We start from the raw sequence: 120,272 nt of genomic DNA, 5'->3' as shown, positions 1-120,272 counted from the left end.
GGAATGAAGTTCTGTGAAAATGATAAATGTTTGAGTGCTTTTTGTTACAAATCTAACCTCATCATATATCAGATAATGCACCTGAATATCCTTTCTGGCCTTGTCAGTAATTCCATAGTTTTAAAAAGAAGTCTGCTTTTCTCATCGCTGATTTTTATTGTTATATATGATGCAAGAGTGTTCTATGCCTACCCTCATATGTGATTAGCTCTTACTTTTTTTCAGCTATAAACATAATTGTAAATTTAGCATACTGAACTTCTTTGAAAGGAAACTGAATATGAACATGTACTTGCACTTGCTTAACTAAGTTTATAAATATGACCAAATAGTTTACAAAACCACCTTCAAAGTTATTTTTATAAAATTTATAATTTGAAATCATTTTAACTTATAAGAAAATGCAAAAGTAGTCCAGAGAATTCCCTAGTATCCTTTCTGGAATTTCTTCCAGTAAAAACATTTTATGTAACCATATTTTATTATTGAACCCAGAAAAATGACATTGGTAGTATACTGTTAACTCCTAACCTTTGGAGTTTAGATTTCACTAGATTTTACATGAATTTTTTAATCATTTTTTTGTAATTCTAAGGTGCTTTATTACATATATAGATTTCATTGTAACCGTCATCCCCAGGACGTACAACTGTTTTATCAACACAGACACCCTCATGCTACCTTTTTATGCTCACATCCTCTATCCAAACCTACCTCTGGCAACCACTTGTCTGTTTTCCATCAATATAATTTTGTCATTTATGAATGTTATCAAAATAATTTTTATAACTGGATTTTATGTAAATAAGTTATATTTATTTATACAAATTTACAATTTCTTATTAATGAGGAACATGTAAGCTTTTTGGTTTTTTTTTTTTTTGTCCCTCAGCAAATTGCCATTAAGACTTATTTGAGTTGTATTTTATTTTTATTAGTGAGTAGTATACATACTGGATGTATTAGTTTATCAATTCACTCTTCAGAGAAGTTTGTTTTGTTTCCTGGTTTCAACTGTTATAGGGAAAGACGCTGTAAATTGGCATCTGGGGTTTTGTGTGAACATAAATTTTCATTCCTCTATAATAAATATTCAGGTGTGTGCTTATTAGGACATATGGTAAGTTGTGTTTAGCTTTAAAAGGAACTACCAAACTCTCTTCCAGAGTGGCTATACCATTCGACATTCTCACCAGCAGTGTATGAAATCCACTTGTTCCACATCCTCTCCAGCACTTGATATTTTCAGTATGTTTTATTTTAGCCACTCTACTAGCAATAGATGAAAGAGTCAATTGCTCTTCATCCTCGCCAGCACTTGGTATTGTCCTATCTTACATTACTCATTCTATTAGGTTTGTGGTCGCATCTGATCTTGAGCTTAACCTGCATTTCCCTCATGGCTAACAACCCTGTTATTGTTATTATCATTATCATCATCATTTTTGGACTTACTTATAACTGGAAATTTGTACCTTTTGACCACCTTCACAATTTCCACCATTCCACCCCCTTCCAGCCTCTAGCAACCACAATCTGTTCTTTATTATCTACAAGTTTGGGGGGTTCTGGATTCTACAAATAAGAGAGATCATACAATATTCGTCTTTCTTGGCCTGATGTATTTTACTTAGCAAAATGCCCTCAATGTCGCAAATGGCAAGATTTCCTTCTTTCTATGGTTGGATAATATTCCATTGCATAAATACCACGTTTTCTTTATCCATTCATCTGTCAATAGACATTTAGGCTTTCCATGTCATGGCTATTGTAAATAGTGCTGCTGTGAACATTTGGGATGCACGTTATCTTTTAAAATTAGAGTTTTCAAAAAAAATTAGAGTTTTCTTTTTTTTCTGGATATATATACCCAGGAGTAGACTTGCTGAATCATATGGTACTTCTATTTTTAATTTTTTGAGGAACCTGTATACTGTTTTTCATAGTAGCTGTACCAATAACAATCTTCACACTTTTTATGTCTCCATAGTGTTTATGAAGAGACATCCCATGATTTATTTAACCCATCACCTACTAATGTACAGTCATATTGGTATTAGTTACCTTTGACTGCATTACAAACCTACCTCTCTAAAACTTAATGTCTAAAGACAACAAACATTAATTATAATAAATATTAATTGTTATGTGGGTTGACGGTTGGACTGTCTGGTGTGTGCTGTCCTGACTGGGGGCTACATGATCTAGGTGGCTTTTTTGATGTATCTGAGCCTCCCCTGGAATGGTTGAGGCCACTTTTCACATAGTCTCTCATCCCAAGGCTAACCTGGGCTGTATTACAATGTGTCAGAAGAGCTCCAAGAGACAAACAGAACATACCTCAGTGGGCAAGTCTATTTCTATCCTCGGTGTCAAGCTTGCTATTTTCCCATTGGACACATTGGTCACAGTTACTGTGCAGGAGCACTATCCAGAGGTGTGAATACAAGATGCAATAATAAGTTTTTGTAACAATCACAAGATTATTTATTTCTTTAAAATTGTCAAAATTGATGCCATGAATATCCTTGTACATGTTTGTTCTCACAAAAATAATTTCTACTGAATTTCAATTCTTAAAATTGATTGGTGGCTCTAAGACAAAAGTTTAAATTGGGTAATTGCAAGTTGTACTCCAAAAACATTTTATTAATTTTTATACTCTAGACTCAATCCTGCCCCCCTAAAAAACATACCAAACGTCTAGCACCTAAAATTTATTGGTGTGCATTTTTTGAACTAGAACTATGACAAGCTTGATAATAACATCAATTCATTCAAAGCTGTATGTGGTGGACATCTCTTATCTACTGTGCAGATGAGAGATGAAATCCAATAGAATGAATATTATTCATCATTCACTCTTCATGAATTTGAATATTAGTAAGACTGGCATTATAAAAATTAAGTATTGCGATTTTTAAAAATAAGTGGCCAGTATATTATTTAGCTATTAAAATTTTTAGGTTGGCCTGGACTTCCCCAGGCCAGTGGCGCAGTGGTTAAGAATCCTCCTGCCAATGCAGGGAACATGGGTTCAAGCCCTGGTCCTGGAAGATCCCACATGCCGCAGAGCAGCTAAGCCCATGCGCCACAGCTACTGAGCCTGCGCTCTAGAGCCCGCCAGCCACAGCTACCAAGCCCACGCGCGGCAACTACTGAAGTCCGCACGCCTAGAGCCTGTGATTTGCAACAAGAGGAGCCACTGCAATGAGAAGCCAGCACACCGCAATGAAGAGCAGGCCCCACTCGCCACAAGTAGAAGAAAGCCTGCGCGCAGCAACGAAGACCCAACGCAGCCAAAAATTAAAAAATATTAAAAAAGTAAAAAAAAATTTTAGGTTGGTCATCTTTTTCTTATTCCTTTTAAAACCTCTTTATAACAAATCCTAGTGAGGAATCAGAGAAAGTGGATCTCATATATCGATGGTGGGAACGTAAAATGATCCCTTGAGTCTGGAGTAGTTTAGACATTTCTGTTTCAATACACTCATATCTATCACACACACACACACACACACACACACACACACACACACACACGGCATTTCCTTTCCTTTTCCTCCATTCTTCCAACGGGTTTCTTTGGAACCACAGTTACGGTGTTACATTACTATGACTTTGTAATGCTATTTGCAACTGACTCACATAGTGTAACATGATTACTCTCTTTTTTTTACACAACCTTTTATTCTCCTTGAAGTAATATTTCCCTAATTTTTGACCCTTGGTCTTCTGAGCCCTGCCTTTGTCTTTGGACCCCAAAGAGAAAGCTTTCCCGCTCTGTCATAGGTACCGCCCTTCACATTGGGCCCACCTTCAGTGGCCTTTCCCCCATACATACGAACAGCTTTAGCACGTTCCAGCTGTTTTTATTTCCTAACATATGGCCGCCATCCCTGTAACGTCAGAGCTTCTCCAAGCCCTGTGCCGTTCAAAAGTCCCTTCAGGCCAATTTCTCTAGAAACTTGGCCCAGATATCCTCTATCGGACGGTTCACCTTTTCCCAAACGCGAGTTGTGCTGTACGGATTCCTCCACTTCCTGTAAGATGGTTGCCCCCACTGGGCCGTTTCCTAACTTCCGTACAAAGTGGATAAACCTCACTGCCATTTAAATTTTCTTGCCAGCTCGCAGAAAGGGATTTACCCCCATGCCTTTCTTGTTTGCTGCAAGCTCGAGCTTATGCGCATATGTCCTTTTTTATTAAGGGTTCAGGTGCCCCAAAATTGACAGTTTCAGTGACCTTCCGTTTTCCCAGTCTTCCCCGCGGACGAGCGCAAAACGGGGCTCTTCGCTCTTCAGACGCCCGATGCCCAAACATGGCCGCGCCCACTGGGCCACGCTAGAGGGCGCGGCCAAGTTACCTCTGAAGAGAAGTCGGAAATTCAGTTGTCTTTTTGCGGCAGAAACGTCTCAGACCCTCGTTGGCCACCGTACCGCGGTGATGAAGCGACGAAGTTCCGCGAAGTGAGTTCAGCCGTGGATGGGTCGCGATCGTCCCTGGAGGAAGTCAAGTTAGTGGCTGGGTCTCTTCGTGTACAGTGGGGAGGGAGGGCGGGCCTGTCAGCGTCCGCGTTGGGTGATGCGTGTGGAATACAAGCGGGAGGACAGCGTGAATGCGTGTTCTTTTCTAGGGGAGTCCTAAAGTGTGGGTAACAGTGTATGTGTTGTTGGGGTACTTCTGGCTTCAGTCAGGAGATTCTCTTGTGGTTAGTGGTTAAAGATCCCTAGAGGTCAGCGATTTAGTCGCGAGGGCACGTGTTGGGGTCTTTGCCGTTTACTCTCTGTAGGGCTCAGGATTGCGAACTGGAGAGTGGTGTTTGTCAGTGAATGGCTGTTTATGGTTCGGGTTTTGTTTGGGGCTAAAAGATGGAGTATCTGTTTCGGGGTCAATGGACGGGAGTCTCTGAGATTAACCCGGGTGGTGGTAGTAATCGTTTGGGGTACAGATGCGTGTATGGGCTGATACTTTGGAGGCCCGAGTACTTTGGCCGCTGCGTGTTGCGTGTTTTGAGCTCCAACCTCGGCCTCTGTAACAAATGTGATGGACGTTAACGTTACCCTTCTGCCGTTTAGGTCGGTCCGAGTCCCTTCTTCACCACTAGATTTAAAATCCTCTTTGGCACCCAACATCACCCCTTACTCTTAAACTCTCAGAAATGAAGGTTTTTGGCGAGATGAATGATCCAGAGATCCACCAGATGAATATCTAATAGCAGTATGTTTTACGATATGTAAGATGCAGCTTTTATCCTTTGTCCTACAAGACTCCTGCACATTCCTCTTGGATATTTCTTTTCAGATTCTGTCTAAAACCAGTAAAATAACACCTCTGTCACCGTGAGTTCTGTTCCCAAAGGAAAATGCTTATAAAATTTTAGTGTATTTCAGTTTTAGGCGTTTATATTATGGCCTTAATATTCATAATTCAGATAAATTGTGTAAATGGTACTATGATTTTCTCTTTCACTTTATTTCATGGAATATAGATTTACAAATTATTTTAAATGCGTGAACTGGTGGTATTATAAGTAGGTTTATATTCAGTGATTGCATACATCTATATAGAGGTGAAATATTTAAAATACTTAGGTGTCATTTTTGGAACATTTTATGATTATGCATTTACCTATGGATTTTTTCCCTTGCCTTTCATCTCCAGCCTAGACTATTTATTTTTATTGCAATTGTAAACGTATTATTATTTGCTAACTCCCGTTTCCTTATAATTTTTTACAACATAAAAGAGCAGTTGACTTTATTTATTTTTGGCTGATTTTTAAAAAATTGAAGTATAGTTGATACACAATATCGTGTTTCACGTGTGCAGCACATTGATTCAGTTATACATGTATATATAAATATCTTTTTCAGATTCTTTTCCCTTCTAGGTTATTACAAAATACTGAGTATAGCTCCCTGTGCTATACAGTAGCTCCTTGTTGCTTACCTATATTACATATAGTAGTGTGTGTATGTTAATCCCATCCTCCTAATTTATCCTCTCCCCACGTCCCCCAGCAACTAACTTTTTTTTTTTTTCCTTGGCGGTATGCCGGCCTCTCACTGCCGCGGAGCACAAGCTCCGGACGCGCAGGCCCAGCGGCCATGGCTCACGGGCCCAGCCGCTCCGCGGCATGTGGGATCTTCCCGGACCTTCCCAGACCGGGGCACGAACCCGCGTACCCCGCATCGGCAGGCGGACCCCCAACCACTGCGCCACCAGGGAAGCCCATAACTTTAAATATTTATGTTTGGTCACCTTACTAAATTCTTAAATCTACAATATCTTTCTTTCCACCCAACATTTTAGTGTGAAAATTTTCAAACATACAGAAATATTGAAAGGATTTTATATTAACCACCCATGTACCTACCACTTAGGTTTTATTATTAATAGTACTAGACTTGCTCTACCAGTTAGTTACCTAACCCTCTGTCCATCCTTCTGTTCATGTATCAGTCTTTTGTTGTTGTTGGTTTTGGTATATTTCCAAGTTGCAGACCTCTACCATTACTTTAAATACTTATTCAATCACATGATTAATTAAAGTTCTACTAACAGCCTTTTACTTGTTTCCTTTCTTTATGTAATGAACAGACATCTTATTTACAAATAATTTTGTCCTGGTGTGGAGTGAAAATTAATTTCGGAGCGAGATGAATCTGGTTTTTCAATCCAAATTCTGCCTCCTGCTCATTGTGCAGTTTGTATGACCTCTTGTCTGTTTCCGTCTTAGAAAAAAAGAAAAGAAAAGCAATTAAAATCTCTCCCTTAGAGTTATTTTGAAGATTCAAAATACCTAAAATAATGAACTGTGATGGCAGATGCATAGCATATCTGAGTAAAAAAGCTGCTAATTTCCCCATATTTGTGGCTTTGTGTTTTGTAAAATTTGTATTTATAACTCATTTTCTCTCTCCCTGCTTTCCTCCTTGTTTTCCCTCCCTATTTTTTTGGAAATAAAACTTCGAAAGCCATGAACTTATATTAATGACCATGCTACAGCAATTTTATTTAAAGTGTAGAATCCTGATATTTCTCTGATATTTTTTTTCTTCTTTTTTGGCTGCATCACGTCTTAGTTGTGGCGCAGGCTCTTCGTTGCAGCGTGCAGGATTCTCTCTAGTTGTGGCCTGCGGTTTTTCTCTAGTTGTGGTGCGCAGGCTCCAGGGCGCCTGGGCTCTGCAGTCTGTGGCACGCGTACTCTAGTTGAGGTGCACGAGCTCAGTAGTTGTGGCGCGCCAGTTTAGTTGCTCCGCGGCATGTGGGATCTTAGTTCCCTGACCAGGGATTGATTCCGCGTCCCCTGCATTGGAAGGCAGAATCTTTACCACTGGACCACCAGAGAAGTCCCCTCTCTGATTTTTAAAATATACATGCTCTTATGAAAAATATAGTGAAGAAAGTAAAAATGACCTGTCAAATATCACACCTTTGCCAATATTTCCCTTTCAGAGATTCTTAGAAATGGATTTTTAGGTTACCAGTTGATAGTTTCATTGATCATTTTCGCTTGAATGTTAAATTATTCCCAGGAAACGTTCTTTTTAAACAGACACTTGATCTGTGTGTGCTTTAGAATCGTATAGAATTTTTCCATTTTAATTTTGTAACCAGCCTCCTGACTAAACAGAGGTATAGACATATTAGGCAAATACAATTTGCCTCTCCTTATATTCAAAACTCACCTTTTATTATTATTTTTTCAAATTGCATTGCAGAGGGCAATGTATCCAAACTCAGATTCTCAACCCTGCTATTCTAGTGTAAAAACAGCCTAAGACAATAGTCAACAGATGCGTCTGGCTGTGTTCCCATAAACCTTGATTTGTAAAAACAGGTGGTCCAGGCCCTGGAGAGTCTGTTACTGACTCTTGATTTAGATGATCATATGGCTTTTCTGCTCCAGTTCAGGGTTGGACACCTGGAGCCCATGGATTAACTCTGGCCCAGTGCCTGTTTTTGTTAATAAAGTTTTATTGGAACCTAGCACACCTATTTTTTTGTTTTTTAAATATGGCTGTTTTTTGGTCACATTGCTTGGCATGTGGAACTTGCCCATCCAGGGATGGAACCCGTGCCCCCTGCAGTGGAAGCATGGACTCATAACCACTGGACCACCAGGGAAGTCCAAAAGTATGACTGCTTTTGAGCTACAGTCGTAGAGTTGAGTAATTACCACAGAAGCCATGTACATTACATTTTCTGTCTTTTTTAACATAGAAATTATGTATGTTTTTAAAAGTTATTAGTTTTATTCTGACACCAGAGATTACAAATAATATACAGCCTTTATTTGTCAAAGTATTACTGTAATTAGTACGTTTATACTCTATCTATACAGAGATCTTAGAACACTCATTCATTTACCCACCTCATAATTTATATGCTATCATGGTAAATTTTAACTCTATTTTTTTAAATTAAATTAATTTATTTATTTATTAATTTTGCCTGCATTGGATCTTCATTGCTACACGCATACACGCGGGCTACACGCGGGCTTTCTCTAGTTGTGGCGAGTGGGGGCTACTCTTCCTGCGGTGCGTGGGCTTCTCACTGCGGTGGTTTCTCTTGTTGTGCAGCACAGGCTCTAGCCGTGTGAGCCCAGTAGTTGTGGCACACGGGCTCAGTAGTTGTGGTGCACAGGCTTAGTTGCTCCGCGGCATGTGGGATCTTCCCGGACCAGGGCTCGAACCTGTGTCCCATTCATTGGCAGGTGGATTCTTAACCACAGTGCCACCAGGGAAGTGGTGGTTAACTGTCTATATTTTTAAAACCTCCTGAGATATGATCATTTTCCCAGCTGGTACTAATTTAGACTTAACTGCTTATTTACCAGTTTAGTTCCTTTTCATTCCTTGGTCCTCTGCTAACATTGGAGGACCCTTTCCTTTTGCTTGAAGAACATGTGCATTTGCTGTATTACAGGTCTTCTGATGAAGAATTCTCCCTGGTTTTGCCTGAAAATTTTTTTTTTAATTGAAGTACAGTTGATTTACAATGTTGTGTTAGTTTCAGGTGTACAGCAAAGTGATTCAGTTGTACGTACATATATATCTTTTTTTTTCAGATTCTTTTCTCCTACAGTTTATTACAAAATATTGAATATAGTTCCCTGTGCTATACAGTACGTCCTTGTTGGTTATCTGTTTTATATATAGTAGTGTGTATATGATAATCCCAAACTCCTAATTTATCCTTCTCCCCCCCGACCCCTGAAAATGTTTTTATTTCAGTTTTATTCCTAAAGGATTTTTCGCTGAGTATCCTTTATAGGTTTATGCTTATAATACTCTTATCGAGGATCAAGAAGTGGATGGTAATGAGAAATTACGTGACGGTGCTTCTTATTTGCTTAACATGATGTTCTTCAAATTTGAGTGTGTGAACCCGGGGATGTAAAAAGACTTCTGAAGAGGTACGTGGGCGCACGTGGTTTAAAAGAAGAAAAATATGTATATCCTATCTGTGTGTCCTCTTTCCTAAAGTTGATCTACCTGTGGATTTCCCTGCCAGTGGGGCATTGTGCTGTGCTGGTTCTCCTTCCCACATCCCCTTTCACAGTCTTACTGCTTCCACTTTACAAGAGAAAGATGTACTTCCCAAATATTCGGAATGTTGTGTTTTATTGGCCCAGATGTAAAAGCTTCGTATTAAAAGGACCAATCGATCTTTGGGGGCCTTAATTTAAGATGAGTGGCCAGCAACACTGACAGCATCTAGGCCGAAAGAGAATGTACCACTCAGAGTAAGTTGCTCTTCAGCCCACAGGTGCTGGCTCCCCAGGAACAAGAGGGATCAAAGGAAAGAAGGAGGAAAAGACTCTGAGACTTAAGTACTGTCCGTTCTGGAGACATCCTTGATTGGAGACTGAGATTTTTGAACAGAAATCTACAGCTGATCCAGAAGAGCTAAAGACAGCATCCCAGTTTGCAGCCATTTCCCAAAGTCAGAAGAAAATGATCCAGGCCCAGGTGACTTTTGGTTTCTTCTATGCTTTCTTTATTCCCCAGTGGCTTTGCCTGTAAAAGTCAGTGCAGTTAAGTAGAAAAGTTTAAATGGATCCTAGCAGGATCTGGAGAAATCTTGGTAAAGTTAGATCAGGAATGTATTATTCATAGGATTCATATGCTGTGACTCACATTGGGATATAACATGTGAATGTGCAAAATCCTGTGAGTTATATTAGCTGTCAATTTGTGTCTAATGTCTCTGACAGCCATCACAAAAGAGTCACGAGTTACATGATAGGCAGTACGACAAACTGCTTCTACTCCCAGCACTTCTGGCACCAAATGTGTGGGTCTTTCCAGACCAACAATCACTTCTCCAACCCTCTAGATACCAGCTGAGCGTCTACAATTTAATTCAATTACGACATTAACCACTGCACTTACTGTCAGTCTCCACAGGTTTAAGGGCTCAATCCCACAGGACTGCCCTCACTTTGGATGCCAAGTATTGGCTTCCCACAGTCCCTATACTTCTGACTTGGCTGCAGGTCGGGGGTTCCTGAAATCCCTTCCTCAGGTTCCATAAGTTACTGCAACGGTTCACATAACTCAGGAAAAGACTTTGCTTACCTATACTGGTTCATTATGAAGGATACAGCTTGGGAAGAGCCAAATGGAAAGATACTTAGGCAAGATATGAGGGAAGGGACAAGGACCTTCCATGCCCTCTATAGGAGTGTCACACCCCCAGCACCTAGATGTGTTCACCATCCCGGAAATGCTCTGAGCCCTGTAGTTTAGGGTTTTTTTTATGGAGGTCTGATTGGGTAGGTGTGGTAGATTAAATCAGTGGCCATTGTTGATTGGCTCAGTTTCCAGTCCCTCCCCCCTCCCTGGAGGGCTAGAAGTGGGGCTGAAAGTTCCAACCCTCTAATCACAAGGTTGGTTCCCTGGGCAACCAACCCCCATCCTGAAACTCTCTAGAGGTCCACCAAGACTCACTTTGCTAGCATAAACTCAGGTATGTTTGAAAGGGACTTGTTATAAATAACACAGAATGCCCCGTACCTCTATTACTTAAAAAACTCCAAGGGTTTAGGAGAAATTGTGTTAGAAACTGGGGCTGAAGACCAAATATATGTTTCTTATTATATCACATATCATAGGGACCAACTGTGAGGGAAAAGCAGACCAGTTCCTTGAGGGATGTTAATGTTTCATGGCACATGGGTCTCAAGTTCACATAGAACTTTGACGGTTCTCCATAGAGGTGATGTGCCGGGTCCTTAACTGCAGTCCTTGACTGTCCTAACTTCTTTTCTTTTTAAATAAATTTATTTATTTTTGTTTATTTATTTTTGACTGTGTTGGGTCTTCGTTGCCATGCACAGGCTTTCTCTAGTTGCAGCGAGTGGGGGTTACTCTTTATTGCGGTGTGCCTGCTTCTCACTGCGGTGGCTTCTTTTGTTGTGAGGCATGGGCTCTAGGGCTTCAGTAGTTGTGGCATGCCGGCTCAGTAGTTGTGGCTTGCGGGCTGTAGAGCACAGGCTCAGTAGTTGTAGCACATGGGCTTAGTTGCTCCACAGCATGTGAGATCTTCCCGGATCAGGGATCGAACGTGTGTCCCTTGCATTGGCAGGCATATTCTTAACCACTGTGCTATTGGGGAAGTCCCTGTCCTTTCTTCTTATAAATGTAAAAACGTGTTTCCTACAGCTGCTTCCTCATTTCATCTAATATGGTATTAACCCTGCCTAATGATATACACACATCTATGTGCATTGTCTCTGTCTATATATATATATATATATATATTCTTTAAAGAATAGTCTTCTTATAAATTTGATCATCTAATAATCTTTTTTTTGGACTTTTTATTCTTTTTTTGTTTTTTAAATTTTTTATTAAAGTATAGTTGATTTACAATGTTCTGTTAGTTTCTGGTGTACAGCAAAGTAATTCAGTTATATGTATTCATATTCTTTTTCATTATGGTTCATTAGAGGATATTTAATACAGTTTCTGATCATGTAATAATCTTTTATGCTTTATACATGTTTTGTACAGTTTTTTTTCTTCTTTTCTTTCTTTACTTTTATTTATTTATTTATTTATTTATTTATTTATTTATTTTTGGCCGCTTGGCTTGTGGGATCTTAGTTCCCCAACCAGGCATTGAACGCGGGCCACCACAGTGAAAGTGAAAGCACCGAGTCCTAACCACTGGACTGCCAGGGAATTTCCTGTACAGTTTCTCTTATTTTGTTTAGTATGTTGACCACTGAAATTAGTATGTATTGTCTTCATCTACTTGTAAGTAGCATATAGTTTGATATTAGTGAATGCTTGTGAGAGATCAGAAAATATGTATTGGTCTCTGCCCCCTGTTCCTGGCACAGAGCTCTTAAAACCCTTGTGATTTCCTAAGTGATAAGAACACTAGGAACATCTCCTGTTCTAATATTGGTCTTTGACCTCTGTTCCTGACACAGGGCTCCTGAAACTCTTGTCATTTCCTTGGTGACAGGAGTGACTTTGTTCTACCGAGGTGACTCTGAGTGAGCTCCTGGATGAGGGCTGGTAACAGGAAAGACCAAGCCATGATAAGAAGCTTGGCATTTTTAACCCTGCCTTATGCATCTATTCCATCTGGAAGACTGTACCATAACATAGTATTTTACCAGGATTCTTATTTTATCACAGCATAAGAAGGAAAAACCCCACCAATTTCCTATATGGCAAAAGTGAGCAGAATAATTTCCTTTACATTTTTCCATGTCACCCAAAGAACATCACTTGGCCAAACGTGACTGTGTTATGACAGGAATCCCTGACGTATGATGACGTGACTATGAAGTTCACGTGGGAGGAGTGGCAGCTCCTGGACCCTGATCAGAAGGACCTGTACCGGGATGTGATGCTGGAGAACTATAGCAACCTGCTGTCCATAGGTGAGGATGGCTCCCATGGGTCCCTCAGAGGGTGCCTGTCAGTGACCGTTCCATTCTCAGCCTCTTAACTCTTCAGACTAACTGCATTCCTCTGCAATGGTCGAGTCTCAGATCCTTCTCTTGCCCCAGACTAGAGGGTATAATAGCCCCTCTCCTGAGAGAAAAGCCTTGAGGTTACAGATGTGAAACCTGTTTATTCCCTCCATGTACCATTATCCCTTCCTGCCGTATCCCAGCCCAGTTCGGTATGTCTAAGTCTTCTATCATTTTTCATGAACAGGGTATCGAGCCAGCAAACCAGATGCTCTCTCCAGGTTGGAACGAGGAGAACAACTGTGGCCAGTAGAAGATGACAGCCATGGTCGAATCTGTCCAGGTGAGTGGGTGAGACCCAGCAAGGTGGGCAGCCACGGAAGTCGTACTCTGGTCAGGAGAGAAGGCGTCAGAGCTGTGATAGTGTCTGAGGAAACATAAGCAGCCCTACCACGTACCTCTCTTCCGGTGTAAGAACTCTTTTTCTTTGTGGAAGTTAAGAGGAAAATATATCCCTTTGTTTTCTTCTGAGATCTGATCCCTGCTTATTTCTAAACCATGAGTGTTGTGTTTTATTTAAATTGTGTCTTTATTATTTATTTATTTATTTTCAGTTTTAAATTTTTGTCTGCGTCGGGTCTTAGTTGCGGCACGCAGGATCTTCGTTGTGGCGCACAGGCTCTTCGTTGTGGTGTGCAGCCTTCTCTCTAGTTGTGGCATGCGGGTTTTCTCTTCTCTAGTTGTGGCGCCCAGGCTACAGGGCATGTGCACTCTGTAATTGTGGTGTGTGGGCTCCAGAGTGAGCAGGCTCTGTAGTTTGCGGCACGCGGGCTCTAGCTGAGGTGTGCAAGCTCAATAGCTGTGGCACTCGGGCTTAGTTGCCCCATGGAACATGAGATCTTAGTTCCCTGACCAGGGATCGAACCCGCTTCCCCTGCAATATAAGGTGGATTCTTTACCACTGGACCACCGGGGAAGTCCCTGATCCCGCTTATTTCATATGCATCTTATTTTTGTTTGTTTGTGTAGTTTTCTTCTTGCTTGGATTTTCAAATCTTCCTCTCCTTCATTTACCATCACAAGATCTCTGTCTGTGTTACTGCCTCTCTTGCTGTGAAATCCCACTTTCCAGGCCTCTCTGGAAAGAGAACTTTGAGTTCATCGTACTCTTCTTACCACTGTACCTTCTTCCTGCCGTATGAGGAAATAACAATTTCCCACCATAACATGCAACCCCACCTTGGATGCTGTGTCCCCATGATAACCTGGTTTCTGCTGTGCATTTTTGTGGTTCTTTGGTCCCCACCCCCTTCCAGGGTTTTCCATACTTTCATTTCCATTTTCTTCTCAGTTCTCATAAGTCTTAAAAGTCTTTCTTCCATTCCCATGAGTTAAGCTCTTTCTGTTCTCTGAAAGAGATGCCCCAAATTGACTTCTCTCTTAATATTGTCTAATGTACAATTTCTTTCTATGTATTTTATTCTTCATCATGGCAGCTGGCCTGTGACTTCCTAGTTTGTGTGTGAGAATAGAAATCTTCTCTCCATCCTTTTAAAAATTGAGGTTCTCTTTCAGTTCTACACATTTTAAAGAAAAACATGTCTTAGTGTAAAAATTGCTGTAAGGAAAATTAAAGCAGCTAATGGAAGAGTGGGTGTTGGGGCTTGGAACTGCCCTTTTGGAATGGGAGTGGCTCTCTGATAAGGTGCCTTTGAGCACATAGATGAGGGATATGAGTAATCTTCCTGGGTGAGGAGTTTTCCAAATGTGAGACAGTGGGAAGTTGGAAGACCTGAATCTGGAATGTGTTTGAGGAACTTCGGGGAAACTTACATGGGTAGAAGGGAGTGAACAAGAGGGAAAATGACTAGAGTTAAGGGTAACAGGGTAGTAGCTGCGGGTTTTGGTACATAGGTAACAAACTGCCTATCAAGGGCATTCAAGACCTTGATTCTTTTCTGAGTAGTTTGAGAAAACAGGATTTTGAGTAGAAGAGTGGCATTATACAATTTTTAAAGTGGATCACTTTGCCTACTTTATAGATGGTAGATATTATTTGTGAGGGGAATGTACTTTTATACTCCTGGTTACAATGTGTGACAATAAAATGATACAGGTTAAAGTCATCAAAGACCAAATTATGCATGGGAAAGACTCCAGGAGAGGCTGCACACAAGGTTCCCGGTTGTCCTCTACCAGTGGAGTCATGTGAACAGTGCTGAATTTTCCCAGCAATGATGTTTGAATGTTTGACAACATGTGTGAAGTGCTGCCAACCAGGGAAGCTCACCCAAGCCTGGTGCCTCTAGACCCCAGAATCAGAATGTTACAGTGTTGTCCAAAGCCTCAGGCATACAAAAACGGACATCTACCACAAATCACATTGTTAGCATAAACTCTATGATATGTCCTAAAATCTCATACCTAAAAAGACATTCTCATCAGGTGGGATATTCCAAGGACTCAGAGGTATCCTCTAGGGCCAGTCCTTTCTTTGCAATGTTCAGGGATGGAGTAACTGCATATCATCATTCCCTTTATGTGTAGGAACATAGGAGAGTATGTTCCAAGTAGAGTATTAGTTGGGAGTGTTGGTTACAGAAGATTTTATCTGTATTTGATGTTAGTGTTAGTGTTTTGCTAGAGTTAGGTAAATGGTGGTCTGCAGAATGAAGAAGAGGGCAAGTTGTTGGAATATGATAAACCTCAATAGTTTGTCACATTTACCTTGAAATCAGATGCTAAGGAGACACATTCTTATTTGGCATTGTATTTGTTCTATACACCTGGGTCTGCAAGTTTGCACCTGATCACAATTGTCAATGTTTGGTTCTCTTCAATGGGCTTGATTGAATTTTCAAACTCTACATGTTGAAATGGCTAAAGCCTTGGCCCTGTGCCTTGAGGTTTTATGATACATGTTTCCAAACATAGTCTTATCCAGTACTGTCTTTGAATACTCTGGTTTTAAAAAAATTTTTTTATTTTATATTGGAGTACAGTCGATTTACAATGTTGTGTTAGTTTCAGGTGTACAGCAAAGTGAATCAGTTATATATATATATACATACATATATCTGTTCTTCTTCAATAATCCGTCAATGTTGATGATATCCACATTGCTATTTTCAGATAAGACCTTTTGAAACATTTATATATTCAACCCGCTTCTTCATGGTTTGTATGCAGACAAGTAATAACCTCCTTAAGCTTTGTTTCACAATGTGTGCTAGATTTTCTTCTCATTCTGGCCTTCAGTAATATTCTTCACATTATTAAGAGGCATTCCACCTACCCAGTGGCTGAAACCACATAATTCTTGGAATAATCCTTGAGTCTTAACCTCATCTGTGCTTCTCCCATTAAGTCCATCAGTGAACCTTGTCTTTTCTTTGAACATATCCTGATTTCCTCCACCTCCTACATATTCATTGCTCCTTTAACCGTGATTCACAGACTGCAATTGCCTTCTTTATTCCTTTGCTTCAGTTGTCTATGCCCAGAATTAAACCTGGGTGTCCTACAAATTTAACTCATTTCGGATACTATCTATGTGGAAATAGTGTCAGACCCTACAAGTTAAGGGTTCAGTCCCACAAGATTGTCCCCATGTCACATGTCAGTTGCAACTCCAGATTGTTAGCTGTGCTTCTGACCAACTGGCTATAAATTGGAGGTTCTCATGACCCTCTTCTTTGGTCCAATTAATTTGCCAGGGTGGCTCACAGAACTCAAAGAAACATTTACTTATGTTTACCAGTTTACTATAAAGGATACAGATGAATAGCCAGAGGAAGAGGTACATAGGGCAAGGTCTGAAGGATCCCTGACAGAAGAAGAAGCTTCTGTCCCCGTGGAACTGGGGAGCACCACCCTCCTCGCACATGGATGTGTTCACCCATCCAAAGGTTGAGCAAATCTTGTTAAGAGTTTTTATAGAGTTTTAATCTCTAGGCCCTCTCTCCTTTCCCAGAGGCTGCAGGGTGGAGCTGAAAGTTCCAACCTTCTAATCACTTAGTCTTTCTGGTGATCAGTCCCATCCTGAGGTTATGTAGGAACTCTATGCTAAGTCATCTCATTAGCATAAACTCAGTATTGAAAGATACTCCTGTCACTTAGGAAATTACAAGGCTTTAAGAGCTGTGTGGAGGAAGACCAAATATATTTCTTATTATATCACACATAGAATTGTCACTAAATAGTTACTTCACATGAAGGCAATTTTTGAAAGTTTTCTTCCAAATTAAGATTATGAGAGATTGCGGAATGATTCCTTGTTCTCTTCTTTCCTAGAAATCAGGAAAGTTGATGACCCTCTGCAGCATCACTTGCCAAATCACAGCATTCAAAATATTGTGGAACAATGCTGCGAACATAATACACTTGCAAATATTGTTAATCAGAGCGAAAGTCATTTCCTGTTAAAGCAAAATTGTGATATGTTTGACTTATCTGAAAAACCTTTAAATTCAAATTTAAGTTTTGAAAACCAGAAGAGAACCTGTAACTTAGAGAACTCTGCTGATTTTAATGGAGATGGGAAATCCCTTCTCCATGCTAACCACGAGCTATCTTTTACTGAAATTAAATTTCCTGTAAGTGCAAAACCCATCAGCAATAACTCCCTGTCTACTAAGCAACAGAGAACTCACAACATAGAGAAAGCCCATGTATGCAGTGAGTGTGGGAAAGCCTTCTTCAAGATGTCTCAGCTCTTTGATCATCAGAGAGTTCATACTAGAGAAAAACCTCATGGATGCAATCTGTGTGGGAAAGCCTTCTCCAGAAAATCCAGGCTCACTGAACATCAGAGAACTCATACAGGACTGAAACATTATGAGTGCACTGAATGTGATAAAACCTTCTTCGAGAAATCGCAGTTCAACATACATCAGAAAAGTCATATGGGAGAGAAACCTTACACATGTAGTGAATGTGGGAAAGCATTCACCAAAAAGTGTCGGCTCATTTATCATCAGCGAACTCATACGGGAGAGAAGCCCCATGGATGCAGTCTGTGTGGAAAAACCTTCTCTACAAAGTTCAGTCTCACTACACATCAGAAAACTCATACAGGAGAGAAACCTTACATATGCAATGAATGTGGAAAAGGATTCATCGAGAAGAGGCGGCTTATTGCACACTGTCGAACTCATACAGGTGAGAAACCCTTTATATGCAATGTATGTGGGAAAAGTTTCACCTTGAAGAACAGTCTTATCACTCATCAGCAAACTCACAGAGAAGAGAAACTGTATATGTGCAGTGAATGTGGGAAAGGCTTTTCAATAAAGCACTGCCTCATTGTACATCAGCGAACTCATACTGGAGAGAAACCCTATACATGCAATGAGTGTGGAAAAGGCTTCACCTTGAAGAGCCCTCTCATCAGACATCAGCGGACTCATACAGGGGAGAAACCCTATGTATGTAGTGTGTGTGGAAAAGGCTTCACCATGAAGAGTGATCTTATTGTACATCAGCGAACTCATACTGCAGAGAAACCCTATGTATGCAGTGACTGTGGGAAAGGCTTCACTGTGAAGAGCCGCCTGATTGTACACCAGCGAACTCATACAGGGGAGAAACCCTACGTGTGCAGTGAATGCGGAAAAGGCTTTCCAGCCAAGATCCGGCTGATAGGACATCAGCGAATTCATACAGGAGAGAAACCATATGTATGCAGTGAATGTGGTAAAGGCTTCACAGAGAAGAGTCATCTCAATGTACACCAGCGCACTCACACAGGAGAGAAACCTTATGTATGCAGTGAATGTGGCAAAGGCTTAACTGGGAAAAGCATGCTCATCGCACATCTGCGAACTCATACTGGAGAGAAACCATATATATGCAATGAATGTGGCAAGGGCTTCACCATGAAGAGTACTCTGGGTACACATCAGCAAACTCACACTGCAGAGAAACAGTACAAATGCAACGAGTGTGGTAAAGCCTTTAGGAAGAAGACATGCCTCATACAACATCAGAGAGTTCACTCAGGAAAAACTTCCTTTGCATGTACTGAATGTGGAAAATTCTCTTTGCGCAAAAATGATCTCATTACCCATCAGAGAATTCACACAGGAGAGAAGCCACATGAATGCAGTGAATGTGGGAAAACCTTCACCACAAAGTCAGGGCTCAATGTTCATCAAAGAAAACATACAGGAGAGAGGCCCTATGGATGCAGCGAGTGTGGGAAAGCTTTTGCCCACTTGTCAATCCTTGTTAAACATAAGAGAATTCACAGGTAGTCACTCTGGGGAAGCCTGTTGCCAGTTGTACTCAAGATAATAGTATGCAGAGAAGAATCACAATGCAAAGAATGTGGTGTTATCTTTAGTGATCAATTACCTCATATTTTATATTGATGAAAAAATTTACAAGAAAACTCAGACACAATCAGCCATGGTGAAAATGTTTTAGGACATTTTATTGTTTAAAAATTGTATACTAAGGGCTTTCCTGGTGGCGCAGTGGTTAAGAGTCCACCTGCCAATGCAGGGAACATGGGTTCGAGCCTTGGTCTGGGAGGATCCCAAATGCTGTGGAGCAACTAAGCCCGTGTACCACAACTACTGCGCCTGCATTCTAGAGCCTGCGAGCCACAACTACTGAGCCCGCATGCCTAGAGCCCATGCTCCACAGCAAGAGAAGCCACCACAATGAGAAGCCCATGCACTGCAATGAAGAGCAGCCCCCGCTCTCTGCAACTAGAGAAAGCCCACGCACAGCAACGAAGATCCAACGCAGCCAAAAATAAATAAAAATTTTTTAAAAAGTGTATACTGAGATAAAGCCTAAAATGTGAAAGACTAGGAAAGACTTCATTGGTAATAGACTCTATCATATGTGGTCATCATAGATCATGAGTGAATGAATATTTCTAACTGGTAGAAATATAATTGTGGGAAAGCCTTTGCTCAGAAGTAACACCTCAAGAGATGTCAGTTAACACTAGAGAAATATTTTCCTATGATGATGAATATGGTAGGGTTTGCAGTAATAAATATTGCCTCATCATTTGCCAGGAAATCTGTGCAATAACACATTTAGTATGGTGGCCTTTAACAAAATATCAGACAACTTAATGAAGGAAAGAAGCCTTGGAGAAATGATGAATGAGAACACTGTGTTACAGGTCTAAACTTAAGGGGTAATACACCTCACAAACAACTGGGGAAAGGATACCTTCAGCCATATTTCTAGATGCCTTGTCATTGATCTTATAAAGTTTACATAGTGGCAGTTACTCTCATCATGGATTAAATTTTAATATATACAGTGCAGGAGTGTTCAATTATTTAATTAGTTTTTGCATTTCTTTGGTTCCAAGTTTAAGTGTTATTTCAGAATATTTGAAGTACTTCAAAATGAAGCAATATATTCATTTCATAAGTATAAGTCAACATATTTGCTGTGTTTAACCAAGTTTATAAGTAGCAGCAGGGGGTTATAAAATTAATATAAATGTGATGTTTTTATAACTTTTAATTTTGAAGTAAGTTTAGAATCACAAAAACTGAAATATTCCAGAGATTTCCTAAATCACCTTCAGTCCACTATTCCCAAAGGTAAAACCTTATATAACCACACAGTTTACTATCAAATAGAGGAAAGTGAAATTGTTACATTGCTGCTAACTACAGGGTTTATTTCTATTGCACCAGTTTTAACATGGTTTTTAAATACCACCTTAAACTTTATCACATATGTAGGTTCCTGTAACCAACACCCCAGTGAAAATTCAGAATGCTTTGTCAACACAAACTCCCTCATGCTACATCCTCATTGTCACATCCTTTCTCTGACACTAATCCTATAATTTTATCATTTATAGAATATTAGAAAAATAGAATCGTTTAGGATGTATCATTTTGAGGTTGACTATTTGAGCTTGTGAAATTGTAGAAAATAGACATATTGGTCTCTGCCCCCGGTTTCTGGCACAGAGCTTCTGAAACCCTTGTAAATTCCTGCATGATAAGAGCATGTGGAGCATCTCTTGTTCTATTGATGGGACTCTGGGTGGGCTCATGAAAGGCTCCTGGATGGGTGCTTGTCACCAAAAAAGACTTGGAATTTTCAGCCACTCCCCATCCTCCAGAGAGGGGAGAGGGGCTAGAAATGGAGTTACTAATTGATCATGCCTAACGTGAGGAAGCTTCCATAAAATCCCAACAATAGTAGGGACTATGGAGAGCTTCCAGAAGGGTGAACACATTGAAGTACAGGGAGTGTTAACACACCCCCAGCTCTATGGGGACAGAAGCTCCTGTGCTTAGAACACTCCCAGATCTCACTCTGTTTCTCCTCAGCTTGTTGTTCATTTCTGTCCTTTATCGTGTCCTTTAATAAACTAATAAACACAGATAAGTGTTTCCCTGAATTCTGTGAGATTAATCAAACTCTAGCAGATTAATCAAACCCGACAAGGGGCTCACGCAAACCTCCAATTTCGAGCCAAGTCAGACAAGTTGTAGGTAACTTGGGGACCAGCTATTTGCGATTAGTATCTGAGGTGCGGTGGGAGCAGTTGTGGGACTGAGCTCTTAACTGGTGGGATCTGGCACTATCTCCAAGTAGATAGTGTTAGAAGTGAGTCAAAATGTAGGACCCAACTGACAGGAATTGCTTGGTGTGTGGGAAACCCACACATTTGGTGACCAGAAGTGTTGAAAGTGTGTGTGTGGCAACAGGGTGAGAGTAAAGGAGAAAGACAGGAGGAAGTCTGACTGTAGCTTCTCCCAATACAGACTTCAAGTAAATTCAACCTTAGATCCAACTAGAAACTCTGGGCATCTTCTCTGCCACAGAATATCAGACTGTAATAGAGGCGGGGCAGGTGCGTAGCTGTTAGTGCATGACTGGTAACCGTCCCACTCAGCCATTGACTGGCATTGCATTGGGTCCCTTCTCCTTCCCTTCCTCTGTGTAAGCGGAGCCCACATTCATACTGAGGGAAGATGTTTTTTTTGAGACACTAGTCTGCCATCTCGGTCGGCTGGCTTTCCGATTAAAGTCGTTACTCCTTGCCTCAACAGGTCATCTTCCGATTTATTGGCCTGACCTGCGGCAAGCAGAGCAAGTTTGGGCTCTGTCCGTAATAAGACTCCAGGCAAACTGGTAGTACCCAAGGTGTTCCTGCCTAACTGCACAAGGTCACCATCATCTTGTCACTTTTGCCCAAAGTAATGACTAGAATGCATCTCACACCACGTTGGCCTTGGATTTGTTCTGGCCTCTGAAAACTTAAATTAGCTCTGTGACTGAGAATATCTCTTGCAAAGAGAGGAAGGCACTGGGGTGCCCGGAAGACATTTCCATGTCTTCTCACCCAGCAATCTTAGCAGCTTTTATGGCCACTCCTGTTGGAAGCACCAGAACCTCTAGGAGGTCACAGTGCTGTGTGTCCTCATAGAACCTGTGCAAGTCTTCTGGAACTGAACAAGAGCCCTCAGTGTCCCTAGCAACAGCCAAGGAGGCATTGCGGGGAGAGCGCATCAAAATCAGAAATGGTTTTGGACCAGGTTCAGCCTTTGGCAACTACTGGAGGAGTCTTCAGAGACTCAATATCTGCTGAGCCTGATTCTGGGCAAGGATCCCTAGTGAGGGGCCTGGGGGGTCAGTGAAGAGTGAATGTGTGTCAGTGACGGCATTTGGGGTTTTATTTGGCTTCAGTCACTGAGGAATGTGGGCGTTAGTGATGGGGCCTTTGATTGAGGTTTAACCTGTAGAGATTAATGATCGAAGGTCTTGTTGGTCAGGGTTTAGGGTCCATATGTTAGGTCTACAAGACTTGGTAATTGAAAACTGGATGGAAGGTGTGAAACCAATGAGCACTGCTTCTCCCCTAGGTTAGCAATTTAACGTCCAGCTCATGATCTGGAGAAGCCTGGAATTGGGGGAGGAGTGTCAATGGGCAAGAATGTCTGTGGTAAATTTCAGATTGAATTTGAGGTCAGTGTTGTGTAGGGAGGGCAGAGTTTGTCTGTATTTGAGAGCACAGGAGTCTGGAAGTTTTGAGACTCATAGTCCCAGGCTAGTGGTGTTTAGAGACTTGACCTTTGGATGCTGGAAACATTTCTTTTCAGGTTGTCCAGTCCAAGTCCTTTCTCAAAGTTCTTATTAAAAATTTGTCTCGGGCTTCCCTGGCGGTGCAGTGGTTGAGAGTCCGCCTGCCGATGCAGGGGACACGGGTTCGTGCACCGGTCCGGGAAGATCCCGCATGCCGCGGAGCGGCTGGGCCCGTGAGCCATGACCGCTGAGCCTGCGTGTCCGGAGCCTGTGCTCCGCAACGGGAGAGGCCACAACGGTGAGAGGCCCACGTACGGCAAAAAAAAAAAAAAAAAAAATTGTCTCCTACATACACTCTTATCATTGCCTGCACAAAAATCAGAATAATTCACCATGGTCAAGTGGTGTGTATAGGAATAAAGACAGGATTTCTGTTCATCTTACTGCAAAGTTTAGTCTTGGATATTTCCTTTCAGATTTCTTTGACACAAGTAAGAACAACCATTTTCCTGAGTTCTCCTCAGTGAGAGCCATCTCATTAAAAAAACTTTTTTTCAGGTTACCTTTCTAAAACTTGAGATCATCTGTACGAACATACATTCAAGAATCTGCCTATCGTCTAACATGGCTGTATTTCTTCTGCATTGTCTCTGGCAAATAATCGAAATTCCTGTTACTCCACCTTATCACCAGCATTTCATATTTTCAGTTTTTGGATTTCAGCAAGTCTAATACCTGGGTATTTGTATCACACTGCTGCTTTTTAAAAATTATTAGCATTATTCACATTGCTGTTTTAATTTGCATCTCCCTAACAACAAATGATGTAGACCATCTTTTCATATGCTTGTTTGCCATCTGTTATCTTTGATCAAGTGTCTGTTCAAGGTTTGCCTATTTTTGAAATAGGAGTTTCTTGTTGACTTTTCAGAATTCTTTCTATGTTCTGGATACAAGTCCTTTACCAAGTATAGGACTTATAGGATGAATGTGTTGAGATTCTTTTTTTTTTTTTCTGAACAAAGTGTAAAGGTTTTTTTTTTTTATTATGTGTAACATAGGCAAAATTATTTAAGTCAATAAATTTTTAAGGAATTTCATATGTTCTGATTCTTTCCACTGCCAATCACCTTAGTTCCTCCAAAGTCATAATCTTCAAGATGAGATAGCCCTTTCAAAAAAGAAGTTTTGCTTAATCCACACAATTCTTTTAGTTGAGCTTCTTTGATCTCCAGTAGAATACAGACACACTTCAAAATTCTCCACCTGTAATCTTTGGGATCCAATTTCCTCAAGCAGTTTACTTTAGGACCATGTTTAGGGTCAGGAGATGGATCTGCCCGCTTTAGAGTTTGACACCCTCTAAAAATGTATTAAGTTCAAATCATATTCACTCCTAAGCTATCACACCCTAGAACAGTACAGATCATTGGGATATGCCAATACCTTTTTAAAATCCTGACACTGTGTTCTCAAGATAAAAGCCTAAAAAAAGAAGCCATCTTTGTTTCATGTCAACATTAGAGTATGAACTCGATATAGCTGATAATTTAAAAACTTAATATATAAGGGAAATTATCAGCTCTATAGTCCTGGAAGCAATCTTTATGTTTATCAATACACCCCCATCACTTGAATCTGTTTTAGGTATCATGTCCCTTCTTCCCTGTACCAAAACTCATACTAAACAATGAGTTCTGGGTTGCAAAAGAGGATTTTTGCACCTGTCTATAAGGAGAGTCTTTTGAGATTTTTTTTCTCTTTGTTTTTGTTTGTTTTTTGCCTGTGGACTTCCAAGTGTTCCAGCAGCATCTGCTGAAAAAGTCTATATTTCTCCATTGAATAACCTTTGTATATCTGTCAAACGCTTGAGTATACTTGGCTCGTGTGTCTTTTTCTGGGATCTTTGCTCTGTTCCATTGATTTATGTGTCCTTTCACCAATACTACTAAAGGTTTATAAGTCTTGAAATCTCTTGGTGTGAGCCCTGTATGATGGTTCTTTTTGGTCAGAAGTTGTTTTGCTATTTTCAGTGGAGAAACCTGGCAAATAATACCTTTGCCAGTAGATCAGTGTTGTCATTTTGATATTCTATACCCATAAATATGTGGTGTCTTTTCCAAAATGCATAAATCCCTGTTTAATGAGGAAAACAGACCAACCTAAAAGAAGGTCGATAGACAACATACCTGATCAGTACTCCTCAAAATAATTGAGGACATGAAAAAAAGACTGAGGAATGGTCATGGAACAAAGCAATTCAAGGAAACATGATGTCTAAAGGCAGCATTCTTCCCTGGGTTGAATCCTAAGACAGAAAAAGGACAGTAGTGGAAAAGTTTGTGAAATCCAAAAAGAATCTGTAATTTAGTTGAGTGTCATACCAATGTTAATTTCTAAGTTTGACAAATGTACCATGGTTACATAAAATATTCGCATGAGAAGAAGTCAAATGAAGGTATATGTGCACTCTTTGTAGTACTTTGTCACTTTCGTGTAAATCTAAAATTTCCCCCAAATAAAAATTTATTTAAAATAGGTATAATCTATGTCAGTTATACCTCGGTAAGGCTGTAAAAAAAAAAAAGATGTAATCTAATTTTATCACTTACATTCTCATAAACATTTCCATATTATAAAATGTTTTGTATATCTCTATATAATTAATATTAAGTGGCTGTAATAATATCATGGGTGAACTAGTAGGATGGTAACTTGAGTCACATATAAAAGGTATGCATTAAAGTGGGGTATGCTTGAAAAACATAACATATTCAACTATGTTCACTTTTTATTATGATCCTCTCATTATTGAAATTCTCACTCCAAGATTTGTTGTACTGTTTTTCTTATAAGTCCCAGACATCTCCATTTACTTTTAATCCTAGATAGTTTATAATTTTGCAATTATATATGATGTCTTTAAAAAAAATCCATATGCTATAAATTTTGTACACAACAGAAATTCATTTTAACAGCTTTATGGTCATAATTTACATATAACATTTACCAGTAGTAAGCGTACAACTCAGTGACATATAGCAAGTTCATAGAGTTGTGCCACTATCACCACGATGCAATATTTAGAAAATTTCATAACCCACAAGAAGTAACTGGAGAGTTGTTTTGTCATTAAGTTTTGAGAACTCTTGATATATTCTGAATACAAGTCTTTGTCAATAGATGTTAAATGTGTCAATATTTTCTCCCAGTCTCTGGCTCTACTCAATACTTTATTAAAGCTGTGCTTAGAAATACAAAAGTTTTTAATTTTAATAAAGTCCAATTTATTATTTTTCCTTTTATGGCTCATACTTTGTCTTGTCACAGAACTCTTTGGCTAACTTAGGTTCCTCTTCGCTTCTCTAAGTTTCATACTTCTTCTACCTCTTAAATTTAGGTCTGTGATCTATTTCGAGTTAATTTTGTATATGGTTAGAGTTATGGGTCTTAATTTATGTTTTTGCAAATAGGTATACAATTTTTCCAGCATAATTTGCTGAAACAACTAACCCCATGGAATTATCTTAGTGTCTTGACCAAGTAGATATTGACCTTAATACTTTTGGACTCCATTCTGGCTGTGCCTTTCTCATTGGTTCCAGACCTTTACTGGCCTCATTTTTAAAGTGGCCTTTCCCCGAGGCTCCAATCCCAATCAAAATTTAGGCTTCATCTCTGCCGCTCTTTTCCTCTTGAACGTGATGGCCTGTTTCACACTGTGCCAGTTTCTCGAAATCTTATTCGTGTCCTTAAAAGACGCTTCCTGCGAGAAATGTTCCTCCAAAGTTTTTGGGGGGATGTCCGATTACCGGATGTACTGCCGTTTCTCATTCCAGGAGTTCATTCTCTGTTGCTATACCGACACCTGAACCCTTGGTCCTTTACGAATCCCGCCCCCCTCCTTTTTAAATAAAGGCCTCGGCGACGTTACTCGTCTCCCCAGTGCGTCGAACGCCGTTTAGGTAGCTCCATATTTGCCTCGCAAACCTCGAGTCTCTGAAAATCTGCTAATTTGCTGAAGAATTGAAGTGACAGGTAATGAAATAATTTCAGTGGCTTCTCACCTCCCGGACCATCCAGGGCTCCCGGCCCCAAACCCGCCCCTTGGCCTTCCGTACGTCAGGTGTCCCAACATGGCCGCCCCGTGGGGCCGCGGAGATCTGGGCGCGGACATATTGCCTTTCAAGGTAATACCAGAAATCCAGTCCGCGTTTCTTCAAATGCTTCAGGCCGTCTTCGGCCGCCGTAGACCGACGAAAAATCTGGGCGACAGGGGCAGAAGTAGAAGCGGTTCGTGGAAGTGTTACGTTTTAGGCTCTGCTTGTGGACTGGAGAAAATCGGGTCAGTGTGTGCATTTGTTCCTTGAAGTTTTGTGGTTTTGTCCCATAGGAGGTTTGTCCCTGTGGACGTGTCGTCCACAGGGTGGAATGGTGTAGTGTGGACTTAACGGAATTATCGAGGGTCTGGTGGGAAGCACTGATGTGGAGGTATTTGAGAGGAACCAGGAGCGTTTGTGACGCGCGTACCTGTCGTTGGGGTACGTTGGGAGCTGTTCGTTAGAACGATTAAGAATCTGTAGAGGGAATTCCCTGGCGGATTCGGCGCTTTCACTGTAGTGGCCCGGGTTCACTCCCTGGTCAGGGAACTAAGATCCCGCAAGCCACGCGGCGCCCCCCCCCAAAAAAAAATCTGTAGAGATCAACGGTCGTGACTGGACCGGCCTGATATGGGGGTCTTTGCGGCTCACTCTATTTCTAAAGGATGCAGGTGGTATTTACGATGGTAAGAGATTCAGATTACGGGAATTAATATGGCGCTCAGAGATGTTGGGGCCTGGCTGGATGGTCATCATATGAGGGTATCTGGCCCAGGCTTCGGATTAATAAGGAAGTGTGTAGTCAGTGTCTGTGGTACAGAGAGTCTTGTGAGGGCTGAGGCTTTGGTCCCCTAGGAGGCCTGGCTGGTGGCTGCGTTGAGATTCCAACCTAGTAGGCTGGGAAGGAAGGTGGTGCAGCCCGGGACGGTAGTGTAGTTCTAAACCTTCTGCTTTTTAGGCTTTTATCTGCAGACCGAGGGACTAACGCAGCCTCCTCTATGTGTTGTGTATCGTGTATCGCTGTTTTCGCACTGCAAAGGCAGAATTGAGTCCTCGTGACAGATCTTAACCCTCAAAGCAGAAAGGTATAGTATCTATCCCTTTGTTACCGACCAGGGCTCTTGGCCTCCTTGGTCCATAGAAATTGATCAAAGGCCAGATAAGAAATTCAGGCCAGGCTTTATTGTGGTCCTTACTGCAGCAGGGGGGAGCGAAAACAAGTAAGAGGTTCCCTTACTTGTTGGGGGGGGGGTTGGGGCGGGCATCTGGTTCCTTATATGCGGTGAGGGTAGGTGTATGTCCGGGGGTTGGGCCGGAGGGACGGCTTAGATGGTTTGCCCATGCTTTAGGTGGTGTTGTGTGCAAGGGGCATGGCAGTACCTGCTTTTGCTCCGGATCCCCTGCTTTTGCTCTTGGTTCTTCAGAAGTGGCGGTTGGGTTTCTTGATTTCTTTGTATCTTGTTGTCCAGAATTTGACTCCTCTGTGCATACACAAAGTTATTTTTAGTCCCTTATAGTTTCTTTGTATTTTGTTGCTGGAGGAGAGGTGTGTCCAGATGCAAGCACTGCAGCAAAGTGTTCCAGGTCCCAGCCTGTCTCACCTTTGCAGAAAATGTTTGTCAAGGCTTGCTCTCACCAGCGGCAGTGGACCCTTGCTTTTTTGTCTGACATGCGTTCCCACTTTCTTCTTTGCTAACAGAACCGCCGTTTGTTTAGTTATCCATCCTTCTGACAGGGTGACCCATATCCCAATACTGGTTGGTCTTAGTTAATCCTGGTGGTTCCAGTTCCCGTTGCTAGTGATTGAATTAGTACTAAATGAGCTTAGGTACGTGGTGCAGTTCTAACCAGCAATATATGTGAAAATCTGCTTGGGGGTTTCTGAGTGAAAAATTTTAAATAAGTATTATAATTCTTTGAATCTCTCTTTCCATGTCAAGGATGATATTGTCTGAATATAACCTTAATTTTCTGTCCAGTTTCTAATGTTTATAATTCATTCCTTTTTTTTAATTAGAAAAAAAATTTTTTGGCTGCCACCTAATGGCGTGCAGGAAAATTAGTTTCCCCACCAGGGATTTATCCTGTGCCCCCTGCAGTGGAAGCCTGGAGTCCTAATCACTGGACTCCCAGGGAATTCCCTTGCTGTATATGTTTCAAGGCTATATTGTTAGGTACCTAGAAATGGCAAATTTCTTAAAATGTGGTGAATTGAACCTCTTACTAGTAAGCTTTGTTTCTCTTCTCTGTAGTAATTTTTGGGCTTTCTGGTGCATTTTTTCAGAGAATATAGATTATCTGTGGTTACTCTTTCCATGGTTTATCTTTTTCTAACCTTTTATTCTCCAGCTGTCCATATCACTATGTTTCAGGCATGTCACCTAGAGTAGCATGTTCTTGGGTTTTATTTTATTTTATTATTATTATTGTTTTGGCCACACTGGACAGCATGTGGGATCTTAGTTCCCTGACCAGGGATCAAACCCAGGCCCCCTGTATTGGAAGTGTGGAGTGTTAACCACTGGACTGCCGGTGAAGTCCTGGGTTTTAAATTTTAATCCAGTCTGACAGTTTCGAGGCATTTGTATTTGATGTAATTAACTGGAATCTTTGTTCTGTTTATACTGAATATAATTCATTTAAAAAATTTGTTTTATTGGAGTATAGTTGATTTAATATACTTAATATAATTCTTAGTGTTTTGTTTTAAAACAGTCATATAAGTGCACGGTATTTGCCCCACTTGTTCTCTATTCCTTATTCTCTTTTTTGCCATGTTTTGAATGAATTTCTTCTTATTCTGTTTCCCCCTTCTGTTAGGATGGAAATTATATACTTTAAGATAATTGTTAGTTTTCATCATGACACTAGAGATTACATACAGTATGGAAGCTTTCTTTGTCAAATTCTTATGTTAGTACTTTTACACTCTTCTCTAACAATACAGGCGTCTTAGAGCATCTCAACTCAATTTACCACTTTCCAATTTATTTACAATATTGTGTGCTTCAAAAAATGTATTTAAAACCTAAGATATTATCGTTATTGTTTATAAGACAGTGCTTCTGGTTTGCCCAGTACATTGGTTTTCAAACTGAAGTGTGTGTACTCACAGGGTGTATAAAAACGCTTGAGGAGGTTCCTGAGCGCACACGGTTTAAAGGAAAGCAGTGCCCAGCGCCTCTCCTCCCATACGCTCCCTCCTGAGGCCTGCTGCTGGGATGGATCTCGTTTCTCTCACCTCCTTTTTTTTTTTTTTAATCTTAGACTATTTTTTTAAAATTAATTAAATTTTTTGGCTGTATTGGGTGTTCATTGCTGCACGTGGGCATTCTCTAGTTGCAGCGAGCGGGGGCTACTCTTCGTTGCGGTGCGTGGGCTTCTCATTGCGGTGGCTTCCCTTGTTGTGGAGCACGGGGTCTAGGCACGCAGGCTTCAGTAGTTGTGGCACGTGGGCTCAGTAGTTGTGGCTTGCAGGCTCTAGAGCGCAGGATCAGTAGTTGTGGTGCACGGGCTTAGTTGCTCTGTGGCATGTGGGATCTTCCTGGACCAGGGCTCAAAGCCACGTCCCTTGCATTGGCAGGTGGATTCTTAACCACTGCACCACCAGGGAAGTCTCCTTCAACTCCTCTGACAGTCACCCCACTTCAACTTCACGAAATAAAGGAATACCCCCACCACAGTCAGAATCTTAGGCTTTTTGGCCAGAGGAATAAAGTCGTCTGGGGTAAAAATGGGATACTCGGCAATGCTGTGGGCATTGGGCTAAGGTGAGCGCCCAGGAGCAGCGTTAGCATCTGGGTCTAGAGGAAATGTACCCTCAGCTTGAATTTTCTCCTCAACCCACAGGTCCTGACTCCCCAGGAGCAAAAGAATCAGTAGAAGGAGGAAGAAGTTACAGGATTTGGTATCAGCATTACTGGGGACATGCTTGATTGAAGACAGGTATCAGAACAGAAATTTAGAGCAGATCCAGAAGACACAGCGACAGAGCCTCCTTGCTGCCAGCTGTTTTTAGAGAACGGAAAAAAATGATCCAGGCCCAGGTGACTTTTGGTTTGTTTTATTCTTTTCTTTGTTCCCGAATGGGTTTGTTAGTTGTCTGAGTCATTCTAGGTAATTATTGCATGTAAGGGTGTCTTGGGGACCCTGGGTGTCTTTGTAGCCTGCTTCTGCAGTGAGGGTGATCCAGGGGACCCTAGAAATTGCAGCCAGTGTCTGAAGTGAGAGCAGTTCTATGGGAACTGTTTCCTCAGGCTTTGCAATGTGACTGACTCTTGGTTTCCATGTTCAAATCTGGATTCTTAATCTACCTTTTTTCTTATATTGCTTTTATTTTTGTTCATTACACAGCTGACTTAAGGATATATTTAAAGGCTGAAATCATAACAAGTACACATATCAAAAAATAAGTTTCAAAAAATAAATAAATAAATAAATAAGTTTCTTCTTCATACACTTTAAACATGCTTATTAAACATTTAGTTTCTTATAATTCTGGCTTCTTGAGTCACTTCCCAGAAGATTCTGATTAACTGGCTATAAAGATTTAGTCATCCCAATTTCATTGACTTATGTGTTAGTCATATATATGTGTATATATATATATATACATATATATATATACATATACATATATATGTATATATATATACATATATATATGTATATATATATACATATGTATATGTATATGTATATATATGAATGTGGTGTTTCTAGGTTAACAAGAAGGTTTAACTTTTATATGTTATAGAACGTCTAATGATAAATGGATGGATGACTGACTGCACAATTATATTTAGTTGGATCCTTGTATTTTATTAGGCTTTTCCTTGTTCCCTGTGCGTTAAAAACAAACAACCCGGGGCTTCCCTGGTGGCGCAGTGGTTAAGAATCCGCCTGCCAATGCAGGGGACACGGGTTCGTTCCCTGGTCTGGGAAGATCCCACATGCCGTGGAGCAGCTAAGCCCATGCACCACAGCTACTGAGCCCGCGTGCCACAACTGTGAGACCCGTGTGCCTGGAGCCCATGCTGTGCAACAGGAGAGGCCACCGCAATGGGAAGCCCGCGCACCGCAACGAAGAGTAGCCCCTGCTCGCCGCAACTAGGGGAAGCCCGTGCACAGCAGTGAAGACCCAACGCAGCCAATCAATCAATCAATCAATAAACAACAACAAAAACAACCCCCTAGATATATAGATCCAGCCTATAAAGTAGAAATGAGAAGAAAAACTTTTAACATTTCTTCCATATCATCAAAAGGACATCACTTCATTAAACACCACTGTTACTATAGGAAACCCTGACGTTTGACGATGTGACTGTGGACTTCACGTGGGAGGAGTGGCAGCTCCTGACCCCTCCTCAGAAGGACCTGTACCAAGAGGTGATGCTGGAGAACTATAGCAACCTGCTGTCTGTGGGTGAGGACGGCTCCCCTGTGCCCTTCAGAGGGTCCCCAGTCAGTGGTGTTTTCTTTCTCGGCTTCTGAAAGCTCTGGAGTGTCTATGATGCTCTGAAGCGGTAGATTTTCAGTCCCCTCTCTGGCCTATGAGAAGTGGGTATTCTCCCTTCTCCTGAGAGCACAGCATTTACTCTGTAGGTCGTGAAATTGTTTTGTCCTCAGCTGTAGTATTCTGTCTTCACAGACCCCAAGCCCAATTCACTGGGTCTAAATATTCTATCATTTCTGGTGAATAGGTTATCAAGCCAGAAAGCCAGACATACTCTCTAATTTGGATCACGGAGAACCATGGACGATGGAAAATGGAATCCACTGTCGAACCCATTCAGGTGAGTGAGAGACCAGCAAGGTGACAGGCGTGGAAATCACACTGTAGTTGGTCAGAGAAGAGTCACAGCTGTGAGGGGGTTGGATGCTGGGTGAGCAGTGCCTCCGTGCATCTCTCTCCCGATGTCAGACCTCTTTTTCTTTGTAGGAGTTTAGAGAAAAATATATCCCTTCTTAGGGAAGACTCTTCTCTTTTCCGGGATCTGTTTCTTCTTTATTTTACCCCCATCTTGATTTTTGTTTACATAGTTTTCTTTTCCCTGGATTCTCATATCTTTTCCTTCTTCTTCATACACTTCCACCTCCTTTTCTATGAAACTCCACCTTCCAAGGCCTCTCTCCAAAGAGAAAACTTTGAATTCCTCACTGTGTTCTAGCTGCTGCACCTTTCTGTCCCACTGATTTCCTTTGTCACATTCACCCCATGTTGGCTGCCGGCCCCAAAAGTAAACTGGTCTTCACTGTGCCTTGTCCCCACTCTGAGGTTCTCCAAAGGTTTTGTTTTCCATTTTCTCCAATGATCTTCTAACCGTCAAAGTTTTCTTCATTGTCATAAGCTAAGCTCCGTAGGGTCACTGGAGAAGACTCCCAAATTCATCTCTCCCCAGTGTGCTCCACCACAGACTTGGGACCTATATAACTTACTCATGTTGATGGCAGCTCTCCTGGGTTCTGAATAACTGCCAGGACCCAGGATCATCTTCCCTCCCAGAAAACCACTATAAGTTTACATTCTCCCTTACTCTTATGCAGCCTCCATCCTGGCCATTCAGGCATTACCTCATATGTTCCCCATCTGCAGAGCTGTCTTATGTAAATGCGTCTGCTGTTCATGATGAATTTTTAACTAGAGACGTTATCTTAACATCCTACGTTCTCAGTTCCGGTCTCAACCTGATCATAACTCTTCCTTATTTCAAATTAATTCCTTTGTGTATTTATTAGTTTTGAACTTTCTTCTCATTGATTGTAGACCTTACTGTCTTCATTTCCCTAAAATTTTCATTTTTCTTTCCATTGTATTCTGATGACATTTATCCCAGCTAATCAAATTACTTCGCAGTTAAAGTTCTTCTTCTGTCCATGAACTCCATGATATTGACAACATCATGCTCACAAAGAGATATATTTCCACCCTCTTTCTTAAATTCTCCCTAATGTGTTCCATATATGTGATTGATATTTTGATTCATTCCTCTACATTTTTTTGATAACCTGTTGTATGCTGGAAGGTAAGACCAGTGAAAAACAGTATACATATAGGTCACAAGTTTTTAGTCTAAGAGAAAGGAGTCAAGAAATTAATCAAGTGTTTTGGGGGCTGGTGGTGTGAGATAAAAAAAGAATAAAAATAAGCAAATAATATATCTAATGGGTGAAAAGTGCTGTGATAAAGATTAAGTAACATAAATTATTAGAGAAATGCAAATCAAAACTACAGTTAGGCACCACCTCACACCAGTCAGAATGGCCATGATGAAAAAGTCTACAGGGAATTCCCTGGCGGTCCAGTGATTAGGACTCCATGCTGTCACCACCAAGGCCCCGGGTTCAATCCCTGGTCGGGGAACTAAGATCTCACAAGCTTGTGGGGTGGCCAAAAAAAAAAAGAAAAAAGAAAAAATGTCTACAAATAACAAACGCTGGAGGAGGTGTGGAGAAAAGGGAACCCTTCTACGCCATTGGTGGGAGTGTAAATTGGTGCAGCCACTATGGAAAACAGTATGGAGGTTCCTCAAAAAACTAAAAACAGAGTCACCATATGATACAGCAATCCCACTCCTGGGCATATATCCAGACAAAACTATAATTCAAAAAGATACATGCACTCCTATGTTCATAGCAGCACTGTTCACAATAGCTAGGACATGGAAACAACCTAAATGTCCATTGAGAGATGAATGAATAAACAAGATGTGGTACATATACACAGTGGAATACTACTCAGCCACAAAGAAAGAATGAAATAATGCTATTTGCAGCAAAGTGGATGGACCTAGAGATTATCATACTAAGCGAAGTAAGTCAAAGAGAAAGGCAAATACCATATTATATCACTTATAGGTGAAATCTAAAATACGACACAAATCAGCATATCTACAAAGCAGAAACAGACTCACAGACATAGAGAACAGACTTGTGGTTGCCAAGGGGGAGGAGTGGTGGGGGAGGGATGGAATGGGAGATTGGGGTTAGCATATGCAAGCTATTACATGTGAAATGGGTAAACAACAGGGTCCTACTGTGTAGCACAGAGAACTATATTCAATATCTGTGATAAGCCATAATGCGAAAGAACATGAATAAGAATATATACGTATACCTGAATCACTTTGCTATACAGAAGAAATTAGCACAACATTGTATATCAACTATATTTCTGTAAAACTTAAAGAAACAAAACTTTAGTCAGCATAACAGACGAGTAGGTGCTGGGCTCCTCTTTAGGCTGGGAACACCTCTCAGATAAGGTGCCTCTGAGCCAAGAAATGTGGGAAGTTAGTAGGCTGCCGGGTTAGGAGTTTTCCAAGTAGAGAGGCTAGCGGGTTTAAAAGGCTGAGCCATGAATGAGTTTGAGAAACATTAAGGAGCCCGTGTGGACAGAGCAGAGTGTGCTTTCTGGAAAGTGGTGGGTATAAGGCCAAAGAGGCAGTAGCAGTGGGGGCGGGGTGGGGGTGGGGGTAAGATTGGTCACGTATTCCATTTCAAGGAAGCGTGATTTAACTCCCTAATAAGATGAGAAAACACGAGGAGAGGACTTCCCTGGTGGTACAGTGGTTAAGAATCCACCTGCCAATGCAGGGGATACAGGTTCGAGCCCTGGTCCAGGAAGATCCCACATGCCATGGAGCAAATAAACCCGTGCGCCACAACTACTTAGCCTGCGTTCTAGAGCCCGCAAGCCACAACTACGGAAGCCCACGTGCCTAGAGTCCATGCTCCACAACAAGAGAAGCCACCGCAATGATAAGCCCGCACACCACAAGGAAGAATAGCCCCTGCTCGCCGCAACTAGAGGAAGCCTGCACGCAGCAACAAAGACCCAACGCACCCCAAAATAAATAAATTAATTGATTAATTAAAAAAAAAACACGAGGAGTTCTTGAGTACTGGAATGACATGAAATAATTTACATTTTTCAAGGAATCCTTTTGGCTTCTGTGTAGAAAGCAGACAGTAGTGGGCAGGGCGGCAAACAGGAAAGCCTTGTAGCAGGCTATTGCAAAAAACATGGTGACAGGGAGAATGGTTGCCTGCAGCATGTGTGGAGGGTTCAGTGTTGGTGAGGTTCTGGATATGCTGCATGTAGAGGGCAAATGAGATTTGACATTACGTAAATACAGGCTGGGAGAGGAAAAAATGGATGAAGATTGTTGGTAAGGTTGATACTGAATGCAAGACCGTGGGCCTGAAGCACAGTGAGGTCAAATACTGAAACGTCGGAGTTGGGAGCAGAGAAGGGTTTACTGCCTGACCGTGCCAGGAGTCAGGTGGCTCATGCCTTAAAAAGTCTGGAACTCCTTGAAGGCTTTCAGCAAAGCCTTTTAAAGGCAAGGTGAGGGAGGGACCTGGGTAGTTATAGCACACTTCTTGGTGGTGTTGGATTCTTTGTTCTTGCAGCTGTCATGTAAGTCAGGTCATGGTCAGGTCACCATGTTTTTGTAAACCTTGAACAAGACAAATGTTACTCTCTGTTCAGGTCAGGTCACGGATGTTCTTGTATATTTCAAGCTATAGGCAGCATTCTTTTACAAAATGTACAGAGCCAGCATGACTAAGTACAGGCAACAGAGCACGACGGTTAAAGTGAGGTTAAAGTAAAAGGAACAGGTCTGATATGGAGTCAGATTTGTTCTTCCCTATTACAAAAGCAGAGCAGTTCCTCAAGGGATGTTAACGTTTCATGGCACATGCGTCTCAAGTTCACCTGGGTCTCAAGTTCACATAGGACTTTGATGGTTCTCCATTGAGGTGATGTGGTGAGTGAGGTCCTGAACTGCAGTCCCTAACTGTCCTTCTCATAAAAGTAAAAACATGTTTCCTACAGCTGTTTCTTCATTTTATCTAATATGATATTAATCCTGCCTAATCTACACACAGGCATCAGTCTGTGTCCATATGTGTCCATATATATTCTTTAAAGAAGAATTTCTTTACAGATTTGGTCATCTAATAACCTATTGTGCTCTATACATGTTTTATACAGTTTCTTTTGTTTCATTTAGTATATTAACTACTGAAATTAGCATGTATTGTGATTCTGGCATCTGGGATCTCTTCATTACTGGTTTTGGTATTGCCTCAACTGCTAATGGTGAGTTTAGGAATCTGTATTATTCATATACGTATAAGAATCATGGAGTTCATATTAGTAAATAGATGCTATGAGGTAATAGAAAATATGTATTGGTCTCTGCCCCCTGTTTCTAGCACAGAGCTCCTAAAACCCTTGTGATTCCCTAAGTGATTAGAATGCTAGGAACATCTCTGGTTTTAATATTGGCCTTTGACCTCTGTTCCTGACACAGGGCTCCTGAAACTCTTGTCATTTCCTGGGTGACAGGAGTAACTTTATTCTAGCAAGGTGACTCTGAGTGGGCTACTGGATGAGGGCTGGTCACCAGAATGACCAAGCCATTGTGAGAAGCTTGTCCTTTTTATCCCCACCCCCTGTTCTCTTGAGAAGGGAGAAGGGTTGAAAATGGAGTTAATGATTGATCATGCTTACATGATGAAGACTCCATGAAATCCCCAAACTATGATGTTCAGAGGACTTCTGGGTTGGTGAACATGTGGACGTGCCCTAAGATGTTGTGGAAGCATGACATCCCTTCCCACATATCCTTCCCTACACATCTCTTCCATCTAGATATTCACCCGTATGCTTTATCATAGCCTTTAATAAAGTGGTAAACATAAGTTCTCCAGAGTTCTGTGAGCCCCTCTAGCAAGTGAATTGAACCCGAAGAGGGGGTTATTGGAACCTCTGATCTATAGCTGGCTGGTCAGAAGCACAGGTGACAACCTGGATTTGTGATTGGTGTCTGAAGTGGGGGTTGCGAAGTCTTACGGAACTGAGCCCATAACCTGTGGGATCTGACGCTATCTCTGGGTAGATAGTGTCAGAATTGATTTAAATTATAGGATACCCAGCTGGTAGGGCAGAGAATTGCTTGTTCTGGGGAAAAAGTCTCCACACATTTGGTGACCAGAAGGGTCAGAAACGAAATGTTCTGTGTGGGTAATAAAGGAGACTCGCAGGGAGGAAGCACACAGTGGAGAAGAACTGGGTTTTTCACTGCACAGGAAGGAAACGAAACTGGGTTTTTCCTTTACAAATGCTCACATATATAGAGATTGCACATGTTTTTACATCAGCTAGAAGAATTAACGGTACATTACCGAAACTTCTTTGAATTTTCAACTTTAGTTGAATGAATGGAAGACTGCACAGTAACGTAATATCTTACTAGCATTCTTACTCTATCACACCGTGTGAAGGAAAAAACCCCACTAATTTCCCATGTGGCAAAAGTGAGCAGAATAATTTCCTTTACATTTTTCCATATTACCCAAAGGACATCACTTGGCTAAATAAGACCATGTTATGACAGGAATCCCTGACATGACGACGTGGCTATGAAGTTCACATGGGAGGAGTGGCAGCTCCTGGACCCTGATCAGAAGGACCTGTGCCGGGATGTGATGCTGGAGAACTATAGCAACCTGCTGTCCGTGGGTGAGGACGGCTCCCCTGGGTCCCTCAGAGGGTGCCCATCAGTGGCCGTTCCATTCTCAGCCTCTTAACTCTTCAGACTAACTGCATTCCTCTGCAATGGTCGAGTCTCAGATCCTTCTCTTGCCCAGACTAGAGGGTATAATAGCCCCTCTCCTGAGAGAAAAGCCTTGAGGTTACAGATGTGAAACCTGTTTATTCCCTCCATGTACCATTATCCCTTCCTGCCGTATCCCAGCCCAGTTCAATATGTCTAAGTCTTCTATCATTTTTCATGAACAGGGTATCAAGCCAGCAAACCAGATGTTGTCTCCAGGTTGGAACGAGGAAGATGGCCAGTAGAAGATGACTGCCACAGTCGAATCTGTCCAGGTGAGTGGGTGAGACCCAGCAAGGTGGGCAGCCACGGAAGTCGTACTCTGGTCAGGAGAGAAGGCGTCAGAGATGTGATACTGTCTGAGGAAACCTAAGCAGCCCTACCACGTACCTCTCTTCCGGTGTAAGAACTCTTTTTCCTTGTAGAAGTTAAGAGGAAAATATATCACTTTGTTCTCTTTTGAGATCTGATCCCTGTTTATTTCATATGCATCTTGTTTTTCTTTAAATAGTTTTCCTCTTCCTAGGATTTTCAAATCTCCCTCTTCTTCATTCACCATCACAGGATCTCTGTGTTACCACTTGTCTTGCTGTGAAATTCCACTTTCCAGGCCTCTCTGGAAAGAGCGAACTTTGAATTTATCACTCTTCTTACTACTGTACCTTCTTCCTGCCCAGCTAGGAAATAATGATTTCCCACCATAACATCCAACCCCACCTTGGATGCTAGAAAAGACGTTTTTACCATGCTACATGTTAGAACTAGGTCATAACTTCTGTCTGCTTCAAATAACTTCCTTCATAGTTTTGCTAATTCAGATTTTCCTGTAGTTCTTAGATGTTATCATTGTATTTATTTTCCTAACGCTTCTGTTCTCACTTTATATTTTTTAACAGTTTTATTTAGATTTAATTCATATAATATCAAACAATTTATCCATTTAAGTTATATAATTCAGTGGTGTTTTATTATACTCACATAGTTGTGCAGCCATCACCACCATCAGTTTTGGAGTATTTTATATGTATATATCGTTCTAGTAGCTCTTATTATTATAGCTTTGCAGTAAGCTTTGAAATTGGAAAATGTAAATCCTCCAACTTTTTCAAGCCTATTTTGAGTATTGTGGAGCCTTTGAATTTCCATCTGAATTTTCGAATCAGTTTGTGAAATTCTGCAGAAAATAAAATTTGCCTGGGATTTTGATAGGGATTATATTGAACTGTATGTCAATTTGGGGAGTCATTCCATCTTAACCATATTTAGCATTCTGTTCCATGATTGTTGAATCTTTTTAAATCTAATTAGGCCTTTAATGTCTTCCACAATGTTTTTTTAACTTTCAGAATATAAGTTTTGTATTTCCTTTCTTAAATTTATTCCTAAATAAATTGGTATTCTTTTATATATTATAGTAAACGGAATTGTTTCTTGATTGCATTTTTAGATTATTCATTTCTAGAATGTAGAAATAAAATTGATTAATTTCTTGTCATATTCTGATGACACTTAGTCCCAGTTAACCCTGTTTCCTGCCATATGTGATTACACTTTCTCTTTCAATGATCCCGTGATATGATATCATCTTGATTATAAAGAGTAAAGAGTTTTTGTCCTCTTTTTTTTTGGCTGCGTTGGTTCGTAGCTGCGGCATGCAGGATTTTCCTTAAGGCATGTGGATCTTTCATTGCGGCACATGGCTTCTCTCTAGTTGTGGCATGCGGGTTTTCTCTTCTCTGGTTGTGGCACGTGGGCTCCAGAGCATGTGGGCTCTGTAGTTTGTGGCACGCGTGCTCTCTAGTTGTGGCGCTTGAGCTCAGTAGTTGTGGTGCGTGGGCTTAGTTGCATGTGGGATCTTAGTTCCCCGACCATGGATCGAACCCGCGTCCCCTGTATTGGAAGGTGGATTCTTTACCACTGGACCACCAGGGAAGTCCCCTAAGTATTCTTAATATGTTCCATACATATGATTGCCTTCTGCAATTGATGTGCTAGCTTTACTCCTTTAAAACTTGCATTTCGAGAGCCTAATAGCATAATAGTTTTGAAGCTAATAGCAATACAAAACAGGAAAAAAATATATATCTTGTCCCTTCACACAGAGTACGTTCTAAATTGAAATACTCTATAATGAATAATAAACAAATGCGTAACTAACATGTCTTAGTGTAAAAATGGCTGTAAGGAAAATTAAAGCAGCTAATGGAAGAGTGGGTGTTGGGGCTTGGAACTGCCCTTTTAGGAATGGGAGTGGCAATCTGATAAGGTGCCTTTGAGCACACAGATGAGGGATATGAGTAATCTTCCTGGGTGAGGAGTTTTCCAAATGTGAGACAGTGGGAATTTGAAAGACCTGAATCTGGAATGTGTTTGAGGAACTTCGGGGAAACTTACATGGGTAGAAGGGAGTGAACAAGAGGGAAAATGACTAGAGTTAAGGGTAACAGGGTAGTAGCTGCGGGTTTTGGTACATAGGTAACAAACTGCCTATCAAGGGCATTCAAGACCTTGATTCTTTTCTGAGTAATTTGAGAAAACAGGATTTTGAGTAGAAGAGTGGCATTATACAATTTTTATAGTGGATCACTTTGCCTACTTTATAGAAGGTAGGCATTATTTGGGAGCGGGATGTACTTTTATACTCCTGGTTACAATGTGTGACAATAAAATAATACAGATTAAAGTCATCAAAGATCAAATGTGCATGGGAAAGACTCCAGGAGAGGCTGCACACAAGGTTCCCGGTTGTCCTCTACCAGTGGAGTCATGTGAACAGTGCTGAATTTTCCTAGCAATGATGTTTGAATGTTTGACAACACATGTGAAGTGTTGCCAACCAGGGAAGCTCACCCAAGCCTGCTGTCTCTAGACCCCAGAATCAGAATGTTAGTGTTGTCCAAAGCCTCAGGCATACAAAAAACGGGCATCTACCACAAATCACATTGTTAGTATAAACTGTATGTTATGGCTTCAGACCTCATGTCTAAAAAGATACTCTTATTAGGCAGCATATCAGGGACTCAGAGGGTATCTTCCAGTCATCAGTCATGGCCACTCATTTCTTTGCAAGATGCAGGGATGGAGTATACTGCATATACTCCATCTGCATACCAACGTTCCCTTTTTACATAGGAACATAGGGTATGTTCCAGCTAGACTATTAGTTGGAATCTTGGTTACAGAAGCTTTCTTCTAAATTTGAGGTTAGTTGGGATTAGCAGATGCAAACTATTTTATGTAGAATTGAATAAAAAATACAGAAGCTTTCTTCTAAATTTGAGGTTAGTTGGGATTAGCAGATGCAAACTATTTTATGTAGAATTGAATAAACAATACAGCACAGGGAATTATATTCAGTATCCTGTAGTAAACCATAATGGATAAGAATATAAATATATATATTTAGGTATGTATAAATGAATGACTGCTGTACACCAGAAACTAATACAATATTTTAAATCAGCTACACTTCAATAAGAGAAATTCTAAAATATTCAAATTAGTGCTTTGGTAGAGTTAGGTGAATGGTGGTCTACAGAATGAAGAAGGATGGCAAGATGTTAGACTATGATAACCAGTCCTTCAGTAGTCTGTCACACTTACCTTGAAATCAGATGCTGAGGATCCACATCTTACTCATCATTGTATTTTCTTCTATATCCCTGGATCTTCAGGGGACCCGTGATCACAATACTCAATGTTTGGTTCTCTTAGGTGGGCTTAATTGGATTCCAAACTCTACATGTTGGAATGGCTAAAGCCTTGGCCCTGTGCCTTCACCTTTATTCTACATGTTTCTAAACACAGACTCATCCAGTTCTCTATCTTTGAATAATGTATACTGATGATATCCACATTGCTATTTTCAGATAAAACCTTTTTAAAGATTTATATATTCAACCTGTTCATGTTTATATAGTACTTGGGTGTGTAATAGTCATCTTTTTTTTAAATTAATTTATTTATTTTTGGCTGTGTTGGGTCTTTGTTGCTGCGTGTGGGCTTTCTGTAGTTGCAGAAAGCGGGGTCCACTCTTCGCTGCGGTGCACAGGCCTCTTTTGTTGTGGAGCAGAGGCTATAGGCACACGCTTCAGTAGTTGTGGCACATGGGCTTAGTTACTCTGTGGCATTCAGATCTTCCCAGACCAGGACTTGAACCCATGTTCCCTGCATTGGCAGGTGGATTCTTAACCACTGCACCCCCAAGGAAGTCCCTGTAATAGTCATCTTAAACTTTGTTTCACAATGCGTGCTAGATTTTCCTCTCATTCTGGACTTCAGTAATATTCCTCACATTATTAAGAGGCATTCCACCTACCCAGTGGCTGAAACCACATAATTCGTGGAATAATCCTTGAGTCTTAACCTCTTCCATGCTTCTCCCATTAAGTCCATCAGTGAACCTTGTCTTTTCTTTGAACATATCCTGATTTCCTCCACCCCTTACATATTCATTGCTCCTTTAACCGTGATTCACAGACTGCAATTGCCTTCTTTATTCCTTTGCTTCAGTGGTCTGTACATAGAATTAAACCTGGGTGTCCTAAATTTTGACTCATTTCTGATACTATCTATGTGGAAATAGTGTCAGATTCTACAAGTTAAGGGTTCAGTCCCACATGGTTGTCCCAATGTCAGATGTCAATTGCAAGTCCAGATTGTTACCTGTGCTTCTGACCAACTGGCTGTAAGTTGGAGGTTCCCATGACCCGCTTCTTGGGTTCAGTTAATTTCCAAGGGTGGCTCTGAGAACTGAGAAACATTTACTTATGTTTATAACCAAGTGAAGAGGTACAAGGTCCGAAATGAAGAGGTACAAGAAGGCAAGGTCTGAAGGATTCCTGAATGCGGGAGCTTCTTTCCCCAAAACTGGGGTGCACCATCCTCCTGGCACATGGATGTGTTCACCCATCCAAAGGTTGAGCAAATTTTGTTAAGAGTTCTTACAGAGCTTTAATATCTAGGCCCTCTCTCCTTTCTCAGAGGCCAGTGGGTGGAGCTGAAAGTTCCAACCTTCTAATCACTTAGTCTTTCTGGTGGTCAGTCCCATCCTGAGGTTATGTAGGAACCCTATGCTAAGCCACCTCATTAGCATCCTAAACACTTAGGAAATTACAAGGCTTTAGGAGCTCTGTGGAGGAAGACCAAATATATTTCTTTTTATACCACACATAGAATTGTCACTAAATAGTTACTTCACATGAAGGCAATTTTTGAAACAGTTTTCTTCCAAGTTAAGATTATGAGAGATTGCGGAATGATTCCTTGTTCTCTTCTTTCCTAGAAATCAGGAAAGTTGATGACCTTCTGCAGCATCACTTGACAAATCACAGCATTCAAAATACTGTGGAACAATGCTGCGAACATAATACACTTGCAAATATTGTTAATCAGAGCGAAAGTCATTTCCTGTTAAAGCAAAATTGTGATATGTTTGACTTAACTGAAAAACCTTTAAAATCAAATATAAGTTTTGAAAACCAGAAGAGAAGCTGTAACTTAAAGAACTCTGCTGAGTTTAATGGAGATGGGAAATCCCTTCTCCATGCTAACCATGAGCAATCTTTTACTGAAATTAAATTTCCTGTAAGTGCAAAACCCATCAGCAATAACTCCCTGTCTATTAAGCAACAGAGAACTCACAACATAGAGAAGGCCCATGTATGCAGTGAGTGTGGGAAAGCCTTCTTCAAGATGTCTCAGCTCTTTGATCATCAGAGAGTTCATACTAGAGAAAAGCCTCATGGATGCAGTCTCTGTGGGAAAGCCTTCTCCAGAAAATCCAGGCTCACTGAACATCAGAGAACTCATACAGGACTGAAACATTATGAGTGCACTGAATGCAATAAAACCTTCTTCAAGAAATCGCAGTTCAATAAACATCAGAAAAGTCATATGGGAGAGAAACCTTACACATGTAGTGAATGTGGGAAAGCATTCACCACAAAGTGTCTGCTCATTTATCATCAGCGAACTCATACAGGAGAGAAGCCCCATGGATGCAGTCTGTGTGGAAAAGCCTTCTCTACAAAGTTCAGTCTCACTACACATCAGAAAACTCATACAGGAGAGAAACCTTACATATGCAGTGAATGTGGAAAAGGCTTCATCGAGAAGAGGCGTCTTATTGCACACTGTCGAACTCATACTGGTGAGAAACCCTTTGTATGCAGTGAATGTGGGAAAAGTTTCACCTTGAAGAAGAGTCTTATTCCACATCAGCGAACTCATACTGGAGAGAAACCCTATACATGCAATGATTGTGGAAAAGGCTTCACCTTGAAGAACCCTCTCATCAGACATCAGCGAACTCATACAGGAGAGAAACCCTATGTATGTAGTGTATGTGGAAAAGGCTTCACCATGAAGGGTGATCTCGTTGTACATCAGCGAACTCATATTGCAGAGAAGCCATTTATATGCAGTGACTGTGGAAAAGGCTTCACTGTGAAGAGCCAACTGATTGTACATGAGCGAACTCATACCGGAGAGAAACCCTACGTGTGCAGTGAATGCGGAAAAGGCTTTCCAGCCAAGGCCCGGCTGATTGGACATCAGCGAACACACACAGGAGAGAAACCCTATGTATGCAGTGATTGTGGAAAAGGCTTCATTCAGAAGGGCAATCTCATTGTACATCAGCGAACTCACACAGGAGAGAAACCCTATGTATGCAATGAATGTGGCAAAGGCTTATCCGCGAAAAGGAAGCTCGTTGCACATCTGCGAACTCATACTGGAGAGAAACCATATATATGCAGTGAATGTGGCAAGGGCTTCACCGTGAAGAGTACTCTTGGTACACATCAGCAAACTCACACGGGAGAGAAACCGTACAAATGCAACGAGTGTGGTAAAGCCTTTAGGAAGAAGACATGCCTCATACGACATGAGAGATTTCACTCAGGAAAGACTTCTTTGCATGTACTGAATGTGGAAAATTCTCTTTGTGCAAAAATGATCTCATTACCCATCAGAGAATTCACACAGGAGAGAAGCCATATGAATGCAGTGAATGTGGGAAAACCTTCACCACAAAGTCAGGGCTCAGTGTTCACCAAAGAAAACATACAGAAGAGAGGCCCTATGGATGCAGTGAGTGTGAGAAAGCTTTTGCCCACTTGTCAATCCTTGATAAACATAAGAGAATTCACAGGTAGTCACTTTGGGGAAGCCTGTTGCCGGTTGTAGACCCTCAAGGTAATAGTATGCAGAGAAGAATCACAATGCAAAGAATGTGGTATTATCTTTAGTGATCAAGTACCTCATATTTTATATTGATGAAAAAATTTACAAAACTACTCGGATACAATCAGCCTTGGTGAAAATATTTTAGGACATTCTATGTCTAAAAAGTATATACTGAGATAAAGCCTATGAGTGTGAAAGACTAGGAAAGCCTTCAGTGGAAATAAACCCTATCATATGTGATCATCATAGAACATGAATGAATGAATGTTTCTAATTGGTAGAAGTATAATTGTGGAAGAGCCTTTGTCCAGAAGTAATACCTCAACAGATGTCAGTTATCACTAGAGAAATACTTTCCTGTGGCAATGAATATAGCAGGGTTTGCAGCAGTAAATATTGCTTTATCATTTGCCAGGATATCTGTGCAGAAACCCATTCTATATGGTGGACGTTAACAAAATATCAGACAACTTAATGAAGGAAAGAAGCCTTGGGGAAATGATTAATGAGAGCACTCTGTTACCAGTCTTAAGGGATACTACACCTCACAAGCAACTGAAGGATACCTTCAGCCATATTTCTAGTTTCCTTGTCATTGATCTTATAAATTTTACATAGTGGCAGTTACTCTCAACATGGATTGAATTTTCATTATTTAACTTTTGCATTTCTTTGGTTCCAAGTTTGTGTTATTTCAGAATATTTGAAGTACTTCAAAATGAAAAATGTACTCATTTCTTAAGTATAACAACAGATCTGGATGTGTTTAACCAAGTTTGTAAGTACCATCAGGGGGTTTATAAAATTAATATAAATGTGATGTTTTTATAACTTTTAATTTTGAAGTAAGTTTAGAATCACAAAAACAAATATTCCAGAGATTTCCTAAATGCCCTTCAGCCCACTACTCCCAAAGGTAAAATCTTATAATAACCGTAAAATCTTATAATAACCACACAGTTTACTGTGTGGTTATATAAGGTCAAATAGAGGAAAGTGAAATTGTTACAGTGCTGTTAACTACAGGGTTTATTTCGATTGCACCAGTTTTAACATGTAGTAGTTTTTGTTTGGTTTTTATATATCTCCTTAAGAAACTTCATCACATATGTAGGTTCCTGTAACCAACACCCCACTAAAAATTTAGAATGCTTTGTCAACATAAACTCCCTCATGCTACATCCTCATAGTCACATCCTTTCCCCGACACTAACCCTTGGCATCACAGATCTTTTTGTATCCATAATTTTGTCATTTATAGAATATTAGAAAAATAGGGCCTCCCTGGTGGCGCAGTGGTTGAGAGTCCGCCTGCTGATGCAGGGGACAAGGGTTCGTGCCCCATTCCGGGAAGATCCCACATGCCGCGGAGCAGCTGGGCCCATGAGCCATGGCCGCTGAGCCTGCGCGTCCGGAGCCTGTGCTCTGCAACGGGAGAGGCCACAGCAGTGAGAGGCCCGCATACTGCAAAAAAAAAAAAAAAAAAAAAAATCATTTAGGATGTATCCTTTTGAGGTTGACTGACCTTGTGAAATTGTAGAAAATAGACATATTGGTCTCTGCCCCTAGTTTCTGGCACAGAGCTTCTGAAACCCTTGTAAATTTCTACATAAGAGTGTGTGGAGCATCTCTTACTCTATTGATGTGATTCTGGGTGGGCTTCTGGATGGGGGTTGGTCAACAGAGAGATCCAGCCATGATTAGAAGCTTGGAATTTTCAGCCCACTCCCCATCTTCCAGAGAAGGGAGAGGGGCTAGAACTGGAGTTACTAATTAATCATGCCTATGTAAGGAAGTCTCCATAAAATCCCAATAGTAGGAATTTTGGAGAGCTTCTACATCAGTGAACACATTCAGGTATGGGGAGAGTAACACACCACAGCACAGGACAGAAGCTCCTGTGCTTGGGACCCTCCCACATCTCGCCCTATTTTTGTCAGTTAGCTGTTCATCTGTATCCTTTATCATATACTTTAATAAACTGATAAACGCAAGTGTTTCCCTGAGTTATGTGAGCCATTTAGCAAAACTAATTGAACCCAAAGAAGAGGTTGTGGGAATCTCCGGTTTGTAGCCAAATCAGACAAGTTGTAGGTAACTTGGGCACCTGCTGCGTGTGATTGACATCTGAAGTGGGGTGGAAGCAGTCTTATGGGACTGAGCCCTTAACCTGTGGGATCCGACACTATCTCCAAGTAGACAGTGTTAGAACTGAGTCACAGTTAAGGATCCAGTTGGTGTAGTGAAGAATTGCTTGGTGTGGTTAAACGCCCCACCCCCGATATTTGGTCACAGACGTGTCAGAAGTGTTGCAAGTGTGGCAGTAGCACGAGTAAAAGAAATACAACTGTGGATTTTTCTACTATAGACCTCAAGTAAATTCAACCTTGGATCCAGCCAGAAGCTCTCTGCACATCCTTTCTGCCACAAGAATATCAGAGTTCATGCAACTGGCCGTACCCAAGGTATTCCTGCCTAAGGGTTCAAGGGCACCATCAGTTTGCTGGTTTTGCCCAAACTGATGACTGAAATGCATTTCATACCACGATGGCCTTGGATAGGTGCCGGCCCCTGAAAATTTAATTTAGCTCTATGCCTGTGACCATTTCTTGCAAAGACAGGAAGGCAGTGGGGTGCCCATAAGACATTTCTGTGTCTTCCCACCCAGCCAAGTGATAGCAGCCGTTAAAGCTGCTCCCGTCCTAAATGCCAAAACCTCTGTGGGGTCATGGAGCCATGTGATGTCACCTGTGCACGGCCAGAACTCGGACTTCTGAAGCTAACCCAGAGCCCTCGCCAGACACACTCCTCCCAGGCGCTTGGCTTCCCTAGCAACAGCTACAGAAGCACGTCAGGGAGAACACATCACAATCAGAAGTGGTTTTAGACCGGGTTCAGCCTTTGGCAGCTTCCAGAGGAGTCTTCAGAGGCTCAAGATATGCTGAGCCTGATTCTGGGTGAGGATCCCCAGTGAGGGGCCTTTGGGGTCGGTGAAGAGGAATGCGTGTCAATGACTGTGTTTGGGGTCTATTTGGGTTGAGTCACTGAGGAATCTGGGCGTTAGTGATGGAGCCTTAAATTAAGGCTTAATCTGAAGTGTTTAGTGGTTGAAGGTCCTGTTGGTCAGGGTTTAGGGTCTATATGTTAGGTCTGCAAGATTCGGTAATTGAAAACTGGATGGAAGGTGTGAAACCAATGAGCACTGCCTCTCCCCTAGGTTAGCGATTTAATATCCAGCTCATGATCTGGAGAAGCCTGGAATTGGGGGAGGAGTGTCAATGGGAAAGAGTGTCTGTGGTAAATTTCAGATTCAATTTGAGGTTAGTGTTGTTTAGGGAGTACAGAGTTTGTCTGTGTTTGAGAGCACAGGAGTCGGGAAGTTTTGAGACCCATAGTCCCAGGCTAGTGGGTGTTTAGAGGCTCAACCTTTGGATCCTTCCCCAAGGTTCCTGTTAAAAATTTGTCTCCTACATACACTCTTCTCATTGTCCCCACAAAAATCAGAATAATGCACCGTGGTCAAGTGGTGTGTATAGGAATAAAGACAGGATATTTGTTCATTTTACTGCAAAAGTTACTCTTGGGCATTTCCTTTCAGATTTCTTTGACACAAGTAAGAACAACCATTTTCCTGAATTCTACTCCTCAATGAGAGCCATTTCATTGAAAAAAAATTTTTTCAGACTACTGTTCTAAAACTTGGGATCATCTGTATAAACATACATTCAAGAATCTCGCTATCTTCTAGGCTGTATTTTTTGCATTGTGTCTTGCAAATAATAAAAGTTCACGTTATTTCATCTTATAACCAGTATTTCATATTTTCAGTTTTTTGAATTTCAGCAAGTCTGATAGTTGGGTACTTGTATCATATAGCTGTTTTTTTGTTTGTTTCGTTTTGTTTTTTGCGGTACGCAGGCCTCTCACTGTTGTGGCCTCTCCCGTTGCAGAGCACAGGCTCTGGACGCGCAGGCTCAGCGGCCATGGCTCACAGGCCTAGCTGCTCCGCGGCATGTGGGATCTTCCCAGACCGGGGCACGAACCCGTGTACCCTGCATTGGCAGGCGGACTCTCAACCACTGCACCACCAGGGAAGCCCTCATATAACTGTTTTAATTTGCATCTCCCTAATAACAAATGATGTAGACCATTTTTTCATATGTTTGTTTGCCATCTGTTATCTTTGATCAAGTGTCTGTTCAAAGTCTTTGCCCATTTTTAAAATTGGGGTTTCTTATTGTTGACTTTTTAAAAATATATTTATTTATTTTTAATTTATTTTTGGCTGGGTTGGGTCTTCGTTGCTGCGCGCAGGCTTTCTCTAGTTGAGATGAGCAGGGGCTACTCTTCGTTGCGGTGTGTGGGCTTCTCATTGCAGTGGCATTTCTCGTTGTGGGGCATGGGCTCTAGGAGTGCAGGTTTCAGGAGTTGTGGCACGTGGGCTCAGGATTTGTGGCTCATGGGCTCTTAGAGCACAGGCTCGGTAGTTGTGGAGCATGGACTTAGTTGCTCCGCAGCATGTGGGATCTTCCCGGACAAGGGCTCAAACCCATGTCCCTGCATTGGCAGGCAGACGCTTAACCACTGCGCTACCAGGGAAGTCCCTTATTTTTGACTTTTAAGGATTCTTTCTATGTTCTGGGTATCAGTCCTTTACCAGTATAGGACTTATGGGATGAAAGGGTTGAGATACTTTTGAGATCCTTCTTTTCTTTTTTGCCAATGGACCACTAAGTGTTCCAGCAACATTTGTTGAAAAGTCTATTTTTAAATTTATTTTTGGCTGAGTCAGGTATTGGTTGTGGCGTGTGGACTCTTTGTTGTGGGCACGGGCTTCAGAGCATGTACGCTCTGTAGTTTGCAGCACGCAGGCTCTCTAGTTGAGGCGTGTGGGCTTAGTTGCCCCATGGCATGTGGTATCTTAGTTCCCCAACCAGGGATCAAACCCACGTCTGCTGCATTGGAAGGTGGGTTCTTAAGCACTGGACCACCAGGGAAGTCCCTGAAAAGTCTATCTTTCTCCTTTGAATAACCTTTGTACCTCCATCAAACACTTGAATATACTTGACGTATGTGGGTCTTTTTCTGGGATCTCTGTTCTGTTCCATTGATCTATGTATTTGTCCTTTCACCAATACTATTAAAGGTCTATAAGTCTTGAAATCTGTTGATATTAGCTCTATATGATGGTTCTTTTTGGTCAGAAATTGTTTTGCTATTTTCAGTGGAGATACCTGGCAAATATTACCTTTTCCAGTAGAACAATTTTGTCACTTTGATTTTCTATACCCCTAGATATGATATTAGAAAGGGACTTCAATTCAGAGGTGTCTTTTCCAAAATGCATAACCCCTGTTTAATGAGGAAGAGAAGGTCAATATACAAATACCTGGGACTTCCCTGGTGGCTCAGTGGTTGGGAATCTGCCTGCCAATGCAGGGGACACGGGTTCAATCCCTGGTCCAGGAAGACCCCACATGCCACGAAGCAACTAAGCCCGTGCGCCACAACTACTGAGCCTGCGCTCTAGAGCCCGTGAGCCACAACTACTGAGCTCACGAGCCACAACTACTGAGCCCACGTGCCACATCTTCTAAAAAAGCCTGCGTGCCACAACTACTGAGTCAGTGTGCTGCAACTACTGAAGCCCACGTGCCTAGAGCCTGTGCTCCGCAATAAGAGAAGCCACCACAATAAGAAGCCTGCCCCCCGCAACCAAGAGTAGCCCCCGCTCGCCATAACTAGAGAAAGCCCACGCACACCAATGAAGACCCAACGCAGCCAAAAAAAAAAAAAAAAAAAAAACACCTGACCAGCATTCCTCAAAATAATTGAGGACATGAAAAAGAAAAGACCGAGGAATGGTCATGGAGCAGAAGAATTCAAAGAAACCTGATTTCTAAATGCAGTATTCTTCCCTGGTTTGAATCCTGAGATAGAAAAAGAACAGTAGTGGAAAACTTTGTGAAATCCAAATAGAATCTGTAATTTAGTTGTGTCATACCAATGTTAATATCTCAATTTGACAAATGTACCATGGTTATATAAAATATTCACATGAGAGGAAGTCAAATGAAGGTATATGTGCACTCTTTGTAGTACTTTGTGACTTTTGTGAAAATCTAATATTTTCTCCAAATAAAAGTTTATTTAAAATAGGTATAATCAGGACTTCCTTGGTGGTCCAGTGGTAAAGAATCCACCTTCCAATGCAGGGGACATGTGTTCAATTCCTGGTAGGGGAACTAAGATCCCACATGCCACGGGGCAACTAAGCCCGCGTGCCACAACTAGAGAGAGAAAACCCACATGCCACAACTAGAGAGAAGCCTGTGCGCCACAACAAAATGTCCCGCGTGCCTCAACAAAGATTCCGCGTGGCACAGCTAAGACCCGATTCACCCCCCCCGAAAAAAAAAATTAAAGAAAATAAATATTTAAAAAATAAAATAGGTAAAATCTATATCAATTATATCTCAATAAAGCTGTAAAAAATAGGTTTGATCTAGGGACTTCCCTTGCAGTCCAGTGGTTAAGACTTTGTCCTTCCAATACAGGGGTTTTGGGTTTGCTCCCTGGTCCAGGAACTAGCACCCCAGCCAGTAAATTTAAAAAAAAAAAAAGGTTTGATCTAGTTTCATCACTTAATCTCTTATTATAAACATTTCCATATTATAAAATGTTCTTGTATATATATAATTAATATTACGTGGCTGTAATAATATCACAGGTGTAATAATATGGCTGTAATAGTATAATAGGATGGTAACTGGAGTCACATATAAAAGTTATGCATTAAAATGGGTATACTTGAAAAATGTAACTGATTCAGTTATGTTCAGTTTATATTATGATCCTCTCATTATCCAGATTCTTACATTATCACTCCAAGATTTGTTGTACTGTTTTTCTTGTATGTCCCAGATATCTCCATTTATTTTTAATCCAGGTAGCTTATAATTTTGCAATTTTAGTTGTTGTGTTTTAAAAAATATTCATACCCTATAAATTTTGTAGTATAGAACAGCAATTCATTTTAACAGCTTTATGGTCGTAATTTACATATAACACTTACCAGTAGTAAGGGTATATAATACAATGACATTTAGCAAGTTTATAGAGTTGTGCATCACCATGATCCAATATTTAGAAATTTTCGTAACCCCAAAAAGTAAACTGGGTATAATGAGAATCTACCGTATAGCATAGGGAACTCTACTCAATGCTCTGTGGTGACCAAAATGAGAAGGAAATCCAAAAAACAGGGGATATATGTATACATATAGCTGATTCACCTTGTTGTACAGTGTAAACACGATACTGTAAAGCAACTATACTCCAATTAAAATTAAAATAAGATAAAATTCTATATAAAAAGAAAAGTAACTGGATAGTTGATTTGTTGAGTTTTGAGAACTCTATTCTGAATATAAGTCCTTTTATCACATGTTAAATGTGTCAATATTTTCTCCCAATCTCTGGCTCCACTCATTACTTTTCTGAAAGTTGTGCTTAAAAATACAAAAGTTTTTCATTTTAATTAAGTCCAATTTATTATTTTTTCTTTTATGTCTCAACCTTTATTGTCTTGCTGCAGAACTCTTTGGCTAACTTAAACTTAGGTTCATGGAGATTGTCTCCTAAGTTTCATACTTTTACCTCTTATATTTAGGTCTGTGATCTATTTCCAGTTAACTTTTGTGTATGCTTAGAGTTATGGGTCTTAAGTTATTTTTCTGCAAATAGGTATACAATTATCCCAGCCTCTTTTGTTGAGAAGACTTACCCCCATGGAAGTATCTTAGTGTCTTGACCAAATAGCTATTGATCTTAACACTTTTGGACTCTCAATTGTGGTTGTGCCTTTTTCATTGGCTCCAGACCTTTACTGGCCTCATTTTTAGTGGCCTTTCCCCGAGGCTCTAATCCCAGTCAAAATTTAGGCTTCATCCCAGCAGCTCGTTTCTTCTGGACCTGATGGCCTGTGCCATACTGTGCCGGTTTCTCGAAATCGTATTCTGTCCTAAAAGCCACTTCCTGCAAGAAATGTTCCTCCAAAGCTTTCTGGGGGTGTCCGATTACTGGATGTATTGCCGTTTCTCTTTCCGGGAATTCGTTCTCTGCTGCTATACCGACAGCGGAACTCTTGGTCCATTTGGAAACCCCTCCCCCTACTTTTTTAATACAAGGTGTAAACTAAAGGCCGCGGCAATATTACTTTCCTGCCCAGTCCGTCGAACGCAGTTTAGGTAGCTCCATATTTGCCTCGCAGACCTCGAGTCTCTGAAAATCTGCGAATTTTCTGAAGAGTCGAAGTGCCAGGAAATGAGATATCGTCGGTGGCTTCTCACCTCCCGGACCATCCAGGGCTCCCGGCCCCAAACCCGCCCCTTGGCCTTCTGTACGTCAGGTGTCCCAACATGGCCGCCCCGTGGGGCCGCGGAGAACTGGGCGCGGACATATTGCCTCTCTGGGAAATACCGGAATCGCTCATCCGCCTTTCTTGAAACGCCTCAGACCGTCTTCGGCCGCCGTAGGCAGGCGAAAAATCTGGGCGACGGGTCCAGAAGTAGAAGCGGTTCGCGGAAGGTTACGTTTAGACTCTCCTTGTGGGCTGGGGAAAATCGGGTCAGTGTGTGCATTTGTCCCTTGAAGTTGTGTGTGTGTGTGTGTGTGTGTGTGTGTGCGTGTGTGTGTGTGTGTTTTCTCATGAGAGGTGTGTCTATGACAGCGTGACGTGACTCCTACAGGGTGCAAATGGTGTAGTGTGGACTCACGGAATTATTGGAGGGTCTGGTGGGAAACGCCAAGGTGGAGGTATTTGGGAGGAACCAGCGGAGTCTGGCACGTCTATCTGTGGTTGGGGTACTTTGGTGGGGAGTCGTTAAAACGGTTAAGAATCTGTAGAGATCAGCGACCGTGTCCTGACTGGCAAGGTATGGGGTCTTTGCGGATCATTCTGTAAAGGATGCAGGTGGTATTTACGATGGTAACAGCTTCAGGTTTGGGAATTAATATGGGGCTCAGTGATTTGAGGCCAGGGTGGACGGGCATCATGTGGGGATGTCTGGTCCAGGTTTCGGATTAATTAAGAAGTGTGTAGTGTCTGTGGTACAAAGAGGCTGTGAGGGCTGAAGCTCTGGACGCCTGGCTGGTGGTTTCGTTGAGGTTCCAGCCTCCACCGCTGGGAAGGAAGGTGGTGCAGCCCAGGACAGGAGTTCGAAACCTTCTGCTTTTTAGGCTTTTATCCAGGGGGATGAGTAACTGCAGATCGAGGGACTAATCCAGCCACACCCGTCTGTTACGTATCGTCTATGGCTGCTTTCGCAATGAGAAGGCAGAATTGAAACGTTGTGACAGAGCTTAACCTTCAAAGTAGACATATATAGTATCTATCACTTTGTAGAAAATGTTTGCCAACGCCTGCACTCGCCACTTAATATATAGCAGTGGACACTGTTGCTTTTTTGCCTGACAAACATTCCCTCCTTCTTTGCTAATAGAATCTCTGTTTTTAGTTATCCATCCTTCTGGTAGGGTGACCCATATGCCAGTACTGGTTGGTCTTAGTTAATCATGGTGGTTTCAGTTCCCGTTTCTAGTGATCAATTAGTATGAAATGAGCTTAAGTATATAGTGCAGTTCTGGCCAGCAGTATATGTGAAAATCTGCTTGGGATTTATGGGGGGAACGTTTTGTCTTTTACATAAGTAATTCCTTGTGTCTCTTTTTCCACGTCGATGATGATGTTGTCTGAATATAACCTTAATTTTCTGTCCAGTTTCTAATGTTTATAATTCATTCTTATCTCAATGCATTGTCTCTACTCTCCAGTACAAAGGAGGAAAGTGAATGGGGTGGTAGTGGACATCTGTGTCCTTCCTGTTCCCTGCCCTAAAATTCACCTGCTAGATGGTCTGCAGTTAACATGTTTCCAGGATGGAAGGATCATAAAATTATGAGTTCATCCAGGATTTCAAATTTAATGAAATAAAAATATTCATTGTATTCTTTCAGGGCAAAAAAAAAATGTCTATTTTATCTCAGTTATGTCCCCTATTAATTCCTTATATTTTTTTATTTGCACCAGGTTTCTTTCTATCTCACTACAAATGGATATGTGTTGTTGGTCTTTTTAAAGAACAGGCTTTTTCAAAAAGTTTATTTTATTGAAGTATAATTGATTTACAATGTTGTGTTAATTTCTGCTGTACAGCAAAGTGATTCAGTGATACATATATATACATTCTTTTTCATATTCTTTTCCATTATGGTTTATCACAGGATATTGAATATAGTCCCCTGTGCTATACAGCAGCATCTTGTTGTTTATTCATTCTATGTATAATAGTTTGCATTTGCTAATTCCAAACTCCCAATCCATCCCTCTTCTAGTTCCCCTCTTCTAGGGCAACCACAAGTCTGTTCTCTCTGTAAAGAACAGGCTTTTTCAACTCTTCCATTTATATATTTTTTAATATTTATTTTGGTTGCACTGGGTCTTAGTTGCAGCAGGTGCGCTCGTTAGTTGTGGCTCACGGGCTCCTTAGTTGTGGCATGTGGGCTCCTTAGTTGCGGCTCACCAGCTCCTTAGTTGCAACTCGCTGGCTCCTTAGTTGTGGCATGCAAACTCTTAGTTGCAGCATCCGTGTAGGATCTAGTTCCCTGAACAGGGATGGAACCCAGGCCCCCTGCATTGGGAGCACAGAATCTTAACCACTGCACCACCAGGGAAGTCCTCACTTATTTGTTAATTTAAAAGATCTACAAGTTAATCAGTATAAAATTATTGCCCAGCTTGAGAAACAGAACACTGCCAGCACCCCAGTGGTGTTCTGTGAGCCACTTCGCAATTATATTACATCTTCATACTCAAAGGTAATTACCATCCGGTTTGAGATACCAAGCAGTTTAAGTCTTTTCTTTATAGTTGTATCATATAAAAAATTAATCATTCCGAATCATTATATTTTATTTAGTTGTGCCTATTTTTAACTACATGTCAGTGTTACTATACAGATTTTTTTAACTGTCAGTCTTCTTTTACTCAATATTTTAAAGAATTATTCATGCTTTTGCACAGAGGATTTTTTGTGGTTTTGTTTTGTTTTGTTTTTTGCTTTTGTTTGGTTTTTTTTTTTCCCTCTGTAACAAGGGTCAGGCAAACATATTGTATGAATATCTATACAGTAAACATTTTAGGAGTTGCAGGACACAGAAGGTCTCTCACGTTGCTTTTTGGTTTTGTTTTACAGTTCTTTGAAAATGTAGAAAGTATTCTTAGCTTGCAAGCAGGGTAAAGGTTGTTTTTTAATAGCATTCCATAGTTTGAATATATGTCAGTTTTTTCTACTATTAATTAAACTTGTAATGCTTGCAGATTGGGTTGTTATGAATAATGTTGCTGTGAAAATTCTTGTACATATCTTCTGGTTCAAATGTGTCCTTACTTTAGTGGGGGATAGATGTATAACTTAGATGTAGACTCAGAGTGAGATTTCTGTCTTAGGATGTGTATAACTTCAGCCTAAATGGATGATGCCAAAATGTTTTCCAAAGTGACTATCCAGTTCCTCCAGCGGAAGGAATATATAATTTGCATTATGGTGTCCTTCATTTTTTTTTTTTTTTTGAATGAGAACTCCTTTTTTTTTTTTTTTTTTTTTTTTTTGCGGTACGCGGGCCTCTCACTGCTGTGGCCTCTCCCGTTGCGGAGCACAGGCTCTGGACGCACAGGCTCATCGGCCATGGCTCACGGGCCCAACCGCTCCGCGGCATGTGGGATCCTCCCGGACCGGGGCACGAACCCGTGTCTCCTGCATCGGCAGGCGGACTCTCAACAACTGCGCCACCAGGGAATCCCAAGAACTCTTGTTTTTGTTTTTTGTTTTTGCGGTACGCGGGCCTCTCACTGTGTGGCCTCTCCCGTTGCGGAGCACAGGCTCCGGACGCGCAGGCTCAGTGGCCATGGCTCACGGGCCCAGCCGCTCCGCGGCATGTGGGATCTTCCCGGACCGGGGCATGAGCCCGTGTCCCCTGCATCGGCAGGCGGACTCTCAACCACTGCGCCACCAGGGGAGCCCCCGAGAACTCTTTTTAAAAAAAAAAAAAATTATTTACTTATTTAGCTGCTCCGGGTCTTAGTTGCGGCATGTAGGATCTAGTTCCCTGACCAGGGATCAAACCCGGGCCCCCTGCATTGGGAGTGCGGAGTCTTAGCCAGTGGACCACCAGGGAAGTCCCTATGGTGTGCTTCATATATAGCTTGTTTAAAATATCTTTCCATACCCTAATATGATTGAGAGATTCTCCTATATTATCCCCTAAAGGTTCTTATTAATTTGCCTCTCCCACTGAAATTGACAGTTCTCCCCCCAAATGATTTTTGTGTATATTGTGAGATGGGGTTCACCATCGTTCTCTGAATCCCCCAACCCCCAGCATGAATATCTGATTGTCCCAGCACCATTTTTTTTTTTGGGTTTGCGGGCCTCCCACTGCTGTGGCCTCTCCCGTTGCGGAGCACAGGCTCCGGACACGCAGGCTCAGCAGCCATGGCTCACGGGCCCAGCCGCTCCGCGGCACGCGGGATCCTCCCGGACCGGGGCATGAATCCGCGTCCCCTGCATCGGCAGGCGGACTCCCAACCACTGCGCTACCAGGGAAGGCCCCCCAGCACCATTTTTAAAAAGAGACATCCTTATCCTCTTCTCTGTAATGCTACTTTTGTTATCTAGTCTCTATATATGCATCTCTGTTTATAAGCATTTGATTTTGTTCCATTTGTCTATCATTGTACTAATATTGTACTGTCATAACTAGAGTAATTTTAAGTCCTCATAATTGATAGATGGATATAGTTATCAGCTTAGGATTTTGATTGAGGTTTCATTGGATTTATATATATATATGGGAAACATGACATTTTTATTTTTTATTTTTTAAAAAGTTTTATTGGAGTACAGTTGATTTACAATGTTGTATTAGTTTCAGGGGTACAACAAAGTGATTCAGTTATACATATACATATATTCATCCTTTTTCAGATTCTTTTCCCATATAGATTATCACAGAATACTGAGTTGAGTTCCCTGTGCTATGCAGTAGGTCCTTGTTGGTTATCTATTTTATATATAGTAGCGTGTGTATGTTAATCCCAAGTTCCTAATTTATCCCTCCCCTCTACGTTTCTCGTTTGGTAACCATAAATTTGTTTTCAAAATCTGTGAGTGTGTTTCTGTTTTGCAAATAAGTTCATTTGTATCGTTTTTTAAAAATTAGATTCCACATGAGTGATATAATATCGTATTTGTCTTTCTCTGTCTGCCTTACTTCACTTAGTATGATAATCTCTAAGTCCATCCATGTCGCTGCAAATGGCATTATTTCCTTCTTTTTCATGGCTTAGTACTATTCCATTGTATCTATGTACCACATCTTTATGCGTGCCACTGTCAATGGACATTTGGGTTGCTTCCATGTCTTGGCTATTGTAAATAGTGCTGCAATGAACATTGGGGTGCGTGTATCTTTTTGTATTATGGTTTTTTCTGGATATATGCCCAGGAGTGGGATTGCTGGGTCACATGGTTGTTCCCTTAAAAAGATCTAAAAAGAGAACATACTGTTGTTCTCCATAGTGGTTGTACCAATTTACATTACCACCAACAGTGTAGGAGGGTTCCCTTTTCACCACACCCTCTCCAGCTTTTATTGTTTGTAGAATTTTTGATGATGGCCATTCCGACCAGTGTGAGGTGATACCTCATAGTAGTTTTGATTTGCATTTCTCTGATAACTAGTGATGTTGTGCATCTTTTCATGTGCTTTTTGGCCATCTGTATGTCTTCTTTGGAGAAATCTCTATTTAGATCTTCTGCCCATTTTTTTAAAATACATTGATTTTTTAAAAAAACTAATTTATTTATTTATTTATTTTTTGTCGCATTGGGTCTTCATTCCTGCACACAGGCTTTCTCTGGTTGCAGTGAGCGGAGCAGTGAGCAGTGGCTACTCTTTGTTGTGGTGCACGGGCTTCTCACTGCGGTGGCTTCTCTTCTTGTGGAGCACAGGTCTAGGTGCATGGGCTTCAGTAGTTGTGGCACACAGACTCAGTAGTTGTGGCTCACGGGCTCTAGAGTGCAGGCTTAGTAGTTCTGGTGCACGGGCTTAGTTGCTCCACAGCACGTGGGATCTTCCCAGATCAGGGATCAAACCTGTGTCCCCTAAACTGGCAGGTGGATTCTTAACCACTGCACCACCAGGGAAGTCCCATTCTGCCCTTTTTTTTTTTTTTTTTTTGTGGTACGCGGGCCTCTCACTGTTGTGGCCTCTCCCGTTGTGGAGCACAGGCTCTGGACGCGCAGGGTCAGCGGCCATGGCTCACGGGCCTAGCCACTCTGTGGCATGTGAGATCTTCCTGGACCAGGGCACAAACCCATGTCCCCTGCATCGGCAGACGGACTCTCAACCACTGTGCCACCAGGGAAGCCCCTGCCCATTTTTTGATTATGTTGTTTGGGTTTTTTTTTTTTTGACATAGAGCTGCACGAGCTGTTTGTGTATTTTGGAGATTAATCCCTTGTTGGTCACTTGGTTTGCAAATATTTTCTCCCATTCTGTGGATTGTCTTTTCTTTTTGATTATGGCTTCCTTTGCTGTGCAGACACTTTTAAGTCTTACTAGGTCCCATTTGTTTATTTTTGTTTTTATTTTCATTACTCTAGGAGGTGGATCAAAAAATATATTGCTGCAATTTATGACAGAGTGTGCTGCCTGTATTTTCCTCTAAGAGTTTTATAGTGTCCGGTCTTACATTTAGGTCTTTGATCCATTTTGAGTTCATTTTTGTGTATGGTGTTAGAGAATGTTCTAATTTCATTCTTCTACATGTAGTATCTAGTTTTCCCAGCACCACTTATTGAAAGACTGTCTTTGTTCCATTATATGTTCTTGCCTCTTTTGTCATAGATTAATTGACCATAGGTGCGTGGGTTGACATGACGTCTTTAAAATGCTTGGTTTTCTGAATCGTATTCATAGTTCATCATTCCATTTATTTAAGTCTGTTAAAATTTCTGTCAGTATTCCTACTTATCATATATTTTTTATATTCTTCAAAATGATTTTGTTTATAAATTTTGTTTGTTGGTGACCTATTTGTTCTGTCAGTTAATGGGATAAGCATGTTAAGTCTTCAACCGTTAGTCTGGATTTATTTCTTCTTGCCTTTTTGGATCCAGTCTGGGTTTATTTCTTCTTGGTTTTTTGGGTCCATTTTTGCTGTATATATTTCAAAGCAATATTATTAGGTGCACAGAAATTGCAAATTTCTATAATGTGCTGAATTGAACCTCTTACTAGTAAGCATTTTTCTTTCTCTGTAGTAATTTTTGGGCTTTCTGGTCCATTTTGTCTGAGAATACACCAGAGTGTCTGTGGTTACTCTTTCCATGGTTTATCTTTTTCTAACCTTTTATTCTCTAGCTTTCCATATCATTATGTTTCATACATGTCACCTAGAGTAGCATGTTTTTGGGTTTTGCGTAATTAACTAAATTCCTTGTTCTATTTATACTGAATATAATTCTTAGTATGTTTTGTTTTAAAATAGTCATCTAAGTGTACTGTATTTGCCCCACTAGTTCTCTATTCCTTCTTCTCTTTTTTTGCCTTGTTTTGAATGAATTTCTTCTCATTCTGTTTCCCCCTTCCATTAGGTTGGAAATTATGTACTTTGAGACAATTGTCAGTTTTCACCATGACACTAGAAATTACATACAGCATGGAAGCTTTCTTTGTCAAATGTTTACGTTGATTAGCACTTTTACACTCTTCTCTGGCAGGGGTCTTAAGCATCTCAACTTTATTTACCAGTTTCCAGTTTATTTACAATATTGTGTACTTTTAAAAAATGTATCTTAAACCGCCTAAGGTATTATCATCATTGCTTAATAAGAGAATGCTTCTGGTTTGCCCAGTACATTGGTTTTCCGACTGAAGTGTGTGTACTCACAGGGTGTATAAAAACGCTTGAGGAGGTTCCTGAGCGCGCACGGTTTAAAGGAAAGCAGTGCCCAGCGCCTCTCCTCCCATACGCTCCCTTTTGTATAATTGAGCTGCCTGAGAGTCTCCTGCTCCTGAGGCCTGCTGCTGGGATGAATCTCTTTTCCCTCATTCCCTCTGACAGTCACCCCACTTCAACTTCACTGAATAAAGGAATACCCCCACCACAGTCAGAATCTTAGGCTTTTTGGCCAGAGGAATAAAGTCGTCTGGGGTAAAAATGGGACACTCAGCCGTGCTGTGGGCATTGGGCTAAGGTGAGCGCCCAGGAGCAGCGTTAGCATCTGGGTCTAGAGGAAATGTACCCTCAGCTTGAATTTTCTCCTCAGACCACAGGTCCTGACTCCCCAGGAGCAAAAGAATCAGTAGAAGGAGGAAGAAGTTACAGGATTTGGTATCAGCATTACTGGGGACATGCTTGATTGAAGACAGAACAGAATTTAGAGCAGATCCAGAAGACACAGCGACAGAGCCTCCTTGCTGCCAGCTGTTTTCAGAAAACAGAAGAAAATGATCCAGGCCCAGGTGACTTTTGGTTTGTTTTATTCTTTCCTTGGTTCCCGAATGGGTTTGTTAGTTGTCTGAGTCATTCTAGGTAATTATTGCATGTAAGGGTGTCTTGGGGACCCTGGGTGTCTTTGTAGCCTGCTTCTGAAGTGAGGGTGATCCAGGGGACCCCAGAAATTGCAGCCGGTGTCTGAAGCGAGAGCAGTTCTATGGGGACTGTTTTCTCAGGCTTTGCAGTATGTCTGACTCTTGATTTCCATGTTCGAGTCCGAATTCTTTCTTTTTAATTAATTGATTTATTTATTTATGTATTTATTTTTGGCTGCGTTGGGTCTTCGTTGCTGCACGCGGGCTTCTCATTGCGGTGGCTTCTCTGTTGCGGAGCACGGGCTCTAGGTGCACGGGCTGCAGTAGTTGTGGCACGTGGGCTCAGTAGTTGTGGCTAGCGGGCTCTAGAGTGCAGGCTCAGTAGTTGTGGCACACGGGCTTAGCTGCTCCGCAGCATGTGGGATCTTCCCGGACCAGGGCTCGAACCTGTGTTCCCTGCATTGACAGGCAGATTCTTAACCACTGTGCCACCAGGGAAGTCCCCAAATCTGAATTCTTAATCTACAGTTTTCTTTTCTTTTCTTTCTTTTTTTTCCCCACACCACATGGCTTGCAGATCTTAGTTCCCTGACCAGGGTTGGAACTGGTACCCCCTGCAGTGGAAGTGTGGAGTCCTAACTACTGGACTGCCAGGGAATTCCTGGCAGTTTATTTCCTGGCAAAATCAATATATTGCATTTATTTTTGTTCATTACACAACTGACTTAAGAATATATTTAAAGGCTGAAATCATAACAAAGTACACATATCAAAAAATAAGTTTCTTCTTCATACACTTTAAACATGCTTATTAAACATTTAGTTTCTTATAATTCTGGCTTCTTGAGTCGCTTCCCAGAAGATTCTGATTGACTGGCTCTAAAGACACAGTCATCCCGATTCCACTGGCATATATGTTTGTCCCATACATATATATATATACATACATATATATGTATGAATGTGGTGTTTTCTAGGTTAACAAGAAGATTTAACTTCTACATATTATAGAAACGTCTATGAGGGACTTCACTGGTGGCCCAGTGGTTAAGACTCTGTGCTTCTACTGTAGGGAGCGCAGGTTCGATCCCTGGTTGGGGAAATAAGATCCCGCAAGCCACGCGACGCGGCCAAAAAAATAAAAAAGAAATGGCTAATGATAAATGGATGGATGACTGACTACACAATTACAGTTAGTTGAATCCTAGTATTTTATTAGGCTTTTGCTTCTTCCATGTGTCTAGATATACAGATCTAGCCTATAAAGTGGAAATGAGAAGACAAACTTTAACATTTCTTCCATATCATCAAAAAGAGATCAGTTCATTAAACACCCCTGTTATTACAGGAAACCCTGACATTTGAGGATGTGGCAGTGGACTTCACGTGGGAGGAGTGGCAGCTCCTGGCCCCTCCTCAGAAGGACCTGTATCGGGATGTGATGCTGGAGAACTATAGCAACCTGCTGTCCGTGGGTGAGGACGGCTCCCCTGGGTCCCTGAGAGGGTCCCCAGTCAGTGGGGTTTCCTTTCTCAGCTTCTGAAAGCTTTGGGTTGTCTGTGATTCCCTGAAGCAGTAGATTCTCGGTCCTGTCTCTGGCCCAAGAGAAGTGGGTATATTCTCCTTTCTCTTGAGAGAAACGCCGTTATTTTGTAGCTGTGTATAATGCTGTGATTTATATTAAGAAATATATATATTTGGTCTTCATCCCCAATTCTGGCACAGAGCTCCTAAAATCCATGGAATTTCCTAAGTTATAAGAGGGTAAAGGAGAAATGGGTGTCTTTTGTTATTAATATAAGGGACCCTTACCACGGCATGTGAGTTTATGTTAATGAGGTGATTTTGGGAAAGCCACTCGATAACCTAAGATTGCGGGCTGGTCGCTGAGCTCACCACCCATGATTTAGAGGGTTGCAACTTTCAGTCCCGCCTCCACCCCACCTCTGGGGAGAACAAAGTGGCTGGAGATTAAATCATAATCACCAAAGCCCGATGTTTTTTTGTTTTTTTGACAATTAGAACATAGTTTAATAAGTCCTTGGTCAGAGGAGTTTGATTCTTCTCTGCATACCTGTATATATGCATACTGCAAACAGCAATGCTTTAAAAATGATCAACACAATGACCACAGCTTGTACCATTTTAACTACAATAATGAATAATTTCCATATCTGCTGCAACATATAGAGTTTCTACTAAACAATCAGTCATTTATAATTAAAAATTCAGCAGCAACTGTGAGGGTCTCTTTTCACACCCATCTTCTCTGTGCATTTACCATTTTCCAGCTCTCTCCCCCATTAAGTCAGTGGTTCTCAACTGGGGCCAATTTGGTTCCCAGGGGACATTTGACAATGTCTGGAAATATTTCAAAGCCTCATGATTTAATCCGTCATGGCTATATAGTGAAGCCTCCATGAAACCCCACAGGGGCAGGCTCGGAGAGCTTTCAGATTGGTGGCCACTTGGCGGTGCCAGGGGAGGGGTGCCCCCAGAGAGAGCATGGAAGCTCTGTGGCCTTTCCCACATGCCTTGTACTGTATTCTCTTCCATCTGGCTGTTCCTGAGTTGTATCCTTTTATTTTTTTATTGATTTATTTTTAAGTTTTTAATTTTTATTTATTTTTTTATTGTAGTAGAATTGCTTTACAATGTTGTGTTAGTTTCTGCTGTACAATGAAGTGAATCAGCACTGTGTATACCTATATCCCTTCCCTCTTGGACCTCCCCCCCCTTCCCCACCACATATAGGTCATCACAGAGCACTGAGCTGAGCTCCCTGTGTATCCTTTTATAATAAACTGGTGACCTAGTAAGTAAACTGTCTTCTTGATTTCTGTCTGCTGCTCTAGTGAATTAATCGAACCTGAGAAAGGGAGTCATGGGAACTTCTGATCTATTCATGGTTGATCAGAAGCCCAGGAAACAGCCTGAATTTACAGTTGGTGCCAGAAATGCAGGAGCGGAGCCGAAGTCTTATGGGAGTGTACCCCTAACCTGTATTATCTGACCCTATCACCAGGTAGATCGTGTCAGAATTGAATTAAATCGGAGGACACCCCGTCAGTGTCAATTGGTGTTGCAGAATTCCTTGATGTGTGGAAAACCCACATATCTGGTGTCAGAAGTGAAGTAGAAGGATTGACAGGAGAGGAGACTCACAGAGGGGTGTGTTTTTCCTTCAAAATGTGAAAACCGTATTGTCCTCAGAGGTAGGATTCTGTGGTTTTCATCGACCCCATGCGCCATTCACTGCGTCTAAATCTTGTATCATTTTCCATGAATAGGTTTTCAAGCCAGCAAACCAAATGTACTGTCCAAGGTGGGTCAAGGAGAACCATGGACGATGGAAGATGAAATCCACTGTCAAACCCGTTCAGGTGAGTGAGAGACCAGCAAGGTGACAGGCCGTGGAAATCCCGGTGCCAGACCTCTTTTTCTTTGTAGGAGTTTAGAGAAAAATGTATCCCATCTTAGGGAAGATTCTATCTTTTCTGGGATTTGTTTCTTCTTTATTTTACCCCCATCTTGTTTTTTGTTTGCATAGTTTTCTTTTTCCTAGGGTTCTCATATCTTTTTTTTTTAAATAAACTTATTTTATTTTTTGGCTGCACTGGATCTTCGTTGCTGCATGCAGGGTTTCTCTAGTTGCGGCAAGTGGGAGCTATGCTTCGTTGCTTCATGCAGGGTTTCTCTAGTTGCGGCGAGTGGGGGTTACTCTTCGTTGCAGTGCATGTGCTTCTCATTCAGCTTCTCTTGTTGCGGAGCACGGGCTCTAGGCACGTGGGCTTCAGTAGTTGTGGCACACAGACTCAGTAGTTGTGGTTCGCGGGCTCTAGAGCACAGGCTCAGTAGTTGTGGCGCACGGTCTTAGTTGCTCTGTGGCATGTGGGATCTTCTCGGACTGGGGCTCGAACCCGTGTTCCCTGCATTGGCAGGCGGATCCTTAACCAATGCACCACCAGGGAAGTCCCCGGATTCTCATATCTTTTCCTTCTTCTTCATACACTTCCACCTCCTTTTCTATGAAATTCCACCTTCCAAGGCCTCTCTCCAAAGAGAAAACTTTTGAATTCCTCAATGTCTTCTGGTTACTGCACCTTTCTGCCCCACTGGTAATGTTGATTTCCTTCCTCACATCCACCCCATCTTGGATGCCGAGCCCCAAAGTAAACTGGTCTTCACTGTGCCTTGTCCCCGCTCTGAGGTTTTCCAAAGGTTTTGTTTTCCATTTTACTCAATGATCTCCTAACCTTCCAAGTTTTCTTCATTCTAACAAGCTAATAAACTCCTTCGGTTCCCTGGAGAAGACTCCCAAATTGATCTCTCCCCCATGTTCTCCACCACAGACTTGGCTTCTATATAATTTACTCATCTCAATGGCAGCTCTCCTGAGTTTCCAGTAGCTGCAAGGACCTAAGATAATCTTCCCTCCCAGGAAACCCTAGAGGTTTAGGTTCTCCCTTATTCCTGTGCATCCTCCATCCTGGCCATTCAGGCATTACCTCACATGTTCCCCACCAGCAGAGCTCTCTTCTGTTAAGGGGTCTGCTGCTCATGATGAATTTTTTTTTTTTTTTTTTTTTTTTGTGGTACGCGGGCCTCTCACTGTTGTGGCCTCTCCCGTTGCGGAGCACAGGCTCCGGACGCGCAGGCTCAGCGGCCCAGCCGCTCCGCGGCATGTGGGATCCTCCCGGACCGGGGCACGAACCCGCGTCCCCTGCATCGGCAGGCGGACTCTCAACCACTGCGCCACCAGGGAAGCCCCATGATGAATTTTTAACTAGAAATGTTATTTTAACATCCTGTGTTCTCAGTTCCAACCTCAACACAATCATAACTCTTGCCTACTTTGAATTATTAATTCCTTTGTGTATTTACTGATTTTGAACTTTCTTCTCGTTGATTGTTGACATTACTATTGTCTTCATTTCCCTAAAATTTTCATTTTTCTTCCCACTGGATCCTGATGACATTTAGTCTCCACTAACCACATTTTCTGGCAGTTAAAATTCTTCTTTCCATGATCTCCATGATATGATATCATCTTGCTCAGAAAGAGATAGATTTCCATCTTCTTTCCTAAATTCTCCCAATGTGTTCCATACATGTAATTGCTTCTTTGATTCATTCCTCTATTTTTCAAAATCTTTTTTCTTTTCTTTTTTTCATTCCTCTGTATTTTCTGATTGCCTAGTGCATGCTGGAAGGTAAGAACAGTGGAAAAAAGTATACAAATGATCACGAGTTTTTAGTCTATGAGAAAGGAGGTAAGGAATTGATAACAATAAACAAATAATATACCTAGGGAGTGAAAAGTGCTGTGATAAAACTTTAGTCAGCATTATGGAAGAGTAGATGCTGGGGCTCCTCTTTTAGGCAGGGAACACCTCTCAGGTAAGGTGCCTCTGAGCCAAGAAATGCGGGAAGTTAGTAGGCTGCCGGGTTAGGAGTTTTCCAAGTACAGCGGCTAGCAAACTTAAAAGGTCACGCCACGAATGAGTTTAAGAGACATTAAGGAGCCCATGTGGACAGAGCAGAGTGTGCTTTCAGGAACGTGATGGGAATAAGCCGAAGAGGCAGTAGCAGTGGGGACAGGCAGGAGCGGGGGGTGGTGGATAAGGTTGGTCATGTACTCAATTTCAAGAAATCGAGATTTTATTCCTAATAAGATGAGAAAACAGGAGGAGTTCTTGAGTACTGGAATGACATGAAATAATTTACATTTTTCAAGAAATCCCTTTGGCTTCTGTGTAGAAAGCAGACCATAGCGGGCAGGGGGCAAGCAGGAAAGCCTTGTAGCAGGCTATTGCAAAAAACATGGTGACAGGGAGAATGGTTGACTGCAGCATGGGTGGAGGGGTGAGTGTTGGTTGGATTCTGGATATGCTGCTTATAGAGGGCAAATGAGAGTTGACATTTAAATAAATATGGGCTGAGCGGAAAAAACAGATGATGGTTGATGTTAAGGTTTTGGGGTCAAAATTACTTTCAGGGATGTAAAGCAGCATGACTACATCATGAGTGCTTGGACTTGGCCCTGTGCTTTAGGAATAAGAAGTCTTGATTTTTTTTTTTAAATTGAAGTATGGTTGATTTGTATTAATTTCTTTTTTTATTAATTTATTTAATTTTTTAATTTTAATTTTTATTTTTGGCTGTGCTGGGTTTTGGTTGCTGTACGCGGGCTTTCTCTATTGCAGCGAGCAGGGGCTACTCTTCATTGCAGTGCACAGGCTTCTCATTGCAGTGGCTTCTCTTGTTGAGGAGCTCGGGCTCTAGGCGCGCAGGCTTCAGTAGTTGTGTCTCGCGGGCTCTAGAGCGCAGGCTCAGTAGTTGTGGCTTACAGGCTTAGTTGGTCCGTGGCATGTGGGGGTCTTCCCGGACCAGGGCTCGAACCCGTGTCCCCTGCATTGGCAGGCGGATTCTTAACCACTGCGCCATCAGGGAAGTCCCTATCACAGGATATTGAATATAGTTCCCTGTGCTATACGGTAGGATCTTGTGGTTTATCCATTCTATATGTAATAGTTTGCATCTGCTAATCCCAGACTCCCAATCCATCCCTCCCTAAAATTTTGTTTGTTAAGGTGAGTTGAGCAGGTCGATGAGGGATGCAAGCAGTAGTTTCCCTGGGTGAGGAGTGTTCCAAAATAAACCTGGAAATTTCAAAGGCTTGAAGCAAGAGCATGTCTGAAGAACTTTCGGAAGCCTGTTTGGATGGAACATAGAGAGCATGACTGGAGACATAGGGTCAGTGGGGTAGAGGCTGGGGGCTGGGGAGCAGGTCACGTAAGGGCCTTTCAAGGATACATCAAGACCTTGATTTTTTAACAAATTAATTTATTTTTTATTGGAGTATAGTTGATTTACAATGTTATGTTTGTTTCAGGTGTACAGCAAAGCAATTCAGCTATCTGTCGATCTATCTATATTCTTTTTCAGATTCTTTTCCTTTATAGGTTATTACAAAATATTGACTATCGTTCCCTGTGCTGTACAGTAGGTCCTTGTTGTTTATCTATTTTATATGTCGTAGTGTGTATATGTTACTCCCAAATTCCTAGTTTATCCCTTCCCCCCACCTTTCCCCTTTGGTAACCATAGTTTGTTGTCTATGTCAAGACCTTGATTTTATTCATAATGAGATGAGAAAAGATTAGGGAGTTTTGAGTAGAGGAGGCTTGATGTGATATAATTGGTGCTAAAAGGTTCCGTTTGGCTAATGTGTAGAAAATAGACAGGCACTGGCAGGGGAGGGACAAGAAAGCCAGGGAGGAGGCTACAGCTGTGGTGTGAGAGAGAGTGATTGGCTTCGTGAGGGTGGAAGGAGTGGGTGCCTGTCCCATTCTGGGTGTATCTTAAAGGAGGTCAGGCAGGATTGATCATTGTGCTAGATATTGTGTGTGAGCGAGAGAAACAAATGCTGAGGAGTTTTGTCGTGGTGAAGGAGAAGAGTGGAGTTGGCAGTGACTGTGCCGGAGGTGGAGGAGACCTAGCCTGGGAAACCAGTTCTGTTTTGGAGATTGTAAGTTAGATGTGCTTGGAGTTCTGTGCTGTGTCATTTTCTTCATTCCCCTCATGGAGACCACAACAATGGATCCATGGGGAGGCCTGTCTCCCTCCAAAATGAGCCCTGGTTTCCTCCACCTCTCTCCCTCTCCATTGCTCCTTCCCACCAGGTTTTCCAACCTGCAGCTGTTTTCCTTGTGTCTATCTTTGCCCTGTAAAGTGGTTTTACCCACCTATAGTATGGGCTCCGTGAACACGAGGAATACGTTTGTGAATCCCCAACACTAGCACTGTTCCTGGTACACAGAGGTGATCAGTAAGGATCTGTGGAATGAATGAGTCCATCCCTCCCCAGTTTGGATGAGGTGGCCCTGCAACCTGTGGTCTCCTGCTCACAGGAAATTGCTTGTATTTTACAATCTCTCCATGTTTTGCAAGGTTAGTATTTAGAAAGTATTCAAATCTATATTTATTCATTTTGAATTGTCCAACCCTGTGTTTTACACAAACTACGTTTACCTTTTGGTTGGTTTGTATTGTTTGTTCCAATGTGCAGGGAACATTAAACATGGAATTTTATTTACACTTATATAATAGGAACATCACTAAAACGACTTCTCGCATCAAGGTTTTTTTTTTAAATTAATTAATTAATTAATTTTTGGCTGTGTTGGGTCTTCGTTGCTGTGTGTGGGCTTTCTCTAGTTGCGGCTAGCGGGGGCTACTCTTCATTGCAGTGTGAGGGCTTCTTATATTTGGTTTTTGTTCATTTACAGTGTCTTCTCTTGCTGCAGAGCATGGGCTATAGGTGCACAGCCTTCAGCAGTTGTGGCCCGTGGGCTCAGTAGTTGTGGCTCGCAGGTTCCAGAGCGCAGGCTTGGTAGTTGTGGCGCATGGGCTTAGCTGCTCCGCGGCGTATGGGATCTTCCCGGATCAGGAATTGAACCTGTGTCCCCTGCGTTGGCAGGAGGATTCTTAACCACTGCACTACCAGGGAAGCCCTGCATCAAGGTATTTTTAAGAAATTCATTGTTCTTCTCTTTCCTAGAAATCTGGAAAGTTGATGATCACCTGCTGGAGCACTTACAAAATGAGAGCATGGAGAAGAGACTAGAACAATGGCATGAACAGAACCCACTGGAATATTTTGTTCATCAGAGCAGAACTCATTTTCTGTTCAGGCAAAATCATGATGTGTTTGACTTACATGGAAAAAGTATGAAATCAGATTTAACTTTACTTCCCCAGAGCAGGAGCTATGAAATAAAGATCCCTGCTGAGTTTACTGGCGATGGGAAATCCTATCTCCATGCTGACGATGAACAATTTCATACTGAAATTAAATCTCCCGAAAGCCAAAAACCCATCAGCTCTAAGACCCAATTCAGCAAGCATCAGAAAACCCAAAAAATAGAGAAGCCTCATGTATGTGGTGAATGTGGGAAAGCTTTCATCAAAAAGTCTTGGCTCACTGATCACCAGATAATTCATACAGGAGAGAAGCCCCATCGATGTAACATGTGTGGGAAAGCATTCTCTAGAAAGTTCATGCTCACTGAACATCAGAGAACACATACAGGAGAGAAACCTTATGAATGCACTGAATGTGGCAAAGCCTTCCTCAAGAAATCACGGCTCAATATACATCAGAAAACCCATACCGGAGAGAAACCGTATATATGCAGTGACTGTGGGAAAGGCTTCATCCAGAAGGGAAATCTCATTGTACATCAGCGAATTCACACAGGCGAGAAACCTTACATATGCAATGAATGTGGAAAAGGCTTCATCCAGAAGACTTGCCTCATTGCACATCAGAGATTTCACACAGGAAAGACTCCTTTTGTGTGCAATGAATGTGGAAAATCCTGTTCCCAGAAGTCGGGTCTCATTAAACATCAAAGAATTCACACAGGAGAGAAACCCTTTGAATGCAGTGAATGTGGGAAAGCCTTCACTACAAAGCAAAAGCTCATTGTTCATCAAAGAACTCATACAGGAGAGAGACCCTATATCTGCAATGAGTGTGGGAAAGCTTTTGCCTACATGTCTTGCCTTGTTAAACATAAGATAATACACACAAGAGAGAAACGTGGAGATTCAGCCAAGGTGGAAAATCATCCCTCAGAGAGTCACAGCTCCTCACAGACTAGTGATGTTATGCAGGAGAAAACCCCTGTAAATTCAGTGACTATGCAGGTGCCTTCAGTGGCCCCTCAGACATCAGTAAACATAAGTGAACTCCTAGCAAATAGGAATGTAGTCATAGTGGGACAACCTGTGGCCAGATGTGCACCCACAGGAGATAACAGAGGTTTTGCACAGGAGAGAACCCTTATGAATGCATTGAATGTAGTTGTGCCTTCAGTGGTCAATTACATCTTATTTTATGTCACAGAAAACCAGTAGAAAAAAAACTCAGAGACATACTATGTGAAAAAGATATAAATTATTGAGCAAAAAATTTTAGCTTATATGGTGGCTGAAAAAGTATATACTGAGAGAAATTGTATAAATGCTGAGACTGGGAACGCATGATGTACTCATCCAATTAGATACATGCATTGATACAGAGACATAATCTGATGTTAACCCAAACACATACACATCAATTGCTCTGTTGTGTCAGTCGAATGAATGAAAGAAGGCTGAGTTCAACTAAGTGAAGAAAATAGTTGAAGTTTTTAAACATATAATTTGTATGTGGAAGGTTGCTATGAAAAAAAAAAACACAACAGGGCTAATATTGGATTGGTGGGATACTGGGCGTGTATATATCAATTCAGTTTCTGGAAGGCCAAGGTGAAGCATTAATTGAAAACTGGGATGTCTATCTTAAACTCTGAGAAATTTACATTGTGGAAATAGATTGAGCCAGTTTGATTGAGTCTCAGATTGAGTCATTTTGTTCATTTACTATTTGTCGAATACTTCCTTTTTACTGGGTCCTGTTCTAGGAGCTGAGGATACAGTGGTGACCAAACCCGAAAAAGCCCATGGTCTCCTGGAGAGAGCTTTGAGGTAACTGGATTATCTTTAAGTGGTACCTTTACACACCAGGTAATCTAGTAAGAGGATGTAAATAGGTACACAAGGTGAAATAGACATTTTCTTAGTCCCTTCTGGTTACTATAAGAGAATACCATAGCCTGGGTAGCTTAAAAAAAACAGAAATTTATTTCTCACAGTTCTGGAAGCTACAAAGTCCCAGATTAAGGTGCCAGCAGATTCGGTATCTAATGAGGGTTCCTGGTTCATAGAAGACAGTCATCCCACTGTATCCTCACATAGGGGAAAGGGCAAAGGAGCTGTCTGGGATGTCTTTTATAAAGGCACTAATCCAGTCATGAGGGCTCCACCCTCTTGAACCAGTCACCTCTCAAAGGCCCCACTTCTTAATACCATCATATTTTGGGTTTTGTTTTTAATATTTTAATTTTATTGGAGTATAGTTGATTTACAATGCTGTGTTAGTTTCAGGTGTACAGCAAAGTGATTCAGTTATACATATACATATATTCATTCTTTTTTAGATTCTTTTCTTCTATAAGTTGTCACAGAATATTGAGTAGAGTTCCCTGTGCTATACAATAGGTCCTTGTTGGTTATCTATCTTATTTATAGTAGTGTGTGTATGTTCATCCCAAGCTCCTGATTTATCCCTCCCACCCCCCCACATTTCCCCTTTGAATACCATCATATTTTGGATTAGGCCTCCAAATATGAATTTTGGGAGGCATAAACATTCAGTCCTTAGCAGATATGGAGTATTGGTTCAAGGGGTTATGATAATTTCTTGTTTAAGTTGTATATTATTTTGAGGGATGGCAAGGGCTACTCTTAATGGACTTTAAGCACTTCAGGATACAAGTTATTTTTTTAATGCCCAAGTCTTATCCCCCCAGTAGCTTAAAAATCCCTTGATTTTGCTATTTAAATGTTAAAGTTTTAACAACAGTCTGTTCCTCAGTTGCACTAAACCACATTTCAGGTGGTCACAATGTGACTAGTGGGTACCACATTGGACAGCACAGACAATGAGCAAAACTTTGTGGCTGACTATGTGGCCGAAAAGTATATACTGAGAAATCTGTCATCATTTCCATCATCCTAGAAAGTTATACTGGAGAGCCCTGGTTTACATGATTTTATATTTCCCAGCACAGAAAAATAAAAACCAATTATCTATTGATTTGGAAAGTGAATGAATGAGCTAGTGGACTAATCAGAGTGTTCTGTCATTGAAGGGAATGAGCCATTGGAAGGCAGTCCTAAAGAACACAGCTGTCTTCCCCAAATTGTATGTGATTAGAGACCCAATAACAATATAAACTGGGCAAAGCAAAAAAGGAAAAAGTATCCTCAGAATACAAAGGATAGGAATCTTAGTCTCTAAGTATGGAGGAGAAAATAGGAGATGGGAGGTGACTTTTTTTTTTTTTTTTTTTTGCGGTATGCGGGCCTCTCACTATTGTGGCCTCTCCCATTGCGGAACACAGGCTCCGGACGCGCAGGCTCAGCGGCCATGGCTCACGGGCCTAGCCGCTCCGCGCCATGTGGGATCTTCCCGGACCGGGCGGACTCTCAACCACTGCGCCACCAGGGAAGCCCGGGAGGTGTCATTCTTAAAGGATGTTGTGGAGAAGAACCTTTGTCCACAGGACTATCATTCTGGAGAGCTGCCACCATTAAAAAAATTCCAGCTGCACTGTTACCTGCTGAATTGAGATGTGTTTTCATTATTCTTTCTCCCTCTTCTGGGAGTGGGGCTCTTGGCCTCTCACTAGCCAGAGTACTTTTCCTTAATCTCCTAACTATCCTGTATTTATCCTAACTATTCTAGTTATAAATAGTTGGGTCTTGTTAATAGGAAAGGAAATGGAAATTTGCCATGTTGTGGCCGGCTCAGAATTCAATCTGAAACGCTGGATTATTGGGTAGTTCCCTCCTTCAGATGTATTTTAAAGCACCAACACTGTGTGAGATGCTGTATTCCATACTGAAGATACATCAATGAACAACAGAGGCAAGGGAACAGCCTTTAAGGACCTTATAATATGAGGGAGAGAGTCAATGGATTATATGTCAGTAAGTGATAAGTCCTATGAAGAAAAATAGAGCCTAGTAATGGTAATTTATAGTAATGTATTGGTAATAATGGGGGAGGCCCTCCCCCCAAGCTTTTCTCTATATAATTTGAGCCAAGACTGAAGTACTGAGGGGAGTCACCCATCACAATATTGGTAACCAGAGAACATTCCAGGACTCTTTCTAATGATTGTATATGACAGGCTTTCTGCCTCAGATTCTCTGAGAAACTTATTGCAAATTTCCCAGCCAAGTCCCCGACCTCCTAATAAGGCTGGAATCCAGGACTGCATTTTTAACTATGGCCTTATGCACACCTAATTTTGACGTTCTTTGCCCTAAATCTTGGATTACTGTCCTCATCACCACCCGCAGGTTGTGCTTTTCCCAGCGACTAGAGACCTTGAATGGCCTCACTGCTAGTGGCCTTTTCCTAAGTGCCTCCCGCCCCCGCCGCCCCCCATCACAACTTAGATTAGCCCCAGCCGCTCTTTTCTCTCGTTACTAGCCAGCCCTGTACTGTACCAGCTTCTGGGAATCTTTTTCTGTTTTGTTTTTTTTTTCTTTTTTGCGGTACGTGGGCCTCTCACTGTTGTGGCCTCTCCCGTTGCGGAGCACAGGCTCTGGACGCGCAGGCTCAGCGGCCATGGCTCACGGGCCCAGCCGCTCCGCGGCATGTGTGATCTTCCCAGACCGGGGCACGAACCCGCGTCCCCTGCATCGGCAGGCGGACTCTCAACCACTGCGCCACCAGGGAAGCCCTTTTTCTGTTATTAAAAACAACTTTCTACAAACTATTTTCCGGTCAGAAGCTTTCCGTGGCGTCCGTTTACCGGAGGTTATTATCTTTTCCCTTTCTAGGAGTGCGTTCTCCGCTGCCATGCCAACAACTCATACTTGTCCGTTTGGAAACTTTTTTTTTTTTTTAATACAAAGTAGATAATACACGCCGCGGCCGTATTACTTGTCTGCCTAGCCTGCTGAAAGCAACTTAGCCTTGCATCATTTTTGCCTCGCGAAGCTTGAGACTGAAAATTTACCTATTTTCTGCAGGAGTCGGAGTAACAGGAAATTAGATAATTTCACTGGCTTCTCACCTTCCCGGCCATCCCTGGTACCCAAACCCGCCCCTTGGCTTTCTGTACGTCAGGTGTCCCAACATGGCCTCCCCCTGGGGCCGCGGAGAGCTGGGCGCGGACATATTGCCTCTCTAGGAAATCCCGGAAATCCGGTCGTCTCGTTTCCTCAAACACCGCATATCCACTTCGGCTGCCGTAGACGGAGCCGGACAGGTCTAGACGTCAAAGCAGTTCACAGAAGTACGACGTTTAGGCTCCTTGTAGGTTGGGGAAATCAGGTTAGTGTGTGGTTTTGTCCCTGGATTTTTTTGTGTGTGTGTCACAGTGGTGCTTTTGTTTCGCCCAAGGGTGACGCGTGGACTTGGTGCAATCTGGACCCATGAGATTTTTGCCGGATGGCAGAGGGGGAGGGTAGAAGTGCGGAGGTGGATGTATTTAACGCGAACCAGGAGAGTACCAGCTTTGAGGTACTTGAAGGGAACCGGACGCGGGTTTTGTCTATGGTTTATGTTGGGGAGTGTCCTGGGAGTCAGTACGATTAGCTTCTGTAGAGATCATTGCTCTTCCAGCTGTCAGGGCTTGCGGTTCTGCAGATCACTCAGCTTGCAGGGCTTACGTGTGGCATTGACGATGATCGCAGTGTCGGGTTCAGGCTGGCGATTTAATTTGGGGCTCAGTGGTGTTGGGGCCTGGCTGGATGGTCATCATATGAGGGTGTCTGGCCCAGATTTCAGATTAATAAGGAAGTGTGTAGTCAGTGTCTGTGGTACAGAGAGGCTGTGAGGGTTGAGGCTTTGGACGCCGAGGACCCCTGGCAGTAGTTTTTGGGTTGAGGTTCCAACTTCGGCTGCTGGGAGGGAAGACGGTACAGCCCAGGGCAGTATTTCGAGACCATCTGGTTTTCAGCTTTTTTGTGTGGGGTTTTTTTCTTTTTTAATACATTTTATTGAAGTATAGTTGATTTACAATGTTGTGTTAATTTCTACTGTACAGCAAAGTGATTCAGTTATACATATATGTACATTCCTTTTCGTATTCTTTTCCATTATGATTTATCACAGGATATTGAACATCCCTGTGCTATACAGTAGGGCCTTGTTGTTTATCCTGGGCTTTTAGCTTTTAATCAAGGAGTTGATTACAGACTGAGAGACTAAACCAGCAATTTCAATCTGTTTTGTATCGTCTCTGATGCTTTCGCACAGCAAAGGCAGAATATAGTCGTGACAGAGACATTTTGGCCTGCAAATTTGAAAATCTGTGTCTGTTCTCTTTGCAGAAAATGTTTGCCAACACCTGCACTCACCTTCTAATATTGATATATTGTAACAGCACCGTTACTTGCTTCCCTGACATACATGAACACTTTGTTCTTTGCTAACAGAATCTCCATTTTGTTTAATTATATATCCCTATGGCATGGTGACCTATATCCCAGTTTATTAGTAAGTCCCGGTTGGTCTTAGTCAGTCATGTGGTTCGAGTTCCCATTGCTAGTGATTGAATTAGTACTAAGAAATGAGCTTATGTATATGGGGCATTTCTAGCAAACTGTGTATGTAAAAATCTGCTTTGGGGTTTCTGGGGGAGCATCTTCTCTTTTAAATAAGTAATGCCTTGAATCTCTTTTTTCGTGTTGATAACGATACTGATGAAAATTTTCTGCCCTATTTTCTAATGTTACCTTATTCTTATTTCAATGCATTGGCTCAACTCTGCAATACAAAATTGAAAAGTGGGGTGGTAATGGACATTTTTGTCTTGTTGCTTACTTATAAATTCACTTGCTATATTTTCTGAAGTCAACATGTTTTCAAGAGGGTAAATCTAGTATTTCAAATTTAATGACAGGAAGGTATTCATAGTATTCTTTCAGGCAAAAAAAAAATCTGTATTTTATCTGAGTCATAACTCCCATTAATTCCTTTTTCTTTTTTTTTCTTTCTTTCTTTTTTTTTTTTTTTTGCCCACGTGTAGCATGTGGGATCTTAGTTCCCCGACCAGGGATCAAACCCGTGCCCCCTGCAGTGGAAGTGCAGAGTCTTAACCACTGGACCACCATGGAAGTCCCTCCCATTAATTCCTTCTGTCCTTTATTTGCACTTTCTGTTTTGACTCTAAATATTTATATATTATTGGTCTTTTCAAACAACAGGCTTTTAGTATTTTTGAGCTCTTCCATTTCTTTGTTAAATTAAAAGCTCTACAAATGAGTCAGTATAAAGGGAATATATAAATATAGGGACTTTCCTGGCGGTCCAGTGGTTAAGACTCTGCGCTTCTACTGCAGGGGGCGAAGGTTCAATCCCTGGTTATGGAACTAAGATCTCACATGCCACACAGCATGGCCAAAAAAAAAAAAAAGAGGAATATATACATATATACAGACATAACCTACATCGAAAACAGAGCATTGCCAGCACCCCAGTGGTGTTCTGTGAACCTCTTCCCAATTATATTACATCCTCACACCCGAAGGTGAATACCATCTTCTCTATTAGCAAGCACTTTCAGACTTTTCTTTATGGTGTTATAACATAATCATTCATTCCTCATCATTATGGTTTATTTAGTTTTGCGTATTTTCAACTGTGTTTCAATGTAATTATACATCATGCATTTTTAAAAACTGAGTGTAGGGCTTCCCTGGTGGCACAGTGGTTGAGAGTCCGCCTACCGATGCAGGGGACACGGGTGCGTGCCCCGGTCCGGGAAGAACCCACATGCCGCGGAGCGGCTGGGCCCGTGAGCCATGGCCGCTGAGCCTGCATGTCCGGAGCCTGTGCTCCGCAATGGGAGAGGCCACAACAGTGAGAGGCCCGCGTACCGCAAAAAAAAAAAAAAAAAAAAAAAAGAGGAAAAAAACCCCAAAACTGAAGTGTAGTTGATTTACAGTGTGTGTTAGCTTCAGGTGTACAGCAAAGTGATTCAGTTATACAGAATCTTTTTCAGATTCTTTTCCATTATAGGTTATAAGACATTGAGTATAATTCCCTGTGCTATGCAGTAGGTCCTTATTGTTTATCTCTTTTATACACAGTAGTGTGTACATGTTCATCCCAAACTGGTAATTTATCTACCCACCCCCCATCCCTTCTGGTAACCATAAGTTTGTTCTCTATGTCTGTGAGTCTATTTCTGTTTTGTAAATAAGTTCATTTATATCAGTTTTTTAGATTGCACATATAAGTGATATCATATGATAGTTGTCTTTTTCTGACTTACTTCACTTAATATGATAATCTCTAAGTCCATCCATGTTGCTGCAGATGGCGTTATTTCCTTCTTTTTATGGCTGAGTAATATTCCATTGTATGTATACATACCACATCTTCTTTATCCATTCATCTTTTTTTTTTTTTTTTGCGGTACGTGGGCCTCTCACTGTTGTGGCCTCTCCCGTTGCAGAGCACAGGCTCTGGACGCGCAGGCTCAGCGGCATGGCTCACGGGCCTAGCCGCTCCACGGCATGTGGGATCTTCCCGGACTGGGGCACGAACCCGTGTCCCCTGCATCGGCAGGCGGACTCTCAACCACTGCGCCACCAGGGAAGCCCTCCATTCATCTATTGATGGACACTTGGGTTGCATCCACGTCTTGGCTATTGTAAATAGTGCTGCTATGAACATTGGGGTGCATGTATCTTTTCAAATTAGAGTTTTCTCCACATCATGCATTTTTTATGTCAGGCTCAGTATTTCTGAGAAGTATTCACGTTTTTGCACGTAGGTGTACTTTTTCTTCCCCTCTGTAACAAGGGTCAGACAAATATATAAATATCCACACAGTAAATATTTTAGGATTTGTAAGCCACAGTTCTCTCACATATACTTCTTTATTTTTGTTTTACAGTCCTTTAAAAACAGAAAAGTCATTCTTAGCTTGAAAGCTGTGCAAAGACTGTAGTTTTTCCACAGCATTCCATTGTTTGAATATTTGGTTTTTCCTAGTATTTATTAAACTTGTGTTGTTTGCATTTTGGTTTATTTTGAGTAATGGTGCTATGGAAATTACTGAGCATGTCTGCTTGTTCAAATATGCCCATATTTTTGGAGGGATGTATTTCTTAGATGTATTCACAGAGTGAAATTGCTTCTGGCTTGGTGAACATGTGGAGATGCAGGGAGAGTGACGCTCCTATAGGGGTCACTCCTTGCCCTTACACACATACCCTGCCCTAGGCATCTCTTCCATCTGGCTGTTCCTGAGTTACATCCTTTTATAATAAGTAAATATAATAACTAAAATGTTTCTCTGAGTTCTGTGAACCGTTCTGGAAAATTTTTGGTTTTTGTTTTGTGTTTCATTTTTTTTTGTTTTTTAGGTCATGCTACGCGGCATGTGGGATCTTAGTTCCCCGACCAGGGATCAAATCCATGCCCCCTGCAGTGGAAGCACGGAGTCCTAACCACTGGACCACCAGGGAATTCCCTGCTCTAGCAAATTAATCAACCCAAGGAGGGGGGTCATTGGAACCTGCCATCTGTGGCTGGTTGCTTAGAAGTACACGTGACAATCTGGACTTGTGTTTGCACATGAAGTAGGAGGTAGAAGCCAGTCTCATAGGACTGAGCCTTCAACCGGTGGGATATGATATTATCTCCAGGTACATAGCGACCGAATTGAGATGAACTGTAGGACATCCAGCCAGTGTTGTAGCATTGCTTGGTGGTGTGTTCAAAAAACACACATATTCAAATTGGTGTCAGAATCGTACCTTCTTCTGGATGAGTTTCTTGTTATTACATTTCCCTCTTCTGGTAGCACTGCAAATTACGTACTTTAAGAAAATTATTAATGTTCATTACGACACTAGAGATTACACATCACATGTAATTATTCTTTGTCAAATTCTTACGTTAATTAGTACTTCTGCACTTTCCTCTGACAATACAGTAGTCTTAGAGCACCTCAACTTCATTTACCACCTTCTAATTTATGTACTATTATTTTGTATTTTAGTTTTTTATGTATTTAAAACCTCCTAAGATATTACCATTATTGCTTACAAGACATTGCTTCTGGTTTGCCCAGTACATTGGTTTTCAAACTGAAGTGTGTGTACTCACAGGGTGTATAAAAACGTTTGAAGAAGTTCCTGAGCGCACACGGTTTAAAGGAAAGCAGTGCCCAGCGCCTCTCCTCCCATACGCTCCCTTTTGTATAATTGAGCTGCCTGAGAGTCTCCTGCTCCTGAGGGTTGCTGCTGGGATGGACCTCGTTTCCCTCATCTCCTTTGACAGTCACCGCACTTCAACTTCATGGAATAAAGGAATACCCCCACCACAGTCAGAATCTTAGGCTTTTTGGGCAGAGGAACAAAGTCTCCTGGGGCAACAATCTTCTGGGGACACTCGGCAATGCTGTGGGCATTGGGCTAAGGTGAGCGCCCAGGAGCAGCGTTAACATCTGAGCCGAGAAGAAATGTACCCTCAGCTTGAATTTTCTCCTCAACCCACAGGTCCTGACTCCCCAGGAGCAAAAGAATCAGTAGAAGGAGGGAGAAGTTACACAATTTGGTATCAGCATTTCTTGGGATACACTTGATTGAAGACAGAACAGAATTTAGAGCAGATCCAGAAGACACAGCGACAGAACCTCCCCGTTGCCAGCTGTTTTCAGAAAACAGAAGAAAATGATCAAGGCCCAGGTGACTCTTGTTCTGTTTTATTCTTTCCTTTGTTCCCTGATGGATTTGTAGAGGCCTGTAAAAAATCATTTCCATTATTCTGTAAAGTATAAATATGTGTATCTTTTGTCTGTCATTCATATATATATATATATATATATATATATATATATGTCAGACCTCTTTTTTTTGTAGGAGTTTAAAGAAAAATATATCCCTTCTTAGGGAAGACTCTTTTCTTTTCTGGGGTCTGTTTCTTCTTTATTTTACCCCCATCTTGATTTTTGTTTGCAGAGTTTTCTTTTCCCTTTCTTTTCATATATATATATATATATATATATATATATATATATATATTTACATATATATATATGAGAATGTGGTGTTTCTAGCTTAACAAGAAGATTTAACTTCTACACATTATAGAAACTTCTAATTGGATAAATGGATGGGTGGCTGACTACACAATTAGAGAATATTTTATTAGACATTTGCTTCTTCAATGGTTTATTAAAATAAAAACCCTGCTAGATATCTCGATGCAGCCTATAAAGTGGAAATGAGCAGAAAAACTTTAACATTTCTTCCATATCATCAAAAGGACATCACTTCATTAAACACCACTGTTATTCCAGGAAACCCTGACATTTGATGATGTGGCCGTGGACTTCACGTGGGAGGAGTGGCAGTTCCTGGCCCCTCCTCAGAAGGACCTGTACCGGGACGTGATGCTGGAGAACTATAGCAACCTGCTGTCTGTGGGTGAGGATGGCTCCCCTGGGTCCCTCAGAGGGTCCCCAATCAGTGGCCTTTCCTTTCTCAGCTTCTGAAAGCTCTGGAGTGTCTGTGATGCTCTGAAGCAATAGATTCTTAGCCCCTTACCCAGATACGTGGGTATATTCTCCCTTCTCCTGAGAGAAAAGCCTTTACCTTGTAGGTTGTAACATTGTTTTGTCCTCAAATGTAACACTCTGCTGTCTTCACGGATCCCAAGCCCAATTCAGTGGGTCTAAATCTGCTGTCATTTCCCACGGATAGGTTTTCAAGCCAGCAAACCAGACATACTCTCCAAGTTGGATCACGGAGAACCATGGATGATGGAAGATGAAATCCACTGTCGAACCCATTCAGGTGAGTGAGAGACCAGCAAGGTGACAGGCGTGGAAATCACACTGTAGTTGGTCAGAGAAGAGTCACAGCTGTGAGGGGGTTGGACGCTGGGTAAGCAGTGCCTCCATGCATCTCTCTCCCGATGTCAGACCTCTTTTTCTTTGTAGGAGTTTAGAGAAAAATATATCCCTTCTTAGGGAAGACTCTTGTCTTTTCCGAGATCTGTTTCTTCTTTATTTTAGCCCCATCTTGATTTTTGTTTACATAGTTTTCTTTTCCCTAGGATTCTCATATCTTTTCCTTCTTCTTCGTACACTTCTACCTCGTTTTCTATGAAATTCCACCTTCCAAGGCCTCTCTCCAAAGAGAAAACTTTGAATTCCTCACTGTCTTCTGACTACTGCGCCTTTCTGCTCCACGAGTAATGGTGATTTCCTTTGTCACATCCACCCCATCTTGGATGCCGGGCCCCAAAGTAGACTGGTCTTCACTGTGCCTTATTCCCGCTCTGAGGTTCTCCAAAGATTTTGTTTTCCATTTTCTCCAATGACCTTTTAACCTTCAAAGTTTTCTTCATCGTAATAAGCTAAGCTCCTTAGGGTCACTGGAGAAGACTCCCAAATTCATCTCTCCCCAGTGTGCTCCACCACAGACTTGGCTTCTATATAACTTATCTTGATGGCAGCTCTCCTGAGTTCCCAGTAACTGCAAGGACCTAAGATCATCTTCCCTCCCAGGAAACCCTAGAAGTTTAGGTTTTGCCTTACTCCTGTGCATCCTCCATCCTGGCCATTCAGGCATTACCTCAAATGTCCCCCACCTGCAGAGCTCTTTTCTGTTAAGGGGTCTGCTGTTCATGATGAATTTTTAACCAGGAAAGTTATTTTAACATCCTACATTCTCAGTTCCAGCCTCAACCAGACCGTAACTCTTGGCTACTTTGAATTAATTCCTTTGTGTATTTACTGATTTTGAACTTTCTTCTTGTTCACTGTAGACCTTACCATTGTATTCACTTCCTGAAAGCTTTCATTTCTTTCCCCTCATCTTCTGATAACATTAAGTCCCAGGTAGGGACTTCCCTGGCAGCCCAATGGTTAAGACTCCACGCTTCCACTGCAGGGCGCGTGGGTTCAATCCCTGTTCGGGGAGCTAAGATCCCATGTGCCATGTGGCACAGCCAAAAAAAAAAGTCCTAGGTAACCATGTTACCTGTCACATGACACAAAAATTCTTCTTTTAGTGATCACCATGACATATCATCTTGTTCACACAGAGATTTCCATCTTCTTTCCTAAACCTCCCAATCTGTTCCATACGTGTGATTGCTTCCTTGATTCATTCCTCTATGAATTATTTTTTTTGATAGTCTATTGTAAGCTGGAAGGTAACAGTAGTTGAAAAAACAAATAGACCAAGAGCTTTCATTCTAAGAGGACGAGACATCAATTTAATCAAAATTTAAAATAAATAATATGTCTAGGGGGTGAAACGTGCCGTGATGGAATTAGAATTAAGTTGCATAATGGATCTCTCTGAGGTGCGCATTGTAAGTTAAATGTGCTTGGAGTTCTCTACTGCGTCATTTTCTTTTTTTTTTTTTTTTTTTGTCTTCTAGTTTTTTCTTTCTTTCTTTTTCTGCTGTGTCATATTCTTCATTCCCCTCATGCAGACCAGCACAATGGATCCTTGGGGAGGCCTGTCTTCCTCCAGAATGAGCCCTGGTTTCCTCCACCTCTCTTCCTCTCCATCGTTCCTTCCCGCCAGGTTTTCCAACCTGCAGCTGTTTTCCTTGTGTCTATCTCTGCCCTGTAAAGTGGTTTTACCCACCTACAGTATAGGCTTCTTGAACACGAGGAGTATGTTTGCGAATCCCCAACACTAGCACCATTCCTGGTACACAGAGGTGATCAGTAAGGATCTGTGGAATGAATGAGTCCATCCCTCCCCAGTTTGGATGAGGTGGCCCTGCAACCTGTGGTCTCCTGCTCCCAGGAAATTGCTCGTATTTTACAGTATTTAGAAAGTAACCAAATCTGTATTTATTCATTATGACTGTTTTTTTCCAATGTATAAAGATCATTAAACATGGAGTTTTATTAACATTCATACCATAGGGTCATCACTAAAAAGACACCTCACATCAAAGTATTTTTAAAAATACCTTTATTCCAAATCTGAAAGATGGAGGAATTCATTCTTCTTCTCTTTCCTAGAAGTCTGGAAAGTTGATAATCACCTGCTGGAGCACTTACAAAATGAGAGCATGGAGAAGAGACTAGAACAATGGCATGAACAGAACCCACTGGAATATTCTGTTCATCGGAGCAGAACTCATTTTCTGTTCAGGCAAAATCATGGTATGTTTGACTTACATGGAAAAAGTATGAAATCAAATTTAACTTTACTTTCCAAGAGCAGGAGCTATGAAATAAAGAGCCCTGCTGAGTTTACTGGAGAAGTCAGATCCTGTCTCCATGCTGACAATGAACGGTTTCATACTGAAATTAAATTCCCCAAAAGCCAAAAACTCATCAGTACTAATTCCCAATTCATCAAGCATCAGAAGACTCAAAAAATAAAGAAATCTCATGTATGTGGTGAATGTGGGAAAGCTTTCATCAAAAAGTCTTGGCTCACTGATCACCAGAATCTTCATACAGGAGAGAAGCCCCATCGATGTAATCTATGTGGGAAAGCTTTCTTCAGAAAGTTCAAGCTCACTGAACATCAGAGAACGCATACAGGAGAGAAACCTTATGAATGCAATGAATGTGGCAAAGCCTTCCTCAAGAAATCAGGGCTCAGTGTCCATCAGAAAACCCATACTGGGGAGAAACCATTTATATGCAGTGAATGCGGAAAGGGCTTCATCCAGAAGGGAAATCTTATGGTGCATCAACGGATTCACACAGGCGAGAAACCTTATATATGCAATGAATGTGGAAAAGGCTTCAGCCAAAAGACGTGCCTCACAGCACACCAGAGATTTCACACAGGAACGACTCCCTTTGTGTGCGGGGAATGTGGAAAAACCCTTTCGCAGAAGACAGGTCTCATTAAACACCAAAGGACTCACACAGGAGAGAAACCCTTTGAATGCAGCGATTGTGGGAAAGGCTTTATCGAGAAGCCGCAGCTCGTTATCCATCAGAGAATCCATACAGGGGAGAAACCCTATAGATGTAGTGAATGTGGGAAATCATTCAGAGGGAAGTCAGTCCTCAATAAACATCAGAAAACTCACTCAGTCAAGGTGGAAAATCCTCCCTCAGAGGGTCACAGGTCCTCACAGAGTAGTGTTGTCCTCCAAGAGAAAAACCTGAATACAGTGACAATGCAAGTACCTTCTGTGGTCCCTCAGACATCAGTCAACATCAGTGGGCTCCTAGCAAACAGGAATGTAGTCATAGTGGGACAGCCTGTGGCCAGATGTGCACCCGCAGGAGAAAGCAGAGGGTTGGCACAGGAGAGAACCCTTATGAATGCAGTGAATGTGGTTGTGCCTTCAGTGGTCAATTATATTTTATTTTATGTCACAGAAAACCAGTAGGGAAAAAATTAAGACATTCTCTGAGGAAAAGGGTTGAGTGAAAATTTCTAGTTCATATGGTGGCTGAAAAGTATACACTGAGAGAAACTGTATAAATGCTGAGACTGGGAGCACGTGACCTACTCATCCAATTACATATATGCCTTGATACAGAGGCATAATCTGATGTTAACCCAAACACACAAACGTCAGTTGCTCTGTTGTGTCAGTTAAATAAATGAAGGAAGCCTGTGTTCAACTAAGTGGAGGAAATAAGGAGGTGAATTTTTAAAACATATAATTTGTTTCTGGAAGGTTGCTATGGAGGAAAAATCACAAGAGGGCTAATATTGGATTGGTGGGATATGGGGCGTGTATATATCAATTCAGTTTCCCCAGGCCAAGGTGAACAATGAATCTGAAACTGGGATGTCTTCCTTAAACTTTCAGAAGTTTATATTATGCAGATGGACTAATGAAACAACGGCCTTAGACTGAGTCAGTTTGGTCTTTCACAGAGTATTTGTCAAATACATCCTTGGTATATGGTTCTGTTCCAAAAGCTGAGGATATTGTGGTGATCAGAATAGAGAAAGCTCATGGTTCCCTAGAGAGACCATTGAGGTAGTCGGATTATCTTTAAGTGGCATCTCTACACTCAAGCTAATTTAGTGAGAGGATGTAAGTATCCATAGTAAGTGAAATGGACCTGGAGTAACTGGCTCAAGGGAATATGACAATTTGTTGTTGAAGGAGCATATCATTTGGGAGTTGGGGAAGGAGTTAATAATGGTATTTAAGCACCATAGAACACAAATAAGTTTTTTCTTTAATTTATTTTATTGAAGTATAGTTGATGTACAATGTTAATTTCTGCTGTACAGCAAAGTGACTCAGTTATATGTATGTATATATATTCTTTTTCATATTTTTTTCATTATGGTTTATCACAGAATAATGAGTATAGTCCCCTGTGCTATACAGTAGGATCTCGTTGTTTCAAGTAAGTTATTTTTTATTTTTGTTTATGTATTTATTTGGCCACATCACACGGCTTGTGGGATCTTAGTTCCCTAAACAGGGATTGAACCAGGGCCCTCAGCAGTGAAAGTGCGGAGTCCTAACCACTGGATCACCAGGGAATTCCCCAAATAAGTTTGTTTTTTTTTAATGCCTATTTGTTATCTCCACGAGGAAATTACAAATTCCTTAATTTTAGTGGCTTTCTTTAAATTTTAATGTTTAAAAAAATTGAAAACCAATAAGATGAAATATCAGTTCTTCAGTTACACTAGTCACATTTCAAGTGCTCGACAGTCATGTGACTCGTGGCAATAGAATTGGACAGCACAGACAGCAAAGTGGTGAGACAATGGGAAGATGCTCTACCGTCATTTCCATTGTACCAGAAAGTTATATTGGAGAGTGCTGGTTTCCATGATTTTCGGTTTCCCAGCACAGAGGGGGGAAAAATAATTCTTATCAGCTCCAGATTTGGAAAGTGAATGAATAAACTAATGGGCTAATCAAAATGTATTCTGTCACTCAAGGGACAGTTCTAAAGACCAAAATTGACACCCCAAACTGTTTGAGGTTAGAGAGACTTAACTGATTATAAAGGGACAAAGCAGAAAAGGAAAATGATTCCTAGAATAAATAGAACAAATGCAAAATGAGAGCCTTAGTCTTTAAGAATGGTGGAGTGTATAGGGAGTGGGAGGAGGTGAGATCTTGGAATGTCTTGGAAATGAATCCTGAGATTTGTCCACAGGCCTAACACCTGTGAAGAGTTGCCATTTAAAGATCCTGGCTCCTCTGTGACCTGCTGAATTGAGACAGGTGTCTTCTATCTCCCTCATTCCTTCCGGCTGTCCTCAAAGTGGGGTCTTTGCTTTCTCCTTTATCCAGAGTTCTTTCCCATGATCCCATGAGGATATAAGATCCCAATTACAAACAGTCCTACGCATAAAAGACATGGAAATTTGCCGTGCTGTGGCCCACTCAGAATTCAACCAAAATCCTGGGTCTGGGTAATTTACTCCTCCAGAAACGTTTTAAAGCACCATCACTGTGCAAATCACTGTTTTACACAGTGAGAAAACATCAGTGAGCAAAACAGGCAAAGGAACAGCCTTTATGATGGACCATATAATCTAGTAAAGGAGAGAGATGGTGAGATTACAAAATGTCAGGAAGTGATAAATCCTATGAGGAGAAATGAAGTCTAATAATAGTAATTTATAGTAATCTGTAGGTAGGAATGAGGGAGATTTCCCCCTCCCCAATGAAAGGCTTTTCTGGATATAATTTGAGCCAAAATCGAAGTACTGAGGGGACTCACCCTTCAGAATATTTGTAACCAGAGAACATTCCAGGACTGTTTGTAATAATTGTCTATGACAAACTTCCTGCCTCAGATTCTCTGAGAAACTTAATGCAATTCCTGAGTCACACCCCACACCTCCTAAACCAGAACCTCTGGGGCTGGAGTCCCGGACTCTGCATTTTTAACAAGGGCCTGATGCACACCTAATTTTGAACATATTTGTCCTAAATCCTGGGCTACGGTCCCCATCACCACCCTCACATTATAATGGGATGGATTCAGGACAGAGAGTCTCCAGCAAAGAATCAGTCACGAGGGTTCCAGCAACCTGACCCTCAGCTCCCCTCCACTTCCTCTCCTGTGACTCTCCACTTCCAGCCAAGGCATGGTCAGGCGGGCTCACTCCTGGAACTGATCAGTTGGGGCCTGGGACGGGCTGGCTGGGCTGCCCTGAGCTTTGAGGGCCACGTGCTGAGCTTACCTTTCAGAACTTGGCATCCCCAGGTAAAGGAGGCCCAGTGCATGCCTAAGCCTGTTTCCACACCCAGATCATCCTTCACCTCAAACAGTGGTTAGGAGTGGGCAATGAAGTCATACTGCCTGATTTTTTAAAAAGAAATTTATTTATTTATTTTTGACTGCATTTGGTCTTTGTTGCTGTGCCCGGGCTTTCTCTAGTTGCGGCGATCGGGGGCTACTCTTTGTTGCAGTGTGCAAGCTTCTCATTGCAGTGGCTTTTCTTGTTGTGGGGCACAGGCTCCAGGCATGCGGGCTCAGTAGTTCTGGCTCCAGGCTCTAGAGCGCAGGCTCAGTAATTGTGGTGCACGGGCTTCATTGCTCCGTGGCATGTGGGATCTTCCCGGCCCAGGACTTGAACCTGTGTTCCCTGCAGGCGGATTCTTAACCACTGCACCACCAGGGAAGTCCCATACTGCCTGATTTGAATAATGCCGTGCCAGCCATGAGCTGTGTGCCTCTGAGCAAGTTACTCAACTCACCTCAGTTTATCTTTAATATCTGCCTGGGTAGGTTTATTGTGAGAAGTAGATGTTAAAATAGTGCCTGCCAAATGCAATGAATTAACAGTATTATCATTAGTCCTAGTGAGGGAGGACTTTCCTTTCTTTCCTCTTATCTTCTGGGTCCCTCCTTCATTCTTCATCATCTTCAACAATCACTTCTTCAGTGAAGCTTTCCCTCACTTGGCCAGGTTCCCCAATTTCTGGCCCTCCAGAGAACTATGTTCCTCTCCTTATAAGCCCTTTATAGACTTGCAGTTTTATTTTTCCTGGATTTAGATGTGTATTCCCCATCAAGATTGGATTGAAATTGTTTGAATAGGGCACAGAGTCATGTGGTTCAAAACTTAAAACTATATAAAAAGGTGCATTTATGAGTCTCACTTTTACCCTGTTCTCAGTTTGTTTTCCCTTGACCTTCTGGCTCCCACAGGTAAGTTTTATTGTGTCTCCCTCCAGTGTGTGTGTGTGTGTGTGTTTTTGGCAGTACAAGCAAGTAGATACTACTTTTTGTCCCTTTTCTTTTCAAAAAGCAGCACATATATACATTCTCTTGCACCTTTGCTGTATTTAATTTTCACTGAGCAGCATAGAACCTTGACGAAGAGAATACTGTATCTTGCAAGCCAAATTCAGTTATTCATTTAATAGTCCGTTATTGAAAACTTCTGTTCAACTTTTTGTTCTGAGCACTGTGGATACAAAAATATTACAGAGTTTCTGTCTGAGGAACTCAGTACATTTTGGAGGGCAGTCAAATTAGCATATTATGATGGTCTAGAAAGATAAATGATCTTGTCATCCCTTGTATAGACATATTTTCTCTATTGGATGCCTTTTTATACTTCCTATCGTTAGCACCACAATACAGCTGCAATTTTATATTTAATAATAACTGTACTATTGTTTTTGAGACTGACCTGGAAGGTGTCCGAGAATGCTATCCGAAGAAGTGACATCTAAGATGACTCATGAAAGAACAGCCATAGTAACTAATATTCTCTCATTGTTTCCTGTGTGCCAAGGACTTCAATGGAGGGAAAGTATTTGCAAATTCCTGGTAGCATATGAGACCACAGGGCATTGGGAAGTGGAAGGCAGGGAGTAATGGAAGATGATAATGGAGAATCCGTTTGATGTTTGCTTGTATACATTCTTAAAAGAATTCTCTTGAGATCTTGCTTTAGTCTGTAATCAGTATACTAATTCAGAGCTTCATGGAGGGTATGGTAATAAACATGGTGTGGTACGGAAAAAAAGGAGGTGGCTTGAGAGATACCTTCTAAGAAGGGACCAGTGCGGTGGCAAATTCAGTAGTAATTCAGATAAATGGACTAAAGCAATGAGGGCGAGTACAGGGAGTGATTCAGAAGTTATTTCTGAGACAGCATAACAGGAATTGGTGGCCAGTATGACAACGACATATAAGTTTTGTTTTGGCTTCGTCCTCTGACCTTTTCACAGCAACCTCCAGTAACCTACAATCAATAAAATCTTTTGAGTTTAGTGGGTACTTAGTGAAGAGTCCATCTCCAAACCCAAACCCCAAATATAATCGAAACTGTAAGTTTTAATTAATCCATTCAAAAATTTGAAATGCATATATTTATTAATGTTTGCCATGTGAGGATATTATAAATACTGTTCATCCTTTTGAAGTCACTTAAAAAATACTGGTAATTCTATAATTGGCTTTTTAATGGCTATAAACCGTTTTGTTGAAGGAATGTGTTTAATATACCAAACTGTTCACCTGCTGATTGTACATTCAAGTTATTCCTAGTTTTTAAAAAATTTACCAAAATTTCCGTGGTTAATATAAAGTTTTTAACAAAGATTCTTAGCATTGGAATTTCTACATCAACGAGAATGAAAAATTTAAATTATATAAATAATTCTAATAAATTGCCCTCTAGAAAGAATATATAGATAATATCCTCTACTACTCCTTTGCCTGCATAAAATAGTGGCTAATATTTCTTAAGTGTGTTTATTTTATTTGGGAATGATGCCAAGCAATATAACAGCACAACTCACCATTTAATTACTCTGAAATACCCTTCGTTTTTTAAGGAAACATTTGCATACATTTGAAGCCTCACCCCTCACCCTTCCCTACCAGAGGCAGCCACATTCCCAGGCCCCTATGGGCATCGGTGTTCACAGAGCCCCGCTCTCAGCATCGGCCCCGCCCCTTCAACAGGTCTCAGACCAGCCGTACTCATTCCCATCCCCGCTTTAACTGTTTCCCAAATTTCACCAGCACTCGAAGTTTCCGTGTTTTGTCCATGACCTGACCGCCGCCTTTGCAACGTGTCTCAACTCCTACAAACTTCGTTGACAGTCCCAAGTTGCCTCCTAACACTAGCTCCTCGGGTCTCTGCCGAACGCAACTGCATTTCCTGTAAGATGGCCGCCCCCTTGGTGCTCCTCCGTCGTGGCTCACGGGCGCCGCCATCTCTCTCGTTTTGCCCAAAAGACAAAATAGAATCCAGCTCGCGCCGCCACGGCCTTGGATAGGGCCCAGCCTCTCAAAAATTATTCAGCCTAGTGCTTCTGACCGACAACGAGGAGGGAAAGGGAAGGAGGTGTCCAAAAGTGATTTCAATTCTTCCCTCTCTGAGCCGTAGCCTCCATCATGACCGTTTCCTCCCCGATCGCTGAGATGGGCGTGGCCACGTTACGTCATAGAGCTGGTCGTGGGGCCCGAACTCCAACACGCCGAAAGGCTCTGAGGTCGCGCGGGGCCGGAGGCGTCCCTAGCGACAGCCAGCGAGGGGATTTGGGCGCGACAGCGGAGGAGTGGGAATCATTTTGGAAGTGAATTCAGTCTTCGGCAGCTGGCGGGAACCTTGAGAATCTCAGCAGCAGGTGGGTCGGGGTCTGCACGTGGGTCCGGAGTGAGGGGCCTGTGAGGCCAGTGAAAGGCCTTCTGGGGGTGTCTTTAGGTTCAGTCACTGGGGAGGCTTCGCTTCAGTAATAGGCCCTTTGGCGGTCAGTGTTATTAAATGTATGAAGAGAGAAACGACCGAGGCTCTGACTGAGGGTTTTTGTTGATGTGGGTATTTTGAAACCCAGCCCTCCTAAAATTTGAGTTCCCCCGCTGACTTTATATTTAACCTCTCTATCCCAAACTTTATTCTTTTTCTTGTCTCACCCTTGTTCCCCTCAGGATTGAGGAGTATCAAAGAAAGGGGGAGATTGAAACTGAGCAGGACCCTGAAGTACCTCTTGGGTACAAAAGCCCTTCTGTGTCACCCCATTTCTAGTTTGTAGAAAAAGGCTTTGGTCTCTTGGGGTATCCCTGAGTTCCAAAGATCAGGCTAATTAGGGAAGTGAGGGAATATAGAAACAGGAAAAAGCAGACAAGAAACAATAGTTCACAGAGTCCTAGTTCCTCCTCAAAGGATATGCATAACGATCTGATGCATACCTTTAAGTTGTTCTGCAGAAACTAAGACACCTTCCAGGGTGGAGGATGGTGACTACTTGCTGAGCATAAGCATGTAGACCTCAGACTGGTTGGAACCAGAAAGTTGATTAAGGTTCCTGAAACACTCTGTTACCTCACCAACAACCAATCGGAAGAAAGTCATCCCTCACCTGCATCCTTCACCACAGATGTTGCCTTTAAAAACCCTCCCCTGAGGGCTTCCCTGGTGGCGCAGTGGTTGAGAGTCCGCCTGCCGATGGAGGGGACACGTGTTCGTGCCCCTGTCTGGGAAGATCCCACATGCCGCGGAGCGGCTGGGCCCGTGAGCCATGGCCACTGAGCCTGCGCTCCGCAGCGGGAGAGGCCGCAACAGTGAGAGGCCCGCGTACCGCAAAAAAAAAAAAAAAAAAACTCTTCCCTGAAAGCCATCAGGGAGTTGAGTCTCCTTGCTGGGCCCTGTAGTAAACGCTGGACTTTCCTTCACACCAATGCGGTGTCAGTAAATTGGCTTTGCCGCTCAGCGGGTGAGCCGACCCAAGTTTGGTTTGGTAGCAACTTCTGCTCGTGAAGCTCAGTGATTAAGACCTGGAGTGGTAGGTGTAGATCAGTGAATTCGATGTCTCATGCAGGTCTGCGATTCACTGTGGGGCTCAGACGTGGAGAAGCCTGGGATGGGGGACGGGTGCTAATGAATGGGGGTTTCTGGTTCAGATTTCGGATTTAACTTGGAATCTTTTTTGTTGTTGTTTTGTGGGGGAGGCTAGTGTATGTGGAGGGGCATGAGGCTGGCGCTTTGGAGACCCAGGGTCCCTGGAGAGTAGGTAGGTTGAGGTTCAGATGGCGATTCCGGGGCACAGACTTGATGATAGATTCATTCAGCTGATCCAAATCCAGTTCGCTCCTTCAAGTCCATACCTTCATCAAGGCGCTAATTAAAAACTCTCTTGTCGGGTTTCCCGGGTGGCGCGGTGGTTGAGAGTCCGCCTGCCGATGCAGGGGACGCAGGTTCGTGCCCTGGTCCGGGATGATTCCACATGCCGCGGAGCAGCTGGGCCCGTGAGCCATGGCCGCTGAACCTGCGCGTCCGGAGCCTGTGCTCCGCAACGGGAGAGGCCACAACAGTGAGAGGCCGGCGTACCGCAAAAAAACAAAAACTCTTTTGTCTTGCCACATAAACACTCTTGTCATTGTCTTCCCAACCAAAAATGTAGTTAGATATGATCTAGTGATGTGTTATAAAAGATACGTTTTATTCGTCTTGCCTCCAACTTTACTCCACAGTTTTCTTGGATATTTCCTTTCAGGTTCATGCTACACAAGTGAAAACATCTCTGTTACCCGAAACGCTGATCTCCAGTGCAAACCATTGTGTATGTTTAATATTTTTTTGTTACCTTTGCATTTGGAATGACCTGTATAACAGATATAATTTGGTTTTATCACTTCATTTCTAATTATAAACACTTCCATAGTATAAAAGGATTACACATTTTCTTAATGGCTGCAGTAGTGTCACATCAGGTGGGTGAACCAGTGACGAGGTTACTAGAGTCCCATTAAATGTACGTATACATTAATTTGGATAGGCTTGACATATATCTATACTTTTCTGCAACATGTTATGATTCTATGCTTATCCAGGTTCTCTCACCCACCCACAGGATTTGTTGCCATTTACTACTGAATAATTCAGGGTGTTCATTTATATTGCCTTTTTAGTTTGAAGGTTTTTCTTGGGTTTTTTTTCCTGGCTGTGCAGGGTTTTGTGTAAGGTCAGATCTTAACAAACGGCACCACGAAACAGGAAAGCTTCAAGTGAGCTTTATTAGGGAGCGCTCCCGGGCGAGGGTTGGGCAAGATTTTATAGGGGAAGAAGGGAAAGGGGTGTGGTGAATCTGGGAGGGCGCAGGGTATTCCTTATTTGGTGGTCTTTTCGGGTATCCTGGGGGACGGTTAGTCCCGCCCCTCGAAAGCGGGAAGGCTGGGCTGGGTTCAAAGTCCCCAGGTCAGTTCCTGGAACTAGGTGGTCCGGAATGTCTCCAGGGCACTTTCTGGAACTGGGTGGTCCGGAGAATTTCGGTCTGATGCAACCTGTGAATCTGATTGTGTTCCCCTGCCTCGGGCCAGTTGGCCTTACATTTTGTTTCTATTTTGATTAATGTGTTGAATTTCTCCTTACTGTTGATTTCTAGTTGTGTTGCATTGTGGTCAAGGAATAAGCCTCTTTGATATTGACTTGTGAAACTTATGAAAATTTCTTTCTGTGGCCTACTTTGCTCTGTAAAGCTTTATTTTTTTAATATTTACACATAGGTGTATTTCTGGAAAGGCAGGTGGCCCTTCTAGGGCAACACAAGTGATTCCATAAAGTGAATGGGTGCAATGCCAAGAAATCATCAGCAGGGACATGAGGGCTCATGGACAAGGAGTCATGAAATTGGGATGTGGCCAAGATGTTGCATTCATGTTCTCCTCCCCCATGAAGTTTTTTTTTTTTTTTTTTTTTTTTTTTTTTTTGCGGTATGCGGGCCTCTCACTGCTGTGGCCTTTCCCGTTGCGGAGCACAGGCTCCGGACAAACAGGCTCAGCGGCCACGGCTCACGGGCCCAGCCGCTCCGCGGCATGTGGGATCTTCCCAGACCGGGGCACGAACCCGTGTCCCCTGCATTGGCAGGCGGACTCTCAACCACTGCGCCACCAGGGAAGCCCCCCCATGAAGTTTTATAGCTATAGTTTTATAGTCCTAGATAGTCCTGTAAATAGTTTTATACCGTTTCTCTTGTGCAGATCTCTAGTCCTGGTGCCTAAAGTGATTCTAGGCTGGAGACCAACGGGGACTGCATGTACTCAGAGGTCAAAGAACAGTTGCAGTAGGGGCAGGGCGGTGTCGGTGGGTTTGGGGGTTTAGAAAAGCTACCGGGAAATTATCTTAGAAAAATTTGTGGCCAGAAGGAGTGGAAACAAAAACTCACAGTAATCCCACTGAATCAATGACCTTATAATGTGAGTCTTTCTGACTCCTTGTCTCTCCGATTTGCTGCTTTGGAGTGAGTATTGGAACTTGCTCCTTTTCCATTTCTCTGTTTGTGGAAGAAGGTTGCTGTCTGTGTGTATGCATTGAGTGTTCTAAGAGCTGTTTCAGAAGTCCAGTTTATGCATTGTGCTTATGTGCTACCTTCTGGTGTGATATGAAACTGTCTGAAAAGTAGTAAACTTTGCAGGCAGTTCTACAGAGAACTAAACTTTTGGAGGTTGTCTGGTTAAGAAGGTACAATGGTTAAGGTGATGAGCTTTGGAGAGAAAAGGCCTGGGCTTGAATTCTAGCCCTGCCTCTTAGAAAGTATGTGACTCTGGACAAGATACTTTATCTCTAAGTTTTAAGCCTTGACTTCCTTCGTTCTAGTGATTTGATACTTCTAGATTGGTGGTGAGGATTAAATAAGAAAGTGCTTAGGATTTGCTTAACACATTACTCTTTATAATGTTTGCTCTGCCTTGAGGTCTAGATGTTGTGGTTTTTTATTTTTATTTATTTTATTTATTTATTTTTTTGTGGTACGCGGGCCTCTCACTGTTGTGGCATCTCCTGTTGTGGAGCACAGGCTCCGGACATGCAGGCTCAGCGGCTATGGCTTACGGGCCCAGCCGCTCCGCGGCATGTGGGATCTTCCCGGACCGGGGCACGAACCCGTGTCCCCTGCATCGGCAGGCGGACTCTCAATCACTGCGCCACCAGGGAAGCCCTATGTTGTGGTTTTTTAAACAAAAGAAAACTCTTAAGTATTGGGATTTGATGTTAGAGGACGCCTATATTGGTTTTTTTTTTAATATATATAAATTTATTTATTTATTTTTGGCTGCGATGGGTCTTTGTTGCTGCGTGAGGACTTTCTCTAGTTGCGGTGAGTGAGGGCTACTCTTTGTTGCGGTGCGCGAGCTTCTCATTGCATTGGCTCTTCTTGTTGTGGAGCACGGGCTCTAGTCATGTGGGCTCAATAGTTGTAGCTCATGGGCTGTAGAGCACAGGCTCAGTAGTTGTGGCACATGGGCTTAGTTGCTCCATGGTATGTGGGATCTTTCCAGACCAGCGCTTGAACCCATGTCCCCTGTGTTGGCAGGCGGATTCCTAACCACTGCGCCACCAGGGAAGCCCCCATATTACTTTTCTGTTAGTTCTGTGATAAAGTAACGTAAATTAGTGGCTTAAACAACACAAGTCTATTATCTTACAGTTCTATGGGTTAGAAGTTCAACATGGATCTTACAGGGCTAAAATCAAGGTCTCAGCAGGAGTGTGTTATTTTCTAGAGGCTCCAGGGGGAGAATCTGTTCGTCTTTTCCAGCTTCTAGAGGCTGCCCACACTCCTTGGCTCCTGTTTCCCTGTCCCCCGATCTCCAAAGCCAACAATGGTGTGTAGAGTTCTTGTCACATCACATCTCTCTCTGGTCTCTTCTGCTTTCTTCCATGTATAAGGATCCTTGTGATTATGTTGGGCCTACCTGAATAATCCAGGAAATCTATTTTTAGGTCATCTGATTAGCAACTGTAATTTCATTAGCAGCCTTAATTCCCCTTTGCCTTGTGATGTAACATATTCACAGCTTCCAGGGATTAGAACATGGATATCTTTGTGAGGGCCATGATTCCGCCTACTGCAGTACCTTTACTGCAGGACACCACTGCAATAAATAAATAAATTTATATTAAAAAAAACTAATATAGGCGTCCTCTAACATCAAATCCCAACCGACAAGGTGTATGGCTGAGGGGAATGCACAAGTTAAAGTGAATTTGCTTTTGAGTCCTTAGAATCAAGTGAAGTAAGGAGAAGGAAGTTCCAGAACCAGGAAAGCGTCACTTCTGGGGATGCCATTAATTTGAGATGTGAGAGCTATGAGCAGAATTTGAGTGACAATCTAGAAAAGTAAAAAAAGAAGAATCCCAGTTCCAGTCATTTTCTAAGAACAGAAGAAAATGACCAAGGCCCAGGTGAGTTTTACATATTTATTTATTCCCTCCTTTTCTGTTGTATTTGTAGAGGCTTATAAAAATTGACTTGATTAATTGGAAAGTGACACATTGATAAGAGCCTGAATCTGAAGACAAATAAATATCAACCATAATGTTGATGTCACGGTAAACTAGGAATGGTGGGAATGCAGGTCAGAGATTCTGCTCAGAATTTTGAAGTCAGAATATTAATGAAAAACTGTAAGACCTGAGGGGTTATTTATGTTGAGCTACCAGATTATCTCCAATAATTTTGGTAGCCAGTGCCAGCAAGAGAAACACAAAACATTACACGATTCGTGCTTTTGTACAGAGAAAGTAGATCATTTCCTCAGAAAAGTAAGTATTTCCTGGTACTGAAGTTTTAATAAATTTCTTGATGACTTTTCCTGCAGGGTGCAGTGGCCTCAACGGCAGCCTTCTGGTATATGCAAGAAGAGGTTCCCATTTCTCTGTTTCATGTGTGTGTGTTTTTACACTTTCTTATGGGGGCATAACACACATATAGTAAAGTGAATTTTTACACAGTTGTACACCTGTGGTTGTTTCTTATAGGGTTCCTTCAATACCCTTCTGGTATTCTGGCTTTCTTCAGCTATAAAAACCTAGATTTATCTAGACAAATGCATGGTTTAAATGGCCTCTCAAGCCATTTTTGCTGAATCGGATTCCGGGTACAGACCTACCAGCAGAGTTTAAAATCACATTCTCTGCTAAAGACTTGGGATGTAGGGATCCATGATGTTGTCTTTGTCACTGCATCCCAGCCTTAGAAATGTAGTATTCTTCCCGAATTATTGGTTGTCAGTTTTTAATCTACCTCCTTGTATTAGCTTCCTGTGGGTGCCGTAATACATTACCACAAAGTAGGAGGCTAGAACGACAGAAGTGTATGTCCTCACAGTTCTGGAGCCCAGAAGTCTGAAATCAGGTTGTCAGTGAGGGTGTGCTCCCTCCAGAGCTCCTGTCCCTTGCCTCGTCCAGCTTTTGGTGGCCGTCTGCATTCTGTGGCTTGTGGCCTTATCGTTCCAATCTCTGTCTCTGTCTTCACGTTACCTCCCCCTCTTCTGTTTGTCTCCTTCTGTCTGTCTCTTATAAAAACACTTGTCATTGGGTTTAGGGCCCACCCAGACTATCTGGGACTATCTTCTCATTTTAAGATCCTTAATTACTATATCTGCAAAGACCCTTTATCCACACAAGGTAAAATTTACAGGTTGGGGATTAGGAAGTGGACATATCTTTTAGGAGGCCACCATCCAACCTGCTACCTTCCACTTTTATCATCTTTTGTTGTTATCAAATGAGTCATATACAAATCATTTGTTTGTGAAATATACAGAAACAATATGGAAATAAATAGAGCAAAAAAAGAAAGTGGCCCTGTCAAACCCTTCTCTACTCATCACTTAGGAGAGAAATAATTCTGTTTTTATTAACACTTATATGCACGTAGATATACATACATTACGTACACTTAGGTGCATATACACATATTTTTTGTGAAAATATTTTTGCATTACTGAGATCATAATAAACACATTACTTGCTTTATTCCTATAGCAACCTGTCCTGGAGAACGTTCCATTCAAGTATTTATGTATCTATTTCATTGCATTTAGGTTTGCATGATATTTCCTAGCATGTATATGCCTTAATTTATGTACTCTGTTTATATAAAGGTACTTTTTTTTTTTGGGCCCGCCGTGCAGCATGTGGGATCTTCATTCCCTGCAGTGGAAGCATGGAGTCTTAACCACTGGATTGCCAGGGAAGTCCCTAAAAGTACATTTTAGCCATAAAATTTCTTCACAATACACACTCTGAATATGTGTGAAATTTTTTTTAGGTTAGATTCCTAAAAGGGAAATCTATGAGTCAAATGGTACCTGGACTTAAATTTTTCATGGTTGCTACAAAATTGCCCTTTTTTAAAGTCTTCAGCATTTCCTCTCAGAGTTTATGAAAGTCTCTATTTTTCCCACATTCTTGCTATTATTTAATATTGTATCCGTTTTTAAATCTTACAAATCTGAAATATAAAAGCTATATCATTTTTTGAAGGTTGTAGAGCCTAGTGTTTAGTTTTTTTAATTAATTAATTTTATTTTGTTATTTTATTTTATTTATTTATTGTTTCTGGCTGTGTTGGGTCTTCATTGCTGCACGTGGGCTTTTCTCTGGTTGCGGCGAGCGGGGGCTACTCTTCGTTGTGGTTCGTGTGCTTCTCATTGCGGTGGCTTCTCATTGTGGAGCACGGGCTCTAGGCGCGTGGGCTTCACTAGTTGTGGCACGTGGGCTCAGTAGTTGTGACTTGTGGGCTCTAGAGCACAGGCTCAGTAGTTGTGGTGCATGGGCTTAACTGCTTCATGGCAATGTGGGATCTTCCCGGACCAGGGCTTGAACCCGTGTCCCCTGCACTGGCGGGCAGATTCTTAATGACTGCGCCACCACGTGAAGCCCCTAGTGTTTAGTTTAAGAGCACAAATTCTGTGGTCAGATTCACTCATTCATATCTTGCCTTGGTCTATAATTACCTGCTCGATCTTATTCTGTTTATTTAACCTATCTGCAGTCCTTTCTTCATCTGAAAAATGGGAATTGTAATAGAATTTACATAAAAGGATTATTCTGAAGATTAAATAGGTTAATATATATCAGAGTTTTTCAACCTCAGCACTATTGACTTTTTTGGCGGAACAACAAATTCTTTGTTGAGGGGATACCAAAGATTATAGAATATTTAGCAGTTTCCCTGGTCAGTACCCATTGGATGTCAGTAGCACCCTCCCACCCCCAAGTTGTGATAACCTAAAATGTCATATGTCTGCTGTTGTAAAATAATTGTTGGCCAGTTGAGAACCACTAATCTATGTATATATGTATATAGATATGTAGGACATATCTTAGAACATTGCCTGTTATTTAATAAGTGCTATCAGGGCTTCCCTGGTGGCGCAGTGGTTGAGAGTCCGCCTGCCCATACAGGGGACACGGGTTCGTGCCCCGGTCCAGGAAGATCCCACATGCCACAGAGCGGCTGGGCCCGTGAGCCATGGCCGCTGAGCCTGTGTGTCCGGAGCCTGTGCTCCACAATGGGAGAGGCCACAACAGTGAGAGGCCCGCGGACCGCAAAAAAAAAAAAAAGGTGCTATCAGAAGTAGTTTTACTATTATTTTTACTTGCATTATTATCAGTGACTTTGAACATATTTTAATGTATTTATTAACTGTTTGTATTCTGTGAATTGCCTAATCAAATCCTTTGTGCTGATTTTGTTTTTTCTGATCTCTAAAAAAAAAATAGGTTTCAGGGATATTAATCTTTATCTGTTTTTTGCAAGACATTTTCTAGTTGGTATTGTTAGTATGCTAGTTCGTGTGAGTAGTAAACTACTCATTTCTACATATTGATCTATCACAGTCTATCTTCAAGTAATATTATACCACTTCATTCATGGTATAAGAACCTTAAAAGAGTGTGCTTCCATTTCTTCTCTACCAGCCTTTGTGCTCTTGTTGTCCTATATTTTACTTCTTTGTATTTTAGAAATCCCACAATACATTATTATCATTGCTTTAAACAATCAGTTATCTTCTAAAAGTATATAAAAATATAAGATTTTATATTACTCATAGGTTTTTCATTTCTGCAGCCCTTCATTCATTTGGGTAGATCTAGATTTCTATCTGAAGGACATCCTTTAACATTTTTACTAGTACATGTATGCCACTGCTGACTTGCTTTAGCTTTTGCATACCTGAAGAAGGTTTCATTTTGCCTTCTTTTTTTTTTTTTTTTTTTGCGGTATGTGGGCCTCTCACTGCTGTGGCCTCTCCTGTTGCGGAGCACAGGCTCAGTGGCCATGGCTCACGGGCCCAGCCGGTCCGCGGCATGTGGGATCCTCCCAGACCAGGGCACGAACCCATGTCCCCTGCATCGGCAGGCAGACTCTCAACCACTGTGCCACGACGGGAGCCCCTCTCTGGCTGTTTTAAAATGTTTCTCTTTAGGTCTTTTTTCTGTTTCATGATGAATAGTTTCTATTCCTGTGTCTTCAAGTTCACTAATCTTTTCTTCTGCAGTGTCTAGTCTGCTATTGATCACATCCAACGAGTATATTGTTCATCTCAGACATTTCTAGAGTTGGAATTGGGTCTATTTGATATCTTCCATATTACTCCATATCACGTTCATGCTTTCCTCTACCTTTTTAAACATATGTATGTATAATATGTATTTTACTATCCTTATCTACTAATTTTATTATGTATGTCATTTCTGGTTTTGTTTCTGTTGATGATCTTTTCTCTTTGTATGAGTCATATTTTCTGTCTTTGCATATCTGGTAATTTTGATTGAGTACCAGGCATTATAAATTTTTCATTGTTGAGTGATAGACTTCTATTCCTTTAAATATTTTTCAGTTTTATTCTGGGATACAGTATAATTTACTATACCTATGTTTTTCAATGAGAGGGAGGCTTTGGGTACTATTAACATTTTGAGCTTGACAATTCTTCCTGTGTAGGACTGTCATATGCTTTACAGGATATATAGCACCCTTGGTCCCTGACCATTAAATACAGTAGGCATCTGGTCAGTGTGACAATCTGAAACATTCTCACAAATTTTCATATGCCTCTTTGGTTTTTAAAAAATTAATTAATTAATTAATTTTGGCTGCATTGGGTCTATGTTGCTGCGTGAGGGCTTTCTCTAGTTGCGGCAAGCGGGAACTACTCTTTGTTGTGGTGCACGGGCTTCTCATTGCGGTGGCTTCTCTTGTTGTGGAGCATGGGCTCTAGGTGTGCGGGGTTCAGTAGTTGTGGCTTGTGGGCTTAGTTGCTCTGCAGCATGTGAGACCTTCCCCAACCAGGGCTCATACCTGTGTCCCCTGCATTGGCAGGCAGATTCTTAACCAGGGAAGTCCCGTATCTGTCTTTGATATGATATCTAAAGTTGGAACAAGACAAGGATGTCCAGTGACACCACACTCTTTGGAAATATTAGTCAAGGAAAGAGATAAAAGAGATATAAATTTGGAGAAGCGGATTTAAAATTTTCCATACAGATAATTTGGCTGCATACTTGGAAAAATCTGAGAATCACTACAAGCTTATTAGAAACAATAGGAGAAATCCATATATAATATTAAGATATACTAATAAGTATAACATTCTTTTTTTTCATAGAAATAAGTTTTACTTTTAATTTTCTGAAGTAAAAAAACTGTTAACAAGATTTAGTTGATAACCTAGTTACCTCATACAGCTTTTTTTTTTCCTTTAAAATACTCAAATGCTCTTGCATTGCATTCTTTAGAAAACAGACCAGAAGATACTTGCATTTAACAAGTTCTGTGAAGAACATTCAACCACATCCATGTTTTTCATGATACTGGAAATACTGTTATATGATATGTCAATTTAACCTATCTCTTAGAAGAAAAACTAAGACAACTGAAGTAACTAGTTTTCTAATCTTTAGTTCTGTTTCCACAAATAAAACCTATCACTTTTCACAATGAGAAAGCAGAAAATAATATACAAACCAAAAGAGCTAACCTGAAATCATTTATCCCCTTTATCAAGATAATAGGTTAAGTGCAGGAGATCAACAAAACAAGAATAGTTACTGTTTTTTTTAACCATTTAACTAACTCTGGCTCTAAGTTAATAAATAACAGCAATGTACAACCCATAAATGTATATAAATTCCATATCATATTTTCCCTATTTTGTAAGGAAAGAAAATAGTTTTAATGTGTAAGAATAGTAAAACATATTACTAAAAGGCAATTTTGCCATTGTCACTGCTCAAGAAGTACCACAGTAACCTTCTAGCAAACAGCTGCTGCCCATTCCCCAAAACGTGAGATTAGGTGATTCTAAGTAAGCATGAGGAAAAAAATTACAACATTTTTTGTCCCCATTCATACTGCTCTCCCAGCCCCAGAAATTCAGATTAAATGGATTTTGCAGAGCATTTCTACCTAGTCTAACAACTTAATGTAAACAAAAAGCAACATTCATTTTTAAGTAAAAATCATAACACTGTTTTTGAAACTGAAAATGGGATTCTCATCATATAAGAGAATAAGCTAAACAGCAAATTCTTGTGTAGAGACAGTTATTTACCATAATCAATTCAAGTGTAACTTGAAGTTCTCAAATTATTTATTTTCAACTCAAGTAAAGACAATTAGGCCACTGCAGTCAGTTCCTCGTCTGTGTCCGTTGATTCAACTTTCAGGTCCAATTCTCCTAAATCTCTGTCTACAGCTGTCACAGTTTTCTTCTTACGCTTCTTAGGCGCCGCATCATTAGCACAGATTTTTCTCATTTTAATGTTTGGCAGTTTCTTCAGATCAAAATCCCATTCCCTGCATTTAAAATGTCTGGAATCTCGGGCTTCCCTGGTGGCACAGTGGCTGAGAGTCCGCCTGCCGACGCAGGGGACGCGGGTTCGTGCCCCAGTCCAGGAAGATCCCACATGCCGCGGAGCGTCTGGGCCCGTGAGCCATGGCCGCTGAGCCTGCGCGTCCGGAGCCTGTGCTCCGCAACGGGAGAGGCCACAGCAGTGAGGGGCCCGCGTACCGCAAATAAATAAATAAATAATAAAATAAGATGTCTGGAATCTCAAGGCTGCAGCCCCCGTACTGCTGCCGCTTTCGCTCCATGGTCTGCTTGATGACCGCCTCGGGAGCAGTGCTGCCTGCCCTGCCTGGCCTTGATGCTGCTGTGTAACTCAATCTGCTCCAGCTCACTGCTGAACTGATTTAAATACCTTTCAGTTAATTCACAAGCGTCTCTCTTTGAATATTCTACGTTTTGGGGATCAAGATAATTTTGAAACCGCTGCAGTTTTTCACAAATAAGGCTGAGATGCAACGCCTTTTCATTCTTCAGTTTTTCCTTTTTTTCTAGTTTGTGGGCCTCTCTCGTAATTTGAGCTGCTTTTCTACTATATGGATGGATGACTTTTTTTTTCTTGTCCTACACTTTTTCCCTTTGGTGCTTTAGGCATGGCGACGTCCTTGCGACCTGGGACCTCCAGACCTCCAACTCCACGCTGTGGGACCTCAGGGTCTGCGGCAGCAGCAGCTCACAAGGCAACTCCCAGTATAACATTCTTGATTGAAAGTTATTTCACTTGGCACTTTGAAAATACTATTTCATTCCTTTTCAGGCTTCCATCACTGCTGTTGAGAACTTAGAGGCTATAAATCATATTTGTTCTTTTGTTAGGTATATGTCATTTCCCTTTGGATATTTTTGAATTTTCCCTTTGAGTTTGGTGTTCTGCAGTTTTACTTCCATGTGTCTAGGAGTGGATCTCTTTTTCCTGATCCTGCTTGAAATTGTGGGGTTCTCTCATCCTGAGGTTGTGTGTCTTTTACCAGCTCTAAAATAGTCTCTGCCCTTACATCTTTGGTTATTACCTTCCCTCATATTTTCTATTCTTCCCTCAGACTCAGAATAGGTGTAAATTCAACATTCTCACGCTACCCTTCATATCTCTCAACCTCGCTTTTGTATTTTCCATCATTGTCTTTTGCACTTCAGATCTGTTGTCTAGTTCACCATTCGCTCTATGTCATATCAAATTGGTAGTCAATCTATAAATTGAAATTCCTAATTTCAATTACTGTATTTCTTGTTTTGAGAATTCATCTTTGTTTCTTCAAGTTAGCTCACTCATCTTTAAGACTGTGTTATGCCTTTGCATATATTAAACATTGTTTATATTCTGTGTCTTACAATAGCATCATCAGGTTTTTCATGTTTAATTCTAGTGCTTATTGTTTCTGTTTAACTTGTGCACAGTGAAGGCTTCTTGAGAGCAAGAATACATGTGTTTGTTTTGATATCACCTGCATGTAGTTCAGTGCATGCACATATGCCCACAGATGGCAAATCTATCAAGGTTAACAAGAGGTTTTAATGACCGCATTTCAGAAAACCTTCTGAATTATTGAGGGGGTGGGTGGCTGAATCACAGCAGCAGGATATCTGTATAAGACTTTCCATTCTTCCACACTATATAATGTAAATCACCTCTATAGATACAACCTACACAGTAGAAATGATTAGAGTAGACTTCTATACTTCTCTTCCAAACCATCAAATGATCACCCCAGATTAAAGAAGAATTCATTACTACAGGAATCATTATTATTTGAAGATGTAGCTGTGGAGTTCACCCGGGAGGAGTGGAGGCTACTAGACCCTGCTCAGAAGGACCTGTACCAGAATGTGATGCTAGAAAACTATAGCAACCTGCTGTCCCTGGGTAAGAACTGCTTCCCTGTGCCACTCAGGGTGCCCAATCAGCAGTCTTTCCTTTCTCAGTTGTGCAGTGATTTGGGGGCAGGTATCTGAAGTGTGAATAATGTAAGAGAGATTGTCAAACTTTTTCTGCAAAGGGCCAGATACTGCAGGCTGTTTGGGCTACTTACTGTCTCTGTAATTATATTCTGGTTTTTCTTAAATAACACTTTTATTTTATTTGTTTTTTCAGCACACACATATTTTTATTTATCAATTATATAAGTATTCTACTAAATTTATTATATGCACTATAAAATATACTTAAAAATAGAAACATCAAAAGGATGAAACATCAGTGAGATAAATATTTTTAAATGGTTTTAATTTTTCAAATTTAATGGTACAAAACACTTTGGCTATCATATGTTAGAAGTTTGCCCTCACTTTTCGAATACTCTGTTTTGTAAGAGCACCTTATTCTAAATTAATAATGCTTTTAAAATGTAAAAAAAATGCCTGAGTTACAGCCACGGACCATAGTTTGCTGGCCCCTACATCAGACTTGAATTTTATAAGTGACAGATTCTCAGTCTCCTCTCAGGCCTCAGATAGAGGGAGGAGTATGTTTTCCCTACTCCAAGGGGAAAACTCTTTTCCAAGGTATAGTCACACAACCTATAAAAGGTATCATTTAACAATGTTTAGATCTCACGCCCAAAGATATTTTCCTAAATATTCTGTTATTTTTCGTGAATAGGGTATCAAAGTTCCAAACCAATTCAAATCTTCAGGTTGAAGCAAAGAGACAAACCATGGTTAGAAAACGAAAATATCCACGGTCAGAACTTTCCAGGTAAGTGAATGAGAAACATCCAGGTAGAAAAGAAGTAAATTCCTAGATTTGTGGAGGCCTCACACCTTTGAAATAGTGTTGAGGTGACTCATCTTCTGGTTTCTAACCTTTTGACAGTATCTAAACTGAGCCTCTGAGTATTACTCTCCTATGTTAATATTCATTGCTTAAGCATTTAGAGGAAAATACTCCTGTGTTCTCACCCCTGGATTTGATACTGATTTATTTCATCTAGGATCTTGATTTGTTTTGCTTAGATATTTTTCTTAGGATTCTCAAATTTTTCCCTTCTTCATTGACTGCCATAGTATCACTGCTTGTTCCTTCCTCTTCCCTTGCTTTGAAAATTCAGTCTTCCACGCCTCTGTGCAAAGAGAGAACTTCAAATTCACCATCGTCTTCTGACTACTGAACCTTGGGTAATATTGATTTCCTTCCTAATATTCAGCCCCACCCAGGGTGCTGTGTTCCCATGGTAAGCCGGTCTTTTAATGTGCATCTGTCTGTTTCCTTATTCTGACTGGGCAAATATGAGCGAAAGCAAATGTAGCAAAACATTAACTATAGAATCAAAAGAGGTGGATATATGGCTGTTCACTGTGTAATTCTTTCAATTTGTTTGTCTGTTTGAAAATTTTTATAGTAAAATGGTAAGGGAAGAGCTATAAGTATTGTAATTTTCAGAGTGAATTATGCCTCCCACATACACTGAAATAAAGGAATTCACTCAAATAAAAAAACAAAAACAGAACATTCACCATCTTAGACCCCACCTGAAATCAAACCATAAACCTCATGCATACTTTGCTGATTTCTCTGTATATTTGCTGGGTGAGGTATTTATCTTGATTCATCTTAGTTACTCTCAGTTTAATTTCCCGAGTCTAAACAATCCTAGTTATAACCCTACTACCAACTACGGGATATTTAAATCCCTCTGTGATCAAGGGACTGCAAGATACAATGTGATGCTTACACAGAATTTCCTTTCCATTCCCTAAATTCAAAGTCAGCTTCATTTAAACCAGTCTCTACAATGCCCGCTACACGTATGATTGTTTCATTGATTCATTCCCTCAACAAGTACTTTTAATGCCTAATACATGCTGCTATGTAGTGTGCTTTACATTATGGGGCTACAGCAGAGAATAAAAGGGACTAAGTTATTACTCTCTCAGAACGTGCATTCTAAGTGGGGGAGGCACACAAGAAATATACAGATTTTTCTCATGGTAATTAGAACCCTGGAGAACAATGTAAGGGGTAGTGAATGTCAAGCAATAGGAGGGCATAATGTTTTATACACAAGGGACAGGGAATGCCTCTCTGCTCTGCTAGGGTGGCTGAGTGGAGTGAGGGATGATCCATGGGTAGCCCTGGGAAAAGTGTACCAGCAGTGGTGGTCCTGAGGCAGAGGTGTACCTGGCGTGTTTGAGGACTGTCCAGGAAGCCTGTGTGGGGAGAGCAGAGCGATCAAGAGTGGAAGTGATGCTCATGAGGTGAGAAAGGGGCCCACACGATGCGGGGCACTGCAGGCCATTTTAAGGACTTAGGATTTTTTTTCAGAATGACAGTTATTGAATGGTTTGGGGCAGAAGAGTGACATGATCTGGCTTATGTTTTTGTTTGTTTGTTTGTTTTGGCCACGCCGCACAGCCTGCAGGTTCAGTCCCCCGACCAGGGACTGAACCCAGCCCTGGCAGTGGAAGTGCCGAGTCCTAACCACTGGACTGCCTGGTAATTCCCTGTCTGGGAATTTCTATACAGGCACAGCTCATTTTATTGCGCTTTGCTTTATTGTACTTCGCAGATAGTGTGTTTTTTGCAACTGAAGGTTTGTGGGGAATTCCTTGGTGGTCCAGAGGTTAGGACTTTGCACTTCCACCACAGGGGGCACGGGTTCGATCCCTGGTCGGGGAAGTAAGGTCCCGCAAGCCTCGTGGTGAAACCAAACCAAACCAAACAAAACAAAACAAATTGAAGGTTTGTGGCAGCCCCGTGTCAAGCAAGTCTATCAGCACCATTTTTCCCAACAGCGTTTGCTCACTTTGTGTCTGCGTCACATTTTCGTAATTCTCTCTATATTTCAAACTTTTATTATTATTATATTTGTTATGGTGATTTGTAATCAATGATCTTGGATGTTACTTCTATGACTTGCTGAAGGCTCAGATGATGGTTAGCATTTTTTAGTGAGAAAGTATTTTTAAATTAAGTGTACACTGTGTACACTATGTACACTGTTTTAGACACAATGCTATTGCACACTTAATAGACTACAGTATTGTGTAAACATAACTTTTTTTTTTTTTTTTTTTTTGCGGTACGCGGGCCTCTCAATGTTGTGGCCTCTCCCGTTGCAGAGCACAGGCTCCAGACGTGCAGCCTCAGTGCCCATGGCTCATGGGCATAGCCGCTCCGCGGCATGTGGGATCTTCCCAGACCGGGACACGAACCCGTGTCCCCTGCATTGGTAGGCGGACTCTCAACCACTGTGCCACCAGGGAAGCCCTAAATATAACTTTTATATGCACTGGGAAACAAAAAAATTCACGTAACTAGCTTTATTGCACTATTTGCTTTATCATGGTGGTCTGGAACTGAACCTGGAATATCTCCAAGGTATGCCTGTACAGATAATCCCAAATTTATCCTCTAGCCTAAGTCTTCTCCAAATTCCTCTCTCCAGTTGAGTTCTTCATGTCTGCACCAAGATATCCATCTCAAAATGTTTATGTCAAAATACACACCTGATTTTCCCACATTCAAAACCTGTCTCCCTGATGTTCCTCAACAACTTAGCTGGTACGTCTAGTCATTTAAGCCAAACACCTAGGGAAAATCCTTGATTCCTCCCTTTTACTTACATTGAATTCAACGCTGAATGTTGTTTTTTCCTTCTCCTAGATGCACCTTGAGTTCATCCGCTTCTCCACATGTACACTATTGTTGCTCCACACCAAGCCACCATTATCTCTTCCCTGGATTACTTCATTAACTTCCTCTCTCCTACACTCCTTCCTCTCCCATCACTATCCATGTAGCAGTTGGCAACCTCTTGGAAATATAAATCAGAACCCCCCACCTTCTCAAAACTTCCAGTGGCTTGCCACTAGTCTTAGCGTCAAATTCAGCTTCTTCCTACCAGATCTACGTGATATGCCTTCTGTCTACCTTTTGAACTTCAACACTTCCTTCTCCCTATATAGCTATTCCACTCAGGGCCTACTGGCTACCTTTCTATTTCTTGACCTGGCCAAAACCTTTCCTGTCTCAGGGCTTTTGCATTGCTGTTGTACTTGAATGAAAACTTGCAATTCTTTACATGAGGTTGCTTATTCTTTATTCCTGGTTTCTTGGCTCAACTTTTATTTTCTCACAGGTGTTTACCTATTTAAAGTTGACCAACTCCCACTGTTCTTTTTCATATGCCAGGGACCAGTTTTCAGTCTGAAGTTGTCTTATTTTTTTGCTTCCATTTTGTTCTCTTTTGCCTAGTGGGATGCATTTGTATTCAAGTGCTAGGACAGTGAATGATACATAGTAGACAGTCAATAAGCATTGGGGGAATCAATGGCTATATCCTCCATCATGCTAGATCAGATGTCTCTCCAACATACTTTATCTTATGTTAATGAGACACATTTCTACTTCATCCTCTTTGCCCATTTTGTGAGGATCTATTTGGAGAGCAGCAAAAACTTTACTAATTGAGAATTGTCTACCATTGATTCTGAATCAGCTGGGTTTTATTTTAAGATGTTATGGCTTGATTTCATTGTGTTTCCTCTCATATTCAAGAAGTGAATTTACACTTGATGGTTTCCTTCATATGACAGAATTGTCACAAAGAGCCAGCCCAAACCGTGGCATTTTAGAAGCAGTTTTATTACCTGATTTAGAAGCAGTTTTACTACCATAACCTGATTATGAAAGAATTAATTTTCTTTCTAGAAGTTGGAGAAATTGGTGATCATATGCAGTGGTCTTTGGAAATCCAAAACAAGCGTAAAAATATGGAAAGAGGCCGTGAACACAGTTCATCGGGAAATGTGTTTCATCTGCGCAGAAATCTTGTTACTTTAAGGCAAAGCCATGATAAGTTAGATGTACTGAAGTCTAATTTAGATTTAGTTAACCAGAATAAAAGCTGTGTAGCGAAGAATCCTGACAAGTTTAATAAATATGAGAAATCATTTCTTCGTACTAAGCATGAAAAACGTTACACTGGAGTTAAATGCAATAAATATGGAAACACCATCTGCACCAATTCGAAACTCAGTATACATCAAACTGAAAAACGAAAGAAACATGAGTGTATTGAATGTGGTAAAACCTTCATCAAAAAGTCTCAACTCACTGTACATCAGAGAACTCATACAGGAGAGAAACCATATAAATGCCTTAAATGTGGTAAAGCCTTCTGTAGGAAAGCAGAGCTCAATATACATATGCAAGTGGAAAGAGGAATAAAACCCCATGCATGTAGTGAGTGTGGGAAAACCTTCTCCAGGAAATCTCAGCTCCTTGTACATCAGAAAACTCATACGGGAGAGAAACCCTATACATGCAGTGAATGTGGAAGAGGCTTCATCCAGAAGGGTAATTTTCTTATACACCAGCGAATTCATACTGGAGAGAAGCCCTATGGATGCAAGGAATGTGGTAAAGCCTTCAGTCATAAGCCATGTCTCGTTGCACATCAGGTATTTCACACTGGAAATCCTCCCTATGTATGCAGTGAATGTGGAAGAGCTTACTTTCAAAAATCGAGTCTCATTAGACATCAAAGAGGTCATACAGAAGAGAAACGCTATAAATGCAATGTATGTGGGAAAGGCTACTCCACAAAGTCAATACTCAGTAGACATCAGAGAGTTCATACAGGAGAGAAACCCCATGGATGCAGCAATTGTGGGAAAGCCTTCTGCCACAAGTCCTCCCTCACTAAACATAAGAAAACTCATATGAAAGAGAAATATGTGGATTCCGTCAAGATGGAGAATGATTTTCTTGGGAACCACAGCTCATTATGCACCACAGAACGTGTACAGGAGAAAAACTCTGTTGAAACAATGACAGTGCAAGGGCCTTCTGTGGCCATGCAGACATCATTAAATATCAGTGGGTTCCTAGCCCAAGGGAATGTAGTCCTTGTGGGACAGCCTGTTGCCAGATGTGTACCCTCAGGTAATAACAGAGAATTTGTACAGGAGAGAAACCTCATGAATGCAGTAAATGTGGTAGTGCCTTCAGTTACCAATTATGTCTTATTTTATGTCACAGGAAACGTGTAGGGAAGATTTGGTACGTTCAGTGTGGAAAAGCTTGTAGATCAAAGTTTTAGCTTTTTATATAGTTGAAAACTTTCACTGAGAGAATGCTAATGAATGTAGTGATAATGGGAAGATACACCTCATTAAGTATCAATGGCTCTAAGTAGGTTGAATTGTAACGAGCTTGACTTCAAAATCATCAATAAATTCACATCAGAAAGAAATTTTAGGAAGGCAGTTGTATCAAGTCCCTAAGACCACCCTCACATTTGATGATTCTCTAAAAGCAGTCACTAAACTCATAAAAGCTGCTATACTTACTGTTACAGTTTATGACAGTGAAGAGTTACAAATTGAAATTAGCAAATGTAAAAGGTGCATGAGGCAGACTTTAGGAGAAACCAGGTGCATTCACTTGTACTCCCAGTGGAGTTGTATGGACAGTGTTTAATTCTTCCAGCAATGACCTGACAACACATATGGCATCGTGCCAACCAGAGAAACTCACCTGAGCCTTAGTGCCAGGGGGTGGGAGGGGCAGTAAAGGGGTTAGTTATGGAGGCATGGAGAAACCACATGACTGACCTTAACTTCTCAAACTTCAGCCTCCTAAGGATCAAACTGGTACAGAATGGCCCAGAGCCCCAGGCAAACAAAAGCAGGTGTTCACCAAAAATCATATTGCTAATGTAAACTATATGGCATGGCCGAAACCCCAGGTGTACAAAGACGCTCTTGGCAGGCAGGATATTCCAAGGGCTTAGAGGTTCCTTCTCAGGTGCCAGTCAAGGGTCATTCCTTTCATTGGAACGTGCAGGGTCTGAACACCCCAAACTTGCCGAGTCAGCTGCTAATTTGCACAGCAGTGAATAGGACAAGGTTTTCAGTAACATGGTTCCTCATCATGTGTCAGAAATAAGGAACGGCTATGGATACACCAAATGTGTTGAACCTTTAGCAGAATGGCAGAGATCTCACAAAGGAGATAAGCTGGTGATTGCAATGGAAATTTGGAAACTTGTTGACGTAAGTCTACCCTCGTTTTGCATCAGATTAACACCCTTAATGTTTTTTTTTTTTTTTTTTTTTTTTTTTTTGGCTGTACGCGGGCTTCTCACTGTTGTGGCCTCTCCCATTGCAGAGCACAGGCTCCAGACGCGCAGGCTCAGTGGCCATGACTCACAGGCCCAGCCACTCCGCGGCGTGTGGGATCTTCCCTGACCGGGGCATGAACCCGTGTCCCCTGCATCGGCAGGCGGACTCTCAACCACTGCGCCACCAGGGAAGCCCCCTTAATGTGTATTTTGATAGAGAATGTCTTGAACTCTTTCTCATTGCTAGGGAATGACTCCATAACTCATTTGAAGATGGTTTATAGTCCATGTCACATTGTACCTATTATATCTAAATCTTCTATCATCTTTGCCGTATTCTCTTAGAAGCAAGTTCCTAGGCCAGCCCACACTCAAGGGGAGAGTTGAGAATCTTTGAGGGCCTTCTTAGAGCCAGCCTACCAGAATAATGATTTTTCAGGGAAAAAGACATTCTTTGCCGAGAGTTGCCATGGTTTCCTGCTTAAACAGTGCTTGAACAGAAGCTGGCGCTCGCCACCCCACCCCCTCAACCTGGCCGTGCAGAGCCAGCCTTCTGCCTCCTCCTCACAGCACCCTTGGACCACTCCCAAGGCGAGTGGGAGTAGTGTGACTGCTGTGACTACCACGTCCCCCTCACAGGTGCCCCAGCACTACCACCAGGACTTGGAGGCCACAAATAACTTCCAGATCCACCGGGAGCCTCTGACATTTACCTGCCCGTGTCTCACTACTTTGATGGCCACGATGTGGCTTTGGAGAACTTTGCCAGTTCTCTTCACCAGTCTCATGAGGGGAGGGGACATGCTGAGAAGCCGATGAAGATGCAGAACCTGCTAGGTGGCCGGATCTTTGGTGTATCCTGAAACCAGAACAGGATGACTCGGAGAGTGGGCTCAAGGCAAGGCATGTGTGTTCCACTCAGAAAAGGGCACGAATCAGTCACTACTGGAACTGCACAAATTTCCTACTGCGAAAACTGACCCCTGCTCGTGTGACAACCTGAATGAGCAGGTGAAACACATCGGAGAATTGGGTGACTACATAAGCCACTTGTGCGCGATGAGGGCCCCCGAATCTGGCACGGCAGAGTGTCTCTGACAGGCTCACCTGATGATGAGAGCTAAGCGTCAGGCTGGCTTCCCAGTGGCCCTGGGGGTGACTTCCCTGGTTACCATGACAATGCATCCATTTGGGGTTTTCCTTTACCTTTTCTGTAAGTTGTACGAAAGCATCCCCTGAAGTTTTTTTTATTTGTACTATTCCTTCCAATTTGTACCCAGATTAAAAAAAAAAAGGACAGACTCGTAAAGACCCCAGGTTATACTAGCGTTCCAGTGCCACTGAGAATACCCAGTCTCATGGTAAGAGGGCCCTTGGTTGATAAGAAAATCTCACAAATGTCACCCTGTTTTTTATGTAGAAGTGATTTAGCTAGGAGTCACTGCTCCTCAGTCATTCACTTGAAGCTTTGTGCTGGCTTGAACAGGACAAATGACTGACTGGTGCAAGGAATTAGGAGCCTGGAGGATGGACCCCCCCACACCCCCGGTCCCCTGCTCCCCCGCCATGGAACTCTTCCTCCAGTCTCTGAGGAGAGAACATGGCTGGCTGATGCTAGAATGCCTGAGGGCGTGGAATGAAGATGATTCTAAGACTGTGGACGAAAACTTAAAACAGCAACCAACTGTTTCCTCTGCAGCAAGAAGAGAAAGCAAACAGGCAAAAGCAAGTCCCATCTCCATTTTCCTTCTGCCTACCCGTTCTCTCTAGTGGCCCATGTTGGCAGAACTTAACGTGAAGCTGGCAAAAGAGAATCTGGTTTGCACTATCACAAAGCAGACAGTGGAAGAGTAGGTTGAGAGGTGAGAGACTAAATAATCAGGTGAGCAACCTACTTCAATTGAGATTAGCTGTGGTGCGTGCCCCTGGCCCCTGCAATTTACAAATCTTACAGTCCACTTATAGACAAGTGCGGATTGAAAATATATTTGTGAATAAAATGATACTTATTTAAACAGTCCTTGAATATTTGCTCTGTATAAGACAACCTGTTAGTAAAGTTACTAGTCATGTGTGTGTGGGGGGGGGGGTTCGTTAGTAACTTTGATGGGATTTATGACCCAAAACACCAGTATGGTTTATGCCCCTAGAATCTATAACCTGTTTTGTATGTTTTGTACGGTTTTTTTATATTCTTATTTTAGGTACAAATACACGGTCTGAAATCATGTAGAGGGGAGAGGGAAGACCCTTTAAGGTGCTGGAATTACTGATTATTGATATGGAAAAAGATGAAATTAGATCCCTGCCTCACATTATTTATCAATATCCATTCTCAATAGGTCAAAGACCTAAATTCGAAGGGTAATATTTAAAGAACATAATCTGGGGGAGATAGTTGGATTCTGATCATTTCAAAAGCCCTCTTTCCACTGGCTTTCAACCATGACATCCTCATACTCCCAATAATTGACTCTTGGAATTGCACCAGTCGTGGTCCACGAGGACCTTCCCATCACTGGCCTCTACAGACTATTCTTGACTGACCCCCCCCGCCCCCCCCCCCACAAAGGCCTACCAATCCTAGGCTACCCGGGGACCTTCGTGTACTGACCTTCATTTCATCGATTCCTCAAACCTTCCCATCCACTGACTGACAGCCAGCTCCACCAGGTGGTGAACGAAAGGAATTTCAGTCTTCAGGTCGGCAGCTGGTTTCCTCTTGGTTCCACAGTCTTCATTGGAGAGCTGGAGGTGAGTGTGGATAAAGGACACACTAATTTCAGCAGGTGGGACTGAGGCCGAGTAGTAGTCATGTGAAGGTGTGGAGGGGAGGGGTCAGCACTAGAGAGCATCTGGCCGGATGTTGAAGAAAGGGTGGGAGCCGTTGGTGAAAGTGCTTCCTCGCCTAGGGCTCCCCTCTGTCATTGGCTGAGGAAATTAAATCAGCTGCTTCATGGGCAACTGCTCACTGGGCAGGAGGCTCCCAGCTGATGAGTCATTTTTCTTTTTTTGACTCATTGTGTGACTTACATGGGTCCCTTACCCCTCTGAAGCTTTGCTTCATAAGCCGTGTAAACAAAGGGAGCAGGCTTGTCATAATACAAGAGAGTTACAGGATGGAACGTAGAAAAAAGTTTATCCCCCTACTTCCACTCCACCTTTTGGCTTCTGATGCTGCTGGTATTTCCCAGTCTTGGAGGCAGAAAAGCCCTGCCTCCGCCAGAGGCCCCGCCCATATAGATGAGAAGGCCTGCCCTCAACACGGACCCTCCCACGGGGCGTTCCTCCTACCTCATCTTTCTTGGCCCAGCTCCCTTTGACACTCCTACCTAGACCATGCCACCTCTTTTCCCCTGTTCCCCATCCACTGTACCACTGTAACCGAGCAGGGTCTTCTGTGCTCACGGCACAGAAAGCGGGTGTTGGCAGCAAAGTAATGGTTTATTTGCAGGGTGCCACGCGGGGGAGTGGGAGACAAGTTTTAAAGGGGAATAAAAAAGAGGCTGGGATTAATCTTCGTCTTCTGACATTTCTTAAGCATGGTTTCAGGAGTCAGAATATCTCTGGTTTATGATTTTTCTGGCCAAGTGGTCCATGGCTCGGGGTCTTGAAGTTCGTCTTGTCCTGGAGAAACAACCTGAGTTTGTCCGTTAATGATGATGTCTACAACAGCAATTTTATTACATTAAGGATGTTACTGACAACAATCTGACTCTGGCTGATGAGTGTTCAGCTGGCTCAGGATTGAGGTCAGAGTGGGCAAGAAAGGGAATAAAGTTTTGGACAGAGAGATGAATCATAAACTCACTAAGGGAACTCAGTTTTAGGGGGACTTGGTTTCAATCCTCACTCCTGTTTTAACTTTCCCCAAATCTCTGAGGGAACAGGGCAGTGACTGCTCTGGCTATTTCCCACCTCAATTTGGGGAGTGGAAATGTTGCATACTGAGCTGGGAACATTCCCAAGTTCCAGGTCTTGGACCCGAATCTTGCATGACTAAAAGCTTAGTCCCTTGGTCCATCGTTCTGGTGCAGCAGACCCAATTAGATGTAGGAGATGGAGTGAAACCCAAACTTTAATAAACCTTGGAAAATATATCTTATTCCCTGAGGAATTCAGGAGACTAAGCCTGAAAACCAGTCTGGACCTGGCATTTCTGGGGAGATGCGTAGCCAGGTAGCCAGTTGCTTAATTTTATCGAAGCAGGTTTTAACTTCTGATGTGGCATTAACATATAACAGGAGCTATTGGCCACTACATATACAATATGATCTAAAGCAACTGTATTGTCTCGTACGATTCTAGCTAAAGAATCTAGTGCTTCACACCTGTCAGAATGGTTATTATGAAAAAGTCTACAAATAACAAATGTCGGAGAGGATGTGGAGAAATGGGAACCCTTGTACACTGTTGGTGGGAATGTAAATTGGTGTAGCCATTATGGGAAATAGTATGGAGGTTCCTCAAAATCTGAAAACAGAACTACCATATGATCCTGGGTATATATCCAGAAAAAAACGAAAACACTAATTTGAAATGATACATGCACCCCAATGTTCATAGCAACACTATTTACAATAGCTAAGACATGGATGCAACCCAAGTGCCATCCACAGACAAATGGATGAAGAAGGTGTGGTGCGTGTATATAATGGAATATTACTCAGCCATAAAAAGAATGAAATTCTGCCATTTGCAGCAATGTGGATGGAGCTAGAGAATATTTATTCTTAGTGAATTAAGTCAGAGAAAGACAATATGATATCACTTATATGTGGAATCTAAAAAATAATACAAATGAATGTACATGCAAAACAGAAACAGACTCACAGATATAGAAAACAAACTAGTGGTTACCAAAGGGGAGAGGGAAGAGGGGAGGGGCAAATTAGGGGTATTAATAGATACAAACTACTATGTATAAAATAGATAAGCTCAAAGGATATATTGTATAACACAGGGAATTATAGCCATGATTTTGTAATAACTGTAAGTGGAGTATAATCTAAAAATACTGAATCACGATGCCGTACACCTGAAACTAATACAATATTGTAAATCAACTATAATTCAATTTAAAAAAATTTTAAGTGAAAAATGGTAGTTTGAGGTTTTAGCTTACATTTCTTTAATTATCAGGACAAGTTTTAATGTTTTTCTATATATTTGTTTCAACTTACTGCTTTCTGTTTAAAAAAATTATCTTCGATTGAGTTGCCTAACTGCACTGAGAATCAGTTTCTCCATCTGCAAAGTGCAGATAATATATACAGCACACTATTGCTGTGAAATCAAATACAGGCATACCTCATATCATTGTGCTTCCCTGTATTGCACTTGGCAGAAATTGCGGTTTTTACGCATTGAAGGTTTGTGGCAACACTGTTGAGCAAGTCTGTTGGCACCATTTTTTCAACAGCATTTGCTCCTTTTGTGTCTATCGCACTTTAGTAATTCTCACAATATTTCAAACCCTCCATCAGCAGAAAGAGTACAACTTACTGAAAGCTCCGATCATGGTTACATTTTTTTTTTCATGGTTACATTTTTTTTTTTTTTTTTGTGGTATGCGGGCCTTTCACTGTTGTGGCCTCTCCAGTTGCAGAGCACAGTCATCCAGACGCGCAGGCTCAGTGGCCATGGCTCACGGGCCCAGCCGCTCCGCGGCACGCGGGATCTTCCCGGACCGGGGCACGAACCCGCGTCCCCTGCATCGGCAGGCGGAATCCCAACCACTGCGCCACCAGGGAAGCCCCCATGGTTACATTTTTAAGCAATATTTTTTAATTAAAAAATAAAAATAAAGACATGTCTATATTAACCCAACAAGCTTAAGCTAACTTTAATACCAGATATTAATTTAATATTGACTATTTCCCAGATCACACGAACCTGAAATTCATTTGGGTTAGTTTCTTTTACATTTCTGAGAATTTATATAAGAACTTAACCTCCTTTAAGCCAATTAAATAGAGCTCATTTATAAATTAATTTTGGTAAGGGTAAAGACATAAATTTATAATGCACGTTACATACATACATACATCCAGACAGACAGAGATCTCATAGCTTCATTTTAAAACTTAGTCATGAATCAGGCATTATAATATAAAATTCACTACTTAATAACTAACAGTTGGAATAATTTAAATTTAAAAGGCCTCTTTTCCCTTTTTTCCCCTCAATCTCAAGAACTGGAGATGGTCTAGATAAGATATGACCTCCTGAGAGCCCTGGGAAGACATTTACATCTCACAGGGAAAGAAAAGCAAGTTCTAGAAGGACTTGTTCCCTTAGGGTCAGAATTCCAAAAAAAATGTTTTAGACGGGCAAAACCAGTTTTGGATTGTCAAATGAGGCTTGTCATGGGCATTTTTCTTCAGAGTCTAAAGAATGTGGCTACCAGTGTTACCAAAACAACAAACAAAACTTTGGCTTTAGTCATGGAACCAGAATTAAAGGTGGTCCAATTTTGTAGGATGCATCCT

The 120,272-nt window shown here is 41.7% G+C and overlaps 5 protein-coding genes, 1 non-coding gene and 1 pseudogene across 25 annotated transcripts; 5 read left to right on the top strand and 2 right to left on the bottom strand.

The window, feature by feature from the left end:
• Nucleotides 1-4,452: 4,452 nt before the first annotated feature.
• On the top strand, nt 4,453-19,727 carry LOC132509755 (zinc finger protein 615-like). Of its 3 annotated transcripts, none has more exons than XM_060131154.1 (6): nt 4,453-4,516; nt 9,246-9,427; nt 9,774-9,983; nt 12,787-12,913; nt 13,194-13,289; nt 17,240-19,727. In XM_060131154.1, the coding sequence occupies exons 3-6, from the start codon at nt 9,969-9,971 to the stop codon at nt 19,198-19,200; spliced, it is 2,199 nt and encodes a 732-aa protein (XP_059987137.1). In that variant the 5' UTR covers nt 4,453-4,516; nt 9,246-9,427; nt 9,774-9,968; the 3' UTR covers nt 19,201-19,727. The 3 variants fall into 3 exon arrangements, with proteins under 3 accessions (XP_059987137.1, XP_059987139.1, XP_059987138.1); XM_060131156.1 differs by having other exon boundaries at nt 12,751-12,913; XM_060131155.1 differs by lacking the exon at nt 4,453-4,516 and having other exon boundaries at nt 7,626-9,427.
• A 4,887-nt stretch (nt 19,728-24,614) lies between these two features.
• On the bottom strand, nt 24,615-24,765 carry LOC132510522 (small nucleolar RNA SNORA40). Its single transcript, XR_009537329.1, has one exon. It is a non-coding gene; the product is annotated as a small nucleolar RNA SNORA40 (small nucleolar RNA).
• Nucleotides 24,766-27,273: 2,508 nt separating this feature from the next.
• LOC132509782 (zinc finger protein 350-like) lies at nt 27,274-86,759 on the top strand. 10 transcript variants are annotated; one of them, XM_060131241.1, is made up of 6 exons: nt 27,274-27,308; nt 73,016-73,079; nt 81,469-81,875; nt 82,490-82,616; nt 82,893-82,985; nt 85,181-86,759. In XM_060131241.1, exons 3-6 carry the CDS (start codon nt 81,861-81,863, stop codon nt 86,515-86,517), a joined length of 1,572 nt encoding a protein of 523 aa, XP_059987224.1. In that variant the 5' UTR covers nt 27,274-27,308; nt 73,016-73,079; nt 81,469-81,860; the 3' UTR covers nt 86,518-86,759. The 10 variants fall into 10 exon arrangements, with proteins under 10 accessions (XP_059987224.1, XP_059987223.1, XP_059987221.1 ...); XM_060131240.1 differs by lacking the exon at nt 27,274-27,308 and adding an exon at nt 70,812-71,069; XM_060131238.1 differs by lacking the exons at nt 27,274-27,308; nt 73,016-73,079 and adding exons at nt 76,418-76,503; nt 80,550-80,772.
• LOC132509754 (zinc finger protein 615-like) lies at nt 30,378-47,878 on the top strand. The gene is given in 7 exon segments (XM_060131153.1): nt 30,378-30,833; nt 30,913-31,109; nt 32,365-32,491; nt 32,769-32,861; nt 38,879-38,968; nt 43,978-45,606; nt 45,609-47,878. Coding segments are annotated over 6 exon segments (2,199 nt in total). The 5' UTR covers nt 30,378-30,833; nt 30,913-31,094; the 3' UTR covers nt 45,854-47,878.
• ZNF350 (zinc finger protein 350) lies at nt 32,843-72,941 on the top strand. Of its 4 annotated transcripts, none has more exons than XM_060131230.1 (6): nt 32,843-32,861; nt 38,879-38,968; nt 62,286-62,474; nt 63,892-64,018; nt 65,834-65,926; nt 71,107-72,941. In XM_060131230.1, the coding sequence occupies exons 3-6, from the start codon at nt 62,460-62,462 to the stop codon at nt 72,465-72,467; spliced, it is 1,596 nt and encodes a 531-aa protein (XP_059987213.1). In that variant the 5' UTR covers nt 32,843-32,861; nt 38,879-38,968; nt 62,286-62,459; the 3' UTR covers nt 72,468-72,941. The 4 variants fall into 4 exon arrangements, with proteins under 4 accessions (XP_059987213.1, XP_059987210.1, XP_059987211.1 ...); XM_060131227.1 differs by lacking the exon at nt 32,843-32,861 and adding an exon at nt 38,554-38,599; XM_060131228.1 differs by lacking the exons at nt 32,843-32,861; nt 38,879-38,968 and adding an exon at nt 54,389-54,512.
• A 5,054-nt stretch (nt 86,760-91,813) lies between the features above and the next one.
• On the top strand, nt 91,814-115,796 carry LOC132509778 (zinc finger protein 350-like). 6 transcript variants are annotated; one of them, XM_060131225.1, is made up of 6 exons: nt 91,814-92,712; nt 98,085-98,264; nt 98,681-98,746; nt 106,454-106,580; nt 107,316-107,411; nt 115,268-115,796. In XM_060131225.1, the coding sequence occupies exons 2-6, from the start codon at nt 98,250-98,252 to the stop codon at nt 115,549-115,551; spliced, it is 588 nt and encodes a 195-aa protein (XP_059987208.1). In that variant the 5' UTR covers nt 91,814-92,712; nt 98,085-98,249; the 3' UTR covers nt 115,552-115,796. The 6 variants fall into 6 exon arrangements, with proteins under 6 accessions (XP_059987208.1, XP_059987207.1, XP_059987205.1 ...); XM_060131224.1 differs by lacking the exon at nt 115,268-115,796 and adding an exon at nt 111,366-114,312 and having other exon boundaries at nt 98,681-98,709; XM_060131222.1 differs by lacking the exon at nt 115,268-115,796 and adding an exon at nt 111,369-114,312.
• LOC132509841 (translation machinery-associated protein 16-like) lies at nt 104,490-105,314 on the bottom strand (annotated as a pseudogene).
• Nucleotides 115,797-120,272: the final 4,476 nt, after the last annotated feature.

Source organism: Lagenorhynchus albirostris, chromosome 19 (assembly GCF_949774975.1).
Source record: "Lagenorhynchus albirostris chromosome 19, mLagAlb1.1, whole genome shotgun sequence".
In the NCBI taxonomy this organism is placed as follows: domain Eukaryota; kingdom Metazoa; phylum Chordata; class Mammalia; order Artiodactyla; family Delphinidae; genus Lagenorhynchus; species Lagenorhynchus albirostris.
This window is presented reverse-complemented; position numbering and strand designations above follow the sequence as displayed.

Excerpts from the sequence above, each read along its gene's own strand:
- ZNF350 (XM_060131230.1), top strand. Across the intron at positions 64,019-65,833 it reads TAGCAACCTGCTGTCCGTGG|GTTTTCAAGCCAGCAAACCA; the intron begins GTGAGGACGGCT and ends TTCCATGAATAG. Across the intron at positions 65,927-71,106 it reads CCACTGTCAAACCCGTTCAG|AAATCTGGAAAGTTGATGAT; the intron begins GTGAGTGAGAGA and ends TCTCTTTCCTAG.
- LOC132509755 (XM_060131154.1), top strand. Across the intron at positions 12,914-13,193 it reads TAGCAACCTGCTGTCCATAG|GGTATCGAGCCAGCAAACCA; the intron begins GTGAGGATGGCT and ends TTTCATGAACAG. Across the intron at positions 13,290-17,239 it reads CCATGGTCGAATCTGTCCAG|AAATCAGGAAAGTTGATGAC; the intron begins GTGAGTGGGTGA and ends CTTCTTTCCTAG.
- LOC132509782 (XM_060131241.1), top strand. Across the intron at positions 82,617-82,892 it reads TAGCAACCTGCTGTCTGTGG|GTTTTCAAGCCAGCAAACCA; the intron begins GTGAGGATGGCT and ends TCCCACGGATAG. Across the intron at positions 82,986-85,180 it reads CCACTGTCGAACCCATTCAG|AAGTCTGGAAAGTTGATAAT; the intron begins GTGAGTGAGAGA and ends TCTCTTTCCTAG.
- LOC132509778 (XM_060131220.1), top strand. Across the intron at positions 98,747-106,453 it reads TTCCCATTTCTCTGTTTCAT|GAATCATTATTATTTGAAGA; the intron begins GTGTGTGTGTTT and ends TCATTACTACAG. Across the intron at positions 106,581-107,315 it reads TAGCAACCTGCTGTCCCTGG|GGTATCAAAGTTCCAAACCA; the intron begins GTAAGAACTGCT and ends TTTCGTGAATAG.